Raw genomic sequence first — 144,179 nt, forward strand, 5'->3', positions numbered from 1 at the left:
AAGTAAAGGCTGACATCCACTCGGGCTGATATCAGTACTGTCATGTATTCTCTCCCAATCTTAATTACCAACTGTTTGCAGCATCCAGCTCGCCTGGCCCGATCCCACTGGGGTTCAAGTGTGTCCCCCGGTAAGTGGGAGAAGCGTCTTGTTGTCCCCGAGCGGCGCTGTCAGGGCGGGACAAGGAGCCGGTGATTGATGTGTTTCCCAGAGTGTTCCGCCGACTTGCCCCTCGCGTCAATAATGACACATGATGGAAACGCCTGTCAGCGAGCCATGAGCGGGAATGAAGACGGATGGCGTCTGGGATGGGAAGTGAGTTCTGTCGGGCGCTAAAGTTGCGAGCGCTTTAGGGAGATAATCGGCTCGCGTCATTATCAGGTCGTCGTGGATTCTGGATGGCATTTTCCAAAAAGATCACATAGCTTTCATCTCTTGTTTCTTTCAAACATGTCAGAGTTTGACCTTAAACTAAAAACTCGCAGAAATGACATGAATGCTGAGAGCTGCTGTCGTCGAAACAAAAAACTTCAATTCAGGACTCAAATGTGGATTAGTAGCAATTTCCCCAATACTTAAGCTGAAACAGTACACGTATTCGAATTATTCAGTATAGTAACAAGGCGCACTAAATTCCCACACGGAATATATTGGATAAGGAACAGGAATTTTAACTATTCTCATTAGGTTTAAAATACAGACAACTAAAATGCATTGTTTTTGACCCAGCCAAGCTCAATCGCACTTCATGTTGCCTTTAGATCTCTTTCACTAGTTTCTTTCGGTTCCTAACATGAAATACACAATTTGGGTTGCAGTGGAAAGGATTAATATTCATGTATTGCTTTTATTTATTTCTTCACATGGCGTGCTGTTAAAAATACACACGGTGTCAGATGAAAGGCTAAATAGCAGATAGTGGTCTGAGGATATATATATATTTTTTATATACCCCTGCTGTGGATGATTTGACGTGGCTCTCACTCACACGTTTTTCAACGTTGAAAGGATTAATGATGTTTCTCATCATTAATGGATTACTTTCTCCATCTGTGTTACACGCTTGTCACCGTCTCTCGTCTCACACACACGAAAATACATGACAAAAAGTACAACGAATAACACACACACACTCAAACACTCTCACGCACTCACGCACGCAAACACAAAGACACACTGACTTATTCAGTCACACATTCACTCACACACTCATGGACACATACATGCACTCCACATGCACATACACTTGCTCATGCACACATACAGTATGTACAAACAAACACATACACGAACTTATTCAGTCACACAAAGACCAACACACTGTATTTACACTCAGACACTCACAGTCATGCACACACGTGAGGAAAAGCAACAAACCACACACGCCACACCCGACCACACACGCCAAAACATTTACAGACGTTCAAAGATGCACACACACACACACACACACACATCCAATCAGCTAATCATCACCCGGGGATTCCCTGCAGGAGGCGACGGGATTCATTGAGACTTTTTCCACATTTTTCCACGCCAGTCAGCGCGTTATCTCCACACCCTCGCCGACGACACGTTTGAGCGGGCGATTGTCTGCGGCTTAGCCTCCGCCGGAATGATTCATTGTGCGTCACGTCAGCCGGGGCCTCGACGCCTTGGAAGATTGCACCGGCTTGCCACCCGCTTTCTCTCTCTCTCTCTCTCTCTCTCTCTCTCTCTCTCTATGTGCCTTCATTGCGATTTTACGGTTGAGCCTGGATGAGTTTAATTTGTCAAAACTGTTTACCAATACGCCACCGAAGCTATTACTGGTGTGTCACCAGGGAGCAGATAGGTAATGAAAAGCATACAAATGGTAGATGGGGGGGGGGGAAGACGAGCCGAGATGGGTAATGTAAAAAAAAAAAAAAAAAAAAAAACTGGCAATGATATATTATTCCATCTTTTCTTTGGAATCAATTATGCAGGAAAGCTAATAGCGGACATTAAGTGTTTCTGCTGTTGCGATGAATGATTCAAATATTTATTGTCTGCGAAGCGGGGGAAAGTCAAACACGACGTTGTCCTCGACACTATGCTGACATAAGCGGGCGAGCGTTAATGAGCGCATGTCACAGGCACACAAGTTAGCGACTATTAACATTGTAGGCCTTCACTGTCAGTGACACTGCAGCTAATTGACTATATGTCACAAACTTGTACGCACTCGTCAAGCTCGATTTTGTCCACTCCGTCTATCTCAAAGCAAAAATGACAAGATCAATTCAAGACATACTGAACATTTGGCTGAGTCAGAGCATTAAAGCAAATTTATCCACGTCAGCTGCCAGGTAGGATACAGGGTCCAAGCTGTACATGTCAAATTACAGTGCTGACCCGGCTTACGAGTTTTCCGAGATATGAGCTGTCGTTCGGCTGAATGTTTATTTTTTTTTAACAAGATAAAAGTGCTGTATAGTGCCAATGAATCCCACTCACTCCACAACAGGCAGCAGTTTGGCAGATAGTTGGTATTAGTTTATGCGGAGTCTGTTTATTCTTGTGATTTAGATGATCAGACCACATTTTATAACCAATTTCTATAGACATTTAAGAAATTCCAAAGGGCTCACATACTTTTTCTTCACAGTTTATTTTCTTTATCCTCTGCAAAGAATGACTAATATTACTGCACCTTACTGAGGAGTTGTGACCGTCTCCATGTATATCTGGATGTCTGTTATACTGCCCCCACGTGGTTAAGGCGCACACACCAGAAGGATATTTTCTGTGAATGAAAAAAGTGATCGCGTTACCTAGACAACCATTCACACCACACATGCCTTTACAGTGAAGGCCTACTATATCACGGTTCATCTTTCGTAACCCCACTATATCGCAGATATTTAGCCAATAATTTAGTTTTTTTGTTTTTACAGTATGCAGGCAAATCCAAATTTATAGTGGCGTACGTTCAGTGTAGTACCACAATGTGCCGCAACATGCCACGAAGTACTCAGGTCTACTAGAAGAGATGCAATGTAATTAAGAGAAAGAGAAGAGGCAGAGGGTTCCCAACTTCTGTAACCTAGTTATAGTTATTGTTCCCAGAGAGTGGAGAGAATTCCGTCATCCAAATATGGTAACTTTAACATTTTTTAACAAATCGATACTATTGGTCTGTCCCCACGTTGTCTGTTTTTTTTTTCCACATTAATAAAGAATTTAAAGTGATGAAGATAGCTTTAGAACGAATCTATTAACTCTCCTGAAAGCTTGAACTCTATGAGATGTGTTGTAAAATCCGCCTCTATCCTCACTCTGCGGGAGCTGGGCTGAATGTCATATTTATTTATTTTTTTAAAGACAATAGCAAGTGAAAAAAGGATTTCAACATTTTAGTAAGCCTGTTTTGTTAAAAATGGATAGCTGTAATGCTTCGATGTAGAAGAAAATGGTCAGCCATGAAGGTAAATTGCATGCAGATTCATTAAATAATGCAATTGTCTATAATCTATTAGCAGAATGACCGGCCCATAAACTATACCAGCCGACCGCACAATTAGTCTCCTTGAACAGATACATCGTCAGACGAGTGGTCAATGGAAGGGTCGTTGCAGCCTGCGGTGACTCAATGATTTGGCGCTCAATCAATATGTTGACTGACAGCTTCAGACTGTTAAGCACAGAATTCTCATTTTCAACTGCAAAGAATTTTTTTTTAAAAGGCATTTTCACTTTCTTTTTTAAAAAAATATTTGGAACAAATAGAGTTGTCACAGAAGAAGCACCATTTTCAGGACTTACAAGTCATTTACAAGCTTATTTCCCTTACACCTTTAGAAAATGTCAAAATGATTATGCATACTCAAAACCATTACCCATATAATTACATGAGCATGAACGTGAGTTTTTTTTTTTTTTTTTGTACAGACTTTTGTTATTTTAAGCTTCCATTCCAAAAATTCCTTTTTAGTCTAAAATATAATTTTGCAACAAAATAGTAAATATTTCTGGTGAGCACTTTCCAAAACTTCAGAAACACAAAATATTTTCAAACATTTTAAATCACCTGTTTCATGTTTAATTAGATGGATGTTATGGATGTCTGTCAACATAGCGAGCAGATCCCATGAGAAAGAACTGCGACTAATCTTCAAATCAGGGCCCATGTCTTGTTATTTAAAAAAAAAATGTTTTCTATTTTTATTATTTTTATATAAAGCCCTCCGGGAGACATACCAGATTTATGAAACAATTACCAATTGCTTGTTTTTGGCCTATTTGCAACTTTTGGGTTTTTGTGTTGGTTACATCTCCAATTAATAAAAACCAAATCTCGTTCCTTCTGACTGCATTCCTAATAAATATCCACCGGAATAAAAAATAACATGGACTATATCAAAGTGTTCCGACATGATAACCAACACACTGTCTGACTAAGTAGCCAAACAGGACAGGTTTTGAAGAAAAAAAAAAATGCTTCTTTTAAATCTCCACATTGTACCTGTAAATCTAAAAGCTGAAATGTTGATCTCCTGCCTCATTCTCAACTTTTGATGAGAAAGAGTTACCTTTGTTACATCAAACCATAATACAGTTTCCCAAATGGGCGCCATAGCTTCCGGACCCTGATTACAACCGCATCAATTCCAACACCAGGTATCTCAATCGGTCACGTGACTCATCACGTGACGCCCGACTCCGCGGTGACAGGTGCTTGTTGTTAATTAGACGAGGCCAGGATGCGTCGCTATGACAGCCGAGCGCGGCCCCCGCTAATCGCATTGATATGATGGTCCCTTGGGCGCGACTTGAAGGCGGAGGCAATCCCGCGTATCCCTCAGAAGTCAGAACGAGGGTGGGGGAAAAAAAGTCATCTATTCCACACAGATGTAATCTCGGCAACTGTAGAATTCCTCCCAGATGCTGAGAAGTGTGTTGAATGGTCACCAATAGATGACAGAGGATTGTAAAGAATTACAGCGTCCTATCTGCTGCCAGGGCTTAGTAGGGAGGAAAATAACAAGCTTTCAGAAATGGTCAACATGGAAGCATCCTGCATCAAACTAGCCTGGAACAAAAAGAAAAGCTGTTACTTTTTACATCCCCAACGCTACTGTATTGGACCTTTTGTTAAGCGGCTTACACTTGGGCTGCACAATATATCGGGTTAGTATGGGTGCGAAATAGTCACATCGCAGGGTCCTGCGCAATGTTGGTGCATTGACATGTAGTCAATCAACTGTAATATTAATAAGTGACAGAGGGACCTGGTTGGAAATGCTAATAAGATTAGCCCCCATGTTACGGTAAATTATGACCCATCAAACAACACACACGGAGCAGCCCAGGGTGTTATATACTTTTGTATGATAACTATTAATAAGGACACGGGAAACAATTACACGCCTACATTTACTGTGTCTCGCTTTAGAATGTGGCGAACGAATGCATGTTGCAACAGATTACACATTACATTACAGATTAGAGAGGGGGAAGAGCCACGGCATTATTGTAGGGACAAACTTCAGGTGTACACGTGTTTTGCTTGAACAATTGCACTCTAATATAGAAATACTATTGCATAAGATAAAACACAGGTGTAAAATAACAGATTGGTTAAAAACAAATGAATAGTGTTAGGAATGAGCTAATGACTCTACGGTATACAGTAACTGGGCATGAAAGGAAATGATTTGAACTTCGTGTCTGGCTGGACTATTGCTCAATACTGCAGTGCATTTAAATACAGATAAACGTCATATAAATGACTTAGTATACTTTTGTGCTCTACTGAGCATAGTTTTTCTCGAGATGGAATGTCTTTTTTAACATCACAATATAAAATCACAATGTCATTTTTCACCAATAATGTGCAGCCCTCGGTACCAAGACTTGGACCTTCTTCTTCTTCTTTTCCTTTGGGCTTGTCCCTTTAGGGGTCGCCACAGGGGTCCTTTTCCATGTAAACCTCCTCTTCCTCCTCCTGCATCCTCCTCTCGAACACCAACTGCCCTCATGTCTTCCCTCAAGACATCCATCAACTTCCTCTTTGGTCTTCCTCTAGCTCTCTTGCCTGGCAGCTCCATCCTCATCATCCTTCGAGCAATATACTCACTATTTCTCCTCTGGACGTGTCCAAACCATCGAAGTCTGCTCTCTCTAACTTTGTCTCCAAAACATCGAACCTCGGCCGTCCCTCCGATGAGCTCATTTCTAATTTTATCCAACCTGGTCACTCCGAGAGCGAACCTCAACATCTTCATTTCCGCCACCTCCAGCTCTGCTTCCTGTTGTCTCTTCAGTGCCACTGTCTCTAATCCGTCCATCATGGCTGGCCTCAGCACTGTTTTATAAACGTTGCCCTTCATCCTAGCAGAGACTCTTCTGTCACATAACACGCCTGACACCTTCCTCCACCCGTTCCAACCTGCTTGGACCCGTTTCTTCGCTTCCTGACCACACTCACCATCGCTCTGGACGGTCGACCCCAAGTATTTAAAGTCCTCTACCCTTGCTATCTCTTCTCCCTGTAGCCTCAGTCTTCCCCCACCATCCCTCTCATTCATGCACATATATTCTGTATATATATATACCAAGACTTCGGACCAAATGTGGACTCGGACTTTTACCTCCCTTGTGATCAATCAGAAAACGCCCAATTTGCCCAGATGTCTCTAAAAGATTATCCTGAGCGATTATCCCGTGGGGTTTCTCAAACTTAAAAATCAAAGATGTTAAAAATCATTATGCGTGTGCAGCCCACTTAAATTATTATATCAAATGTATCAATGAGGGTTGATGGCAACAAATGTTTTGGGTAAAATCAGCTGGATGGTTTTCCGACATTTTTGTATTTCCATCAACATGTTAACATTTCAACGCCGGCAGAATAGCTGTGTTATGTTGTTATAATGCATCTCACTCAGGGCGCCCCGAATGTCACCCCTGCAAAGTCAAGGCCTTATTGCTAACAGCGCACGCTTGCAAATGTCAGCAAAAGTGCGTTGCTGTTGAGTGAGTGTTGCCCGGCCGCCGCCGTGACGCCTGTGCGCAAGGTCTTTTGATAAGAGACGACGACGCCTTTCTACGCTTGTCGCCGTCACGCGTGCAGCAGACGTGTTGATGCGTTATCGAGCGCGCGGAGAAGGTGTTCCGCACGTTGTCGTCGTCTCCCCGCGGGACGAGATGAGGCGGGGTTGACGGATGAAAACGAGCGTGCTAGCTGTCTTCCGTGACCCCATTTGCGAGATTGACTCTGATGTTCATGCACGCCGCATCATCGGCGTTGTTGTCCACGACGAAGAAAAGGTCCTGCTAAACGCAACGCGCTGATTGTGTGCACGTTTTATGCATTCAGCAGTCACTTTCTGGCCCGGAAGACAGTGTTAAAGTATGATGCTTTTCAGTGCGCCATTTTAGAAGTTGACATATGACTTTTTTTTTTTTTTTTTACCTTAACTACACAGTCAACAAATATGTAGAGCACATTAGGAAAGCAAATGATCAGTTTAAAGAATTATTTATGCCTTCACCATAGATGCCAGCACAACTATTTAGTAGACCATGTTTTGAAAGGGGCGGCACGGTGGCCGACTGGTTAGAGCGTCAGCCTCACAGTTCTGAGGACCTGGGTTCAATCCCCAGCCCCGCCTGTGTGGAGTTTGCATGTTCTCCCCGTGCCTGCGTGGGTTTTCTCCGGGCACTCGGGTTTCCTCCCACATCCCAAAAACATGCATGAATTGGAGACTCTAAATTGCCCATAGGCATGACTGTGAGTGCGAATGGTTGTTTGTTTGTATGTGCCCTGTGATTGGCTGACAACCAGTTCAGGGTGTACCCCGCCTCCTGCCCGATGACAGCTGGGATAGGCTCCAGCACGCCCGTGACCCGAGTGAGGAGAAGCGGCTCAGAAAATGGATGGATGGATATTTAAATTAAACACAAAAATGATCCCCTGATTTGGAGTCAACAGCTGTAGGGATAAATGTGAACATATTTCCTGAATAGTGTGGCTAAAAATGGAAATCTTTGTTCAGACGGTCTAATCTGTGCCTATCAGACGGTGTAAATTGTGTTCCCTTGATATAATTCCCAATAGAAATGATTACACGCCGCATGGGCAAAATACACAAGCCGCACAGGGTACGCAATATTCACCAAAACGGCAGGGAATGAATGAGTGAGGAGCGAGGGATGGGCTCACACATGGGGAAAAAAAAAAAAAGAGCCGCTATCAGATGCATTTCCGACAGCATGTAACCCAGTCGGACGGCTTTCTTGTTGAGAGGCCGCCTTGCCCTTTTCAGTATGCATCAGCAGATTGCATCTCGCTTCCCTAAACCAATCAGCAGCGTGGAATTTCCAGGTCAGCGTAGCCACCTCAAAGTAAAAGGTCACACGGGGAGCGTCCGGGGTCTGCCGAGATTTGCCCGACGGTGGGCTCCAACTGCCTAAATGACACTTTGCTTCCTCACCTGGCTTGGCTCCACTTTAACAGCTAATAAAAAAAATAAAAAATGCTCTTCAACTCAAATAAAAATTTTAAAAAAGCAGCTCTAGTAATATGGACTCCAATTGTGCTGGAAAAAAACCCCTGCAAAAACATCTTAGTGAGGATTACTTGCTCGGTAGTAAAGCAATATACAGGTATGGTCCAATCATATGTTTGCCTACACCTGGGAAGGGAAATGTTTGACTAAAAATATAATTTTTGCCATTAGATACAGCTTGATAAGATATGACTTTTAATATTTACCTATTCACATGATGTAGTAGTATTTGGTGGGATATAACTGTAGGTGAAAGGAAGCCCCTCTTTGCAAAATAGTATATATTTTCTAACCAATATGTATTTCACATACTCAACAAAGTTTGGTGGGAAAATTCCAGACATTTCACCTTTAATCTTTTCGTTGTGGAGTCCCTCTATTTATGCCTTGATGGACGTGTTCCCTGGGGTGGTCAACAATGGATGCAGGATTGTCATTTCACTAACCACAACAACAACACCCTATTGTTGACCACCTACTGAGGCATAAATACAAGGACTCCACACCGGAAATGTAGAACTGAAGAGGCCTTTTGGATTAAAGGTGAAGTCTCTTCAACAAACAAGAACAGTCCACTCACCTTGATTCAACCTCTGTGAATTACCCCAAATTATGGGGAGTTTGTTAATCCCTGGGAACTGATTTTTAAAAATATTTCTCATTGGGGGAGGTAACTATCAAGTGACAGACAGACAGCCTTTGTGTTGCTTTTTCAAGCATCTTGGTGTTGATGCCGTGATATCACAGACATTGCCAGTTTCTTCATGCCTCACCTCTGCCGGGCAATAACGGTCAGGAGTGCTCACTAATACTCGCGCTGCTGGATATTTAATCGCCCTATCAATCTTACTTGCGACGAGGGCTCCTTAGCCACGCTTTGGCAAGTGCATCTCTGCCCGCAATCTGCGCCGCGTCTCTCCCCCTGCCAACGGGATGGCGAAGTAAGACGAGCGACGGGGGAGGCGAGATGGAAACTGAGGAATGTTTAATCTACTGATTCGATTGCTGCCAATGGCCGTCATTCTCCTTCTCCGTCAGTGAGGCCAAATGGAGCGTGAGGCCCAAAACGCATTTTCTTCTCCATATACTGTACGTCACTCTCTCGCTCGCTAGCTCTATCTCACACACCATCTCTCTTGCTTTGTCACCCTCTCGCTTACTGGATCGCTACACTCTCCAACCTTGTGTGGGGGAAAAAAAAGAAAGTCAGTGTTTTAGAAAACGTGTTTTCTCGGTGACATACACAACTCCAGAACATGTGACATGAGATTCACAGAGCCTCATAAAAAGATATCCATGACATGTTTTTGAACTGCAGATCTCGCACACAATGAAATGACATTGTGGTGTCAAACATAATAAAGTTACAACCCCCTCCCCAAAAAAACAAACCAAAAAAAAGCAAAAAAACAGTGCGAACTTTGGTTTTAACATCACGGTTTGGTTTACGTTGAGTAAGTTATATTTTGTGCAAACAGAAATTCTCCAATAAATGAACATTTCTTAAATAAAAAGTTTTTTTGTTCTGTTTGTTTTTTTGTCCTGTTCGGCTGTTAGGTCAAGCAGAATGGAAAATCCGTATCCCTTTCATGCTGCAACAGTTTTACTGTGTCACAGTGGCGTTTTTAAGCTTCCGCTGTGGCATTACAAATGAGGTTTATTGAGAATCAGACTTGATCGGTCGAACAGAACAAAATTTCTCGAAGGGAGAGAGAAGCAAAGACAAAAGACAAAGCACTAATTGTAAACAAGATGAGAGAAGTAAAGTATTTAACAATAATCAAAATAATCTTTTGGAAAGTGGAACATCAATAATGGGTCTTCTTTTTAGAAATAAATGATTAAGAAAATGTAAACTACATATTTAATAATACACAGCAGCTTATACCCTCTCTCTTCTTTTCAGGTAAGTGTAGTTTGCCTTCTTTTTAGGAAATAACAAATACAGACAAGTGCATTACTGACTGTTTGATCAATCTGAATTAAAATCCTCTAGCAACTCTAATAACATAATTTGTTATTGCTTTGGCTCCTTGTAAAGAGCCCAGGACAGAATACCCCTTGAAGTTGTGTTGGCACTGTACTTTTTTTTCCCGTGCTTCCGTGATATTCACATAAATTTTTCAATAAGTTTGACTTAGTGCCAGAAGCACATCGCTAGCCTTGACGCCCGCCGGCCAAAGGCTGACCTGCATTTTTTCAATATGGAGAAGATGTGATGCTGGATCGCGATGCAGTTACACTTTCTATCCCTTACCTTACATGTTGCGTACCCAAAAACATGAATAAATGTAACGTTAAATCGCTACGAGTAGTCAACACACATTAATGCCTACATTGGGGCATTATAAATGTTTTACCTACAATGTACAGCGTAATCCCTACGATCAAACAAATTCCCTTTTCTCAAACGCCACTTTGTCGGGATTGCGAAAAACTATTTTCCCCGTTAGAAACATTGTAGATTTGTGGTCCAATACCAACATTCAAAATGGGTAATGAATTAGCTTAGCTGGCATTCACGCTACGCCACACAGCAGACAGGGGCATCGGCTTAATTAACTTTGAATGATCACAAACACAAGCGCTGCTAAAGTTTTCATGACATAGCAGAACGCTCAATAACACTTCAGTCTGTGACAACAGAAACACTTTAATCACTTAACTTCTTCATGAACACATTATTTACCGAGCAGTCCGCTATATGTGAGTTACGTGACCAAACCCGGAAAACAGGTAAATGGACTTCCTGTGTACGCTACGCTAATGTTGACTACATTTTGATGACATATTTATTGATACAATATGATATATGTAAACGTGACCAAAGCCTTAACATTGAATATTGTTATCTTTGGTAGCTCTGTGATGACTTGTTGAGTTAAGAAAAAAAAAAAGACATTGTAGTGGTTGAACACCCCTACTGGGTTTTGTCACATCTCCTTCGCCATTCGCCCGAGCCGCGAGGAAGTGCTTCGACCTGTTTTGCCAAATGCGGAACTAGGTTGCACACATACTGAGCACCACCACTTTCCAAACTCAGTGGAGGGACTCATGGTCGTCTACAAAAGTGCCCAATTAAAACACCAACACTGGTGAATTTACATTAAATATAGTAGTAAAACAAGAAGACTCTTAATGGTGTGTCGCATCTCATTTTTATACAATATATGGCATGCAATCGTTTAAAATGTTTCCCGAAGATTAAGTTTGCAGCCCATGATTGATTAATGATGTAATTACCCAAGACTTCCCAAGTCCCAAGACTTGTATGCACAAATACTGCACTTGCACTCTATAAAAAAAAATTAAAAAAAGCACATCACCATCGATGTTTGTGGACGATGAGAATACATTCACATACATTTCACGACACATCGCTAGTTTAGACGGGGAAGGCTTCAAGGATTCGCTTTTATTGCGCTTTGTGTATAATCTTCCGCTTGCTAATTGTTCACTGAAGCGTCATTTCTGCCTGTTGTGGATTTACAGAGATGTGTAAGATTCACATTATGGCTCGATGGCTCCTTAAAGACGCATACAGTCGCAATGAATTGCTTTTGGTGATTTTATGACTTATAAACACATTATTTCTGTGCCCCCATTACATTACATTACAATTAGTTTCACCAGTCAGACTGTATGTATCATGCAGGGGGTTGTCAGAGTAATCTAAACTATGTAGTTATCATCACTAAACGTGCATTTGGCGCACTATATCAGTTTTGTGACTTAAACAACCTCCACAGATGACTGCGGTGGCGTACACACAGACCGATTAACGCTAATGATGTTTCAACTGATTGTTTTAAATGGGAGAGAGGCGCACACATGAGGAAAAAAATTAATAAATCAGCAGGTGTGCTTCCTAATTGGCTATCGTTCGGTTTCATGTCTGTGGCCAAACACGCTGTTGACCGCACACAGTAAGTATTTACCATGAATATTAAATTCTGATCATGTTTGACATTTTTGATTGTCGGCACTGGCCGTTTTGTGAGCCATCGCTTGTTCAGTTTTTTGCTTTGCCTTACCAGCGAAGATTTGAGGTTTGAGCAAGTTTCAGATATGCCACGGCTGGAGTCAAGTGAGAGGGGGAAAAAAAGGAGCATTTACATTTAACGTCCTCGCATGCATGTGGGCACGGAGATCTATTTTGCATGGATGTCTGCTTATCACAAAACAAAAATGTTTATATTTATGCTTAATTTACCCCCAATTCACAGTTAATTCCCATGGAAAGTTCGCAATTTAGAAATACTTGCTAAAATACCCCTGCCAAACTTGCCATGAAAATTCGCCGGAAGACTTTCTAGAAATTTACCGGAAATGTTTCACCACTTTGGAAGCCTACTACAGGATAATCGATAAAGCATAATTCGATGATCTGAACTGATTTTTTGTTTGTTTGTTTGTTGGCAGGGCCAATTGCGAGCTTTTCGCACGCACACCAAAAAAAAACCCAAAAATGCCTCGCACGTAAATTCAACCCGTGTAGGATTTGACACTAAATGAGAGGGAGCCTCAGGCACACCTGTGCAGTAATCATGCGCTTTAATCCTTGTTTTAATATGCCACACCTGTGTGGGGGTTGGATTATCTCAGCAAAGGAGAAGTACTTACTCACTTACACAGATTTAGATACATTTGGGAACAATATCTGAAGGAAATAGGCCTTTTGTGTACATAGAAAAAGTCTTAGATCTTTAATTCAGCTCACGATAAAAAATGGGAGCAAAAACAAAAGTGGTGTGTTTGTATTTTTGTTCAATGTGACTTGCTTAACGCAAGTAATGGCTTGCTTGAAATGTAGCGTGGACTCCTCTTGAGTGGCTTGAGACTTATTTGTGACTTAGTCACACCTCCGGGAGACTGGTTGCAAATCTTTGTCCGTTGTTTCCTGTCATTTGACACAACTCGCGAGTGTAACTGGATTAACAGAGACAACAAAGGTACTCAGGCACAAACCGAACTAATGACATAACGAGTAGCAGGCGGGGAGACGAGCCAGCGAGCCAATTGGCCGAGGAAACCCAAAAGAAGAGGGCGGGGCCGCGCCGAGACACAACAGACGAGGCGCAGATGGACCAAACAGATCGGGAGAACGCACGCTGGGAGCAACACACAACAGGGAAGTGATGACAAAATAAAACAGGAAGTAGCAATGACAATTAAAAGCCCAGAGCTGCCGAGAACACACATTTTTAAGGGGATCATATTATGAAAAATGTAGTTTTTAATTGCTTGTAGAAAAATAGTTGTCTCGGTGGTGCCTGTCTACCCATCAAGTGTGAAATTAAACAGGAAAAGATACATCTTTTGCTAGCTGCCCATTTTAGAAAATGTGTCTGTGAGCAAACCTTGCTGCAAATAGCAAAAATAAATAAATCAATAAAATTATGAGCCTGAACATCACAATAATTCTTCAGTAGCAGAAGTGGGCGCTCACGGGTAGAATGTCAACAAGTTGTAATTCATTCAGCCCACGTTGCTCGGAGACATTTCAGCATTTATACTCGTTCTTTTATCATTTTACAGATAATACGAATGCTCTTTTTTTCAAGCAGCGTGGCTGGTAAACAGGACCTTGAGACGATCACAACAGCAAAAGGTGAGCTTTTGGGTGAAAATGACAGTTTTGAGAGGGTAATGAACATGTTGATCACAGAGTCCTTCCTCGCTACAGAAATCTCGGAGGTGACACTAATTTCCCATGGGAGCGCTTAAATTCTATGCTCCTGCAAGCCTTGAATTCCCTCTGAATATGTGACGGCTACTGAGACAGCGACCCTCGAGGGGCGGGTGTCAAGAGAGGAATAGGGGCGGGACCGTGCACTCTATAGGAGGCGATACGTCTTCAGCAGGTGGCCAGCACCTTTGACGTCTTTCAAGGTCGACCGAATGGCCCATCGCATGTGACGTCCGTCGCGGGGGTGGGCGGGTGTGCGTGATCGCGCACAGCGAGGGGGGCGTTTCAGGCTTCCGTTACAAGAGCGAGATCACACTGAACCGTGGGGGGATAATCATGTTCAAGGCACAGCATTGTACCGTATGGACGATTCCCTGTGAGCACGGATGAGGATAATGAGTCACTGCACTCCTACACACACACACACACACACACACACACACTCTCGTGTGTCCCGGTGGGGGCGGTGGGGGGTGGCGATAGAGGACACATCTGCTTTTCAAATTTCACTCCTGTCACTTTATCTCATCCTCCAGAACTGTGTATTACACATGGTGTGGAATTAAGGCATTAATGTGGCAACCTTCAAGACTCACGATTGGCATCATCAACAGTTCGCCGAATGCGAAAATGATGACAGAAACGACATTTTTGTTGAGTCTTCACGTTTTACGACAACTGCAATCGATGCTCGGCCAATGATACAACAGCGCAGAACCACACCAAAGTCAGCTTGGAGACCAGCCAATCCCAGAGCACAAAAACAAACCGTTCACAATCGCAATCGCACCTACAGACACTTTAGAATCTTGAATGAACCGAACATAAATAATTTGGGAATGTGGGGGGAAAACACAGTGACTGGAGAATGCGCATGCAAGCACAAGGAGAACATGCAAGCACCACACAGAAAGCCCACAGCCAAGATTCAAACCCTGATCTTTTAGAGCTGTGCAGGGAACAGGCTAACTCCTAGCCCACCGTGATGCTGCACAGAACACACTTCAATCATATACTGTAGCCTGTAGACAGAATCGACACGTGGTTTGCGTTTTCTCAAAAATACTAAATATTTTAACGTTGAACCCGATTCATTTGATCCAAAACCAATGTGCTCGATCCATGCAACTGGGGTCAAAAGGCAATCCGACCTAACATGATTAAAGGAGGTAACATCAAAGGTCAGACTGATAACATTGTCAAGTCATCTGCCACATTCCTTGTTTAAAGTTGACGTCGCCCTTCGCGTTTTACAGCTAGCAGACTACAATGATGGAGACTTTCCAGTGTGTACGAGAGCAGCTGACGTCAAGTAAAATGTGTCTCTGCCTCACTGACCAGCCCGACAGAGGTGATGTTTTTGTGCTTTGTGTGTGCTTGAGTCTGTCGGCCATCAGCCAAATTTCCTGGCAATTGCCCCCCCCAAGAGAACTGGGCACAGAGTCACAGTGCTTTTCCCAGTAAATGTCTTTCAGTGATTGTTTTTTTCTTCGTCCCCCATTTTTGTTTTGTTTTCAGCCAGACAGCCAAAGAGAGAAGCAGCGGCGGGTCATCATTCTTTACCGGTGGACCTTTGTGCTTGTTGGTCCTGCATTAGCTGCTTTATTATGAGAGCCAGAGGGTGGGTGGGTGTCAGAGGCCAGATTCATGGCTTGCTGCTGGGGCCTCTGCCACCTGCATTACACGGCAGCACAGGGATAGATTGGGTACACAGGGATAGTTAAGGATTTTACAGGGTGCACCAGGATTGAATATCAGTAGGGTTCCTGTCACAGATGCTATGCAAAATTAGTAGGGCTCTTAATCTCCTATAGAATAAGCTTGTGGGGGGAAAAAATTGGTTGAAACTTGGTTGAAACCGCTTGGAGCCTTGACAAGGAAAACGTACCAGTGTTAGTGCCATTTAAAAACAATACTTTTCTGGAACCTTGAAGAAGAATAACTAATAAGGGTGGATGATTAGTGCATGCAAAGCGACGCGAGCGTCGCGCGCAGCGTGGAGGACGTCCCGGGCTTTTGGGATGGTGACATTTACAAGGTGCCAGGTTCAACCTTTAGAGAGCATCTGTGGTCGCTTTGAATTCACATCAGATACAATTTACTGCTACATTTCCTGTCATGACTGCAGGGAAACAAGGCAACATTGCGAGCTTGCGCTTTATTTCTCTTTTGTGCATTAGTATTGTATCACAATAGAATGTTGGACTAGACATCGTTTGACGACAGCCTCTTTGCATACATGTGTAAAAGGACAGCTGGTTAAGCAATAACACCTGCATCGCTAACAAAGCTCGCCACTGCATGGATACGCGGCTACATCACCACAGATTGAAGGCCCTTGTAATGAATAATTGCGACGCTGTGGAAAGGACACGCACGCCACAATAGGAAACAAAGAGGGGGTGCGCGTGTGGCGAAGCATGTTAAAACAGGTGTGGCTCGTGAATTATGCATGCGGAGAAATTCCACCGTGCCTCCGATGAGTCCAGGAAAAAGAGACGAGAACGGACGTTTTCGAGAAATGTTTGAGGAATGTAACGTGTTTTGTTAGTTATGCTCAGCGGAGATTAATTACCTGGACACACACACACACACACACACACACTTGCTTGTCCACGCACAAAAACAAAGGACAGAATGCATTCTGCTATCATGTGTCCTTCCCTGTCTATTCATTCTGTCCAATACACCAACTGAACAAAAATATCTTTTTGATCGACAGTCTGAATGTAGTTTAACTTTGAAAATCAGGTGCATCCGTCTCTGCTTCTCTACAACTGTCGATCTATTTGTGATACAGTAGTAAAACGGTAAGCCCACAAGCTAGCATAAATGAGTAAAAAACACAGGCTAATGTACAAAATGTAAGATTTGCTGTACAGGTACCACATGCGGATCTGCACACTCATTGACCAGTGTAATTCTTTCGCAATATGCCTCATTTAAACTGTATTTGTTTTGGGGATTTGGAATATTTACGCATCTCGTTAATCATTAAAACTAAACCATCAATTTGATCGACTAATTGGAATGAGTCCTATCGGCAATTAGAGCCGCTGAAACGCACTCGGCCAACTGTTTATGCACGCTCACATTAAAAGACGACCAGCGAGTCATCGCGCACCTTCAGGTGCCTCGGAATAATTGTGCTCTCGTCAAATGTCTCCAAAGTGAGTTTCTTTTTTTATTTTTTATAATTCACCGCCTCCTTCTAGCAAGTGAATGTGAGAGGTAATGAGTGAAGAGGCCAGGGTTCAGGACATGCAGGAGGATGATCTGTATTCTCTGCAGGCGGCCCAGGCCCCGGACCCCCGCTACAACCTCACCCCCTATCTCTTGAAGGGGTCACACAGATCGGATAGCATCACTATTAGGGCGGAAAGTGGCGAGGTAGAGGAGTACTAATGTTGTGGAGGCTTTCTATAAAAGCTCCATTAACAGGCAAATTCGTCATCGGGGGTGGGTTGCTTGCGAGTCAATGGCCGAGCAAGCTGAAATCATGGCCAAGCATAATGTTCGAGGGAATGGGGCAAAGGAGACAGAAGCTAAATCGACGCGGCTGCTGTGTGCCTCCGAACTCATCCTTGTGTCCCAGCTCCCAGCCACAAGTGTAAATACCTTACCTAACGTGAACCGTGGGACTCTCGGCAGCCTGCTTGTCAACATACACACCAGATACTTCTGCAGCGCACTACCTTGCTGCCCTGCAGAAATATGAAAAAGAACACTGTATTTTTTTTCAGTCTACTTTCAAACACCAAACAGAATATTCACAATGTCGCCCTGTCGTGCCTCGATACCATCGTGGTCTTGTTGCGGTACAAAACAATGAGATGTGGAGCTTAAAATGTAATTTTGGGTCGGCTGTGCGTAGGCACATCACTTAGCCGTGCGGCTACAGCGCTCTGCTTTCTTATTACAGTATATACCCACCCGACCTTGTGAGCACATCACAAGAAATACACTGATGACTGGCTCATTAGACCACATGCCCGAAATCCTGCGTTTGGATGCGGAAGTCGTGCAGACAAAACGCACCATGGACAAAATAGATACATCTAATGTGAGTTTCAGGACGCATTGATCAAAGACACCTCGATTGCACCCCGGAGCTCCCTTCGCGCTGGTCTCCGTCCCCCCCAAGCGCAGACCCATGGCCTCGACGGGATCGGCTGCCAGTGGACGTCCGCAGGCACGGGGAGAACATGCAAACTCCACACAAGCGGGGCCGGGATTTGAACCCCGGTCCTCAGAGCTGTGAGCCAGAAGTGCTAACCAGTCGTTCGCTGTGCTGCCTTTCAAGAATCAATGCAATCAAATTGTTTTGAATTGTGTTGTAGATGTACATTACAAAGTACATTAAAAAAGTCTTTGGAAGTGGTTCGGAATGGAATAAAAAAAAGGTATTGCTGTTCCTGAGAAACAAACAGAAAAATGAAACAAAAGAAGAGGAAAAATAAACAAATCCTGACTGATTGATTCAAAATAGTAACTGGCAAAAACTGGTAAGAACTGGAAGTCTGTCGTTCAAAATCAATAGGCTTTTCTGACACCTACAGACAAACTGATAGGGCTCGTTCTTTTTCTTCGTCGACTTCTTATGACTGTGGCCTGGCGCACTCATGGTAAGAAAACATCAGCTTCTCCGGGGCGGGAGACTATTAAAGCCGTGCGAGCGTGTTCTCGGGGTCCCCCCTTTCATCTGATTTCGTTGACGCTTCACACGTACGTGCCCCTTGATTGGAGAAAATTAATCGAATATATCAGCATGCAAACAGCGGTGAGATAAAGGAGAATTGATTAAAAAGGGATGGCTAGAATTACTCAGAAAGGCGGTTGGGTAGGGTGTGGGGACCTTTGGGGTGCATGCTTAGCATATAAATAGTAAAGGGAGTGAGGACTAGGAGCTTAAGCTATCGGTGCAATTATTCAAGTGTTATGGGTTTAGTGGTCTCGAGCTTGGTACCAACTAGTCTGTCCCTTCCTTCCACCCATTCCACAGCAAGCTGGTTCCACGTGCTAAAATTGTTTGCGACGACCCAAGTTAGCACCAGTTCTGGGCTTTCCGATCGGCAAACATGAAGAAAGTACAGTGGTGCCTTGAGATATGAGTTTACTTCATTCTGTGACCACGCTTGTAAATCAAAACCCTCGTGTCTCAAATCATCCGTACCCATTGAAATGAATGGAAATGCCTGTAATCTGTTCCATTCCCCCCCAAAACAACAAAAGTAATGCGTTTTTTAATAAGGAAATAGCACTCGATAATAATGTACTAATGTACTGCAAAACTAATTTATTTATATGGCACATTTCCTGCACAAGGTAACTCAGTTTGCTTCACATGATTAAAAGCATGAACAAAATAAAGACAAAGAAAATCAAAGACCGCTTAAAACTTTTAAAAACAAACAAATATATATACAGTATATATAAAAATAAAGATAAGAAAGGTGCAGTGCAAGAAATATCATTTAAAAAGTGGAAATTCTCTAAAATGCTCATGAGAAAAAAAGAAGAGTTTTTAACCCGGACTTAAAAACATGAACACTTGGTGCTGATGTCACTTCTGGTGGCAACTTATTCCATTTGTGAGCAGCAAAGCAGCTAAAAGCTGCTTCACCATGTTTGCTTTGGACTCTGACCTCCATTATTATTTGCACCAGTAAGTTTATCATCTCTTTTGGGGTGGGGAGATAATCCGAAAGTGACTAAAACGGTAAAAAGAAAAAAATAATTTCCTGGGAACATTTCTTTATGCCGGGCTTCCAAAGTGTAATGGAAATTAATTGGGTCGTTTTTGCGTAATCATGCTAACAAACGTAAAAAAAGTAAAACCAACTGTCTACTTGTACTTTGGTGAATGGCTAAAGTACATAAAAGGAAAATTAATAGCAAAGCAGATTATTTAAATATTTGAAGGAAAAGCTAGTAGAAAGGACATTCCAAAAAGTTAAAAAAAGAGAAGCGCTTTAGTTTTGAAAGTTTTAAATGAATCAAAGATCCAAAAACACGCGCAAGAAAAGAAGCTGCTTCCTACCCAGTCTGCATCCCCACAGCACATATTGGCCACCATGACACTTTTAAAGGTCCACTGACAACTTATGTTAAGCATGATTTAGCCTCTGGTGTTGGATGTACCACAGAACTCACGCTGCCTTCATCTCGGCTGCTTTCTTGTCCGTGCTGGTCCTCAAGATAAATAGATGAGAGTTGCTGATGTAAATTTAAAGCCGTCTCTGTTTTATTCAGGGATTTTTTTGCTTTTTCTTTTATTAGTGGCGAAACGCTTTTATCTTGACATCTCCGCCCGCATCGTGTGTCTCAAAGCAGCTCAGGCAGCTCGCTTGATATAATGCATCATAGCACTTCCTTGTTTTTCTCACCTCTCCCCGAGCCTGCATGCCACACCGGGGTGCCATGATGGTCTTCCCCCCTCCTTCGTAACCTCCTCACCACCCACCTCCCTGGTCATTCAACGGCAGCAGCACTCAGCGATCTCGAGCTCAAAGCTGAGATGAAACGTCAGAAATTCTTTGCAACGAGAATCCTTTGGAGTGCAGACTTTTTCCAAGGTCAGACCAACCAATACCAAGTTTGTCTGACTGATAAACTCAAAATCGTGACACGCTGTTCCACTCCAGTCCTGTAGTAGGTGGTAATTCAAATTACAAAGTGGGTGCCAGCTGCTAACCCCTCTGGTGGGTCACTGCCCCACTCGGGCTCAGTGATGGTGGACTGGAGCAGCAAATTCCTCACCAAAATGTAATACAGTGGTACCTTGATTTACGAGCGCACCAACTTACAAGTTGCTAGGTTGATATTTTTATTTTTTTTTCTCTTTGTGTTGCAAGCCAATCTGTGGCTTACCTCAAGCTTCATATAATGAGTGCAGAATTCAACTAAGATCACACATTTTAATGATAATTGATGAATTGATTCAGGCGTGCTGGCGCCTATCCAAGCAATTTTCTGGCGATAGGCGGGGTACACCCTGAACTGGTCGCCAGCCAATCGCAGGGCACATAGAAACAAACAACCATAACCAAGTAATGGTTAAAATGTTATTCCCTTGGGGCTGCAAAAATATTCTTGTCGCGAAGTATTCTATCCTTAACTTGTACGATGAAAACCACATTTTGCACTTCATGAAAATGTTGACTTTTTCAATGTAATGGAGATCTCTATATGATCTATTACTGACAAGGTTCCGCCCCTTCTAATAGAACTATTTTTGCACACTCCCTGTAAGGTGATACAACTATTGTTGCCATGTTGCCATTTTTTTTGCATCTATTATTCTCTTCCAATTGAATAATCATTGCACAGCACCTCTATCATTATATCTGGGATATCATGGGTGTTTTTAATGATTGTTCTATTTTGAATTAAGAAGACTGTTTATGTGGGATTTCTCTTCTATGGTTACATGAGGGCATATGGTATGTTTTATTCCAATGTATTGATTATCGCTGTATTGTTATACTAGCGATATCACAGGGACAATATCGCAATAGTCCGAGTGTGAGTTTCTCTGGACTTCCTATATATTACAGGACTTAATGTGTGACTTATTCCCACAGTTACAAGGAGAGTTTTGCCTACAGATTGTTGATGGTTCTCTTCTCTCGCTTTGGCACCGGTTCAGCCTTGGGTGTTTTTTTCTTGCTTTTGTTGTTCACCCTTTCAAAAACGCACACAGCAATTTATTACTTTTACTGGAGGATGTTTTTTATATGCTGTTATAGATTTTTTTTTTTTTTTTTTAACAAACCTTCCGTTCACCTTGATGTCACTCTGGAGGTGAGCTTCACTTTAAAGCCGCGGCATGTCTTTGAGGACACACGAAGGACGAAACACAAACAACACGTCAAAAAGTTTTCGTCAACGACCGCACAGAACGCAGGTACTGTATCACCGTATGACACAAAAGGGCAAATTCAGCAGACGTCCAGGTTACTGCAAACACATGCTCTAAATCTTGACCTTTGAGGTGAAGGTTTCTCCTTGAACGGTCAAACATTCGCTGACACCAAGCAGAGCTCCACACCCATGAAGATGAAGAGCGAGTCAATAGAGTGAGTCGCGTCACCTCAAACAAATAAGGGCTTCTTCCACAGAACGAGCACCGCCTCCAAGCAAACGAAGCCGGCAAAATGTCACGTAAATGAAGCCGACACGTGGTGACAACGCACACGCAGCCAAGCAACCGTCACTTAGGAGCCTCAACACGGCGAGGGCGCATGCGACAACACATTTTCATTGAATTTTACAGCGTTTAAGACTCTTTTTATTTCGGAATACATCACACATGTTTGAAGAGAATTGGTGAAAACTTGCAAAGACTGAGAACTATTTAGGACTGAATTGAATTGTGGAGACATAGTGTTAAACAGTTGTTCACTATTTCAGTCTATACCCCAAAATTGCATCTTCTAATCATCCGCTGGCGTGGCCATTTTTGAGTGCCTCAGTGACAGCCGAGAAAAAGGCGGAAGAGCCAGGAGGACGGATATATAAATATTTTTTAAAGTCCAACTTGACACCGCCAGCGTTTTGACCGGGGCTTTGTGCTGGCGTGGCTGCCTTAGAGCACCTCGTTGTCGCAGTGACAACCTGCTGGAATATATCCTAGCCACTGGAGGCTCTTAAGTGGATATATATTCATAGCTCAACCATGTAGTTGCAGTTTTTGTTTTGTTGATAAGCTCATGGAGGGAGTCAATGATGAGGCCAAGAAATAAAACAAATAGCTGTCATAGAGCAAGTGGTACAGTGCGCAGGATGTCATTGAACGAGTGTCTCGCCAGAATGACCTGATCGCTTCCTTTATATGTGTCACTATCCCCACACCAAACCTAACCCTAACCCCGAACACTTACCCCACGAACAAATCTGCACCACAAATCCTCCTAAACCTACCATCGAACCCTACTAATAATATCTCCTTACTCACACTAACACTAACCCCTACCTCTAACCTTACCTCTCCTACTAACCTTAACCCTGCTAACCCCAACCTCTCACCAGAGGTAGGTAGTAACGCGCTACATTTACTTCGTCACCTGTACTTAACTTTTTGGTGGTGATTTACTTGTGAGAATAGTTTTATTGCAACCTACTTTTTACTTTTCCTTCAGTATTTCTTGCTGAAAAAAAAAACACTACTTTTCCTCTGTTACATTGAGCTATGTTCCGCTCACTCCTTTTATCTGTTATTGCTTGCGTGATTGATTTGAATTTGGTTCATCAGAGCGACTTCTGCCTTGGGCGCTGTCACCTGACTCTGCTTCACCAATCCAACATAACCACTAGCTACATTTAACTCCATTTCACCAATAAAAAGGAGCCAGGCACTCACATAGTAATAATAATATTAATAATAATAATAATTGACTACTCTACCCACCTCTGCCCCTCAACCAACTTCAAATCCTAACCCCTATCGATAACTCCTAGCCTAACCACTCATCAACTAACTTCCCTTCTATCAGTGTTTGGACATGTATCAGCATCAGATCCAAAACAACATGACCAACATCAACAACCACTAATGAATGAATGACTGCAAGGACAGCGAAAGGGATCGAAGGGATCAATCCACGCCCCACTATCTCATCCTCGTTTTTAGCCTCTGTCAAACAGGTGCCAAGGGGAGACAGATTCGGTCTGCCGGTGGAGTGGATTAATGGCGTCGGAGGGGAGTCTGGATATAGTCGAACCGATTGCAGGGGCACTCTGCTCGGGGCGGCACGGGGGTGTCGGAGGTGTTATTGACAAGACTCCGGGAGGGGAGGAGAAGTGAGGAGCTGCCGGCGCCTCAGGTGGGAGAGGAGGAACACTTACTGGAGCTCACTTGGTCGCATGCCAGCACCTGCACACACACAAATCCAGTGAGCAGCACATTGTGTTGTGGTAGTTGCAGTGGGGGGAAGTCATGTTCTTAAGTAGATTTTTCTGATATCTTTTGTTCACTTGAGTATTTATTTACTTTTACTCCCTACATTTGAAAACAGATATCTGTACTTTCTACTCCTTACTTTGTACAAATGGCCTTGTTACTTTTTTCAAACTCCACGGATGATGACGCGATGTTAAAAAAAAAAAAAAAAAAGACGCAAATATCAAGAGGTAAAGTTAACCGTTGTCGAGATTTTGATTAAGATCTTGGAAGAACGGGACCCAGGGAACAATAACATAGACAACAACAGATTAGACGACGCAAGATGGCCCCCGTCCATGGCCTTGTTTGAGAAAATTGTTTGATGTTGTCGGCTACGAGAATGATTCTTGGTGAATGTGTTGTGTTTTGTGCCAGCCTTAAACCCACAAATTTCAAATCTGAAAAAACATACAAGTGGAGCTGTTATTATTAGCAAACTTAGCATATTTTGTTGGTCAGTTCACGATGTTGGCAAAACGAGGGGAACACTGGTCAAGCCGATGCTTGCTACCTTTTAACAACAAGTGACGTGACGTTATTTTTTTGTTGTGTGGGTTAATATTTGACACACCACAGAGAGGAGTGTTGTTAACAACGCTGCCCAATTTGAATGATTAAAAAAAAATTGCCTTGAATATACCAAATGAGGCTTCCAAATTGTGGACAATCAAGCATTTGTCTCAGCTCACGAACGCTGTGGGCATGTCCACTGAATCTGTGTCCACCAGGCCTAGCTAAAAAAAAAAAACGGATTCTACTAGCATCTTTCTTATGTCTATACATCCCAGTATGGAAAAAAACCCTGCTCAAAGCATCTCTTGCAGGCACAAGGATGGATGGTGAGAGGGCTCAGGCCTCTCGTTCACCTTTGTTGGCACTTCCCGTTCTGTGAATTGAGCGGCCGCGCTCATGAATATGCATGCGTGCAAATGATGTTCAAAAAGCTCGACGCCAAGCATATAAATTGCCAATTGCTCCGAGTTAATGACAAAACACAACCCCTTTGTTCAATTCCCGTTGACTTAGCGTGCTCGAATTCATCGTCTGCCGTCCGATTAGAGCGGACATCGTCGCCGCATTGAGATGTTTTCTCTAAATACATAATGCATTGCTCTAATTGAGCGATGAGAAATAAAGTCCAGGTGACTGCTGATTGTGCGACGCTTAAACAAATGCAGCACACTCGCTCATCTCCTCGCAATAGCTCAATTAGCCATAAGTCATAGATGGCCAAAGTACTCACACCCTTTACTTAAGTATATCAAGATCTTAACTGCAGTTGAGTCACTTGTCTCTATTTGGCTTCTTTCCATCGTGTTGTCATCCACGGAGGAGTTTGAAAATAAGCGAGTCTAGTTTGACAAAGTAAGAAGTAGAAAGTACACATACACTATAAGTTTTCAAAAGATGGCAGTAAACATAAAAAGTCTGCAGTAAAATAAATGTAAAAAAATAAAGTAAAGTACAGATGAAAATGATGAATTAAGTGCAGTAACAAAGTATTTGTACTCCATTACTTCCCTCCACGGTAAATAGACAGAAAATATGTCCAAATGATTGCTGATCGTGTGAAACTTAAACAAATGCAGTGTACTCGCTCTTCTTCATCCCACACTATAGCTCAATTAGCCGTAATACGCTACATTAAACGCCTAAGCGCTCGTACTTGATTGGTATTCATGGTAAACTTTGAAGGTCACAGGTTCGGGCGCAGCTTGTGGCTCGTGCGCAGCCAGCAACTCTTCGAAATTCACTCGGCGGAGGCCCGCGGGCTTGAGAGGAGCTCAGTATGCTGCAGACGTCCATCTTTTCATCTCTTCATCTCTGGCTTTGGGGCACTTTCGTCCTGTGAAACATCGCTGATCATTTTGCAGGATGGCAAAAAGTGCAGATGCTCTCTTTTCTCTCTCTCTCTCTCTCTCTCTCTCTCTCTCTCTCTCTCTCTCTCTCTCTCTCTCTCTCTCGTTTCGTTTTGTGTGTTTCACAATAGATGCTCGGTAAGACACCTCAGATTAATGAGCAGCCAAATGTAAACAGGCAGCGTTGGTATTAACAAAGTCGCCTTTTTGTTCTCTAAAGACCGATAACTCGTTAAAGAAAACAATTCAAATTTACGTGCCTTTGTCTCTGCTAAATTGTAGCAATTAAACTCACCTTACAATAAATTCCTGCAGGTGTTTACAAAGCTATTTTCAGAAAGAAGTCATGTTATTAAGCGAAGTAATTAATACTGTTTTTATTTATCATACTTTGCTTTCAATCCAGTTACTCTGAGGATACTTTACCTTAGAGTTCCCTGGCAAATGGTGTCTGAAGTGGGATGATGAGTTATGAGCCTATCTTTGGCATAACCTCTTAGAAGGACTCTTGGGACAGACACCCCTTGTGCGAATGAACCTGGAGGTGGGTCAATCACTCGGAGGATTCAGTCCTTCTGACTGGCTAGATCCCACTTCTGAAACCATTAAAGGAATAGCAGGTTCCCCACATGAGCAACCACTTTGGCATAAAGAACATGGGCCTACCACCGTCAGTGTGCAGGGTTTTTAACCCAGCAGAACTGGGTTGGGTACTTCCCCTCAGGGGTCACTTGTCTCTAGTCCTTCCAACTGGGCATGCCACTTCTTACGCCATTTGAAAACAAAAAAAACGGAAAACAGTTTTTGCAGAATTCAGCGTGAGCAAGCAATTTGGCCTGGCTCTTTGTCGTACGCCTACACAAGTCTCACCTGTTCCAAGAGTCCTTCTTTCTAGATTCCACTTCTGACACGAATTGAAAACTTCAACCAACAGCAGGTGTAACTATAGAGCCCCCTGTTACTCGGATCCTTCATTGTGGATCCAACGTCTAACGCATTTTTGATTGAAAATTTAGAAACAATAGCAGATTGAACTAAACCCCTCATGAGAACGATGAGAACGATAATGCACATAGCATAATGGCATGCAAAAGTGACTACTGCTAACATTACCAGTACCTCGAATAATAAATATGATTACTGCGCTAAGATTATTTAAGGACAGGAAAAAACAACAACAATAGAAGCAATGTAGGTGCTTGATGCTCTATTGTTATGGCCAATAAATGAATAAATGATAAACAATGCCAGCTATCCCTGCTGGGGCTATCCTCAGCTCCATTATTTATGGCACCCGAACCGTCCATGTGGTAACTGAGGATGCAGGAACAAAAAAACGCAGGAAAAACACTTTGTGTTGTTGTTGTAATATCAAACCAATTAAAAGTCTTGTGTGTAGAAAAAAAGCTGAGTCTTTAAATGGAACATATGCCCGCTACACCTAGTCACAGGCTGAAAGTTGCCAAGGGATGCGACAGGAGTTATAAATATTGATCATTAGCACGCAAAGTAATGTGAGATCAATTTGCCGAGCTAAAGAAGCACCAGCTGCCTGGTGGACATCATGTCAACTGGTTGAACTCTATTTTTAAATGACAGACAGAGCTTTTCCCAATGTGGTGGTTGCAGGTAGGCTGAATGAAGTCAGGAGAGATGTGTGGGCGGAACTGGGATTTGACCACAAGGCGGAGGCGGCGGGGTCAACGGGCGCGACTGATGGATCGCCGTATCCAAACCGGCGAGAGGACTAGGAGTACTTTTTCTGCCATCCCAGATTGTCCCATTTGTCAGTGTCGTGGCCAAATACAGATGCGTGCCAGTGTAAGACAGCAGTTCACTGCCGACTTCACAAGGGTTCACAAGTTCCTTAACTTTGATTAGAAGACACTAGACACCGGTACCAATCACTGGTGTCTTTTAAATCTGGGCCTTTCTGGGTGGGTATTTCCTTCCACAGTCCAAGAATATCTGCGTGAGGTTAATTGAAAACTGAATTCCCCACACTTTTTAAATATATATATATATATATATGGGGGCTAGATTTGCTTGTCGGCCCTGTCCAAACATCTTGGATGAAATATCTTTTAGCCCGCCCCACACCGCAGAATAATTGCTCGGGATAATCTTTTCAATCCAATCAATAATCCGATGTTTCTACATTGGATGAGCTGGCCTTTGGTGACTTTGATCAGAATAGAGAAAAACAGGCTGCAATTAAAGATCTGCTTGTGTGTACCCCCATTTAACCAGCTCTTTAACTCTGGATAACGCTATATGGTTGTCCAACTATTGAACATGTTTACCATTTACAGTTGTTGACCCTAATTTAGCATGAATAAAACAAAAATCAAACACTTGGGACTTTCTGTAAATTGTGGCATCCGGGGAAGATGCATTTTCCGGATTGCAGGCATAGCTTGCTAGCTACTGTAACTCCATGCTGTAGTGGTAGAAGTAATGGTGCTGGAGAGCCACTGATGGAATGAAGGCACTCGGTACTTGAATGGTGGAGGTGGGCCAACTCATGCCAGAACTTTTTAACGACAACCCAAAAATGCCCACAAATGAAATGTTGAAAAAGAGTTTATCACTCTATCTAAACAAGTCAGTACTAAGGACTTTTCAGTTTTTGCACATTTTCCACAAGTATCTTCAAACATATATAATATGTATAGAAACAAATCTCTGAATTCATTTTACAGACTCCACAAGCTAATGAGCTGTGGTCACGGTCTTGCAAGGTTTGTACAGGCCTGTTGCTTTTTTACCTTAAAATGATTGGAATAGGTAACATGTTGACCGACTGGTTAGCACATCCACCTCACAGTTCGGAAGTCATGAGTTCAAATCTGGGCTACGGCCTTCTTGTATGGAGTTTGTATGTTCTCCACATGCATGCATGGGTTTTCTTCGGGTACTCTGGTTTCCTCCTACAAGACATGCGTGGTAGGTTAATTGAAGACTGTAAATTGTTCGTAGGTGTGAATGGTTGTTTGTTCGTATGTGCCCTGTGATTGGCTGGCAACTAGTTTAGGGTGTACCCTGCCTCTCACCCGCTGTCAATTGACTGTCTGTTGTCATACTAGAGCGGCTCCAACTACCGCAGACAAATTCTTTGTGTGTTTTTTGACATACTTAGCAAGATAAAGATGATTCTGATTCTGATTCTGATTCTGGATGATTGGAATAGTTCGCTGTCCCGAACCTCGCTTTTGTTCTGCGAAATGTATGCATTCGCTTGCGTCTTTGTTTTGCATTGTTTCATTGTGTCACTTTGATATGATGGCACTGAGCTTCGAAGGCATACTGCACACCCTTAATAATAATAATAATAATAATAATAATAATAGCATTTCTCCAGGGAACATAGACTACATGGCTTCTGAAAGCTTGAATTGTGCCACTCGGGAGTGAAGAACTCTGAATTGTGTCACCCTGTGTCCTGTAAATCCTGCCCATGATAGCCCATGTGTTCAGTCAAAGGATTGACACACGGGCCGTCACCCAAAGTCAACCTCATCGCACAGGATGAAGCAGTATGGCCGCATAAAAGAGCCCTCTGTTGACACTTAACTGCATTCATTGGGAGACTCAAGGAATCAATCCACAAATGTGCTTTTGACACTTGACAGCAGAATTACGCTGCTCGGGAAATTACTTCAATCAAAAGACACTGTGTTAATTCAAGGCGTAATTTTGATGATATTACTAAAGCTTCTAATTATACGAGATGGCTCGTGAGTCATTCACACTTTTGCATTTGCAGCCAGATGCGTCAATGTCACACTTCAAATATCACCAGAGCGAAATGTGTCGTCAGTTTATCAAACTATCATATAGTTGTCCTAACAAGGTACTACAGTGTATTTTTCTTTTTTGTAAAAAAATATATAATTTAAAAAATAAAATTCAATTCAGTTAAAAAGAATATACACCCGTGTCCTCACCTACTGTATCTGTCCCAGTGCGTACCTTTTTTCTTCCTTAGTCGCATTACCGTCAACTGGATAGCCTGATTTTAAAATGTATTTTGGAATAAGAAGGCTGTGTAAATATTTGCCCAGACCGAAGTCTGTTGGTGTGATGACTCTCCTTAACCTTCGGTTCTCCTACTGGGCTAACGATATCAGGCGTGTTAAATATTGGCTTCACCAGCCATGAATTTCTCTGCCAGCGTGATTTGTCCCGTGGCCCTGAAAACTTCAGTGCACTCCCATATCCATTCCTCCACTTATACCTCCACCAAGAATATGATAGTCAAGACCTCACTCAGGATTTGGCTTCAGAAATTCTGTCCATGCATCACCATGTTTTTCCTCCTTCCCTTATAGGCAGTGTTTTCTTAAGGTGGACACATCTTGGTATTAACAATTTCAAAGACTTGCATTTCGATAGTTTCCTCCTATTTCCAGTAACTTTCAGATAAACGTTCCCTCCCGAGACATTATTTATCACGACACTTAAAGTACAAGTCCACAATTTTGTTTGTGACACTTTTGCCTATGTGTCCTAATTTACCCTCTGACACTGCTTTGGATGGGTTTTTGACACTAATCCCCACTCTTAAAGACTGGACAGAAGTTTTAAGATGGGTACACCAATCTTCCATTTGTGCGAGACACAGTTTTAGGGTAAAGTTGCATACCGAACCTACTGAGGCTTGCCTAGCTATGATTTATGATAATGTACCCCCAACCTGTGATCGGTATTAACAGTTTCCTGCAAACCTAATACACACACTCTGTCCATTCCTATATAATTATCAGATATCAGAGGTGGTTGGGAAAAAATATAGTCAAATGCTTTGAGTGCAGCGTCTGGGGTTGACCCCCCACCCCCCCCCCCCCAATCCCCCGCCTTTCCTCATTAAATCTAACTGGATGCACTAGCTTTTTCTACTCTGCTAGCCAAAAGATTAAGAGCAATTAATTGGAAATCAACGATATTGCCCTGTCACACCCGCTGGATTAAAGATGCGTTATTTTGTTCAACTGGAGAAAATCAGACGTCCCTAGCTGGTTGCTCCGTTCAATTTGGGAAATTATGGGGCCCATTCCTTGAATTTGTTAAAAGGACACTCACCTACGAGCTATTTGGAAAGTTAGAAATTATATTTTTTTGCAGTAATGAGGTTCATTCATCAATACTCTGACTGATGCGCCCAATGTTTGTGTCCCAGTCCTACATTTATATTTTTTTACAGTACTGTATTCCTTCGTTATGATTGTTCTTTTTTTATGAAAATTACTTGGATATGGAGCATTAGTTCAATGACCACATTCCTTTTTTTCCCTAACAATAAAATATGAACTTTTCACACTTTGTAAATGTTTTATTCATCTGTATTCACCTGCAAAAAAACAATAAACAACCTAATAAAAAATAAAACCTTTATTAATGACCTAGATTTCGTCCTCCTGATCTCTGACACGAATCATCTAGGGCGAGTTGTCCTTGTCAGGCTCTTGCCACACACGAAACATATTACCCTTAGTGCCACTGGGTCAAAACAATACAGATCATGTCATTTTTTTGATCAGTCCTTGGGAAACACCAGTTGATAAAGGAAAGTGACCCCTCAGAGGTTCTTCCATCAGGGATCTTCCATCCATCATCACCATGTGTATTTTTTCCCCCATGTTTTATTCTCCAGAGTATGTATATTTTATGGCATTGTTGTAACTACACATGCACATGGATGCATGCATGTGCGCGCACTGTGTGTGTGTGTGTGTGTGTGTAGTGTGTGTTGCAGTTGTTTCTCACTACAATTAAATATGTATTTTTAAATGTTCCAACAATCATTAAAATGGAAAAATTACCTTAAGTAATTTTAATATTCTCAAAACATGTACCATTTATACAAAATGATAACTATTGGTTCTGTTTGCAGCTGTAGTAGCTTACACACTCCAGTGAAGATTTTATCCAGATAGATAGATAGATAGATAGACAGACAGACAGACAGACAGACTATGTAAACATGTGGGGTTGCCCTGGGATCAATCCTGGGACCCCTATTGTTCAATGATCTGTACATTTAATGATTGTTTTTGTTTTATGGCATGGTTTTATTTGCCTTCTTGTAATTTTATGTCGCTTTAAAGGACTTTGAATTGCCATGTGTATGAATTGGGCTCTAGAAATAATGTTGCCTTCCCTATAGTTTTTGGAGTGTCTCTTTGGAGCTGTTTGATGGGGTTGAGATCAGGGTTCTGTGCAAGTTCCTCCATCGCAAACTGATACAAGCAAAAAAAAACAAAAAAAAAACTGTTAAATCTCATTGGTGGCAATACTGACATTTAACAGATTTTTTTTGCTTGTATTGTCTTGTATTGCAACTTTGTTCAGATCAATGTAAATTTAAAGATATTGACTCAAAAAACAATGCTGAAAAAAAAATACAATAATATGCCTTGTGATTGCCTCTCGACTACTCCAGAGTGTATACTTACCCAGTCAGCTTGGATAGGCTCCAGCTCACATACAACCCTAATGAGGAAAAGCACGATCAGAAATGGATGGGTATCTATCCATCCATCCATTTTCTGTACCGCTGAGCCTCACTAGGGTCGTGGGCGTGCTAGAGCCTATCCCAGCTATCTACGGGTGACGCCCTGAACTGGTTGCCAGCCAATCGCAGGGCACATATAAACAAACAACCATTCGCACTCACATTCACAATTACGGGCAATTTAGAGTCTTCAATCAACCTACCATACATGTTTTGGGGATGTGGGAGGAAACCGGAGTACCCGGAGAAAACCCACCCAGGCACAGGGAGAACGTGCAAACTCCACACCAGCGGGGCCGGGATTTGAACCCCGGTCCTCAGAACTGTGAGGCAGATATGCTAACCAGTCGTGCCGCCTTGATGGATGGGTATAATTCATATAAAATATAACAACAAAAAACACTTCCAAAACTAAAATAGCTGTAGAGAATACATGTTTGGTACAGTTTTAATTTACATAAGGTATTGTATGCTGTTATTGTCCCCAATTAAATCCCCCTCCCCAAAAATTTTATTATTCCTTGTTGTCGTTTTTTAAACATGGCTAATAAAAATGATTCTGATTCTGATGGAGCAATATATAGTTAACGTACAATAAACTACAGACACTCCTATTTTACACTTAGACGCTTCTGGTTGAAAAATAATTCTGCTGTGCTGGAGGCAAGTTGAGACTGACATGCTAACCGCATGGCAACATGCAATCTAAGCATCTAATCACACCTCAGCTAAGCAATAAAACACATACGTGCGTGTCATGTATTCGCATGCAAACACGCAGCAGTATGTGTCAGTATCATAGTTCCCTAATGTAACCATCTGTTCCGCGATTCTCACTGTTATTTCTCGCATGCATGAAATGCCCAAGCAAAACTTGGCAAGGGGAACCTCACTTCTCGCCACCGTACGTACATCAGGGCAGATTAATGAGTTACCTGAGAGTGGACAGCTTTTGTGTGCCTAATGGGAAATTAAAATGGCTAACAATCCTGAATCTGCCAAACTAATGGGGAGTGCGGCAGAGGCCTTTTCCGGATGATTCCTGGGCCGCCTCACACGAAACGTATAGAAGCACCGCGTTATTGCTCTGGACAGAAGTTCTTAATGAGCAAAAAGACAGGAAATAAAACAACTAAAACATGCCCTTGTTTTTTGAAATAATTGTTATCTCAGACGGTATAATCAATCAGCAGGTTGAAACTTCCATGGTTGTTACATGTATTTACCATTTCTCGATGTTAATATGCTCTCGAGTATAATTCTTACTGTCACCTGCCACCTGGTGGCTGCTTCATACCTCTCTGCTTCCCTCCACAGATGGCAAGACGTACCCCAAGTGAAGGTCCAAGACAAGGATGGGAAAAAGCGATGACCGGCATCTCACCGGAAGATGGCGGAGGAACTGAGGGATCCGGGGATGTGTGCGCTACAACGGATCATTAGTAAGGAACATCTGCTGGAGGAGGTTGCCTTGTACCTGGTGAGCCTTACACATCTTTAATCACTCGTTGGCTTGCACTGGAGAGTGAACAGCTCAAGCGATCCACTTTGATAAATCATGAGTATTAATCACAGAGGGCCACGCGAAGACATCCCTGAGGCTCTGACGGTGCACCACTGGAACTTCAATGTCGTAAATAGGGCTGTGCAAAAAAAATGAATAACTCAGCTAAATCGACTTCAAAAATAGGTCTGCGCCAAATTTCTGCCTCGAAGCGCTCCCTGTAGAAAAAAAAAAAAAAAAAAGAAGGAACCTATGTTTCACAATGTTTCAGCCGGACATTTCTATCAGTCGGACGCTTTGTTGGGCGACTGGGAGTCATATAGCACTCTGTCCTTTGATCTTTTGCATGTCAGAAATCAATCACCACAATCCGGTCCATTCCGATCCAAATCTGACACTTGATCTTTTGACATCACGCGGTCATAAAATCCAGATGTGGTATGGGGTCTGGGTCAGGTTAGGTTTCTAGCCCCAAACTGTCGATATCAACAATGTTGAATTGTTCAGCATTTACGATTAAAACTATATATATATATATATATATTGAGCATTGAGTGGTAGTCGACACAACAAAAGTCAACGATGTGGACCATTACACTACCATAATAATTGTATGTAAAGTAATTGCCAAAGCACTGTATCCTTGCTTCTTATGTCATGTGTTTTGTTATTCACCAAGGAAATAAACTACAATCATATCCATCGAACCATCCATTTTCTATACCGCTTATCCTCATTAGTGCCACGTCTTACTAATAAAAATGGTCAATACAGGAAATGGACAATCTTACAATAGTAAATACCAATCTAAAGTGTGTAAAATGTGAAAATGCCTCCTATTTAACAATGCATTCAATTTGTTATACTATAATGAAGTCGCCATGTAAAACACCTCAAGGGTCAAACAGCTGCCTTCTCAAGCAGCAGGATTGAGGGCGAATAAATCCATCACAATGTCATTTTCATTGTATGTACAGTAGGCCGTGCCTTTTCGTGTGTGCACACCCGGACACACATCAAGTCATCTCAACCGTTGCTTCTATTAACCAATTTAGGAGGTAGCAAATTTCACCTTCCTTAGTCTATGGACCCCCACTTCACAGATTTGCCCTCTCAGATCTTACGGGTGCAAGACCTGCTTCTTTTAAAATGACATTGCCCGAGCCAGGGCGTTGGGATAATAGCGTGACCAAGGTTGAGGGATCATGTCTTGTCGACATCAACCCTTGCATCGGTGCACCTATGGAATACTCCAGCACTGCAGCAGCCCTCAGACCTTTCGACATACCCTGTCGTTGGTGAACTTGTGAAACTTGATGGATTTGGATTTTGTGGCTTACAGGTTGGCTTAAACTGGTTAAACATTCCAATAATCTAGAACTGATTTTATGTTAATATAAGAGTTATCTATTGAAAATGTTCTGCCATTATATCTTTTTCTATCAGGGGTTCATACAATACAGATTTACTGTACATTTCTTTATGGTTTTATGAGGATCATAAATAATTCCACCCTTGGATGTTTTGTTGTCGTCCGTCATAAATCAATCACCGTATTCCTTTGGACATAAGCGGTGTTGCTATGAGGAGTTATTTAACACTCTGCCATTTGACCCCTTGACATTAGGGGGGTCATAAAACCCAGTAAAATATGTTCATTATGGTTTTATGGAGGTCAGTCGGCTGCCTTTCTCCTTTGAGCTTTCGCATCGTGGGTCATAAATCAATCACCACAATTCTTTTGGACAAGCAGTCCTGTTTCTGTGCGGAGTTATCAAACATTCTGCGATTTGACCTTTTGACATCAGGGTGTCATAGACTAAAGATGTACAGTTTGTAGCAATATGATTTTACAGAAGTGTCACAAATCACACTCCTTTTGCATTGCGGGTCATTCATCAACACATTCACATTCCATTTGGGTATACTCTGTCTTTGCCCACGAGAAAAGACATTTGTCAGCTCTCAAGCACATTCTGGCCAATCAGAAGTCTAAAATGTTTTTTTGTTTGTTTGTTTTTGTACCGCGGAACGGTGGACGACTGGTTAGAGCGTCTGCCCCACAGTTCTGAGGACCGGGGTTCAATCCCCGGCCCCGCCTGTGTGCCGTTTGCATGTTCTCCCCGTGCTTGCGTGGGTTTTCTCCGGGCACTCCGGTTTCCTCCCACATCCGAAGAACTTGCGTGGTAGGTTAATTGACAACTCTAAATTGCCCGTAGGTGTGAATGTGAGTGCGAATAGTTGTCTGTTTGAATGTGCCCTGCGATTGGCTGGCAACAAGTTCAAGGTGTACCCCACCTCCTGCCCGATCACAGCTGAGATAGGCTCCAGCACGCCCGCGACCCTAGTGAGGAGAAGCGGCTCAGAAAATGGATGGATGGATGTTTTTTTTGTACCCCTTTAGCATGACTATCAGCCGCCCACTTTGCAGAAGATGCGTTGCAAATGCTGGTGAAAGTACAGCATGTGCTGTTAAGTAGTCTGCGGCGTCTGAAGAAATGTGACTAGTGTGAGTGACTTGGCCGAAGCAGCTGGCATCCCGGCGTCATCATTCACGCGCTAATCGCCTCTAGGGCCCAGCCTAGCGTGGAAAAACACGGCGAATTGAGGGCGTCACGTACACCAGGAATACGTTGAGAGGAGAATTTCCGAGCACCCATGCTTTCGCCTTGAGCGGGATAATCCCATTACGCCTCAGGATACTGAGCGAGCGGCACAACTCACTTGAAAATACACTGTTTGGTGAGGCGTAAAACTTGAAGCTGTTAGAAATAACATCCTGACTCTGACAACAAATGAATTCGAACATCCAATTTTTGGGACTAATAACACACACAAAAAGAGAGAGTAAAGCACCTAAAGTGCAACAATTTTCTTGCCATGCTTTTGCAGCTCATCTTGGGTGTTTTGGAGATTAAGCGGTTTTTCATTAGTCTGTCAGCTTTCATTATGACAGGAAAAAAAAAATGAAATTAGGTTGGTGTATCTGACAGTTTTTCCAAACTAATTGATTCTGTCAAGATAAATGCAGCAGATGGTGTTAGTGTAAGTGAGTTGCTCTTCCATCAGAGCACTTAGGTAGAGTGCGAGATCCTTCATTTCCGATTTAGACGCTCTTTATGTTGTTGTGGTTTTTGTTATGTGACAGAGGAAAATTAAACTTCTAGTATATTGTTTTACAAATATGATATCTTGTTTTAAGTGGTTCATAAAATGATCAATATTATTCCATTAATTTGATCTTTTGATCCATTCTTTCAGTCATTTCTGCAACAGAAGAGATCAAATATGTTCTGCATCTCTGACATGAGGCTGTATTGCAGGCAGACAATTCGATATTATTCACAGTTAGGGAAGGGGAAAAAACTAAATTAGAATTAGAATATTTGTGGTTTGAGACCACTAGTTTGTGGGACGCCACAACTCAAGAAAATTGCAAAATTGCTGAGATTTTTATTTTAAGATTTTTAGTACACCAAATTGTGTCCTTCCAGTATTTAGGAATATGTTTTTTTTATTTGTTGTCTTCTTTGAATTCTTGTAAAAATATGCACAAAAACATTCAGTGTCACAAACACAATGGGAATGAGAGTTGATTGTAAATAATTAATTGAGATCAAACAACAACATTAGTGTGAAAACTTCACAGCTGACACAAAGTCAAAAAACGTCCTCCACATCCAGTAAAACCTACATAAAGTATTTGATTCATTTTATTTCCCATTCCGCTTTATTTGGTCTGCCGGGGAATTCATTTCAGGCAGCAGGAGTGGGAGGATTTTAATCAACAGCTTGAGAGGCGTCCGTGTGTAAAAGCCGCAGTGACACCAGCTATAAACTAATGACCTGCACACAGTATTAGAAACCACCGCAAAGACTTTCACCATCAGGAGCAACACGACACCAATTGACTGTGTGCTGGTTATTGAAATGCAGTCACTGAAGGAGTTTTATTTTATTTTATTTATTTATTTTTTGGGGGGCGGGACAGAAGTAGTTGAATAATGACAGAACAGTACAGTACAGTGCAGGCATGTACAAAGCCTCTGAGTCAACTCGTCTCTTTGCTTGGCATGCAGGGAAAACGTCTCTCTCGCGCATCAACATGAAACAACGCGTCTTTCCGCAATATGGCTGCCGATGTGGCTGTATGTTTTATTTACTTTATTTATTTTTCATGAATATGTTTTAAAAACCCGCGAAGCACTGAAGCCGCAGAACGTGAAGCGCGAAGTGGCGAGGGAACACTGTAGCTTTTTCTTTGATAAAGTACAGTCATTCCTGAAATATGGAACATTAGTTAAACATTTTGACGAGGCTCCTGAAAATACATTCAATATGAGTAAGACATTACACCCCTTGAAGGTGGAACATTGTCTGAAAACAATTATTAGTAGAGCAGTCAACCAATACTGTGTTATAGTATTTAAAGGTGACATTATAGGCGTTGATTTTGCACACTAAAAAACAATTTCCCGGTTGTCTTAACATGGCTTTCATTCAAATACCCCAAAGTAAAGCACAAGAATTAAGTTACATGTCATTGTTTTGTGGGGGCCGTCCTGTCTCATTCAAATATCCACAGCTCGCCCCGCCCCTTCTGCTGCTGGGCCAACGGCAAGTACGGCTTAAGCTAGCGTGAAAATGCCCGATGGAGCTGGGGTGTTGTGATGAGGCAAGCGGCTACTACTTGCTGAAGCCGCAGCTCACGGCGTGAAGAAAAGTTGAGCGCCCATAAAGACAAAGTCACTCAAAGTTAGATGATTGGTGGATCACCAGTCGTAGTGAAAGCAAAGCAATTCCAGACTTATCTGGACTGCGCAGAACCTCCAGCCCCAAGTGCGCTGCCTCATTTGCCTACAGAGAAGCAAATTGCCGGAGTCAACAGCATGGCGTGGCATGACAATCAGCCGATCCTCTCCACTGCCGTCTCCAAACGCGGCGGATGAGTTTCCATTCAAGGTCTTTTATGACACGGCAACAAAACCCAGAGGAAGTTTGCTATGAAGAGGTCTTTCATCATGAATAGAATATTAGCCCACATAAAGGTAAATGACGGGAGGATTGTGTTTTCTCCGCCTGTCAAGTGAGCAGAGGTTAATTGTCAGATCCAAGGGTAGATTTGCATCGATGTTTGCAGAGAGAAAAGGTTTCATCCATTGGTATATTCTCTCCATTTCCCCCCACTCTGATTAATCGTAATGAATTATGCAAATAACCTCGATCTCAAATGATTTAGTGATGTTTCTGTATTGTTTTATTAATGCACTATTGAATTACTCTGTATCATCACGAAGCCTTTTCCCGCTGCCTGTTTGTAATTCATCGCCGGCTCTTTATTAAATCCGCGGCGGTCTCGGGTGGCTCGCGTGCAGGAATGAGAAATTAGTCATTACTTTCATTTAATGATTTCTAACCAAACAAGCTGGATCGCTAAACATCCTCCCGACCCCCCAACGCCCACGCTCACTCCCCCACTTCTCCCCTTAAACGCAGTCCGGTGGGTTAGATTTGTGGGCGCGAGCGTTCAAACTTTTTTTTATTTTTGCCAAATTAATTATGTTTGATATAAGGATCTTTCTGCAGTGAATGTTCATGTTTCAATTACCGACAGAAAGTGAAAGTGGTGCTTCGATGGGATCGAGACTTCCCAACACTTGACTCCGATTTTCCTGCATAGATTTGCGGTTCAAATTTGATATTTGGGCCAAATGCTTTGCGCTTTTGGGGGCTTCGGATGGAGTTTGGCTGTCATGAAAGATATACGCTGGATGGGCGGATGGATGATTGAGGCAGTCACCATGGCAACCTGACTTGTGATGGTGTTGGAAGTGCAGCCTTCAGCAATGACTCAAGTTCTGTGCTGGCTGATAAAAGAGTGACTTTGTGTTTTAATTGGATTCTTTCGCTATCAGTGACACTGAAATGACATTAGGATGATGTGGATGGAATACTTTGACTGCTTTTGATATCAGCTACCCATCCGCTAATCAATAAAATCAATCCATCCACGCATCTTTGCCTCCGATCAATTGTCCATCCATCTCCAATCACCAGAGCATCCATCCATCATCCTTATTTTCCACAAGACAACGTCCCTCCAGTTATCTACCCAACAACCAACCCGTCGATCATTTTTCCAACCAACTCTTCCATCCATCCATTCATCCATCCATCCACCCATACGCTGATTAATAGAATCCAGTCATCTTTTTCCTCCAGTCCGTTCATCGTCCACCTATCCACAGCTACAGTACATGCATCCATCCTTATTTCCAAACAAAACATCCATCCACCTATCCATCTTCCACCCGGCCACCAACCCACCCATCCATCAATTTTCCACCAATGTATCCCTCCATCTACCCAACGACCCGCCCATTAATTTTCCACCCATAAATCTATTCATCCGTCCACCGTCTGATTAATAGAATCTACCCATCTTTTTCCGCTCGTCCATCATCATCCATCTGTCACACAAATTGATTTATCCACTTCTCAATCATCCATCTTTTCCTCCAGTCTGTTTTATGACAGTATCTGCCCGTCCATCCATCCATCCATCCATCCACCCCTCTTTTCATAACATCATCCATCCATTTCTTCAGTCCACTCATTCACTGAGCCATTTATGCATTCTTTCACTAATCAATAAAACCATCCAACCCTCTTTCCCCCCTCCAGTCCATTCATCCATTCCTCCATTCTATCCAGCCATCTTCCCCACTTTTACCCAAATTCATCCACCCATCCATCTATTCATCTTTGTTATACAGTACTAATCCAGCCACTCAAGCAACCAAGCAACATGTCCATTAATCGACCATCTTTACACATTTTCCATCAGTCCATCCATCCACAAGTTGATAAACGTATTCACAAATAAATCCTCAGCCAATTCATCCCTACTTCATGTCCATCCAGCCTTCTTTCCACCAACCAATCCAACCATCCTTTTTTTTCCACCTGCCATCCATTCACTCCTATACACCATCCATCCTTCTCGTCCACCGATCACTCCCATCGATCGAGCCAGTCATTCATCAATCAGCTGACCGTCCTGTTCTCCACCTCCAAGCTGACACTTTTATTGTCTTCGGACAGACCACTTTTGGTGATTGTGAGCTGCAACACCCGAGTGGAAATCATCCGGATCCAAAACAACAAAGAAGAAAAACCGCGTGATGTATTATTTCAACTACTGCTCAAAACAAGCCAAAGGCTTATGAGATGAAGACTAATTGTTGGAAACTACTCGAATAGGATACGAGATGTTTCAGGGTGTGAGATAATTTGATCAATCTCTCTCTGGACCGGATTTCAAATGGATTTCTTGATTTTTGTGATGTTCTTTTGTGCCGACCTATTTCCACTTCAGTCAAATCCTTAGCACAACCTTCAAAAACAGCTTGAAATGTGGATACCAAATCCAAACAGACTGCAATTTCATTAAGGTTAAATTTATTGAGATAATACTGACATTTGTTAATCAGTGGTGGTTGTCAGGCTTCGAAAACAACAAATACCCTTTCAACGTTTTGGCAAAGTCTCCTAAGTGTTTTTATCATCGCGCCGCCACCTTTTCTACACATCAAGTCTTTGCAAAGACGACTTGATATCCTAATAACTCGATGAAACATAATGTAGCTTCTTCGTAAGGCTAAAAGGAATGAAAATGCTTCTCTCGCTTGATCTTCAACACAAATATGCATTCGAGAGTCTTGGGATCTCTAAGCAGTGAGAAAAAACACAAAGGTACCACATCACATTTTTCTTCTTACTTTTTTTTTTTTTTTTTTAGTTTGCTGTTATCGTAATCCACAGTCTTTCAGCTAATAAATATCTTCATGTTGGAGTCCTCTGGTCCGTAGGAGTCAAACTATAATACAAAGAGATGTTTGCTGAGGAGTCGAGTTACCGATGATGCTAACGTTGGGAATCTTTTTGGGAAACGCAGTCTTATTTGAAGCCCATTCCATTGTCCTTTTTTGAGGGACTGTCTGTGACCAAAGTCCTTGTTGGTCTCCAGCAATCCTAGGGGGGGAAAAAAATTATATCCGAGTGTCCAACTGTGAAATAAACGACGCCTGGTCCCAAACAGACGACTATCGTGTGACCTAGAAAGAGAGTGAAAGGAGAGAAGAGTTAGGAGTGCTCATAAACAACAGCCCATAAAATGTACAATAAAGCGCATCTCTGCACCATCAATAATATGTGAAAGTGAACGTCGCCGTCTTCAAATGGGGGCGACGAGTATCGATTGTGTTAGGCTTTTTCTTCTTTTATGTTTTGCTCTACCAACAGTACTTAACCTGAAGGCAATCGTTTTGAAATCACATTAAAATGAATATACACTTGCATGTGTGACTATTTTGCTATTTAAGTGGTCCATAATAAAGCCTGTGTGTAATATTATTTACTACCGCTGCTTGTGGATATATTCCCCCCCAGCCATGTTGCCCACAGGATAAATATTTTGCCACTTTTCCACTGAATGAGTCAGCAAAGGTCTAATAATCGGCTTGCTAAAAGAATATACTGAACGATTCTCCTGTGGTGTGCAGTGTGTTCACAGTGATTTTTTCCTCATTGAATTAATCAGAAAATGGTCAGGGCCGAAAATTCTAAATATGAAACATTTTCCACACTTTCAATGGCAAATCCTTATGTGCGTGGTCAACACAGAGTTGGACCAAACTCCACGGTTGTGACGTAATACGGAGCGATAGTCAATTAGGGCCCAATCTCGTTTTTAGTCCTCGGTACAGTGGAAAATTGGCACTTGATGATCCGACATTAAGTGTAAGCACCTGGTTAAGTCACAATTAATTGATTAATTGATATCAGGTTTCAGTCAAATGTCACCATTCCTAATTTCCAGAATATATTCTGAGAGCCTGCTTTCACTCAGAATTAAGTTCAAACATTGAGAAACCGCTAACTAACAAATTTAAGGGTACTTGAAAAACCTTCCATGTTTTATTCATATTTTTTCCTCATGAAAATAATATGACCTAGCCCTAAAATAACCCAAAGGCCCAAAGGCAATCAGTTTGCAATCATCGGAAGGAAAAAAAATATGCACTTGACATTTGACTAGACTGGAATAGATAGATAGCCTGGAACATTTGATGGTGTCATGTTTTCTGGAGGAGGAATTTTTGATTGACTGCCTTTTGAGTGATTGAGTTTACTAGTTCACGACAGGTAATTATCTTAAAATTATCATTTACCAATGTTAATCATTAAAGGTGTAATTTGTGGGGAACGGGCCCTTGCTTCCCCTTTAACGTGGCACCTTCTGAAAATGATCAAACTTTGACACCATGCTCTGCACACATTAGATGGCATAGGCAAATCAACTTTACAGTTTAGCATTGCTCTTCTAAATACATTAAATTGTATTTCAACACACGTACCCAAAAAATGCAAATCTTTCACAGGAAACTATACAATATAGTGTGACTGCGATATGTGAACTCCTCACTCCCTTCTGTAAATGTAATCATTTTGCTGCATTGACGGTGCGCACAAGAAACACCTGCAGAATGTTTCTCTGCCATCTGGCACCTCCTGATGTCTTTTGCGTTGTAAGGATCTAGTTGGAAGACAGTCAACGCAGTCATAATGCCACGGTGTTTACCATCCATACATAAGCAAACGGGGATTATCGGGATTCACGACGGTTTGCGAGGATGTTGTTTATGCCGCTTTGAAACCTTACATCCTGTTCCGGTCAAATTTGACCCATTTTGACATTTAATAGCAATACAAATATCTTATCTTTTCACACTGCAATTTGGCTCACTAACACCAAACCGACAAGATTTATAAATGTCATCCTGCTACAAAGTTTACAAAGTACACCGATGTCTGGTTCGGGTCAAATCTGACCCGTGTCTACTAAAACAGATTTTTGATTTACCAGTGCGTGATAAATCAGGGGAAATTGTGGCACACCATAATTTTTTTGTTTTTTTGTTTTTTGTTTTAATGGGACAGCGGTAACAGAGTTCAAAAGGGAGCTTTCTGTCCTGCAATGTAGCAAATAAAAATACATGTTCCCTTTTTGTCTGAAACATTCTTTATCCATTCATGAATGTCAGTACTATTACTACTACACTATAAATAGATTTTGAAAAAAAAAAGCAAAATGATTATAAGGATATTGTTGGCCTGGGTAAAAAAAATTACCCGCTGCCTTGCATGTAGGAGGCGATGCATTACATTAGCTACGCAGCTCCTGCTGTGTAAATATTTATCGTCATTACAGTAACAGATGCTGCCCTTCCAATGGCAATGCACCTTTTGCCAAAGTGTGATAATCCAAAGCAGAAGACGAGGATTGCTGTGTCGGGATGTGTCATCTCATTTTCACTTTGGCGCGGTGCGAAAAAAAAAAAAAAAAAAAAAAAGCTTTTTCTTCTCTGGCTACACTTGCGGGAGAAGGCGGAAGAGGCACGACCCAGCACCGAGGGGGTGTCGTGGGTGTCGCTGCGAGGGTTATCGGTGAGTAATCGCCCAACGGTGGAGAGCTGAGAAGACGAAAGCTCCTCAGGGTTCGACGTTTATAAGCTGCTTTGGGATCAGACAAAACACCCTCGACTGGTGAAGGTTCAAAATCTTCTTGACAAACACACAACTCAGCATAGGTGGCAAAAGTACTGACACTCTGTACTTCAGTGCAGATACTTGTATAAACAAATACACTAGTAAAAGTAGTACTGATTCAACTTCTTTACTGAAGTAAAAAAAAAAAAAAAAAAAGCACCAAATCTGAAATGCACTGAAGTGCAAATGTTAAAAGTAATAGTATTTTCCCTGTCAATTATTTACAATACCCATTTTGGTAACGTGACACAATGAAAATAGAAATTCTTTGCACACAAAACAGTTTCCCTCTATTACTAACTTGGGCTTTTGTGCTATTAGCGGGTTTGCATACATTTGCTAGTGTTGTGAGCTGACTAACAAAATCAATGCTTAATTAGATAACAATTACTGACTCGGTATTGCTTAAAATAATGGCTATTTGAGAGCAAATGTCAAGGCAACACATGTAGACAAATATAATACTCGCAGGTTTATAGTCTTTATCCTCTGCAAAGAATGACTAATTATTGAGGAGCTGAGACCCCCGCCACGTACTGTATATTCATGTCTGTATTGTACTGCCAAGGCGTGCACACCGGAAGGAGCGGCACAATGTCCACAAAATATAGGCAAAATATGTGGCAAAAATACGTTCTGTTTAAAGATCTTTTTTACGTTGTGTCGTTATCTGCGGAGCTAGAAAAAAGTAGCAAGTGGATTATGACAAAGCGAGTACAGATATGTGTTTTCAAAAGTAGGGAGTAAAAGTAAAAAGTTGTTTGGAAAAAAATAATAGTCATTACCGATACCTGAAATATCTACTTAAGTACTTTCCATCACAACACACAGTACACAAGACACAAAGTCCTGTGGACAAACACCTGAATGACACCGTCTTTTATTACTGTTAAATATTGTCTAACAATCTCAATTTATACTGCCAGTATGAGCCTCCAGCCGAGACTTAATCGGCTATAAAAAGAATCAATGGTCCAAAAAAAAGTATTTTTACTTGCAATCCATCATGTGAATGTTGCCTCCCAGCACGCAGACATGAGATCCATTTGTGTTTAAACAGAGCCAGACAGTAGAAGAAGAGGGGCGGCGCAACGCACCCACTGGAAGGATTACAGTGCGCGCCTGGGAGGTGAGTCTCTTCACTTGAAGATGAAACGCAACTGACATTGCAGGGGAAAATATTCTTCTTTTATAGTGTCACTTTAGAAAGAAAAATGTTTATTGTTACCATCACACTTTTCCTAACCCTTAACTCTTCTGTGAAGTTACACAATCGTGAAGTGCACAGAAAAAGAGAGAATCATCGAAAATTTGTAAATACACCACAGCTGAGGTTGCATCCATCCATCCATCCATCCATTTTCTGAACCGCTTATCCTCACGCGGGTCGCGGGAGTGCTGGAGCCTATCCCAGCTATCTTCGGGCAGGAGGCGGGGTACACCCTGAACTGGTTGCCAGGCAATGGCAGGGCACATACAAACAAACAACCATTTGCACTCACGTTCACACTTACGGGCAATTTAGAGTTGTCAATTAACCGACCACGCATGTTTTGGGGATGTGGGAGGACACAGGAGTGCCCGGAGAAAACCCACGCAGGCACGGGAAGAACATGCAAACTCCACACAGGCGGGGCCGGGGATTGAACCCCACTCCTCAGAACTGTGAGGCAGACGCTCTAACCAGTCTTCCACCGTGCAGCCTTTTTTTTTTTTTTAATCCAATACAGTAAATTTGTTTGGTGCAGTTCAGTTGTATTTAACTTAAGTACAATATATTTGTGATTATTCTGTTTTATTTCAAACATGGATTTAGGTAACTTTTACGTGCAATACATTTTAAATTAATCATTATTTACATAGTTCCCCCCCCCCCATGTTTATGCACAATGTTAATGCTAAAGCTGCACATAGTGGCTGACAATAATATTGGTGGCCTACAATAATATGAAATATAAATACATAAAACCTCTGCCTTGTTTTTGATGAACACTTAGCCCTTCTATAAATTTCAATGTTGGTTATGATGTTGGTACTGGGCGTAAAAAGTTTGAGAACCACTGAGCTATTGTGTTATGCTTGTGCGCTAGTGTTATGATCCTGAATTTGTTTTTAGGGGCATTTCTGCTCGGCAACAGCATCGTCAGAAGCATTTTGCAAGTTGCTTGTTTGTGAACTAATGCCTGCAACTTTCAACACGAAAAGTCACCTAAGCTTAGCACAAGCTTGCTTGCAAGGTGTGAAGAGTGTGCGGCAAAAAGGCCGCTGGTCGCCTTCACTTCTTGTTAATATAGCGACCTAACCCAGGCAGGTACGAGTGTGTTGGGAGACGCGTTTTTTGAGAAGGAATGTCGGTGAGAAGGAATGTGGTCACAATTGCGAGGCGCACGCAATCTGACAATCGGCCCACATTTGAGCATTTTCACGTCCTTTTGTTCCCTATCAGCAAAGACCAAATTATCCGATGTATTTACAAGATTACCATACTTTTTGCGATGTCAGTTATCTTTTATAATTATTAATTATTGTTATTATTGTTTTATGTTTGGTCTATGTTATGTCCATCACTTTGTTACAGCTACATTTCTTTTTAATGCGCTTTAGGAATAAAGTATTCAAAAACCAACATAAAACGAATCCCTGAAAGTGTCAAAGATGAGAACTCAAACATGACAGCCCAGTAGGCTCCACCTCTTAAAGGCACCTGCATGTACACCCGCACTACAACACGCACAGTGTTCTCTTCGTAGTTTCTGAACATTTGAAGAGCAGCTGATTTTGATCATATTACGTTTTTTTTGCCACTAGAAAATCTGTCGCTCGTGAGGAGCTGAAAAGGAACACCAGCTACAAGTTTAGCTTAGCTACCCAAAATCAATGGTGCTCTTGCTTTCCATTTTCCGAGCGTAAAGTGTCCGGCACGCTAAGTGAGTCATTGTGCCTGCGATGAGTTCTTCTTGGGCCACCTTGCTTGCCTCCGCCCGTGTTTCTGCTTACCGCTACGGCAGTGTGGGAGAGCCTGAATTATTAACCCGGCTAAAATAAAAGACTCGGCTTCGTCCGGGTCTCCTGTAGACATGAATAATGGACGAGGTGACTCAGCGACACGGCGTTTGGCGAGTCAAACACGGAGCGGGGCAGGAGGACGAGGTATTTGGGGGGGGGGGGGGGGGTGACGAATGGCTAATGACGGCCCGACCCTCGATCTCAGTCCTAATTCCACTTCTAGTCTCCCTCTCACCCTCGAGCTCATCCTAATACGCGATAATTGCTTTTCTTTTTAGAACGTTCTCGAGTGTCTCGTGCTTCCACATATCATTTAACACTCAAAACACTTCATGAAAGTTGTCATGCGTTAGGTAGCATACAGCTCAATTTACACCTCTTTTTTTTAACAATTTTTAAAAGATTATACACGATACTTCTCCATCCTGAATGTCATGTTCGACTTAATGGATACCGATCAGTGGCGGGCCATGCATTTAGTATGTGGGCCTTCAGTTGGAAACCATCACTATGATGTAAAAAGGAAATATATACAGCACGGAACTGTGCCATGTGCATCCTCTTGAGTGGGCCAGAATTAATATTATCTAATAACAGAACAAATGCAAATAAAATACTTGTTAATCATCGGAGAAGCAGATTATTCAATGTATTAATGTGTGCAGATCACTGCGGAGACGTTTTGGTCGTCGAGCCGGGCTTGCTCTGACCAACCAATCAGAGGACGGCAAAATGCAGACGTTATTGTGGGCCGGCTAGCTGGCCCTGTGAGGCAAATTTGAAATCTGATTGGTTAAAGAAACAGTCCTATTCCTAATATAGTTTGCTCCGTCAGTCAGCGCTATGGATTCTGAAGGCTTTAGGCAGATGAAATTGAAATGTGATTGGATGTGTCATGGTCTGTGTTTTGCTTTGGGTTGTTGAGTTTTGTTTGATGTTTTCCTGTGTTCCGTGTTGTTCATGTCGTGCGCTCGTTTAGTCATTGTAGCCACCTGTTGTCGTCACCCTTCCGCCTTGTGCCGACCAATCGGCTCTCTCCAGCCACTCGTGTCTTGTCCAGGTGTTCCTCGTTTTCTCGTCAATCTGTTTGTATTTAGTTCCCTGGTTTCTTTCAGTTCATTGTCATTGCAGTTTGTCATTGTCACGTGTCTTTGTCCCTGTCTGTTCCACGTCTTACTCGGCAGTCACGGTTTGTTTCCATTTCTTTCTTACTTTGGTTATCTATTGTGGGACTTTGTTTAATTTGCTTTATCCATGTGTTTGCCCTTTTTTGGAGGTTAAACAACATTTTTTGAGACTCCTGCCTTGCCTCCCTGCTTCCCTGCACTTGGGTCCTCCACATTTTGTCCCTTGCTTTGCCTTCGAAAACTCTAATCGTGACAGGATGGTAGCAATGCTGCCAAGAGAAATTAAAATAATACATTGTTGGGGATAAATTAATACAATTTCATGGAGCAAATATTCAAATGTAAGTTGTAAATTTGACGGCCTACGACTGCTACTGATTCACTGCCCTGTTTAATGGCCGCTCACGATTCAAAATGTATATAAATAGAACCCACCTTGGTGGTCTTCACTTTGTTGCCTGTACTGCAGCTCCATCCTTTAAAGTCCGGCAGCACTTTGCACTCTTCGCCGTCCATGCAGGGATGCATCTGGCACCACCACTTCTGTGCAACGATGGATGCTGTAGAGATTAAGAGTGAAGCAAATGTGTAAAAAAAAAAAAAAAAATGTAACTCAAGAATAAATCATATGAAGCTGCACACATCCACATTTTAGAACAGTTAACATTTTCGCCTGACTGGTAAAGCATTGTACATAAGAGGGAGACTTTCACCAGGCGTGGGTATCTTCAAGGGAGGGGCAGGAAATGAAAGGAGTTGTTGGCTTCAAAAGGAGCGGTTGGCTGTTTGATGAAAAAGTTTATATGCGGGGAGTAAAGTGACATGACTGGTTCTCGTCTCCTCATCCTGTTATTTACCGCTTCTCCACAAAGTAATAATTTCTGGACTAATTAAATGAAACTGGGTGACCTCTCGTTTCGCACTATGGTGCTACAGCACCCTGGAATCACTGATCTATAGAATTATGCTCCATAATTCATTGATATTACTGCATGATTACGTCACCTCCGCGGCAGGATGAAGTGCTCCTCGGGTATATTTTAGCAAGTGTTTGAGCCCAGCAGACCTCTGGTAAGTTGGAAGAAGTAACAGGAAAAAAATTGGCCTCTTTATCCAAAACTACTTAAAAAGTAAAGCTTTTTTCCACAATATCTTTCTTTGTAAACAAAGCATTTTGCCAGGCATAGTAAAACTTCTAAAAATATCATCGTTTTGTATTATGTCCTACTATTTTAAATGTGCAGCAAGAGTTGCAAAGCGAGCCATGTTGGCTGGGAGCCTGTGAAGCTGTCAAAGGGCTTCCCAGAGTGACGAGACAAGTGTCAACATGGAGGAAGCGCCTGTCAGGGGTAAGCTGAGTTATGGATTGATTCAGTTGTAAGAGAGGCCAGAATTGACGTGATATTAAATGACCCAGTCTGGATGCTGTCTCCTCGGGTGGACTGCTCCGGCGTCAACAGGCGAGTGCTGAGTGAAGCAACTGATTTGATCTCTATTTATTGCCCAGGGCCCAAATAATCAAATCAAACTTTTTTTTTTTTTTTTTTCTTCTTCTTCTTTTTCATTTTCAAATCTTATTTTTCAGCAAGAAAGAGGCTCGCTTTTACCGTCCACACAAGACGGAGCCGCCCTCGTCGTTCCCGCCACTTGTCCCGGGAAGCAGGAGCATTTGACGGTCTGCGATCGCTCTTCGATCTTGTTCTTGTTGCAGCATCGGTGCGCGGCGATCACCTCGCAGGTTCCTGCCTTCACGTGAACTGCAACAACAACAACATATTTTAGTATTCATACTACAAATCCGACCAATGGCGCCAACATTTGACTCAATATTCCTACATTTTCTTTCCAAACAAGTCAACTGTTGTGCTAATACACATAGCAAATGTGCTTATTAGCAGTGGAAGTGAAAATATATTCATAATAAATCCATATGAATAATTGACTTGACATATGTATTACTGGTCTTTTGGCAAGAGTTCAATGTGGGGAAAAAAGATTCATATTTAATGACAATATTATTCGTCCCTTCTGTACTGTATGCATGGACTTGACAACAAACTAATGGAGTTACTGAATCTCAAAGAGGAAAAGGAAATTACTAGATCAAGTTGATAAACTCCCATAAAAACATAGTAGTAATGTAAAAATAGTAGTAGTACCAAGAATAGTATAATTTGTGGTAATCATAATGTCATATTACTGACAATACTAACATTAATGGTAGTGGTAGAAGTTTTAACAGTAGTAGTAATCACAGCAGCAGTAAGAAATATTGTAGTCGTAATGCGAATTATAATAGTAGTTGGAACTGTAGTAGTAGTTATAATAGTAGTATTTGTAGTAATAGTTTTACTTGTAAGTAGGAGGAGGCGGGGAGGACTGGTGGTTGTTGTTGTAATAGCAGTAGTGTTAGAAGTAGTGATAGTTGTAGTAATACTTTTTAGAATTTGTTGTCATTGTATTAATAGTAATTGTAGTGGTAGTGATAGTAGTAATACTAATTGTAATGTTAGAAGTAGTTGGAACAGAAGTCGTAAAAGCAGTAATAATAGAAGTAGTAGTAGTGTAGTAATACTACTAATACTAACAGTAATGATAGTAGTACTAGTTTTAACAGTAGTAGTAATAGTACTAATACAAGTAGAATTAGTAGTAATATGAATTGTAATTCTAGTAGTAGTTGTAACAGAAGCAACAATAGTAGTAGTAGTAGTAGTAATTGCAATAGTAGTAATGGATGTACCAGTCGTAGTAGTAATAGGAGTACATAGTAATGGTAGTGGGAGTGAAAATAATAGCAGTAAAAAAATTAATAAAAAAATTAATAATAGCAAAAGCAGTTGTTGTAGCAGTAGTGGTAATAATACCAATAATACCAACAGTAACAATGTAATTAGCAGTAGTGGTAGTAGTATAGCATGTATATTTTTGTTCTTTGTAGTAGCAGTGGGAGTGGTGAAAAAAAGAGTTTAAATATGTTTTTTGTTTTTGTTTTTTTCCGTGGGATAAACCCATAACATCTTGTTAGCGAGGGGATCCCAATGCATTGTCTTTCTCTTTTTGTATACATTATTACTGGCAATAGCTTTTACATGAATCATAATTACCATGTTTCATGTTTCAAATTTGTTCTTTGTTTGCGGATGACACCACTGTCATCGGCCTCATCAAGGACTGTGACGAGTCTGCATATCGACAGGAAGCGGAGCGGCTGGAGCTGCGGTGCGGCCGACACGACCTGGAGCTGAACACGCTCAAGACTGCAGAAATGATCGTGGACTTCAGGAGGCATCCTTCGCCACAGCTGCCCCTCACGCTGTCCAGTGGCCTAGTGTCAACTGTCGAGACCTTCAAGTTCCTGGGAATTACAGTCTCTCAGTGCCCGAAGTGGGCGATCAACATCAACTCCGTCCTCAAAAAGGGCCAGCAGATGATGTACTTCCTGCGGCTTCTGAGGAAGGACGGCCTGCCACGGGAGCCGCTGAGGCAGTTCTACACAGCGGTCATCGAATCGGTCCTGTGTTCTTCCATCGCAGTCTGGTTTGGTGCTGCTACAAAAAAGGACAAACTCCGACTGCAACGGATAATCAAAACTGCTGAAAGGATTGTCGGTACCCCCCTGCCCACCCTCGAGGCCTTGCACGCTGCCAGAACGAAGACAAGAGCGTGCAAAATCCTCTCGGACCCTCCGCATCCCGGTCACCGGCTCATCCGGCTCCTTCCCTCAGGTAGGCGCTACCGATCAATGCAAACTAGAACTAGCAGACATTCCAACAGCTTCTTCCCTCTTGCAATCAACTTCTTAAACACCTAACCTGCAATTCCATTGCAACATGCTGGCAGTTTTTTTGGGGGTCTTGAGTTTGTTGTCACATTGCTGTCGGGCCAATCATACTTTACTCGTGCACCCACTGTGGTAGTCTTGCCACGCTGCACTATTTGCATATCTGTTGTTGACCAATACTGGCCATTCATGCCAGAGTAGCATCTGCAACATTTGCACAATCAACATTGTCCCAGATTATCGTACTACTCGCTTGAAGTCTTGGCGCCCTTTGCACAATGGTCATTGCACCGGACTATTGCTATATTAGTCATTCGAACTGCTCTAAGTGCAAGAGGACTCTGCATCTTTTTGCACAATTGTCCCAAAAAAAAATATTTTTATTTAAATGTACTTGCATTACCAGATAAATAGCAATCCTTTATTGCTCAGTGACTTTTTTTTTTTTTTTTTTTTTTGTCAATGTCTTTATGTCTCAAAAGTGTTCTCTGTCAATTGACTGTTGTCGTACTAGAGCGGCTCCAACTACCGGAGACAAATTCCTTGTGTGTTTTTTGGACATAATTTGCAAATAAAGATGATTCTGATTCTGATTTGTCATATTGCAACATCCGGAACAAAGATTAGCGTGGGCCTTTGTTGTCGTATACCGATTGTATGATACGTAACACCTCTGTTATCGTTGCTCACTGAGACGCTGACCAAGTAGCGGCGTTTGGAAGGAAAAAAAACAAAACAAAACAAAATCTCTGACTGTAGTGCTCATCTCCCACATGACTGCAACACTTTCACTGTTGAATACATAAAAGCGAGCCCTCATGTATTATGCATGCGCTCCTGAGCAGTTCACACGGTGCACCACAAACACACGTCGAGCAAATGTTCAATACAATTCCACAATTGACGAGCCATTTGTCTGTCACGAGCAGCTGGTGCTACTTTAATCCGGTGTTGTGGAGCGATAGAAGGTCGAGCTGATGAACCTTCATGAATAACTCCCCCCCGCCCCGGCCCCTCTTTCGGTATTGAGAGAGTCCTGTGAGTGCCTAAGAGTCATTTCTCCATACAATCTTTCCTCAGACATCCAAATTTCTCAGCTCGTTGGAATCCAGGTCATCCCTCGTGCGGAGAAACCCGGTGCGGCCCTTGAGCACCAGCTCCCCCACTGACCCTGCAGCCCTTCTAGAGGACGAGTGTACATTCCTTCCCGGGAGAAATCACAATACGTTAGATGCAGTCCACCTGCTCAATCTAACCAGATCCATTACAAGTGCTGTATTTGCCAGAAAGGCATGTCCGAGACGACCGCGGTTATCGGGAATCCTCCACATATTGTCATGCTGCCTAGAAATACGAGTTTAATTTGTTTTCTGACCAATGATCGAAACTCAAAAAATTCGTATCGCAAATCCTCTTGATTTTAGTCAATTAATCGGTTCCAGCCTCCCCAAAAAACATCAACAATGTTTGTAATGTCTTTTCTTAATAAGAAAAATAGCACTCTATAATATTGTATATTTGTTTTTAAAAATACAGTAACACATAATTAGATGTACAGAAGTGAAACTATTTTTTGCCGATCTTTTGCTTCACTTCCTTCTGTTGTGTGCACATGTTCCTCGGTAAGCCGCAGTAATATGAGTTGCCCTTTGCAGAGGATAAAGAATGCATGCCTTTGAGTATTGTTATATTATCTGTAAAATGTGTTACTTCGCTGTTTGTTTTCAAATATCCGTGGGTTATAACACTGTGACACAAATCCTATTCGTTACCATGACGACTGGGGCGAAGCCAGAGCGTTGTGACTAGGCAAGCGGTTCTCAAGCAGCCCAGTCTGCAGAGAAAAGCAAGCGTCCAAAGGGACAAAGTGAAAGGTTCATTTTCTGTGTGGAGGGAGCACCTAATTACCAAGCTGCAGTCAATTACATGTCTATTACTTTAGCAGATCAGTGTATGCGGTCCATGCAGCAGACACGTCACCCCCACCCCTTTGGCTGTTGCTTGAAAATAGCGCAGCTTCACCCGGCGTAACCTCCAGGTCGTGAGCGGAGAAACTTGATGTGTAACGGCTAGCTCACAAAAGATTGACTTGGTTGTTTAATTTCACACATGAAGGGTGGTCGGGCACGCTAGAGACCTAACTATTTACACACAGGCAATCAAAAAGGCAATTTTCCAGTTTTGTAAGTTTGCAGGAGTGTACAACTTCACTCTATCATGCTGAGAGCATTTTTCTAATAGTTTGTCGACTTTATTAAGCTACATAAGAATGTTTTCAATATGATGCAGTGCAGTTTCACACCAATGCAAAGAAAAAGAATAATTATACTGATAAATCCATGGGAAGGGTGTTCTTTGGGTGATATTCTGAATTTTTTTATTTGTTTTTTTCATCCTCCAAACACGGCAGTTTGAGTTGGTGCCAAATAGCCAAACTTCGGCTTCATCTGACCACAGCATTTTCTCCAAAGCGAGCCTTCTCTGAGTAATTTAGATGCGGGCCTGTCCACGATTGCAAGATTTCGGTTTTCCTGGTGATGAGGTGCTAATAGCCTTCAAATCATTAACCATCTCCTGCCCTGTACTTTAAGGCTGCTCCCTTAACTTTCTCGTGGAAATCCGCACTCCACGAGGCAGATATATCAATACCTCCAAAGCTGGGCATTTAAAAATATACAGTAAAGCTCAAGTTTATGGCCAAATCAGCAAAAAAAAAAAAAAAAAAGTCACTTAAAGATCTCTTTAGCTTACCTATGTGAAATAGCATTAGGTTGTCAGGAAGACAAACCTTATTTTCACTGACGTGTGTGGAATTAAATATCGATGCGGCTGTTTTATATTCATTGCATTCCAAAAGTGTTTCTGTACGCTGGCACAGAAGGTGTAAAAACAAATCTAAAAATGTATCTGTTAGCCGTTAGTCAAACAATTTTGAGGTTCTTTTTAGAGGAGACTTAATTACACCTGTAAAGATTTCCAATCGGAACCCTGATTTGGAACCAAGATTGCCGCAAATCTCCCGTCTCCCCATTAGCCGCCAGTGGCGAGATCTCATTTGGAACATTAAAAAACGTTTCTCCTCCGATCGATACGCCGCCGTTCACATTCACACAAGAGCCAGCAGCAGCACAGTAACGACTGAGTGCCTTTTAACCCTTTTGGCCAATTTGTTGATGCAAAAATAAGGAAGTAAATAAATAAAGAAAGAAGAGGTCAGACTGTTTGTCCTTGCTGTGATTATCTTTGAGCCACCGGCACGCTCCCTGGTCAAAGTTAATTTGCCAAAAGACGCAGCAGCGTGGAGGGAATATTCAGACGTGGTTCGGGGGAATGAGGGCGCACGGACAATAGGCCATCACGATAGGTGCGTGGGGGGCAGAGGTCAGCCTGGTAAATCACCCGCTCGTGACAGGAAAACAAATGCTGTCAGAATGGAGAAAGTTTGGACATAACAAACAAACAAAAGGACTAAAGTGATTAAATCCATAGACGCAGATATTTCTGATGATGGAACTCTGCAACTGCCTCCACCACTGCAAGGTTGATTGAAATGACAAATATTGAAGCCATAATTTGATTAACGGTTATGATTATGACTGTCGCACGGAAATGTTCTTTTCGAAATTTTACGATACTACATAAGGTGGCCTCTGCACTCTGCATCATAGCATACTGGTGAGTTACCAGGACTGTGCGCACTATACGAAAAATAACTTTTCTTTAAAAAAAAAATAATAAACCAAATGGTACACTATCTTGAAAATGCACATTTTCAACGGCAAACAGGAAATCCTGTTTCTCGTGTCTAGGTCAAGTCCAGTCTCAGGAATACCAAGTCAAAGTAAAGTTGAGTGTTTCATAAGTTTTACCCAAGCCAAGTCCTAAAATTGGTGACTTAACTCTGAATTGAGTCAGGTCATGTAACTCGAGTCCCCGACCGCTGATGTAAATCATCTCAACATGATAATTGACTGTAAGAAAACAACAGTTCCATCATTTCTGGGACCACAAGCAGATGTTCGGGGTCGTGTATGGGGGGGTTGTAATTAAAAATGTGTTCAAAATGAGTCTGCAACCCGAGGTTAGGGACTCTGTGACTGGACCTGACCCCGAGCAAGATGGGAGTTCAGAGAGCTGGTGAGTCGGAGCCAGCTGCTCACCGTTCGACTGAAGAGTTGTGACGACGCACTGAGAATATAGCGCAACAGATGATGGATAAGAGACTCATTAAGAAGCACGAAGACAAATGAATGAGAATAAAATTTGAAAGTGACTTTGCACACCATCTTAAAATCAACTTCAGTGAAGATAGCTGGATAAATGGAGAAGTGGGTAGGTTGCGCAGTCATGAATTGATGGGTACGTAGGTAGGATTACTAGGTCAGTTACTAAGTAATGAATGGGAAGAGTAGGTAGCGAGGGTAGGTGATTTGTGGATGGAAGGATGACGGAAATGTTGGTCAGCAGATTCGCTAGACGGAAGATGTGTGGTTTGGTACGTAGATATTCAGTGTTACAAAACACCAATGACAATGTTCAACTACAACAGGCATCAATTATTGAGATGACTCCCTTGTTTCACAAGCACACACGTGTTTCTCGTTCTTTTTCGCCACATGAGTTGCCAGCAAACATGCATGCGCGAGAACATGCACTGGTAGCGAAGCTCTGCAGGGAAACTGAATGGTCAATGTGTCGTTCAAGGACATTTTTGACAGCGCGTGTGTCTGCCTTTGATTATGTGGTCGCAAATCGGCCCGGCCGACCACCTGTCATCCTGATAAAGAACAAAGCAGCTCTTCATTAGCTATCAAGTGTAGATGGGTGAAAGGCCCAGTCCCGTGTGTGGGTGTGTGAGATCAATACATTTTTATTAAAGCACTTAGGCCTGCCATGAGCTAAAATCACATCAGTAGGAAGGCGATGGGACACACACACACACACACACACAAAAAGGCCAAAGGACAGAGGCCGCTAACGAGGACTGGCGTGAAGCCCAGCGCCCCCTTCAGACGATCAATAGCACTCTCCTGCTGCAGACATCGTATCCATGAATGCTGATTGACAAGTGCAAGCGCAGTCGTTCATTTTGTGGCTCATTATAACGCGGACAAAACCGGTGCGTCGGTATGACAGCAAAACAACACGGTGAACCTCACAGCACTGTTTGAATAGCAAACAGCACGGCTTGTTAAAAAAATACTTGTTGGTCGTTATTATTCATTCAAGGGCGTTGATTAGTGGCACGCGACACCTCAAGATCCGGTATCGATCCGATACCAAGTAAATTTGAGGCCATTGTGCCGATATTGGCAATACTGATCATCATCAAATTGCTGAATCTGGATGAATTTGAAAAAAGATCAAATCTGCTGTCCACAGGTGCACATACACTTGACATCACGCACAATCAGTGGTTTAGTGAGTTTTAAATTTCATATGGAGTCATTCCAAAATTAATGAAAAAAAAAAAAAAAGATATTTTGCGTCATGATGGAGCGCAGTGAATTTTGCTGATCATCATGATATTGATGATCAGCAAATATTAAAGAGCATTTATTAGTGTATACTGTTGAAGTTGCTATCGATGGGATACCAATACTGATACTTTTTCATATATAAGATGGCTGCATCATGAAATTGCTCAATTTGAATGATTCATAAGATTAAGCCATCTATCCACTTTCTATAGCATTTGTGCCAGTTAGGTGATGCTATGAATTAAAACTATAGCAGAAATACAGTATGGGCGATATCATAGCAGGGGCTTTTTTTCCCCCCCTCCATACATGTTCATGTCTTGAGGTCCACCCCCACCCCCCTTCCCCCTCCCCAAGTATGTGTGTTTCCAGAGAAATTATACAAAACTAAAACACTACTTCTCCCTTCAGCACACTTTGAGCCTTGAGTCTAAAGAAATATTTGCCTGTGTTTAATGGAACCGCAGCATAACTGGTATCAGTGAATATTCAATTCCAACATTAATAATGAAAAACACAATGGAATTCTCTAACATTGAAGAGAGCAAGTGAAGAAATACATTACTTTCATTTTTCCACTTATTTGTACTGCACCTGTCACACTTTTTTTGACTGCATTTATTTTCCATAAAACTAACACAAGGAAGACAAGGGGATCAAAAACACATTTATATAACCTGGTGGGTGAATAATCCTTGTGCTAGGGAATTTATTCCTATGATAGACCTTGCATTGTTCATATTTTTTTGCTCTCATGAAATAAGACAAGACACATATTTGAATTCAGCAGAGATAAGAACGCCAGAGTAGTTCACGAAGCACCAAAGAAGCTTGATGCATTTCTAGGTTTTATCCATCCCTCCGCGGTTTAACCGGGATGTTTCTCAGTGTCTTTCACACACTGTACATGCATTCTAATTACAATGCAATTTGTCCTGACCTGCAAACATTTTTTTTTTTTTTAATCTGTCCAGCTCTACTGGGGCTCACTATTGAGGGGGACAGTATATCCTTGATATCATTATATTGTACCTTGTCGTCCCCGCCTCCCATTGTCTGCGTTAATCACCAGAGTTACAACCAAACAATTGATTTAGCAAGCAGGTGGGGAGGCGTCGCTAATTAGCGTGTCCACCTGTCAGCCGCACGAGCGAATCCATCAAGGTTCACTTGGCCGCTCGAGGAAAAGATCCAGCCGCGGAATGGCAGTCAAAACAACGGCGCCCAGCAGAGACCTCATTTAGCAGAGTACGACGCACAGGGGAGCTGATCCCGTAAAACATCTCAACAGCGGACCCCCATTAAGACCCTCCTGTTGCGGGCCAATTTGACCACTGTTAAAGTTTGACAGTAACACAAGGGGCAAAAATGTCTACTTTAACCACTTTTTTTTTTTTTTTTAATATTGTACTCTCATTTTTCAATATGCACAATATAATCCAATTTTATAAACATTTTGAAGGTTAAGCATGCAGCGGGTCATATTGACCCTTGTTAAGGTGTCGTTGGGAGACTTGTTAAATCTGAACTCTTTTTGAATATTAGGCACTAATTTTCCAATATTCACGAAATCAATAAACTTTGAGTAAATTGTTGACGTAAAACATGCGGTGGGTCAGATTGACCCGTGTTCAAGTTTGAATGTGAGACACGGGGCTAAACAAGTGGCAGGACTGTATGATTTATTTTTTAAAATGGCATACACTCATTTTCTGTTTCTTGCAAAACAAATCAAATTTTATTCATATTTTTGATGGTTTGGTTGATGGCTTGCAGCGGGTCTGATTGACCCATGAACATTTTTGCTGTGTCAAAGGAACAGAAATAACAGGAGAGTTAATGAGCAAATCTTAATGCCAGTTGCTCTTTTCCCCTCAATTTTACTTCTGGTATTTTTCAATAATCATACACACAATAAAAATCTAGTTTGATGAAAGTTTGTATGGTTAAACTTGCAGCAGGTCAAATCAAACCATGAACCTTTTTCGTGTACCAAAGAAACAAACCTGAACCTAAGCAAACTAATCTTTTGTGCAAATGATGACGGTTAAACACGCAGCAGGTCATAACGACCCGCGAGCAATTTTTGGTGGACCGAAGAAACAAACTTAACCCTAATTGCTCATTTCCTTTCAAATTTATTTTGGAGTATTTTCCAATAGTCACAAAAAAATGTACACTGTGCAATGACAATAAAGATTAAGTCTACAATTTGGATTCTAAATATATATTCTTAGAATTCTAATTCTAAACATATACAGTAAATCTTACGAAAATCAAACAAGTCACATTAATCCATTAACGTTTTTGGTGTACCAAAGACAAATTCTATTTACTCATGTCCTGTCAAGGTATGAAACCAGAAAAGTGAGGCACCCGCTAGCAGTATTTTCATCACACCATCCTACTTTTTAGAATGAGACGTTTGAAATGTCAATGTGGGGGGGGGGGGGGGGGGGGGGAACAGAGCAACTACTTAGCATTCAAGACAAGAGACACCCTGTCAAAGGCAGCAGTGAAAACCACCCGTAATGACGTTCAAGTGACAGATGACAACCAAGGCAGTGCGGTAAATATGAGCACAAGGGAAATCAGATAACATCAATACGGCGGGAGCGTCAGCGTTACGGGAAGGGGAAGATGATGAAAAGAAACGGCGAAACGAAGCCCTTTGAATGTTAACGTCGCGGTAATTGGTATTCTTTTGACGACACTACATTCAAATCTACGGCGTAAAATTAGAAGCTGAAGACGACGCGAAAGTCATGCTTGAAATATCAATAGGCCCGTTACACAACATGACACGGGAAGACCGCGCTCACATGAGTCTGTTTTACGGCTACATAACGACACTACTGGGATGCTGAGTCATGCGCATACAAGCAACAAAAGGGCAAAATAGGCTCTCTTCTTTTACCTCGTGTTTTAATGAAATGACGGAATTTCGACACAACACACACACAGGAACTCATTATCATCCATGGACTCTTTGTAAAAGCACGACAAATTTTAGGAATGTACACCTGCGACGACAACAAAAAAGACGTTCTGTTTGGGTGGAGCTGTAAATAGGTTTGCAACAGTAACAGCGAAAAGAACAATAACAATACAGTGGTGCCTTGAGATACAAGTTTAATTTGTTCCATGACCACATTTGTAACTCAAAACACACAAGGAAATGCCAACCGTTCCAGTCCCCCACCACCCCCAAAAAAATAATTCTAATTTGTTTCTTAGTAAGACAAATTGCACTCTATAATATTGTACCTTAAAAATATATACAGTTATGATATAATAAAATATAATATTAAAAAACTAGTACACTGTTTGCCCCGTTTTTTTCTTGAATTTAATGGACATTGTGCTTCTGTTTGTGGTGTGCACGCCTTGGCCACATGGGGGCAGTATAATACAGACATACAAATGTACTTGAAGAAGACAATCACAACTGCTCAGTAAGCTCCAGAAATATTAGTAATTATTTACAGACAATAAAGAATATATGCCTGTGATTATTGTTATGTGATCTGTCTACATGTGTTGCTCCACTGTTTGTATTCACATACCTGTTTAAAGGGTTATAAGACCGCGACACCGATGCTATTCGTTAGCCTGTCAATGTTGTATCCCATTATGTGTTAGCATTATGCTAGCGGACTTTAAGGAAAAGTTATGTCATTGTTTTAAATACATAATACAACATTTGGGAATCAAAGTAAATTCCATATTGAACACTGAGTCTTGTTTTAATTGCCATCATGATCGAGCCTTGTGAATTCTACCTAGCAACAAGTGGCCGAGAAAATGTGTTGATTAACAATAATTGTGTTGAGTTTTTCAGGCATCAGTGGTTCCCAGTGAATCAGTGAATTTAAATTTTTTTAATTTTGTACGTATTTTTATTTATTAGTATTTTTATGTTTTTTGTCCTTTTAGTCTATAAGAACGCGTCTGATGACCAGTCAGTGATTCAGAGTTAAACACTATTGGTTGTGGTTTTTTTTTTAAACATTTTCATAATTATTACAGAAAAAATGTATTGGCTGATGAAAGTTTAACATGAATTTGTGCATGTTGGGAACAACAATGACTTATTGGGACTCGAGTGATGACAACACTTAACGACTGACATGTACAGTAGACTGGCCATTGGCCTCACGAACAGTGAGCGAAAAGCCTCCGTGTGAACTTGGACCGGCACAGGAAGCAAACTTGTTCATCTTCTGAGGCGTGAAGTAATTGCTCTGGCACTTCAAAAACCCAGATATAGCATGAATTCTCAATTCAGTAACACGCCGCACACCAAAAATCGTCCTTTCTCTCATCCGGCACACGCAGAAGTACATCAAAACATAAAATTAAAAAAATGCAGCAGACATAAATCCAGTAGGTCCAGGCCCCTATGAAATTCCAATGATTCATACAGTTTGCTCCACATTTCGGTAATCCACTTAGGTTCAAAGGCGCTACGGCTGTGGGGCCTGCTTTGGGGTTCTTTTTCCTGCCTGGTTTGGGGGGGGGGTCCACCTCCCACGCTCAGGGGCGGGTAGTGGGTGCTGGCGGGTGTGTGTGTGTGTGTGTGGGGAGGGGGGGGTTGGTGCTGCGGGTCTGGGAGGGACGGTCGGTGGTTGTTCGGCGTAATGGGTCCGACCTGCGGGAGCCATGCCTCTTAATCACTCACTTAGCACACACTCACACCATTCACTGTATATATTTTTCTCACTAAACACATCTGGGCACATCAAAGGGTTCCTGGGGGACTGGTATGGGATCGGGAGGGTGTGGGTGTCGGATCGGCTTTCAGCACGTCTGTGTGCCCTGCTTTTAATGCACCACATACACCTATCTATGGGGGGCGGTGGGTCGTGGGTGGGTTTGGTTGTTAGGCAGTATTGCCTGGCAGCCCTGCCCCCACGCCCTCGGCTCACTGACCTCTCCAGATTTTAATGCACCACAGCACTCGGGGGGGCACTGATACACGGGGTAGGGCCAATGACTGCCAGTCGGGGACCTGGCAGTCACAGTAACAGAGAGGGAGGTGGGTCTCCTGGGCCCCCCAGGCTGGTTGACTGCTTGCTGTTGGGGCTGACCTCTCATGGCACGCGGCTGCTCCTTGGTCCCCCCCTTATCGTTCCCTTGTTGAGTGCCCCTATCCGGCCTCCTTTCCAACAAACAAGGGACACTCTCCCGCCCTCGGGCTGGACGGGGACTGGCTACATTGCGGGCCCTGCGGGTTGGAGTGGGGGGTGTCTTGCTCTCCTTGAATGGTGGGGGGGTGCGGTGGCGGGGCGTGTGGGGTGGGGATGGGGGGGTGGCATTGGGTCCCTGCGGACCCCCCACCGGGTGGCCAGTTGTCAGGGCGCCTCGGTGGGGCAGGCAGCCCGCCCCGGGTCCCTCGGTGCGGGACGTGTCCCCTCCGCCGGGCTGCTCTCGGGTGGACCCCTGGGCCTGTTCCCGGCCCTCGATTGATTGGATGGGGTCCTCAGCCGCCGCAGTGCGGGCACAGCAATTACAGGGCACTTCTGTCAGTCTTTGTGCATGTAAAACGGTATCAATTTACTTTGCAGACACTCACCCCCAGGACTCTTTCACTGGGTGTGGGGTCACGCACTTACTGCGACAAATAACTCATGAATTTGCAAATCACGTGTATCCCCTCACTTATACTCTCGTCCTGTAGACTTTTATAATTCACATAATTAATGCCACCGCACTTCATTTGTACAGTCGGGTTCACGACCCTTGTCCTGCATGTATTTCTCCTGTCCTTGTCCTGTTCCATCTTGTCCTGTGCTTCCCTCACAGAGTGTAGCACGACATCCCCGTGCAACACTCATATTTAATGTTTCATTGTTGTAGATAATGTAATGATTAACTTTTCTCATCCTGTTTACAATTAGTGCTTTGTCTTTGTTTTTCTCACCCTTCTAGAAATTTTGTTCTGTTCGACTGATCCAGTCTGATTCTCAATAAACCTCAATTATAATACCGCAGCGGAAGCTTAAAAACTCCACTGTGACATAGTGAAAACTGTTCCGACATAAAAGGGATACAGATTTTCCATTCTGCATGACCTAACAGCCAAACAGGACAGAAAGAAAAAAAAAAAAAGGCACTATGCTGATCGTAGCTCATAAAAAGTATATTCCTCAGCTAAAAGCCTCCGAGTGATACTGAAAGAACTGCCAACTGCGGGAGTTAAAAACGTGGGGGTGAATGTCAGTAGGCATTAAATATTACAGACAGCTAAAACAATTCAAGAAACATTTAAAAGACAGACACAACGAAGGCGTTCGCCGATGTTGCCTGCTGAGAAACTTAGCACCAAACCAGGCTTTAATTGAATTAAAGTATTCAGAAAAGAAAGATTTCCGAGGCTGTAAACCTACTGAGCCGACAATCAAGCGTGGAATGTAAGAAAGAGGCAGGGGTGCGTCTACTTTTGCTTGATGAATGTCGGAGAAGGAGGGGGAAAAAAGCCTCCCCGACAGCTTTGCATTTGACTTGAAAAGCCTTCATTTCATGCACTTTATCATGCAATTTATTTCAAGTCAAAACTAGACAGATATCTTATGCTTTTCGTTAGTCAGATGTGCCAATGTTCCAAATACTGGCATCAATATGCAGGATAGAATATTGATACTTGAACTAAATATGTTAGCGCACTACAGTGACGATGAGAACTTAAAGTAGACAGGCTACAAGATCTAATGTAAACAATACAGTGATGTTCTAACACAGTCTGTTGTCTATGGAGCCATTTAAAATGATCAGAAAATCAAAATGAGAAAGACCATCATTAATAATAAACAAAATTTTAAATGGGATGTCTGTCAATGGTTAGGTGTTTCAATGACATCATCCTCTAATTTAGTTCGTATTACGCATCACAAATCCGAAATATTATTTCCATATACAGTACATTTCTGACATGCATATACTGTATGTGGCTTAGATAGCCACTACGGAACTGGATTTATATTTCATACAGAGTTCAGATTCAATAGCAAACTGAACATCTGAATGTTACGATTGAATCCTGTGAATTCTGCCTGGCAACAAGTGCCAACTAAAAAGAAAATGTAGTTTGTCCACTTCTGCAGATTGGGTAGCGTTGCAAGTTGAAACAATATTAAATTTTTTTTTTTTACAAATTCCAAACAAAAAAGGATCTATAGCAAAACATGTCATAACTATTACCAGTGGCAAATTATGGCATGTGCATTCTGTGCGGCTGCACGTGGCGGCATTGGTGAATTAACACAAAAATGGAATAAAATGGATGATATTAAAGAAGGTATTACTATTGTTGTCCTGTACTGTTATCCAAACCATCAGGGAAAACACACAAAAACTGTCAATTGGGAAAAAACAAAACATTTTTGAGTAGAAACACGGGACTGTTATTTATTGTGTCTTAGTTTCCCTGTGAGAAAAAACAAAGAATGACTCCTCACCTTGTGAGAGACTCAAATAAAAGTTCGGGAGTGTTGCTGGCTCATCAAACTGGTTGTCCGTACAGGTCAGATTGCTGGTTGACTTTTCTTGTTTCACGCGCTAAGGATGATCTTTAGCGAGGTGGAATACAAAAACGGATGAGTCGGCGCTCCCGTCCCGCCGAGCCTACCGGTTCATCTGGCCGGCGTGATGCCGGAGCCCCGGCGCTTGCTGATTAATCCCCCCCACCTTACAAGTGAGCAGCCGCTACGGTTATCCAACACAAGGACGAGTGTGTTGTCTAAGCTCTTAAAACGTAGTAATGGATGTTCACAATCGCAGAACCACCCCGGTGGGTTTCTCTTTTTTATTCACATGCGATTTTCTCCTCCTAATAGCGTGAGACACCGCCAGCGCATTTGTCACCATCTAATTTCCAACATTGCGAGGTTGAGTACACTCGCAGGCATGTTAGTCGTTTTGCCGCTGATTTACTGTAGGCACTCGAATGTCTCCTGACTGTTTCCGTCCTCGCGATGGTCTAACAATGCCGACGCTGATGAAAAGTAGTTTTGCGTCATTTAGTGCTCATCCAACAACGATGATGTCAAGCGAAAATAAAACTTGCCGCTTAGAAACAACAACAAATCATTAAAGCAGTGCCGAACAGGCCTTTGTACCGGCTTTTTCATTGCAAATCTTCGAAATGATCATGAAACTTTGACAGCATACTGCGCCAACATTAGATGGTGTGGACAAGAAATGTTCGTAGTTTAGCATCTCCCATCTGTCTGATACCCTCTTCCGAAATTCCCGAAAGCTGTTTATTTGTCGAAGTACGAGCCCCGGAATTTGCCCTAAATGGCAGTTTGAACCCATGATGGGTGACTTCCTCGTTTCCAGGCATAGGTCTATGAGATATTTTTGCGCGTCGTGGTATGATAGACAAGTCTATCAAATATTGTGTTGATCTTTGAGACTGGTGTCAGGGGCTGACTTTTTGTAACTTCTCAGGGGGGACTAATGAGTGAGTTCTTGAGAGTCGTGTTCAAGACCCCTAAAATACAGTCTATTTCACCAAGTTATACCTGCTAGCAAAAACTCACGAGTTTGTGTGTAACCAACATGATGATCAGAGAATGGATGAAAAAACAAGCTATTTTCTCAACTTACCAGCGGGTGCTACAGAGACCTTAAATGCAGAGGAATATTCATTCATTCGCCGCCGTGGACGGTTATATTCGTCAATTAGAATCCAAACGTTTACTACCGCTGCCAAATATATTCGTCAAGTATGTTTTTCAGCTGCTGGGCTTGGAAGAGCGTCTCGCCCAGCTTGTCTGTTAAATTCACATTTGTAAATCACTGTAATGTCTAATCGAGCCACGGAGATGGCAATGTTGCATCACTGTGGAGTTCAGATGAAAAAAAAAAAGATAAAGATTAGGGGGGAATCTCGACTTGTCACGTCAATTATGAGGGAGGGAAATGCCAACACAGACGTCGGACACGTTTAGCCACCTCACATTAGAACAGAGTTTGTATATGTATGCTAAAAACAAAGTATGTGGCGCGGTAAGTGGAAAGATGTGTGTGTCGCATTCGTGAGAAAAGCTGACACAGTTCCTTAATTGAATGAGGAATGGCATGTAAAAAAAAAAAAAAAAAAAGCCACAGACATTCAACTTGAGCCATGCGGTGACTCACGTTTTTAGATGTATATCTGTAAATAGATTATTATTTTGTTGTTGTTGTTTTATAGTTTAAGGCATCACCAAAGGAAAAGAAACCAGTGTTATTGGCAAAATCAACCCATGTTCTGCTGCTGCTTACTTAAGGGCCTGTCACACTGGCGGAGAAGTCAAGCGACTCAGGACACCAAAATATTGCTGGCGCTCTCACCGGGGCGATGTTTCGCAGAGACCAATTTGCCAAGAAGTCACTGCAACGCCGCAGAGTCACCGGAGTCTCTCGAGTCGAGACTTGAAAAAGTGTCTTCATGTTTTTAAATAGAGAAACACTACCAATCATTTAAAAATAGAAATGAGTAGAATATTGGTGCATCATAGTGAAAGTAGCCTTTTTTGGGGGTTTGTTTTCTTTTCATCGGCCATGGCAGTTGGAGTGATTCCAGTGATTTGCGCATGTTTGGTGAGCGCAGCTGAGCTCTGGCTCCCAGCCAGCGGGACACCGCTAACGAGTGCGCTCTTGAAAGGCTTTTCAAGTCACGATCGATAGGCCACCGTGCCAGGCCTTGCCACGCGCGCCTCGGCCTCAAACCGCAGAGCGCCGGCGCCTCTGTCCGCCGCTCTTTTCATCTTGACACGCCGGCGTAGCGCTTATCTGTCGGGTCTGCTGGTAAATGGCCGCCGTCGCTGCACGCTAACCGCTTTCAGCTCGTGCGGGTTTGAATGACTGACAGAGAGACGGCCTGGAAGGAGGACACCTGTTACTGTAGTCGAGAATAACGAATGTATCCTGATTTTGCTTTCAATTAGGTAATAATTTACCAAATATTCTTTGTGGTCTGCAGTAACGTGTTTCTGCATGGTAGTTAAATAACCACAATGTCGTGATATAGCAGCCAATGACATTGATTTGCTCAACTGCAAAGAGCAACATGCATCTCTAAGGTGTCAGGCATTTATTTTTATTTTACTAAAAACTTCATGTATAAAATATAAAACAATTTTCAAAATAGACTATGTCATCGTTATTAAGCTCAAATATTAATTTACTCATCTGCAGCGAGCCCCAGGCATCTCTTATTTTTGTTCAAATTTATTATAGTTTAAAAAAAAATAGTATTATCACATAATGATGAATTCCAAACAATATTATATATTGAACTGCACAGAGCACCGGGCAGTTCTAAATTCCAAGTACGGCTTTTGTTTTCGATCTTATTTTACAAATTTGCACACCCAAATATGTTATCCTCAGAACTGTAAGGCAGAAGTGCTTACCACCGCCGGCTGTGCAGAGCATAACTTAAACTCCTCTTAAGTTTTTATTTATTTTTCTTACAGCTCTCCATCTGAGGCTCTGTGTGTATTTATATGATTATTCCACAACATCTGAGAACATTTGGGGAATAGTCTTTTGTAAACAACACTTCTCTCTTTAAACGTTTTTTTTACTCTGTTGGAAATCAATTTATCACAATCGCCTTTACAGTTATTCCTTCCGGTTTGATCACGTAAATCCTAACAGACGTTTTCGAGCGCTCGTCCGTAGGCAGGGCACCCTGCTCGGAAGCAACTCCGCATCAGGTAGTTTCCTAACTAATCCCGCTCTATCGATACAGGCTGATAGTTCCTCTCCGGAGGAAGAATGTTGAGCGAAATAAGTGAAATAAAAGCACAGCCTGTGAAACGCTGGCCTCCATCTTCTCCCGCTGCGCTCCGTGACTTCCTCGGGAATGGAGTGCAGTCGCGACTTGTCCACGCTCGGACCATAAAGGCAACGACCAAGGCGGTGCATCGACTTTATGAGAATGGAGCGCGGGATAAAATGTAATAGGTGGAACTGCCGGAGTTCTCTTCAAATTACCTTTTTCAGGTTTTTATCTAAGGTTTGACGATGTTCTTTTTTTTTTTTTTTTAATGACGTCCTGGGGCGGCTTGCGATTCAACATGGAGTGCAGACCAAAATGACTGCAAAACAATCTCATCAACTAAAGGTGGGCTTACACTATGCCAGCGTTTGCCAACCTTTATTGAATACAAAGTACCTATTTTACATTAAAAACATCTCACAGCACAACATGAAACACAGATATATCGTGAAAAATATATATTCGGAAATTATGATCATGTGTGGTGGTAGTGGTAGTAGTTCTGCCTGTCACTATACATTGCTGACATAGATAGATGAAGCAGACTGAACGATCAATCAAGTGTGAAATTAAGCAACCAAGTATATCTTTTGTGAGCTGCCTATTTTGGGAAATGCCTATGTAAACGAGCCGTTCAGAATGTTGTCAGATTGTGATGTAACAGTGTGGCAAATTTACATAATTCCTCCCCCACACCAAGTGGGTGGGTGTAGATTTGCCATTTTTAGATCTGTCATGTCAAAACGGAAAGGTACGCAGAACTGCAGTGCTCAGATTAGCGATGTGGGTTAGGGTGGATTCATGTTTGGCACATCTGCCACAATAATCGGCAAGTGTAATTCAGTGCTGCCTCCACAAGTGAAAATACGATCCGTGTTTTTACTGTCTTTACGGGCGCTCATTTTTCTCTTCACACTCCACGCTACAAGTGCTAGCTGTTCGCCTTGTTGCACCCACCTAGCTCCGCCCCCTTCTGCATTGGGAATGGGGTGAGCATTGGCTCGTTTTCCACGATACAGGACCACCCCTTCAAAACAGGCTGAGTTCAGACAAAATCTGGTATGCGGTGAGCAGTGGCACATTTGCATGACATCAAATGGCTCCCTCTGTTTTGATTAAAAAATGAGCTAGGGACTGTTTTAAATTGTGAGAAAAATGCACATTCGGTGTCCTTTAAACGTAAACACGCACAGATAAATGCACAGATGAATCAAAACAAAAAGTGTGGAAAAAAACAAAGATGATAGATCTAGCATTTGTGGCAGCCTTTCATATATATATCACCACCACCGGCAAATTAATTCAAGAGCACTGTGCAGAGGAATGAAGCTCCCGTGACCATTTTGAAAAGGGAGCGGCCTTGAATGTCCTCCTGGTGCTCGGCTCCAACCAAGCAAGGCCCGTTAACAGCGCCACTATTGACTAACTTTAAAGGAGGCTTCTCTAATTGGAAGATAAAGGAAGGCTTTTAGTGTGTAAGACAAAATTACTGCCATGCAGTTAGCACCTCTCCGCTGATTGCATTCATTAGCTTGAATCGCTATCATCCCCCTCTCCTTTGGTGTATATCAAAATCCTCGCCCCCTCACCCCCCAAAAAAACACCTTATCCCGTTCCAGAATAGCTGGAAGTAACTCATAAAGTGTCGAGGGCTAATGGATTTACATTTGAGTTGCGATTAGAGACTCAGCGCTGGGATAACGGCTGCCGGCGGATTTGCTCGCTAACGCCGTTTGCATCCAACCTGACACAATGAAACGCAGACGAATAATAAGTACTGTGGCGCTTGCCTGAAGCCACAACAAAGGCACGCAGAGTAAACATACTTTATCAAATAAAGTAGTGCTTCCCCTCATTTCGGTAACGACCGTGACATTGGGTTGCAAACAATGTAAGCAGCTGTTGTGGCGAGAACTGGCTAACCAGGGAACATGGTAAATGGCGTGCAAGCCAGTCAATTAAAAGTCGTACAGTTGAACGATGTCAGTTTGTGAACCAGGCAACAATTCGACCCGTTCATTGTGCTCCGAGATGTAGTTGATGCACTTTCATGACCTAGCTTGCTAAACAGTTAGCAGTCGATATCGGTTGTCAGTTCTTGCATCGATATACTATCACAAAAAATGAAGTTACAAAAAGTCATTTTGTACCATGTCATTTTGTAAACATGAGAACAATTTAGCATTTTTCATGTTCTAAGATGTACGTCCTTAATGAACACAAGGTACTGAAAGAGCTTAATAGCTTTATAGCTAATCACGTTTATCAGTTCTTTGTTGGATGTTGGACAATAATCAATAAAGGTTGGAGGGAGTATGACTGCGAAGTCAATTTGTAAACAAGACAAGAATTAAGCCAATTTATCACGTTCAAGGATGCAGTTAACGCACGCTAGCTTGCTACACTGTCAACAAGTTTATCAGTTGTTGCTTTGATAATAATGAATAAAAGTTGCCTGTGCTCTTTCGGAAACATGGCGCCAAAGTTTTGCCTAAATAGGAAGTAGTACAGTAATTGGTCCAAGTACGTATGTTAAATTACTTCTCGACTGAGAGACAAGCTTTATATATTGGGGAGGAGCTAAGTTTAGCCTGGGTTGTTGGGGGAGGTTTCTTCGGGTGTATTTTTTTTTTTGGTCAAATCAAATCATCTGTAAGCCATTTATTTTTTAAGGGTAATGTTGTAAGATTAGTTCGAAATGATATTAACGTGTTTTCGGATCAGAGTTTATGGGATATTTACGGTTTAAACTATTACCACAGGTCATTATAAACATATTTTTACTCAGAGTTTTACTGTAGTTCAAGAGTCAAGTGCATTTCAACTAAGCGTGTGAAAAGAACCATTCGGATTCTCCGTCCCCTCTCGCTTGGTTTCACAAGCACACAAAAAGCATCCAAGGCCGCACACGGCCACTCCGTGCGCATCTCTACAGCTGCCATTCACACGGGCATCGCCCTGGACATTTGACGGTTTTCTAATCTCGGGAGCTGCCACAGCGAGACGGGGGGCCGACTCACCTCTGTCAACCCCCACAGTGCGCCTCAAGCAGCATCCATGTCTCCGTCTCAATCTCCGTCCGTCGTCGCCGTTTGTCGCCGTGGCGCCCGTGTCAGCACCGACTGACCGCGGTGTGTGTGTGTGTGTGTGTGTGTGTGTGTGTGTGTGTGTGTGTGTGGTGGGGGGGGGGGGGGGGGGGGGGGGCACCGCGTCAAACCGGGTGTATGAGACCATCATAGTCGCTTCACTTTGTCTTGAAGATGGGACAAAAATGGCCACAAAATACAAGTCTTAAAAATACAAAACAAGAAACAAAAGTCATGTCATTAGGAGTATATCAGTTAATATAAGCAACACTAGTGTATTTATACTACTTACACCTTTAGAATTAGATTTCACATTTTAAGATAAACTTAAAACAAAGTAAGAAAATCTCAATTACAAATTGTAATACCTTGTTAAGATTTTTGAGTTACAAAAAATGAAATGCTCTGACACAAAAACTAAATATCTGGGCAGACTAAGAACAAGCATATGTTTTAATCTAATCTTGGTTAGATTTAAATTTTTCCAGTCGCGAGTGGATCGTTACTTTGTTATAATGTAATGTACGGAGTGCCGAGAAACTTGAATAATACATGTGCATGTCTTAAGCAGATGATTGAAAAATGTATTTCAACGAAACTGCATTCGTGTTAAAATCAGGAGGCGAAATTAGCCACTGAACTCTGAATTATGCCAATTGCAGTTACTTTGTTTAAACCAAGTTCTGACAACTTTTGGTCATGAACATGATGTTTGAGCAGATGATTGATAATGTATATTTTTGTGTCTGATGTACTGTAGGCGTTTGCATGCAAAAATCAGGTGACTGATTGATGTGTAGACTCCTGTTACTTTGTTGTAATGAAACAAGTTTGTGGAACTTTGGGTAAACGACTTGATGGTTTGAGTGGATGAGTGGCGATAAAGGTGAATTTCTTTTGCCTGATTTATGCATTAAGGTCAACACCAGGCAGCAGAATTACATCCTGATTGTAGACACTTTGTTTTAATAAACCAAGTTGAACAAGCTTGAATCATGAACTTGATGGTTTGCGCAGATGATTGGCAATTCAAGTACTGTAGCTAAATTAGCTATTCAAATGTGAATTATGCACCAGTTGCAGTTACTTTGTTTTGATAAAGCAAGTTTTGACAATATAATTGGGTCATGAATGTGATGGTCAGGATTCCACTTTGTTATATTTGTATCTTGTCAAGCTGATTTCTGGGCAAAACTTAACTCTCGCATATTGCTTCATTTAAAATGTCTAAAATAACGGGAAGCCTTTGAGAACGCAATGACTCGTCTGCTCGTGCTTTCTTTTAAACAAGATCAAGCAAATAACGTTGGATCCTGTCATTAATTTGGGCTCCAGAGGATCTTTCATGCATTACCACTTTAAAATGAATAAGAGGGGAAAACAGCCCAATGACATTTGCATATGAAAGCAGGGGGGGGAAGGAGACAAAAGCCCCATGTAGCACAAAGTCTGACTGGAGAGTATGCCATTAGGGTGCATCACACACTTTCACAAAGCTCACACCATAAGCAAATATGGAAATATTGCACTGAATTTCAAATGAGAGCTTGTGCACAGTTGCGTGCTATTAATAAGGGTGCCTGGCCCTTGTGTGGGTGTGGGTGTGTGTGTGTGTGTGTACCTCGATATCAACCTGACGAGTCATTCTGATCACAATTTACAGGAGCATCCAAGAGCTGCGCTGCTAATGACTTGTATTTAAAACTGCAAGACAGTTCATGACCTATAAACGGGCTCTGCAGCATTCGTTGTTTCTTTTTTGTTGTTGTTGTTTTTTCGTGTCTCGATGCACCACGCAGCCACGCCGGGAAAATGTTTTCCTCCCGTCAACATTTCACTGTTTGCCCTCTCAGTCAAAAACAAGCTTGAATGCATTTTTTTTTTTTTTCATATGCACACGCACACACATACACACAGATTTGCTGAAGAAAAGAAAAAAAGAAAAGAAAAAACATCCAAGTAGAGTTGGACAAAGTTGACTACTGAAAAGACTGTACAATTTATTATTTTCTAGCGGCAAAAAAATTGCAACAACAACAAAAATCCCACAAACGCGATACACGTAATGTGATAATAACCAGAGTCCAAAAAATAAATAAAAAATGGACACACGACACAGGAAACCATCTCATTGCAACTCTGTCCAGGCTGCTCAGCACATCATGGCGAACTCAATGTTATGAACATTTTCCAGAGCAGGCTGCATGCAATTAGACATACAAATATCTAGGTGAAGCAGCATGTGGTTGTTTTTGCATGTGCTGTTCCGAATAACTGTAAACAACTGTACGTTTGTGCTGTCGAGGTGGCTTATATTTGCATACACGTTGCTAGTGATGACCAAAATAAACACACTCCCGAACGTTAGATTAGCCATCAACCATATAAAAAAAAAGAAAAACATGTTTTAAAGGACCTCGAAGCAGATATCTGTTTTGTTGCTAAATACATTAAATATGTTTGAAGCGCTGAAAACATATGCAAGGACTTAGAACAATATAGTGCTGACTTGTTGAGCTATAGCTTAAGCATCTTTTTCACCGTTTGAATTTTGAACATCAACACTACCAGCCACTACCAGCCAAACTCTGCAGTGCTTTTTACGACGGCTAGTTTTGTAAACTTTGACCAGAGACAACATGGCTATCACCCCCTCGGTATGTCTGATTCCTTTTGGCGCAGCCATTTGACTTGTCCACAGCGTCTGAGAGCTGAGAGGTGGCCTTTATTATTCAAGTTTTGACACCTGATTTTATATACTTGGAGATTTATTTTCATTTCTTCAAATTTGGCAGGCTTGTTCATAATGTAGTGTCAGGGTGTGTATTAGGAGATATGTCCCTTTAAGAGGCGGGGCCAGGTAGATTGGTGCGCAGATTCAAACCCCCGTCCACCGTACCACCTCGTCTTCTAACATAGCACTCATGGTCAACTTTGGAAGGTCCACTGTACATACAGTGTCGTGAAAACGTATTGGCCAAAATATCTTCGCAGAGATGTGAAAGACTTGATTTCAGTTGTTGCTGCTGAAGATGGCCCATGGGCTATATTTGTCTGATAGTTACAAATGTTTGACAATCTTACAAGTTAAAAGTGGGCAAACGATGGAAAAATATAAGAACTTGACCAATAGCAATGCGCCAATACTTTTTCACAGCACTGTAAATAACCCGATTTGACCCTGTGCGTCACATCATCAACCCAAATCATGACCAAAGCAGATCGTGCGGCCAAAAGGTCCTTGTTAGCACGCTCGCTTCCGCTCCAGACCACTTTGGCCCATTCCCCGCTTCTTCCCTCGCCACTCTTTTATGGCTAGCTAACGGATGTAGATGGTGCTCTGGGGGTAAGGAGGTCGGAAGCGGCGGTCTTTTTAAGGCAGCGATGTGAGAGCGCGGCACGCGCCGGGCGTGGTCGTGGTGAAAGCTCACCTTGACTTGACCTCTGCAGAGGGCGGGCGTGATTAGTAAAACGTGTCACTGGGGTTAGGGGGTGTGGGAGCGCACTCGCTACTAATAACCCACGCAGCGGCAGAAAATTCACAGGCGAACAGGCGGCGACATAAGACAGCGGATTAACTGATTTAGCCAATATGTTTGCAGTCGAACAAATGGGATTTACAGGAGCACTGTCACTGTCAAAAAACACGCTTGGATGGCCCATTTAAGGCTGGATTTATACTGCATGCTTCAAGTGGCATAATTCACAATTTTTTGCTCTCAAGTGGCACAATTGAGATGTGTATCTTCGTTAATAGAAAAAAAAACAACAACAACAAAAACATGCTGAACTGTATATCTTCAGATGGGGAACAGGCCTCTTTTGAATGTGGGGGGGAGGGGAAAAAAACGGATGAGTATCGGGCGCAGCATAAACGCAAAAATCGGATATAAGTTGGGCGCCCGATCCTGGTGGGAGTTACGTTTCAGATCCACCCGCCCATGTAAAGTGAATTCAGAGATATGCTTCTAAATACATTATACATGTTTGAAGATAATTGCTGAAAACATGCTAAGAGTGAGAACTGCACAAGACTGAATTGTGGAGATACAGCTTTAAACTGTTTTCCTGATATTTTTTTTGGAGTAGAACACGTGCCAGTATTTGAAAACGGTCACAAATTTGTCCTAAAAGGTTGTGCAATCATGTATAATGCATTTTTTAAAAAATGCTGTAGGAAGCCGGAATACCTGGAGAAAACCCACGGATTCGAACCCCCAACGCAGATTTGAACAGATATGATTCGAAATGCTCTGGTGTTTTTACTTTAGCATCGCAAAACCCACTAAACGGTTTGCGCCCTTCGGCGTATATAAACTTAATGCTATGGATCAAAACCAAACCTTCTGCGATCTCATTATTTAGAAGGAACAAGAGTAATATCAGTTTATTCTGCTTGCTTTTATCATTTGCTTCATCTGAGACACACACACACACACACACACACACACCTACACACACACCTGTGTTCCCTCCAGGTGCAGCCTTTCCGGTCATTGATCAGGCCCTTTTTGATCGCCCGACCCATCAAAGTGTTTGGTTGGCCGGTGGCGGTTTGGGTTTCCGCGACCGACTGCGGCGCCGATTGTCGTGCGGCGGAAATGAGGCTCATTATTTCAATGTGTAGTCACACTTTCTGCCCTCCCGCCCCAGGACCAGGCCATCTATCCATTAAAAGAAATCACTTTGAAAGGGCTTGTCCATTCTTAGACACACACACACAAAATGATGCATGGTCACCATTACTGTACTGATGCATGAAAACTTTTTGACTGCTGAAGTGTTTAATGTGCACAAATACAGAGCGCACAACACACCCCACACTCCCCCTCCCCCCAAACAATTGTAAATAAAAAAATACCCTGGGCTTGCTAAATGTAAATGTAACATTGCTATCACTTCATATCAATATACAGTTGTCATTATTTGACCTTAGTGGAGGAGTTCCTGATTTTGGGGGGCATTAGGAACCCCTTACAGGGGGAGTCATTTTATCAAGGACCCCCTCATAATTGTAACAAAATTAAACATAACTCGCACATCTAGCCCTAAATGTCATAAGAATGAAAACATTGCCGATTTGAGACTTTTTTTACAATTATAAATGAGATTTTGTAATATATATTATGGGAATAAAGTTTTTTTGTTTTTTTCAAGAAAAAAAATCATCATCTTAACTCGAACAGGCGTGTTTTGTCAAGTTAAAAAATGGTCATCTTTCGAGAATAAAGGTGTTTTTTTTCCCTCAAGATTTAAGTTTAACGAGAGTAGAGTCATATTTTAACAAATTAACTGAAAAAAATACTAATTTATTTTGGTGATGTGGGCGGCACGGTGGGTGACTGGTTACCACATTTGCCTCCCAGTTCTGAGGACCGGGGTTCAAATCCAGGCCTCGCCGGTGTGGAGTTTGCATGTTCTCCCGTGGCTTTGTGCGTTTTCTTCGGGCACTCCGGTTTCCTCCCACATCCCAAAAATATGCATTGTAAGTTAATTGAAAACTCTAAATTGCCCGTAGGTGTGAACGTGAGTGTGAATGGTTGTTTGTTTATATGTGCCCCGCGATTGGCTGTCGAGCAGTTCAGGGTGTACCACACCTCTCGCCCAGAGTCGGCTGGGATATGCGCCAGCGACCCTTGTGACGATAAGCAGTATGGAAAATTGATGAATGGCATTCTCTATACTGCTTATATTATTATTATTATTATTATTATTATTATTATTCATTGTGTTTTAGGTTTAGTATTAATTATGTATAGCTCTAAAAACAAAGTTGAGCAGAGATTTATATGATAACATATCACAATCATATCAAAACTTTTCATTGGGCCAAAGGGAAGACAGGGAGTAGAGTCATTGGTTTCATTTTATTGTTTTAAAGCTGAATTTGTATATGTAAGTCTAAACAGTGTTTCTTTGTCTTGGAGATCAACAAAAAAACAGGCTAAAATAGTGGCTGTTTATGTTGAAAAGTTAAGGCATGCAGGGTCGTACCGATGTGGCTCCGGTGCGACGACGCGATGCTCAGTTGTCCCCAAAGAGACAGCATGCAGACGGTCAGCAGCAGCGCCTTTCTGCACGTTCCCCGCAGGTCTCGCTCCTTCATTCTGGAATGGAACAAAAAAAAACAGGGAGAGATGACTCACTCATGGTCAACTATTCTGCAACACACTGTCCACTTTGAAAACTATCTGGTGTATCGGCGCCATCGACTGGAGTGATAATCGGTACAAAACGAGACTTCAGAATTGTTAAAAATCGAGCCGTTCTGTCCAATTTTGAACGCTGCGGGCGTGTCCGTTGAATGCACAGTCAACTGTCAATCAAATACAACTACGCTCAGCATCTTTTTAATGCCTACGCGTGAGTTGCGAAAATATACTGAAACTCCAGCGGCTCGAAATGTCCCACTGAGTCGTCGCGACGCTTTCCACACCCTGACGGGAGGCGCTAGCCACAAGCTAGTTCGCAAAGCTAACGCGCTTCCGGCCACCCTGGACAGCTTCTCCATTTTAGCCACGCCCAAAAACAGGGAAACTGAAAGAGTGAAAAACAGTTTAACACTATATCTCCATAATTCAGTACGACATAGTTCTCAGTCTTTGCATGTTTTCAGCAATTGTCTTCAAACATGGTTAATTCTTTTGAAAAAAAAATCTCTGAATTCACTTTAAATATCACCAAATCAATATTTCAGTTTGTATCACTATTATACAGTAGCACAATACCATAAAGACTAATCTATTCTTTTAGTGGAGGGTAGTTTAACGTGTCACAGGCATGTTAATAAAACACCTGGGAGCTGTTTTAAATTATATATATTTTTAAATTCACACTAGATCCATACTATTCTATGGCCACCCAACTGTATGTCACCAATAATGGCTACTCATGTGCTTGAGAAGCATCTGCACCATTTGCACAATTGACATTGTCCCAGATGATCGCACCACTCGTCACTTTAAAATGCATCAATTTCTTGAAGTCTCTGCGCTCTTTGCACATTGGCAATTGCACCAGAATCTTCTTCTATGAGTCATTTCAAACTGCTCTACTTGCTAGAGGACAAATTGACCTTTTAGTTCTCAGTGACTGTGTTTTTTTATGTTTTCATGTCTCAAAATTATTCTCTGTCAATTGATTTGTCTGTTGTCGTACTCGAGCGGCTCCACCCCCCGGAGACAAATCCCTTGTATGTTTTTGACATACTTGGCAAATAGAGATGATTCCGACTCTGATTCTGATATTCAGTTTTAAAACAGCTCAGTCCTCAAAGGTGCGCTAGTATGCCGGAGTGACCCGGGAGGTCTTGAAGCGTTGTCAGCCTGTGTCGTCTTTGGCCGGCAGCTCTCTCCACCTCCGAGTGAGAGGCCCGTAGAGAGCGCAACACAAGCGCTCCAGTCAGCGGCTTATCTCGCTGCCCTGCTGGACTCTCTCCTCTCTCTCGTGCGAGACTCAAATCACAGCTCTGACTTTGAACTGCGTTCCAGTGCTGCAACTCAAATTAGTCAATGCATGTTTGTTTTGGTTTTTTTGCGTGAGCTTAACTCCGTGCTTCCCTTGCAAGCACTAGCCAATAAGGGGATGGTATTTTTATTTATTCATTTTTTTTTTTTCCCTCACCGTGCCTGCCTTTGTACTGACTGCCAGAGTCTCTTCATTTGGAGTCAGATGAGAGAGGTGATGCGTTTTCTAGAGGGCGTTACGATCACAGAATCCATTGCATTCCTGGGGGTAGATGTTTTTGGTTTATGGCCAATCGAGTTGTGAAGTTAAAAGTCAAAACAGCTCCTCCTGTCATTCACACAATAGTTTGGAAAACATAATATGTGGACACGACACTAGCACCTTTATGCGTTAAATGCTTCAATTGGATTATTGTTACTGAGAATCTTTAATCTTTAATCAAATATGACCAGTGAGTGTATAAACTGTTTTCAACAGTGGTGCCTTCACAAGATTTTCGAGATACGAGCCGCTTTTTGGGCCGGTTTTTGTTTGCTTTGACTTGCAAGCAACAATTTGAGATACGAGCACTGCATAGTGGCAGTGAACTCAACTCAACTCAGTTCACAACACGCAGCGCTTGCTTTGGCAGATAGTGAAAAATTCTTCAAAAAAGAAGCTTCAAGCTATAGATATAAGCTATAAGCGATAGAGTGCTATTCTTCTTATTAAAATTATGGATTTGTGCGGGGGAATCCCCAACAGATTAATGGCGTTTCCATTCATTGTGTTTCATCGTACCTTTGAACGTTTGCTCCACAGAAAAGTCAACTATACACAAAAGTAATGATAAATAATAAATAATATAATCAATTATAATAATATAATCAATACATCGATTGTTTATTTTGGTGTAATACTTTTCATTTTTTCCATGTTTGTAACAGTTCCCAAGTGACGTTATTATATAATTCTAGCTCACTTTTTACCCTCTTTTTTGCTTTAAGGGGGCGGTCTTGCCTCGTGCAAAAACAACCACTGCTCACCCCGCCCCCTGCTGCTGTACAGCTTTCGTTACCATGACAACTAGGAGCAGCGCTACTTGTTGAGCCCAGAATGTTTTTGTCCCATCGTTCACTGTGACCCACTGATTGTTTAAGCAGTAAAAATAGAAAATTTAACAACAAAATTTAAAAATAGATAAAACTAAAAACGTACAATGTAAAGAATAACTATAGGGACTGTGATGATTTCTTCATATTTTATTTGTATGGGTCAAGCCTACGTCCAATATAAGAGGAGAGCTTTGTTAACCATTACAGAGCTGTACAAAAAAAAAAAAATTTTAAAGACTGATGTTGTTCATTGAAGACAGATGTGGTAGAAACATTACATTGTGTCTAATACATTTGGTGAACACTGTATCGTTGGATCCCTTTTTACTTTCAGTCCATCCGGTTATTATATCTTGACACAAGCCAAACATTGGCAAATTATAATTGCAGTGGATATTTTTAGTTAGAGCACAAACAAGAATGAAATCCACGTTGAGCGCCGGCGCGGACACCAGGTGGCTCATCACAAAAAAAAAAAACGCAACTCATTTATTGACACTTTTCCTCCGGCCTGCGAACAATTTGTCATCTCCTCAATTAATCAAGTCACCGCTTGATCTAATTACACTTCAGCGCGCAATCAATATAAAAGTGACAACAATGTCAGAGCCTTTATGAAAACTCCATAACAATTTGTTCTACATCCAACAAAAGCGGAAGCAGTACATTTTCTTCATAATCAGACGTGCAATAACAAGAGCGCCGTCTGCGTGAAACACATCAGAACAAAGGCCAGGCCTTGACGTATTCACTCCACGGACGCCTGACAAACAAGCGAATTTGCACATTTTGACAAAAGAACAAAATCTAGCAATAAAAATATACAAGATACAGCCAGCCAAAAGAAAACATTTTATTAAGAGTGTTCTTTTAGATACATTTCTCTACATATTGAAATGTTATAATGGGTCAATTTGACCTGCTCCATAAACGGTGGGGTATTTCCATATATAAAAAATGTTTGTAGATATAAAAAAAAATCTAATCACCCTAATAACCCCAATGAGGATAATCATCATGGAACATATGGGCCAGCAACCTTTTTGAAAGTGAGTTACTTCTTTACTGCATAGTTTGATACACACTTCTGAAATAACAATTTTGCTCAAATTATCTTAATTATATATTATTAATAACTTATTAATGACTGACATTGACCGGGCACCAGGTTGATGACCCCTGCTATGGAAAATGAATTACAAACCCACAAAGCGAACTGCATTGCTTCCTTCCACTCGCTAGTCATGCGATTATGCTACTTTACGAGCTTTAGATCAATGATGTGAAGCTGATGTGATATGAATAATAATAATTAAAACAAAAAGCACAATTAGCTCGGGGTTTATGACCCGTGCCGAGGCTTTATTGTAGCCGCTCTGTAATTGTGCTTCGATTTCACAAGCTCTTTTTATTTTCAATTTATGCTTTGTAAATGTGTGCTTTATGTCGCCTGTTGTGCCTCCGATCGCATTTTATGTGTCGTAAAGAAGCACTTGCCTGCCTTGTTATGAGCAAGGGCTCGATTTTTATTTCTTTATTTTTATACTTAATCCACTTTGTTACTTTGGGATAACGAGCTGGCTTGCTGGAATGTTGTTGTTGGGGGGGGGGCGAGCACAGCCTGGCGTGGTTTGATCCCATCTTCCCAACCTCTTTTTGTTATTAGTGATTCTCGCGGGTACTCATTACAACAAGTCTCATCTTTTATGGCAGAGGTGGCAAAAGCACTCACACTTTGTGCTGAAGTAGAAGTACAAGTACTTGGGTACAAAAAGACTTGAAAGTACAAGTACTGATTGTAGATTATTTATAAAAGTAAAAATGTGCAGACTCTTAAATGTACTTAAGTACAGTAAAAAATACAATATATTTGCACGGTGTATTGTTAATGGCTCAACAAATATGCCGTTGTTTTTGTGCCCTGAAAAGTGTCGGCTTTGGAGGTGCGAGGTTTCCGACCGACACCAGCAATATGTCAAGCTGCTGGTTATGATTAATATAAATAAATGTAACTCACAGTGAATTACAATTATTTTTTTGAATTCATGAAATACCAGTTTATTAACCAATTATTTAACAAAATCAACATGGTGATGTAAATTAATATATTTCAAATTCATATATTAATGAAATAATTCACGATTCCTTTTTATGTAATTTTTAATTTGTATATTATAATTTATTCACCCCTTGCTGAATGCATAGACATTTATTTATTAATTAATTTTTAAAAAATAACTAATAAAGTATTAAATGAGATAAATTAATAAAAATGAATCAATAAATTTCAAACAACCCATTTTAGGGAAAATATGACGCAATTAGTGAAAGTAAGATTACAGGTCTCTTGATCATGAAAATGCTCAGACGGCCGTACCAAACAACAGAGCTGGCCGAATGTTGCCCCCGAGCTGTAGTTTTGCCACCCCTGATCTAAATAGAGTGAAAAGTAAGCAGTGACGTGCTTGCGACCTGAAATCAAGACAAGTGTTTCCAGCTGATGTGGGGCTTGAGGTTGGCTGTGCCCGCGGGGGCAAAAAAAAAAAAACACTTTTGTTTTCTCGTCGCGCGACTTTGCCGCCGAGACGACAGGAAGGCGACGACAGGAAGGCGACACCCGGCGACGCCTCGGCCCGAGCCGTTCCTCCTTGGCGCTGATACGTAAAATGTGTGACGTCGCAGCCAAGCCATTGACTGAGTGAAGGAGGAGGCTTTAAGCTGCAATGCGTCTCACGGCCAGCAGGAGGCATAGCTGCGGGACAAATTCGTGATGTGCGATACCGCAGGGACAGTATTGCAGATACGTTTTGGTAAAGTAATGCCAGATTAGGTATACCGATAATCTTTGAATGATGCAAGACTTGGTTTCAATCCGATACCAAGTAATACAGGGCCAGTATCACCGATACAGATATGTTTTACAATTATGTAAGATTTGGTCCAAAGCTGCCACCAAGTAAATAAAGGGCTAATATCACTGATAAAGATCGAGATACTTTTCGTTAAAAACGCAAGATTTGGTATCAATCGAATACCAAGTTAATACAGGGCAAGTATCGGTGATATCAAGGCTTTTTTGTAATAATGGAAGATTTGGAATTAATCGGATACCAAGCAAATAATAAATAATATCGCTGGTACAAATGCCAATACTTGTTTTAAAATGTAATATTGATATGAATAAATACAAATACAGGGCGAGTATTGCTGATACCCAAAATGCAACATTTGGTATGGATACAATACCAAGTAAACACACGACCAGTATCGGTGATACCGATCGTAAGAGATTTGGTATCGATATGATACCGAGTAAACACAGGGCCAGTATCGCTGGCATTAATTAAAAATGCAATATCCGATACCCAGTAAATACAAGTCCACTGATACAAACACGGCTAACTTCACCATGTGTGTTTAGTTATGTTTATTTGAGTTACCCATATGGTATTGACGTAGTCACTTGTTGACTGGGAGAAACGTGAATGGAAACTACTGCATGACTGTTCCGTGGAAAAGGATCAATAAAGTTGAAGAGATCCCACCTCGCACATTCACGTCAATAAAGTCTAAAGTTGAAGCGGGTTAATAAGAGCTGAAAAGTCGACTTTATTTTGTGCGCTTAAATGCGACACTCAGGTATTCAACTGAGTTCATTGACCTTGAGGTTAACTCGAGACGGCTTATAAAATCAATTTGCCGTCCGCGTTGAAAGCCTTTTTAACATTATAAGGAGTGTTTGCAATGAGATCGCCTCGCCTGAGGGAATATACTGCAGTTGTGTGTGCGTAAATGTGTGTGTGTGTGTGTGTGTGTGTCAGTAGCTTAACAAACCTCCAATCCATTTAATATTGAATGTCTCACTACAAAACGGTGTAAAAAAAAAAAAGCAACAACAACAACAACCCACTGGGCACTCTTTTTTCTGTTCCTATGTACTTGCAGCTAGACACATTGAAGTCTTCCGCAGTCCTACAAAATCCATAAAAATAAAGTCAACAAAACTGTAGTGTTTAAAAGTTAAATACTGTACATGTGCATAATTTATTGATGCAAATATGATTTATGTAAACATGAACGCAGCCTAAACACCGTCTATTGTCATCTTTGGTGGCTCTGTGGTGACATCTTGTGTTTAAGAAAAATACATTGTAGACGTTTAAAGTTCCTACGGTCGCCTTCCCTTCACCCGCGCGAGGCCGACGCGCTTTTACCCGTTTTGCCGAATGTGGAAGTAGGTTGCGTGTACGCCAGATCGGTAATCGAAAATCGACAGATTGAAAAAAGTAAAAATAATCAGTCACTTTTCCAGTTTTTTGATTGCCAATTGAAAATGGGGAGGGGGGGGAGAAAAGAAAAACTATCTGAATGATATACAATTTCAAAGGCAACCGTACAGTGAGTGTGTTCCAATGCTGACTTCAAATGCAGCTTCTGTTAGAAAATGAGATCTTGTCATGCTGCCCCCCCACCCCCTCCCCCATGCCCACTTTCCCTTTGCCCCTCTTGTAATGATGCATTGGGACAGCTTTTTCTGATCCATGCTGTGTCGTACAGCGTGTCCGGTGGTGTGGACCACGCTGAGAGGTCAGCGCGTGACTCAAGCGGACCTTACTGCACCGCCGTGGTGGAGGGGAGGAAAAAAAAAACATTGGGGGGGGATTCAGACAGAGGAGCTATCCAAGTGTGTCGGAGCACTCCAGCAGCACCCAAAAAAAAAATAAAAAATCAACCTCTGCCGCCACATTCCCCTCAGGGGTTTGTCCTTCCAACAGGTCTGAGCCTAATATTGGCTCGTGGAGCTAAATTCTCAGGCTTTTCCTGCTCAGCCACCTCCAAAGTCGCAGCGCATCAAGCCAGTCCACCGGGGGAGTGCCAGCGTGAAGACCCTAACACCTCCATAGCCCTGCAATCCTGCCTACTTCCATTCAGAGCAGCCACAAACGCAATGGCGGGTGGCAAGTCACGTGGTTTCCGATTTTGGCCGCTTTTTGAACCAGAAATGTTTCGGGTCCAGTCGTGCCTGAAAATTGTAGCTGGAACGTCTCGATGCATCGATGCAATCAATGCGGTGAGAGCTGTATCACAAATAATTACACTGAAATTATACTTTGTGAGCACAAAAACTGCATAAAATGTACATATTGTAGTGTCTGTTTCAGACACGTGCATGTGCCTTTGAGAGGCGGGGCCTGCTGGAGTGGCACGTGACCTTGGCGAGTCCACGTTAGTTTCATCCGGAAGTTTCACCCGAAAGCCGATTATCCCAAACCTTTTGTGAGAAGCGTACGTCTATTTTTGTGGTTTCAATCAAGAGTGTTACAAGTATACCTTTTGTTTTCCAATTTCTCATTTTGTATACGGCAGCTTTGTAATTGCATACAAAGCCGCTTGCCAAGCGAGCCTTATGCCACGCTGTTAATTAGGCAGCAAATTACACACGCTCTTCTCTCACGACTTGGGATTTATTTAATTTATTTTTTATTTTTTTATTTTTTTATTTTTTTATTTTTTTATTTTTTTTACGAATTCTGCGCTTCGTTCCTGCGGGGCCGTCTGGTGCTCATCTGTTCCTCGCCGCTCTCGATTTTCCCACGACGCTCCGTCGCATGAAGTGAATTTCGTTCCCCCGCCCTCTCTCCTCTTTCTCTGTTCTCTTGTCTGCAGCTGTCTTGCAGGATTGCACGGGATTTGGAGGTACAAAAACACGCTCGGGGGGGAAATTCCATCACTTTATGGAAATGGTCGGTCCCTCGGAGCATTCATCCGGGGATTTAGGCGACACGCTTTGCTGATCACGCTGTCATTGCAATCCGGCTGGAAATCGCTCGTCGCCGAAGCCTTTTTAGGACGGGCTGCCTTTTGAGGCGCGCGCGCGTGCGCGTGTGTGTGTTTTGCACTTGTTATTGTTGAAATTGTCGTATATCGTCGCTATTGTTCCCGTCGAAGGAGAGACCACACGGGAAAGGCACCTGAGCTACATGATACGGACAAGAGGATTAGGACAGCTAAAGCGTGACATGAAGATTTTCGGGAGGCACGATTTCAACAAACGGTGTTCTAGTGGTTAGCACGTCTGCCTCACAATGCTAATGTTTTGGGTTTGAATCTCAGGTTTGCGTGTTGCCTTGTGCCGCCTCACATATTGTGCATACCAGAAACCGCCACTGGTTCCAACTCATCAGCGACCCTAATGAGCGTAAGAAAATGGATGGCAATTGGCCCACCAGTTCTTCAAATTCATCCGAGCAAAAAAACAAAAAAACAAAAAAAAAGAAAAACAACCATAAATGTAGGACGTTTTGCTTTTTCTTTGGCGTTCTGTGGCTGTTTTTTTGCCACACCTATTTTCCAAAAGAAGTTTTAAAAGAAGGAAATAATGCCAGGGGGATTTTTATACTTCCTTTTTATTCTTATATGAGTGCCTTGGCCACCTGGGGGCAGTATAATACCGACATATGGGCATTCATAGAGACAATTACAGCTGAGCTGAGCTCAGTAAGCGGCAGTAATATTAATCGGTTTTCACTGTGGATAAAAAAAAAAATAATCTCATGTACATGTCTGTCTACATGTGTTGCTGCACCATTTGAGTTCAAATATCTGTTGGTTAAAGGGTTATAAAACCGCTATTTGTTAGCCCGTCTGTGGAAATTTCTATTGTCGGAGGGTTAAAGAGGCTTTTTTCGAGTGTGTTACCACATTCTTCACTTGTCATTTACAACCCCAATTCCAACGAAGTTGGGACGTTGTGTTAAACATAAATAAAAACAGAATACAATGATTTGCAAAATTTATGTTGAACCTATATTTAATTAAATACACGACGAAGACAAGATATTCAATGTTCAAACTGATAAACTTGATTGTTTTTAGCAAATAATCATTAACTTCGAATTTTATGGCTGCAACGCGTTCCAAAAAAGCTGGGACATCAGTTTGAACATGAAATATCTTCTATTTGTAGTGTATTCGATTAAATATAGGTCAAACATGATTTATGATTTGCAAAGCATTGTATTCTGTTTTTCTTTGTTTAACACAACGTCCCAACTTCCTTGGAACTGGGGTTGTATGATGATGTGGTTGCTTTTGATTCATTTGCATGTTAAATATAAAGCAGATCCACCAATTTTGCAGTCAGATTTTACAAAAAAAAAAAAAAAAAAAAAAAAGCTCTTTTGGCCCATACGTGTTGCGTGCCAACGCACACTTTAATGCATATTCAAACGCGTGAAAATCGACCGAGGCCTGAGCCAGCCATAAGCCATAATAAGATAAAAGTAATGCTAAGTGGATCTTCAAGCTTTATTACCACGTTTTTATCCGACAATGTGTCTGCCGGAGCAGAAAATTATTGGGCCGCTTTAAAGCAATGCAAGTCGGCGGAGAATAAACAGTGTTTCATTCGGGTCCTGGCGCTCGTGCAATTAAGCTGCCGTCGACTGACGGAGCAGATAAGACGCGTGAAGCTCGTCTGCGCTGACTGACGGCGGCGCCAACACGGGCAAAGCAACTCCAGTTAACGCCGGCCCTCATTAATTTCATACAGTTAATGATTTTAATTAAAACCGAACGTCACCGGCACAGCGTTGCTCCTGGCTTGCTGCCGAGATTACGACACAGCATTAACGTGAACGGTTCTCTTTAAACTGTTGCTGCGTTTGCATCTGTGACAGGATTCTCAAAAGTGTGGTGCGCGTGCCACTAGTGGTAAGTGGGCTCCCTCTAGTGGTACACGAAATAAATACTGAATTAAATGTTCAAACTGTGCATTATTACAGTGGCTTAAACAATGTTTTAATCCAGTACTGTACATGCGTTAAGTACAAATCTGTTGTATTTAACTGAAGTAAAATACATTTGTCTTTTAGAACCATTTGTTTTTCAAAAAACCTTTATGCGTACATTTAAATTGAAGCATTTTTTTCCTATATTTTAGTGCAGCAAACTGTGTATAATGTTACAGTGGCTTACAAGAATGCTGCTTTGTAAAAGTGAAAACGACGAGAAACAAAAAAGTGTCTATCTGTGGTACTTGGAGAACCAAGTATTGTATTATTGTTATAAAAAGTTGGAACCACTGAGCTAAAGAATATAATAGAATTGAAGGGAGTAGAGTAGGCCACTATTAACATGTTACAGCCATTATTAACATGTTACAGCAGTAACATGAGAGAGAATCACTCACTAGACCACGCCCCTTAAAGGCACACATCCATCACCCAATCCATCCATCGACTCGAACGTGTGCTTCACTGAGGCGTTCGACTTCTAATCGTCTGTGCAGTCCATTCAACCTAATATCATTTCAGTATTATCAATTACGGCCTTTTTATCATTAGATAATCAACAGTGCGGGCTAGCGAATCAGCTAAAAGTCTTCAATACTGCGACCAAAAGCAATTTTGCCGAGTGAATAATTCAAGTGTTACTAATTACAGAGGCATATAACTACTGGTGGTGAGTGTATGTGTCTGTGTGTGTGTGTGTATTGGGGAGTGTGATTTATATTGCAGCCCCAACAAATAATTACAGCTAACAACTCGGTTAAAGGCCTTCAAATATGCGCAGAGAAAAGAGCGTGTGGCGGATTTGGAGCGCGCGACCCCGCCGGCAGACGTGATTAATGGCAGTGTCACCTGCATGCACACCTTCATCCTGACGGGAAGAGAAAGGGAGCTTCTGTTTGCACGTCGCCGCGGTGACGCAAGATGGGCCGACACATCCGGTGTGTTTTCATCAGGTTCAATGCAGAGCGTGTGTGGAAATGTAATGGTGAATGTCATTGCTGGGGTCTGAAAACAAAGAGGTCAACACAATCTGTCCAAACACAAACAGTCTATTGTTATAGTTCTGGTCATCTCTATTGCGCATGACCGGGTTCTGTACCTTTTGGACTGTAGATTCTTTCGAAACATGCTGTCAGTTTGCTTCAATTGAGCAAGGTGACAGTTATCATTCATAACTTGCACGTAATCATCAAATTACTGTAATTGTACGACGTGTGTGTGCACTTTGCCTTCTCACGTGCTCGTGCGTGCTATGGACTTTTGTTATACTGTGGATTATTTCTCGTGGTTCTGTTCATGTTCTTAGTTACATGAGACGAACACTGCGCGTGCATTTGTGACCCTGTGCTCAATGAGGAAGCGTTCTTCTTTCAATCTGTCGTTCATTTCTATGAGTTCTCTTGATTTCTACAGCGCGAGATACCAATTAAAAACGCCAGAAAAAAGCCAAAGAGAAAGCTAAATGCAAATAGTTAAATGCAGTTCATATGTGACCGCCTACATGACAGCCATGGCAAATATTTGTACAAATGTAGAGCCTAAATTTCCCTCAAAAGTTGGTTTCATCCAGAACAGTACAACGTGACTTGCGATATCATCTTTCATTATTTGGGTAAAGGCTGCTTTCAGCTTCTCTAATTTGGTGTTTTTCTTTTTATAAATCTCCTGCTTTGCCTACTCATTGCAGCCTCCGCCGCTGCCATTTTTAGCAGCTCTGATGGCAGTTTACGGCGCGCAGGTGCTCAAAGCACGCGCTTATAATCACTCCGTCTCCGCAGCGCGCTCAGCAACCACACAAAAAAACCGCACACGCGCGCGCACACGCACGCACAATTTGCTTCAGATGTGGCGGAACAAAGTCTTTGCCTGACCCAAATCCAGCGCAGACACAAATGCAATAATAACTCCATTTGCATAAAGCGTGCGACTTGCATTGTCGACGCTGTTGTCTCAAGTCTTAAATAGGTCAGTTTTAAACTTGTGAACGCCACTCAAAATAAGATTGGGAATAAAGTAGATGACGGAAAGCAAGAACGTTGAAAAGCTCCATTTTTTTTTTTTTTTTTTTTTTTTTTTTTGGTTCTCCCAAGGTGGGAATTATTATCTGTTTTGCGAGCTTTTCAACAAGCCCGGCATACATAAGAAGTGCCCCCGCTCTATTCTGCATCATAATGACAGTTTAAAAATACGAAATGAGTCTTTATATCTCATTGAAAGGACTGTTGAGCTCAACCCAACCTCGTCGAGCCAAGTGGGCCACTTGCCGTCCTCTTTCTGATGAAAATTTCAAAGGTAAGCCTACTTTTTGTCGTCCTATCACGCTAACTTAAATCACTTCTAATCTTCCTCTTATGTTTCTCAGGAACAGCAACAAAATAGAGTGGAACGGAACGGGATTGAATGGGATTGAGCTAAATTGAAACGGATTGAATGCAAATGGATTGAAATGAAATCAAATACAACGTACCTGGGTCAATTTGAACTGAGGGGTGTTTAAGTATTCCCCAACAAAAGAAATCTCAACAAACGTTATTCACGTCTCTTTATTAGAAGATTCCAGTTACTAAGACGCTTCATGACGAAGAAAAATAATTAATTAAAGAAAAATCACTTTGTCAAATTTGTTAAAAGAATCATTATGACTTGACAGTAGTATGCAATAAAAATGCCTCCAATTTGATATACAAGAAACCACCGCAACCGAGGGGGGGGGGGAATGGCGTAGGCTTGTAAAAAAAATACATATTAGTGATTGTTAATATAAGTGTCCAAAGTGAAGAAAAACTGTAAACAATCGTCTGAGGGCGGAGGGGTGGGGGGTGTTGGAGGTTTTAAGTGCAAACATAGACTGCGAGGGTGCGGGAACGGCAGTAGGGGGCGTTTTCTGGGGATGCTAGTTCCGCCATCTCCAAGCCCAGCTGCATACCTCTTGAAAAAGTGCAAGTTTGTACCCCGTGCATTATTTACAGCGAAGCTAGGTAGGGTTGTCCCGTTGAGCAGAAGCGGCTTTGCCTGCATTCATAAATAATAAACGTGTGAGGAGCACGCATAAAGACACTCAGCGCGCGGGAGAACGAGCGATGGGGGTAGGAAGAAAACACACACTGTCCGTTCATGTGAGTCATCCAGGAAGATAAAAAAACGTCACATGACAAAACGCAGACATAAAAAACAAGGACAACAACAACAAGGGTAAACGGCCCACAAAAGAGACACACAATTTGTATGTGTGGCACGCAAGAGGCCGTTCTTTCATGACACCCAACAAACGACGACATGTGCGACACACGTTTTGTTGCGTGTTGGCATGCGGCTGCCACATGTAGCAGCGGGACACACGCATGCCAATTTTTAATATATTTACTTAATTTTTAAGATGTCAGTTACCCCACACAGAAAAATCTAAAATCGTATAAAATATAGTGTGTGGTGTACGAGAGATGACCAACCCAGCGCACTTAACGATAGCGCCAGTGACAATAATAGTCTCTGCCCCGAAACCAGGTGACTGTCGTAGTACCAAGACTGACCTGTGAGAGGCAGCATGGTGCCACAGGGCAACCAGAGTTGCAGTAAAAGAAAAAAATACAAGAAGCTAGGCTAACTGTTACCATATCTGGTGATTACTTTGCACTCGCCTTGTAATTTTTATTGTGATGAATGGCCCTTTTAACACACCCCACACCATAGGATAATCTTTTAGATTTTTAGAGATCCAACAATCACGGAGTCCGTGGCTCGGTCGAGCTCAGCGTTGGCTACACACTCTGATTTGCTATCGCAAATATTGAATATGTTTAATTAATGTCATTAATGACCATTGTCAGCCCCGGCCGTTGTCCAGGCAGATCGGAGAGGGAGAAGAAGAAAAAAAATCACACTTAACACACCCCTACACCACAGGAAAATCTGATAATTGGGCCTTTGCTGATTGGGACATCGTAAATATTGAACAGGTTTAACATATACGATTGTCAGGTGTGGGCCTTTTCCAAGCAGATCCGGGAGGAAAATAATCACTCTTAACACACCCCACACCACAGGGATAATCACTCAGGATAATCGTTTAAGGCCATCCAATAATCGGGCATTTGCTGACTCTGATTGTAAAGGTGTAAAAATGCTCAAATTAGCCCCAATTGTTGTCGGTGTGTAATGCAAACACGTAACACAACCAATGAGACGTCCGGTAGCAGCACAGACTTCAGGTCACTTCCTGATTGGCTATCGTTTTGTTTCATGTTACAATCACAGAGTGTGTGGCAGGATCCAAATTGGTGTTGACCACACACCTAAGGTTTTATCGTAAATATTGAACAGGTTTAACATCTACCACTGTCGGCCCTGAAAAATGTCCAAGCAGATTGGGGAGGAAAAATATTTCTTATCCCGGCCCATACGACAGGATAATTGCTCAGGATAATCTCTTCGAAACATCTGATAATATTGCCTTTGATGGGTTAAAAAAAAAAAAAAATGCTCAAATTAAGCTCTATTGGTGGAAGTGTACGTGTGTACCCTGCTTAAAATGGTGACAGGAATTCCACACAGGCCCCCGGGGTTAAAAAACATGAAATAACCTATGGAGGGGGATTACACGTCAACCCGGTGACCCCTTGTCCAATCAAACGGGGATTTTCAAAATGTTTGCATTCATTGCTGCAAAGAGAGGAGTTAATGAAGGCCCCGGGAGGGCAGCACGCTCGTAATTGGACGTCCGAGTGAGTCCATGTTTGGACAAGCTAATTGTCAGACAGACTGAAAAGTTTAGCTTGGTGAACTTTGAAGCTCGCCGTGACAAATCCATCTGCCCAAGCTCGAAGTGATAGCGATTAACCCAAAACGTCCATGCATGCTTTGGAGGAGATGAGCAAACATCTTTGCGTAGCCTAGATTAGAGAGTATCAACCCAAATCTCACTCCCTAACAGCCAGTACACTTCCTTTCTGTTCGCCATTGAACTGCAGTTTGAAGCTAAATGTAAAGTATACCCTGCTGGCGGCACGGTGAAGCTGGTGCTTAGCATGCATGCCTCACAGTCCGATTCCGGTTTAAACTCTTTCGGCCCTCCTGTGTGGAATTTGCATTTTGCTCAGGTAATTCTTCCCACATTGCAAAAATGTGCATGAGAATTCTAAATTGTCTATTCGTGTGAATGTGAATGGTTGTTTGCCTAATGTGCCCTGCAATCGACTGGTGACCAGTTCAGGGTGTATCACGCCTCTAACCTTGGAACAAAGAAAACAAAAAAGGGTCATAACTTTAAATCGAGGCTAAAATGACTTTTATGCAGGCATGTTGTGCCTGTCAGAAGGAAAGTGTTGTTAACACGCTGCGTGAGGTTTTCCTCTCTGGTTGCCAGAAGCCTCCGCAGTGTGGACCGCAGCGTCTTGGCAGGCCCACGTGCATTGTGGGAGCCAAAAAGAATCTCGTTCTCCTCAAACAGAAGTTGGTTTAAATTTTTGACAGCCCAGCTTAATTTCCCTTTCAGAGGCTCGGTCAAAAGATTTTGTTATGCGCCGCTCATCTGTGTATTTTCAGCAGGGCGTCTTGCATTTGTGCTTTTTTTCTTGTCTGGGCTGGTTTCTGCCTGTTTATGCGAGCTCATTTAACGTCTAAATGAGAGGCAACAGTGAGGTGGAATGAATTCCACTATTTATTTGCTTCACTGGCACGAAACTGTAGTGTACGTTTGAAACTCGCCTATTTTTATCCCGGTCAAAATGAGTGTCTAAAAATGCCATCAGAACTCAGTCAGTAGCATATTCTTGAAAGTTGGAAAAAAATTGCCCCTGACACCAGCTTCACCGGTCGACGCAAAATTGGGTGGACATATCTATTAGATCAGGATGTTCAAAAAAGTCTCAAGAACCCATGGCCGGAAAATGAACAGGAAAGTCACCATTTTGGTTTGAAGCTCCCATTCTGGGCTAAATTCCAGGTGGTCATCACGTAGCAGCCCTGGAAAAAGTTGCCCTTTCGACACTAGTTTCATCCATGTACAAGAAAATGGTTGGGCATAGCTATTATAACAGGGTGAACAAAAAGTCTCAAAAATCTATGCCCGAAATTGAAACATTCGAAATTGAAATTAAAATACATTGACGAGACAACAAGGCACACCTGGACAAGACATGAGTGCCTGGAGGGAGCTGATTGGTAGACACGAGCAACAGGGCTGACGAGAACAGATGGAGACAACAAGAAATGGACAAGAAATAAACATGGGAAACAGAAAAAAACACGACATAACATGGAACAAAACAAAATCTAATCTAAACAAGGCCAAGAAAAACAAAGATGACATTTTTAGTTGATGGCAAACAGTCAATCAAAAGACTCGATACGCCCCTGACAACAGCACCCACTTTGCTTCATCTTCCGATCAGTTTTGGCTTCACTTTGCCTCGCCCTTCGCCACTCGTCTGTCCGCCGCTGAACCTTCTGCTCTTCCTTATCGCACACTCGTGAATAGAAGGAGGTGGAGGAGACTTTCGGGGGGGATTGATTAATTCATCACTATGAGTTCTTTTTAATTACACTGTGTCAGACCATCTGTTAATGGACGAAGTGAAATCCATGACATCATATTATATATATATATATATATATATATATATATATATTAAGGTGAGACAGGATTACAGATATATGAAACTACTTGGGGGGGGGGTCGTGACACCTAATTAATCTGCCGCTCGCTCACATATCACATGACAACTCATCTAATCGGAAGTCACTTGACACTGCTTTACGAACGGACTTGAACACATCATTGATGAAATGCACTATTTTAAAGGAGACCCCATTGAATGCGCTTCAAGGTTATCTCCGCCAAGCACGAAACGCACAAGCTGAGAGGTTAGTATGCGTTCGCAAATAGGGGCCGTGACTGGGGGGCGTTTTAATAACAGTAAACATGCTCGGTTTTCGACTTTATATTCAGTGAATGAGTGCTTATCTTGTTTTGTGAACAGGAATTTGTAATTATTCTTTAAAGTGAAACATAGAAAATGTATATTGTATGCAATATGAAACAGCTTAAGGTATTCAGACCCGAAAAGATTGTGGTTAAAAAAAAATCAACATGGGGTGAGACAGCCCCTACAGAGCTCAGAGTTCTAACGGAGTTTTGGGATAGCCAGGAGTGTAGAAGGGGAACCAAACCGTATCATCCTGGTCATGATTGGTTCTTTGTGTGGACTGCCTGGATCTTTTTTTTTTACCACTGTTCCACGACTAAACGACTAAACGTCTGACGTACCGCCAAAAAGCATATCGCTAGCCTTGATGTCTGCTAACCAGAGTTTGAGCAGCACTGTGTTTGTTTACAGATGACCGAATTATTTCCAGATTGGCGATTTGGCATCAGTCCCAAGCCGTATGCGTAGAGTCAACAAGGAACCTCTTTGGGTCTCCATTCTCAGCCATCAGGTTTTTGGTTATTACCTCGCCGAGATCTGTACTCCTGGCTATCCCAAAACTCCTTAAGAAGCTCTTCAGGCACTTTCTTTGACCACGTCTTGTTTTTGTTTTACTATGATATGCCTTGGCGTCTGAATCTTATCATCCAGAAAGGCCCTGAGGAGGTGGGCTGAGGGGGGGGGCATGCAACCTTGTCAACATGGGGAAATAATTGGTGGCGAGCTGAAGGCTCAAATGGAGAAAAATGCTTTCATCGCGTTTGGTCCGAACTGAAAGCACAGCAAAATAGTGTAATGACGTTCCACCTGACGTCAGATGAACGCGGATATGTGCTGTGTTATCGTTTTTACTGAGACCCTCAACCCACCCTTTTGAAGGCCTCATAGCTTCATACTCACTGGATATAGAATCAAACTCTGGACCTCATTTTATCTCCAATGTCATTCTGCAACATCCGTCATTTTTCTTGAGCAATAATATATATCTTTTGTTTTTTGTTTTGTTTGCTAGATGTTCATTGTCAGGGGGGCCGACGGGGTGGGGCCGCGGTGACATTTTCAATAAGAAAGATTTATGGGTGCCATCTGACACGGAAATGTGAGGGAACTGCGCTAGGTGCTGAGAAGGACCACCAAGTTCTGCTTTAAATTTTAAGATCACTTCTGTAGCTGCAAACCTACATACAGTCACAAAAAGGGATCGATTGGCTAGTCAATGGATAATAATAAGGATAATAATTAGATAAGAGCTTTACAAAGACAATAAGGAAAAACTAAATATAAAATAAAATATATCTGCAAATAAAATCAATACTTAGAAGCTGGATGGAAATATAATAATAATAATTATTATTATTATTATAATAATATATGTATTATTTTATATACCGTATATAAAATATGAGAAATAGATATCATTAATATCAACCTAAAAATGAAGTAGCAGTCGACGTAGTAGTAGCAGTATTGTTTTATATATTATTTGCATGTACAATATTGTTTAGTTTTTTTAATTTGAAAAAATATGAACGTTAGTGCTAATACTTATATACTAATACTTTGATTCTATTCAAAGATAGTTCTAATTCATTGAAACTGAACACCAACGCGAAAGTGTCACTCACAATGTATATCATGTTTCATACTTGTACAGTATATATTTTGACAATACAGTATGGTGGTTCACTGGCAGTGTAGTGGTTCACGTAGCTGACAAGCTTAGACTTGATTCCCACTCAATTCCCACTCCCGTTATAGATGGATGGATATTTTATACCTTTATTATAATTATCTTTACATGCATAATGTATAATAATAATAATACAGCATATTAAACCTCTCATGTAGGTAAATAAGCTAAATATTCATCCAGTTCTTGCATTGCCTTGTACAGTATGTCGAATCCTGCAGGAGCTTGTTCCGAAGCCTCAAGGGAAGTGTCCCTTTTAGCGTCGTCAGGGCGACAACATGTATCCAAATGGATCAGCATTTCGGGAAGAGCGCAAGAGGGCACATGTCAAAAAAATAAAAAAATGAGCTACTATGACAACATTTTGCCTGTGATGACCTCCTCTTGACCTGAGTCACAAAATGGCCGAGCAGAGGCGGAGGGAAGCCATGTTGTGCTCATTAAATTTGACCTCACATCACACCACGGCCGACGCTGTCCAAGCACGCCTCAAGCCGATTTCCACTCATTTCCCGATCCCCTCCTCGATCCCTTTTAACCACACTTAACACTCTTTTCCACTTAGCGTTGGGCAGCCCCGTGAGAGTCAGTCGTGCGCATATGTGAGTGGGACCGGACGGAGAGCGTATGCGGGCTATTAAACGCAAAATCACGAGTCCACTCTGCCTCAGAGCTGCGCGCACTAATTCCTCCGACCTTTACTCCGCAAAGGCTTTGGCTAAAAGTGCCATCCAGCCACCACTTTACGTGTTATTTTTAATGTAAGCCGCGGGACTAAACACGCCACCGGGTCACACAAACAGTACATCGGGCCGGGCTTGTTCGCCCCAAAAGATGAGTATTAGCGAAGAAAAAGAGGATTCATCCGTGCAGTTTGCGCAGGTTTTACAAGGAGGTGGGTTGACGGCAAACGCAGGAACACCACATCGTGCAGTACCCCTTGCAAGTTTTCTCATTATTTTCTTACATCTTTTCATTTGACGACACTGAAAAAAAGGACACTTTGCTACATTCCCTGGTAGTCACTCTACAGTCCCTTGAAAATAATCTCAACACACAGCCAATAATGCGTAAAACCAAACACTGGCAACAAAAGCGAGGATGCCCCCAAGTGAAAATGTTCAAATTGCGCCCAATCGGCCATTTTTCCACTCCCGGTGTCATGTGACTCATTAGCGTTACTATATTAGGCCCTTTTTGTGAGATACTGCATCTGATAGGCTGGTATAACCTCCACCGAGGTGGTCATGTTGGGTCGATGTTTGTTTTCTGTATTTGTGATTCACAAATTCACCAATTTTCTTTCTGGGGAACCTATCCCCGGAAAGAAAAATTGCACTTTTCGGGCTCTTCCTGAAATTCCCTTTCGATTCCACAAGATGCAGCCTGATTAGATAGGAAAGTAGTACCGCATCAGAGCCGTGTCAGAGGATCTGGCATGAATTAACCTGCCTGTGCCTGCTACGCATAACCCCTGCGTGTAGTATTTGTAGCTATATAAAATAAATAAACCACTACTTAGCACTACATAAAGCAGGACAGCGAAGATGACAGCTGATGGCAAAGCGATGAATGTCGTTTGCGTCTCATGTTTGTTTGTTTGTTGGTTTTTTCTAATCATATGAATGACTGACATTTTTCTGGTAACTTGATTTCAGGCTGCGAGATGATGCGGTAGTAGCCTTGACTTTTTTGAGGCCTTTTGATGGATAAAAATAGATTCTTCTATTTATAACTCAAAACACACATTGTGTAAAAACCTTTCAGTCCTTCAGATGTGCTTTGCCGTAGCGTCCTTCAAGAAGATACCTTAGTTCTACTTAACATCTGGTCCTAAATGTTTTTAGGTTTCTTAATAGATGAATACACTTAACTGCCTTTTGATCGGACAATTTCCTGTGGTGCTGTAGTGACTTGAGACGTGAAACCGGTCAATGACTACCTTAGCAAAATAACCAAAATATTACAAAAACTCAGAATGGCCGACAATATAACAATTAACAATTAGTACTATAACTTGAATAATTCCATTCAGCCATCCATTTTCGGTAGTGCTTGTCCACACGATTCCGAAAAAAGATCAGCGTACAATATCTGCCCCAAATCTTCGGCAGGAACGTTACTGCTGTTGCAGCCACCGCTCTGTATAGAAATAACGTGACGTAAAAAAAAAAAAAAGACAATGTAGGTAACGTATCGATGTTAATTAAGTTAATATGTAGAATACCACCAACAGTTAGAACATTATTGGAATGCCGCCACAAGTGGTGAAGGATAGCGACAGCTGCTGGTGCTCTTACGCTAACGGTTAGCCAGTTAACAGCCGGGCGCCAACCTGAGTTTAAAACAGCCGACTCTATTTTCATTCGCTGACGCCCAAGTCACTCACCAGGCCAGGTCCCGCCTTTTAAAGCCACACAGACTAAAATGTCAAAGATAAAACAGTGTGGAACGTGACCCCCAAATGGAAAATAAGACCTGCACCTCGCATGCACATTTTGTTGTTTAATAATGCAAAATATTTTTTTAAATTGTTTTTTATTTACTCCATTCGTCGATGGAATAATTGGTAGGATAATGTATTGTAGAAATATTTAAAACCTCTCTGTGGTACTGTTACAATGTTAGCAACATGGAGTGACCAAAATGTTAGAAACACCTCTAAAACCAATCTGCAGTGTTGCTATTATAACTTCTGCTTTACCACTGTTTTTGTTTTGTTTTTGTTTTTATTCCACTGCAAGACTTATGAAGCTTGTGACTGTGCAAGCTGATGGTTTATTAGCGGCCCGAGTGCTAAACGCATTGTGTAAGCTTGTTTAGCATAATCTCGCAGGCGCAAGCATATGTGCCGCTAACGACCGCTCGAAGACGCACACGCACGCTCGCGTACACACAGATTCACTGCTATAACAGATGCGAAACCTCCAGTTCATTCAGGAATTTATTCCCCAATTAGGTTTTTTTTTTCTGTCCGTTGTTTACTTGGACACAGCTTGACATCTACTCTTTCTCAATGTGTTACTTTATCAGTTTGGCATGTCGTTGTCTCCGAGTATCTTGTTGCTTCCCGTCTGTTCGCTAACCTCTTGCGTTGCAGCTGCGACTGCAGCTAAGCAAAATAAGAACAAGTCTCTTTTCCCGTTCTGGGGTGCTGATAAGAAAGAGACGTCCTCACTCCTCTCATCTGACCTTGAAGCATCAGCCAGATGGAGTGCATAATCTGAATATGAACGTAAATGATTGACAGTAAGATAGTAGACCTGGGCTACTCAAATACAATCTTAAAGGCCCGCAGAATTTTACTTTTTTTAAATTTCTTTTTTTTTGGTGAGTCTAAGTCAGGCCAAATACGATAATATTGTAACATTAAAAAACAAAATGTCCTTTTCATTCAAAACAACAAAAATGCACACTAAAAGAAAAGGATATTTCCATTTTTGACATGAATTAAAACAAATAGTTGGGGGGGGGAAACATGACCCCTATCGTGAATCCAAAACAAATATAGAGTTTTCTTGATCTTATCATTTCCCTCATTCAGTAGCTCCTAGTGTGATGCAATACGGTTTCGCAAACTTAATAAACATATTTTGAAACGAATAACTCTCTGACAGACTTGGTCACAGTGTCAATCAAAACTGAGAACTGTCATCGAATATCGGTCTCATCAGATTGTACTACAGGTGTACCTAATAAAGTGTCCTGTTACCGTTTGAGCCCATCAAATGTTCATCGGACCATCCCACTAACTTCATTGTAACTATTTTGCATTTCTCTTTATCCTAATACACAGACTACAATAAGTGGATTTTTGTTGACAATAGGACAAATGTAAAAGTTATGATTGCATAACGACAACATTAACTTGCTCTGATGCAAGTGGAGCGCAATTAAATTGTGTGCTAATTGAATTTCATACAATCAAAGAAGGCTGAAAGCCCAAGGCTGAGTTGCAGTAATTCAAACAAACAAAAAAACATTTAAAGAAATATTTTGTCATTTAAATGAAATGTGTAACCTAAATTCATACAAACACAGTGAAGTTGTACTTTGGATAGAAAGTGTGTACGCACACACACACGCATGTGGACTGAAAGTCTGACACTTTTAACACGCTTGCATCTGGTGTGTGATGATGAGGAGGATGATGACGAGGAGGCGGAGGAAGACATCTTTCTGACACATGTTCCTCGTGGCGTCTTTATCGCGGCGACGCATGCACGACACAGGCGGCACGTAATCGGGTGTTGAGAACGGCCACGTTGGAGTCAGGCCGAGGGGGACGGCTGCACCGATGAAGTCGGCCAGCTTAACTTTCAAAATGGCGATTAATTTTCGATTGATTATTCTATACGAGTACTGGTTGCTAGGCGGAGTTTAAAAAACAGACATGCCAGTCACGCCCCCTCTCATGTCCGAATCACAAATGAGGACCTGACAGCAGATTGATACATTCATTTAGCAACGCATGACAATGTATTAAGTATGCACTACTAACAAAAAGTTAGGGATATTCGGCTTTTTGATGACATTTCGGGATGAACCTAAAATGCACTATGACCTTTACAGGTGAACCTCATTCGACCTTCTCTAAACTTTTGAATGCACGTCAGTGTTTCAGTACTTTTGCACAACTCACTCTTCTCTAATCAAGAGCTGAATAGCAACATTTCTCACTTCTGTGCCTTTCTGTGACTCTTCCAGTCTCTCTGTCGCAACCTTCTGATGACCCTGTGTGACACTCTAAGCTCAGTGGCCACTTTTCCTTCACGAACAACCCGTTTGAGGCCCCGCAATGGCCGACTACGGTCGGACAATCGTTCGCCGTCGTCTTGGTTGCATGAGGTCAAAATGGGAACAGCACAATGAAGATGTTTAAATAACCTTTCTAACTGAACCGGCAAATGTTATTGGTCCATTCATGGATCAAATCATCCCACTTTGTACGCCAGTCAATCGCAGGACACACAGACGCATAACTATTTAAATTCACACCTATGGACTAGGATCGCTCGGTTGCTCAATACTACAAAAGTGTTGCGATACCTCGCCGTCAAAAAAGAAATGATATTCCGTACTTTTGGTACAGGTACTTCTTGATTTGGATGGATCGGTTGATTGATTTGTATTGAACATATAAACAAACAACAGAGTCATTCATAACAAAAATAAAATTAAAAGAAAGGAAAATAACATGAAAAGATGTCCTCATTCAGCACAGTTTACATGTTCAAAGGGAGTCGGAAGATGTAAAAAAGCGTCCTCCCTTCAAGCTGTATATCAGTCACTCCTGAAAATGGGTTTTGTATTTGTACGTGGAAAGAATGAATTCTGGTCGACGATAACATACTTTATCCTGCCTCCAGGCCCCAACACAACAATACGGCGAGCGTGAAGGGACCTCACCTCCAGCAGCTAAGGAAAACAAAAGTCTAATCCACAATATGCTACAACTCCCAGTTGAAGTTTACTGCATGGATCTGACACCTAAAGCATTGTTTAATATAATTAAGCATCAAAATGTTCTCGCGAACCACAACATTTTGTCAAACAAAATTCCACTAGCTTAATGCTAACATCTCATTCGAAACAACGTGGACAGGCTCAAGGAAATTAGCATCGATAGCATGGCAATTATAAATCTTCAAATAACTGCTACTGTAACACAAATGAAATCCTCGGCTGTGGAGCTACGTTGACATTTTACAGATGTTTTAGGTTTTTCTCGTGGTATCGTTTCATTATGGATATCGAACTATTTTATGCAGATATAGAGTGAAGTCAGAATTTTGATATCATGACAACAATGCTATGGACGATGTAGTCCTCAATAAACCGAACAGGCCCGATTCTTGGAACATGGGAGGAAGTCACAGTACCCGGCGAAAGCCCACATAAACATGCAAAGTTCACACTGTGAGGCAAACATGCTAAGCACCACTTTACAGTGCTGGCCCTCAACAATCCAATGAGCCGACTTACAAAAGACCTGCTACCAGGACTGCACCTTGCTGCCTGTAGTCCCACTGTTTTAACCTAAAACCAAATGTTATGCTGGGATTTCAGAACGTTCATCAGATGAAGAGTGTCTTTCAGGGGCTTGGAGACTTTTGATCAGGAAAGACCCAGCAGGAGGAACTCAGTGACGTTTAATCAAGCTGCTAAAGAGGACCAAGGTTTCTGTTTTTATGGTCCTCGTGGCAATCAGGCAAAAAAAAAGCGGTTTGCCTTGCTTCAAACCAGCATCGAAGCGAGCATCCAATCAGCAACCAGCGGCGCGCTATTTACCCCTTGCCCGGCACAGCGAAATATGACGACTGGCCTGAAACAGTCTGTCATTTTGCCATCGTTTTAGTTTTCCAAACCTATTCTTCCAAAAGGAACAGCATACATGCAAATAGCTCCTCATTATGGTGATGAAGGAAACAACTCGATGCAAATTAGTCGGCGCGCAAATGCAATTTGTGAGCACAAGTTTGTCGCGTTTTATGCAAACATCAAAGCGGCGTGGAGGAGCACAACTCACAGCCGAGAATGTGGAGGGAGCGACGGGCTCGAGCACGTCGCCGAAGAGTAAACGCACTCGGGGGCAGAGGCCAGGAGTGTGGAGGGCGGGCGGGGGTCTCGTGCGCTCGTTCCCCCTGGATGAAGCTGGAGTAGCGACGATGAGGAGGGAGGCTGGGAGGTGAAGCGGAAAATGAGGAATTAAACAGAGCCCAGAAGAAAGGGACAGGAAAAGAAAAATATGTCATTCTGGCATGCCAGGGATTAAAAGGGACTCCATGGGAGAAGAAGTCTAAATAAACATGAAAGTTTGTTGTATTTTCAAACAAATATTGACAAATAGATGGGAAAAGACAACCGTGATGGTAAAGTAGCGGGAAAGCTATCTGCAAATGTCTAATTGTCGGCACTTGAAGAGTTCAAACCATCACCATGAAAAGGGGAATGCATTGGCTTTAGCATCACTATTAAAGAATTGTTTGAGTATTGTCCCAGTCGGGTCGAGTCAATGCGACGGTAAAATCGGTGACCACATTAACGTTTCCAATGAGAGTCAAAGATTATGTCAAAAAAGTCCAGAGAGGCAGACACCGGGAAGTGAGAAAATACTGCGGCGTCCAGATTTGTAGCGACAAAAAAGAACCACAGTAGCTCAATTACCCACAGTTCCCCTTGTTCCCACCTCCACCTGCAATTTGGCGGCGCCGACATGTCGCCGACTGACTAACGAGTGTTTGTTTGGGCTGCGCCTTTCTTGTATTCCAAACCAACTGTTTATTTATTTATTTATTTATGTATTTATTTATTTCACATCATTATCGCTCGTGTAGATGCCAAGCTGTGTGCGGACTGTAAACATTTGAATGCAATAATTGAGCAGTCGGGAAGCGCACAAACCCCCCCCCCGCCCCCCCCAGAGAGATGATGTCACTGCACTGCTAATAATAACATTTTAACACACTTTCTCTGGGCTGCAGTGGAAGCAAGCAAACAGGACGAGGAAATCACCTGGATCCGAAGTTCAGATGACTAAAACCGTTTTTTTTTAATATATATATATATATATTAAGAAAATGAGTGAGGGGGCTGCATGCCCAAAGCTCATGTGTGCGGTTGGAGAGTTATGCCTGAGGGGGCAAGAGGCAGGGAGCAGCAAACAGAGCCACACTCTCATTAGTTTTAGTCCTGTTTGCTCTGGGCTCAGCTCTGAAATGCCCTCTACTTTTCTTTTCTTTTCCTTGGGAAGAAAGAGCATCAGTGGCAGAGAAATAAATGGAAGGGGCACCGAGGAGAGAACGTACACATTAAAAAAAAAAATACAAAATCAATCAAAAATAAATTTCACCGGCAATCACTCTGTTTGAGTGAGTCTCAATGCTCACAAGGTGCAGGAAATGGCACACGCCCGCTAAAAGACTTTCCACATTTAAAACTACATTCAAGTCTGAGGCCTCCGTTGGATGTGTTGTTTTGGCAATGCTTTAATGGTGAGTGAAAACAATTGCAATCATTAAAAATAGATCTGAAATTAGAAATAAAACCGCCAAAAACAAAACAAAAAAATGCAACACTGCCCTGCACTTTAAAGCAGTAGAAACCAAATAGCTAAATAGTGAAGAAAGAAATTGGAAAGATTAAGATCCATCACAAAAAAATGCTTAAAAAAAAGAGTCTACAAAATAGACCCTAATTATTTTATTTATTTAGAAATCTGAAAAATAAAACTTTCATAAAAGAAAACAACAACAAAAATGAATAATAGCGATTTAATATTACAAATATTTATTAATGCACAATCAGTGTCCACAAAATGGCCCCCAAATGAACAAGAGAAAAAAAACCATATATATTACAGAAATTTAAAAAATATAATAAATCATAAAAATATATTAAATAATTAGCTACAACTCTGATACAATATTAATGTGATCCCCCCCCCATGAAAAGTATTTGATGACACAAATGAGTCTACAAAATGGACCCTGTACTATGAAAACAAAAAATAAAACCTATAAATGAATAAAAGTGATTTAAAAAATTAAGTACACATATAAATATATACAATGAAGCAATATTGTTTTTTTCTTTATGAAAAGTGTTTGCTAATTCACAATAAAGTGGTTCTATAAAATGGACCCTGCACTATGAGGCTTTTGAAATTGCATAATGCACTCTCAGCCAATTGGTGAAGAAGAAAAAAAAGACAATAATTACAAAAATATTAAGGTAATAAAAAAAATGCCACAAAGAAACCAAATTATATTAATATATATATATATATTCTATATATATATTCGAAAATAAAGTCAAGGATTGAATTATTGTACAATATACAGATTTTGAGTACATGATACAACTTAAATCATGCACTGGTCATGTAGGTAACAGTTAAGTGCAACAATAAGTTTGTTTCTGGCGGAGTTTTGAGAAAGGTGTGACGGTGGCGCCACGGGACTCGTGCAGCTCCAGAACGAGAAGGCGAGCCGGCGAGCCGGCGACGACGCGTATGATCTATCACGCTGGGCCACCTGCTTTCCCCAAAAGAAGAACGTTCAAAATACACACAGCTGCTGCGCTCAGCCATGCGTGAAAAACTACAGCACAAAACACGACTTCCGTTGCCTGCAGAAATACAGATACATTACTGTACGTTTTTACACAATAGGTTTTTCTCATCATTGCTTCTTAAATGCAACAAGAAATAAAAATATTCGATGAGGTCATGGAGAAAGAATAACCACTCTTAACACACCTCATCCAACAAGATAGTCACTAATGATAATCCTTTAGAGACGTCCGACAAATGGGCCTTTTCGGACTCGGACAGAAGGGGGGAATCGGGCTGAAATTTGGCCCGATTATCGGTATGTGTGTACCCAGCTCGAGACGATTAAATGAAGTCAGTGAAGTTCTGGCTTCAATGTATGATCATTCACTAAATGCTTGCACATGATGTTGTGACAGTGAGAACAAAGCTGAAAAATCCACCGATGAGTGAAGTTCGAGATGCTAAATCACAATCCATTGATTTTTGCTTGAAAATGGGACACTTGGCTGTAAGATGGCTGAGCATTCACAACTGTGGGGAACTGACTAGAGGCATCCTGAAATTTGCCTCCGCCACCATCTTACGGTTTCAAAATGAGTCGCGTTCTTGCTTCGAAACTGCACGCACGGTCTGCAAGAATGCTTGGAGAAGATAATTGAGGATTCTGAAGAGCAGGGAAACATTTGTGGCTCCACAAGAGCACGGTGATGTTTTTGTGTGTTCACCAACAAATCAACAAATCACGTCGGTCGCCAAGTGGACGCCGCCGCAGGTCAAAGTCACACCCTTGCACTCTTAATCATTTTTGAACGCACAGCCTAGGTGCACGTGTACATGCACTCTGTCACTTCCACTAACGACCCAGGCTCAATTTAGCTCCTCCCAGACAGACAAAGCTAGTCTTTCAGTGAAGATGTATCACTTCAACATACTTCCATGACACCAATTAATGTACTACTTTCCTGTTTAGACAGGACTTTGGCGGCATCGTGTGACATCTCAGTCTCTGCAAATAGAGCACAAAAAACCGCATGTAGGTGAATTCATTAATCGAGAACGGTGGATATGTGGGTGATTGCTGCACCCATAGAAAACCCAGGAAGGCCAGCGTCAAGGTTTGTGACTTGCTGACCACCATCCCCAAACTTTGTCCTTCTTCCTCGAATGATGAATACCTCCTGTTCTCTCAGAGTTGACAGCTCCCATCGCACATCGCAGTTCATTAGCAGTGAGCTAGAACCCTTTCATTTCAGCCCGACGTGTTCTCCTCCTCCTCGCCTCAACCCTGACCGCTGATGTCCTGTCACGAGCGCAGAAAACGCTCCTCCGGGGAGAGGACGGCCTCCGCAAAATGCGCCGCTTCACATAACCGAGCCTTCACTCCCACTAAGGCCCAGGGGCTCTCCGGGCTGGGCAACATATGCCATATTTTAATCCAGAAGTGCCCTCTGTCATATCATTAAAGCTGCAAAGGAGCCACTTCTGTCAAGTTCTTTCCCATTCCCGTCACTCCCTCGCTGAATGCGGACTTCTTGTGCTTCTAATGGAACCTCGCTGGAGGTGGAAAAAGGCTACATCAAAAGCTCACCTGCCGCGAGGCGTTTATTGACAGATTGCCGACGGCACAGTAATGACGGAAAGAGACTGATGGAGTTCTGAGACTCGGTAATGGCAGGCATGGGAGATCGATGAGGATATAAATATCAAAAGAGCTCAAATATATATATTTTAAATACATTAGTACAGCATTATATAAACAAGCTTAAAACCTGGAAAATTGTGTCTTTAAGTGTAGAAAATGCTAACATGCTATCGGTTGCTATGCTATGCTTATCAAGAGTGCGACTTTGAAACCAAATGTCCTCGGCGGATTAGTGTTTCAAATCTTGCCTTGTTGTCACGTAACATTTGTAATGAGAATTGATTAAAGGCTAACATAACGTCGGTACGCTAACATTGTGGAATGTGCTGGGGAGCCATTCCATGTTGTTTTACAATTATCTAGATTGTACCTTTAAGACTGAACACAAGTGTTTTACATACTCAACATCTTGGCACTTTTTCTAACGAGAATTGACAAAATGCTGACATGCCAACAGTTGGAATGCTAACAGTTAGCAGGATAGCTAACGGAGTACGAAAGGCGGCATGATAGAGATTTTACATCATGTCATGTACTAGTCATGTTCAAAAGGCTAAGGAGAGGATGTAAAGCTAACATGCCTTGTTATTGTTTTGTTTTTACTTCTCAATATTAACAGTGGCAACTTTTATGATAGAAATGGATGAAATACTAACACGCTATCAGTTGCTATGCTGACATTTACCCAGAAGACAACTCTAATGCGGAACACAGCCAGACTGATGAGTGTTTTGTAATTTTATTCCATTTCTTTTGAGAACTGCTCAAATGCTAGCATTCTAACAATTGGTATAAGATATAGTGAGGTAGCATCATGCTTAGGCAACTTATTATGGTTTTTACATCATGCCAGGTAGTAATGTTCAAAAGGATATTAAGACTGGATAAAATACTAACGTGTTCATCATTTAAGATCAGAAAAAGGCTTTATTTTTTTGATGTCTCAGTATTAACAGATGACTTATTCTAACAATGGGGATGTATAAAATGCTAACATGCTGCCAATTAGGCTACTATACTTGACTAACAGTTATCCAGAGTGCAACTTTTTTACAGAATGCAATTGGTCAGATTGATAAGTGTGCATCTTGCCCTGTAGTCAGGTACACTGCTAACATGCTGTCATTTGTTATACGAGCATACAGCAAGATAGCAATGCAATTTGAGAAGGATTTTACATGTAGTGCAGTTCAAAAGGGTAATGAGACTGGATGAAAAGCCAAAGTTCATATTTTGTTGCTTTGACATCTGAGCGGTCAATTTATTCTTACATAATGAGACCTGTTTAAATGCTAGGATGCTAACAGTCCATATGCTAACACACAGCAAGATGGCAACCTGAGTGCAGAAGGCAGCTCGATAAGGATTTTAACGCATCACACACATATATTTTGCTTCTTTGGACTCGACACTGCGGTATGACCTTTCTCGGGTACGCTTTCCCTCACAAGGCGCACAAAAATCATCAGCTCCAGTCGCGTAATAATAAAACGGGGAAGGGAGAAAAAAAAAAAAAAAAAGTGATTGATCGCATGCATCCTAACAGGATCTCATATGACCCACCAGATCCATACCCGCGCTCTTGGCTTGATTCTGCGTTTTCTCCTTGGCTCGCTTTGCTGCCACTTTGTCAGCGGGTGTTGGACACATAATAATTGCTTCTATATTTCCTCCATTGATTTCTGGCACAAGGCAGGCTGAGCTAACCCCCCCCCCCCCCACACACACACACACACACACACATATCCACACTCCGCCGCTATAGCAGCACAGTTAACACATTTACAACTTGGCTTTTTTGTTTATTCCGCAGCTCGTTATTAAGATAATGTCATCGCATCTCTGAAATTAAGTGCGGTGTTGCAAAGTTCAACACGCCAATGGATGAAGTGCCCTCAAAAACGAGGGCCGAGTGATTAAAAGACTCAATCAAATACGCGCTCTCGTGTTGCAAGATGCCGGACGCCAGTATGCGTTCAAATTCTCCGTCGCTTTCATTGTTTTAATAGGAGTCGTAAGTCAAAACCATTGACAGACTGCCAATGAGAGTTTCCTACAGGTCAATTTTGATGAATAAAATTACACACTGGCCCCTCGTCATCTTTTGTCAGTAATGAAACTCCCTCGCTGTGATTTTCAGCTCTTAATTACTGCACTCTTTATCCTACTTTACCCTCGCCCTGTGGCATGTCGTAGCTATAATAAAGAAGCCCATTCCCCATCCCTCAGGCAACACACTGCTCTATCATTTTGCTTCCTGCTCTTAAAGTGTGCGGCGTACTCGTACCTCCAACGGAAATCGCGAGTCTCTTCCCAATAACAAGATGTCAGGTTTTACATTCACAATTGTCAGCGCCAAACCCATTTTGAGAGCAGATTGGGAAGAAGAAATCACTCCTAACATCTCACTCACGATAATGTTTCAGAGACATCCAACATGATCACAGGAGAGTCAGACCTATGGGGGATGTGGCTGGTTCTGCAGCACAGTTCCTCTGCAATCTAATGCTACAAACAATATTGTCTGGCCATTGCTTGAAAGTAACTCTGGATCTGTGCCGTTCCAGATTTCTGGTTCATTCCCATGTAAAGTTTCCAACTTTTGTAACCTTAAATCTGCTTTAAAAAAAAAAAAAAAACACCATCGCCTCGGTGTGAGATAGTACGTAATTAGTGAGCACAAAAGGTGCCCACGCTGACACACCCGCCAGCGGCAGGATGCCCGGGGCAGCGCCGGTGACATGAATTATTGAATATTTGTAAATGAATTAGCGCCTGGGGGAGGAGATGTCATCCGTGAACAGGAGGATTACGTCTATCACAGTGCAGGAAGTGTAGGAGGGAGGAAGAAAAGAAGCAAAGGAAGGAAGGGGGGAAAAAAAGTTGTTGTTTGACTTCTGGAGACTGAGACTCGCTCCAGAGCAGGAGATGTTAACCCCTCTGAGTCCACACTGCAAATGAATGTCGCTTGCATGAACCCACCGCTGGCTAATTTAAGCATACCCATAAGATTTGATTACATTTTCACTAGGGATGGGCGAGTACCATTAAAATAAATAATAACAAAAAATATCTGACATGGCGCCGACTACTGGCAAGGAGGACTCATTCCTTCTCTTCATCTTGTGTGTTAGAAAGAAAGGTCTTTGTTCACAATTATATCTCATTGAGTTTATTGACATTTTATGTATCAAAAGTACTGGTGGTATCGGTACTTGGTATTGGTGAGTACTCAAGAGTGAAGACTCACACCTGGCCTGAAAAAAAAAAAAAGTGGTATCAAACCTCCCTAATTTTCACTCATGGAGACAGCACTTCGTCACCAAGCTGCTAAATTACACTTGTCAATTAGTGTAGCAGATCTGTGCATGTGGCACATGCAGGAGACCCGTCAGCAAACACAAATAACCCAAATCCCCTCGTTGACAACTTCGCACAAACATTTGAGTATGGACTGGTTATCAGAAGCCAACACTGACAACTCCGACTCTAATCTGTGCTAACACTGCAGCTCCGCTTACCCTGTGGCTTTGACAATTTGCTAAATTCATGGCTCGCTCACAGACACATTTTTGGAAACAGGAAGCTAGCAAAGAAAATATTGTACTCGGTTGTTTAATTTCCCACTTGTTGGATGGGCCGGCACACCAGAGACCCGACTATTTGTGTACAAGCAATTAAAAAGTTACATTTCCATCATGTCTTGTTTCAAACATGAATAGACGGGGGGGAAAAAAACTCTCCACAGAGACACTCCAAAATCTAATAAAAAGAAAGTCTTCAGTTGTCCTAGAGTGTCTGAACGACATGAAGCGCATCAAGCTGCTCATTCAATAACAGTCGTCTCACTCGTAAGCAGATTACAGTCATAAAGGTTGGAATAAAAACATTACGGTCTGGCCATGCATCCAAAATGACAATCAGGTCCCTAAATGAGAAAACATCATCATACACTAAAAAAAATAAATACATAAAATAACATACAAAATATAACTAACACAAGTGGAGCTTTATTCGAAGAAGTAAGCGCTGGAGCTAATATTTGCTACATAGCCGATTGGAACAACTCAATTCCTCCACGCAGATTTGCCTGGAGAGTAAACAATTGAGCATATATTAAGTGTGGCGACCTCCAAGTGCGGATGAAAAGCAGAGCTGGAAGGCGGGAATCAGCCGAGGTGCATGTGGACCGCGTCCCCTGAGTTGCCTTCCCTTTTATTTTCTTGCACCGGCGTCCAAAGCCCAGGAGAAATTAATCCCGCCGCACGCTTCTGCCACTGCTGCTGGTGATATTGTTGCGCAGGGACCTTGTGCGTTTGCGTGTGTGTGTGTGTGTGTGTGTGTGTGTATGTGTGTGAAGGAAAGACGGAGTGTGAAGACGACCAACGAGAACAGCAAGGTCAGGAGAAGTAAATTGTTTTTCCCGGGCGAGATGTTTAATTCCGCTTTATGTGTGAAAATTCGGAAACTGGCACGCTTAGTAAAGTGCTCGCAAATTGTTTCGATAACTAGGCCTGTCACGATTGAATATTTTTAGAATTGATTCCCCTATTGATTATTAATTGAATTATCGCATAACTTATAACTTATCGAATTACTGTTACTGTGTTTTTACGACGAACATGCATTTTATTCTTATTTATGAGAGATGGACTGCATATGTCGCTACTAAGTGTGTGGTATAAATTTGGTGTACACAATTTGACACAGCAAAATGCTACATGCTAAACGGTAAGCAATCGCGATTAGCATTAGCGTGCTATCAATTACCATTTTTGGTCAAAACCATTCTGTAGCGAATGAAAAAGCAGAAGATGAGAAGGCAGAAAAAGAAAATGGCAAAGCAGAAGACTGACTGACTGACATAAGATGACACCAAAGCGGAAGAAGACGAAGACGACCGGAAAAAAGACAACCAAACCTTGGATGAGGATGAGGTTGAAGATGCAGACGAACCAGAAGGACCAGCCCCAGCAATACACAATAATGTTTCCGCGTTGTAGCCATTGTTGACTCCCTTTTAAAAGTACAACATTCATCAGGCGGAAATGAAAAATAAGATGAAAGAGTGAAATGTTGCGTTTGCACTCAAAGAGCGTGTCCATTGTGTACCAGCTCGAGACGAAGAGGAGGAGGAGGAAGACGAGGAGGAGGAGGCTGGTTCCAAAAGATGAAAGTGAAGCGTGAACTGCCGCTGCCCTTGAGCGGCTTCTTTCACAGTGTCGACATGATACGAGACATCAAGACCCAAACGTTGGCTTCATACACGTCTTTTTCGCTTGCAAAGAGAATTTGTTGAGATGCAGCACAGCGTGATAGTGGTTAACATGTCTGCCTCACAGTTCTGTAGTTCTGGGTTTAAGTCTCAGCTCAGGAATTCTTGTGTTTGCGATGCCTGGGTTTTCGCCAGGTACTCTGGCTTCCTTCCACATTCCAAAAACATGAATGTTCGGTTCATTGAAGACTCAAAATTGTCCATAGGTGTGAATATGAACGTGAAATCAACCAGGAAGTTGGCCAAAAAAACAACAACAACACAACAAAAGCTAACCCGTAACTTCCACTAACAACCCAGGCTAAACCTAGCTCCTCCCCGAAATGCAAAGCTCGTCTCGCAGTCAAACTGTATCACTCAAAAAAAACTTCCTTGACACGATTGCTACATTCCTATTAGCCAGGGCTTTGGCGCCATCGTGTGGCATCTTAGGGTGTTACACAAATAGTTTACTGAATTGCAGTGACATTATCGGTGTGAAAATATCACAGTAAATAAAAGTAATCGGTGCCGTTTTAACATGCAAGTACGTGACTATAGACGCCTTAGACACGCAACCTTTTTGGAGACGCTGCTGCAGTCCAGCTCTCGCCCTCTCTCACACGCACATGCAGTCTCATACACACCCTCAAACCAGCAGACACTGCAAATTAGGATGAATAAATAAGAGATGGAGTTGTGCCTTCCTCTCTGAGTCTAATCTCCGAAGTAGGGGGTCGAAACAGATTGCCGCGTCAGGCTGCATGAGTGAGCGAGCGGGACACTGCTGGCTTCCAGGAAACCAATTTGTTTGTTTATTGTGTTCATGTTTTGTTTTGTTGTGTTTTTTTTTTGTTGTCAGCGGTTAGACTTCATCGCAGCCGGGCCCATCGCGGACATGCTTCCCTTAAATGGCGTCTATAAAACGCGCCATGTGCTCTTCCTCCCCCTCCTCTTCGTCGTGAGGAAGTGCCACAACGCTGCTCTTGTTCGCTACGGCAGGCCTTCCAATTTCCCCTTAAAACGGCCGCCGGATTCGCCCTGGCAGCTGGAGACGGGGCGTCGAGAGGTGGAACAAAGTGCTTTCGAAACACATTAGGCTACCAACACACTTCCACGTAGACAGTCTCGGAGTGCTCTAAAATCGGGCAGAATCGTGTGGCTAGATAGGCCGACTTTTTATTGCTCTCAACTGCTGTGAGAGTGACGAACAGTCTCGGGAAGGATGATCATAATTGGCTCACAAATGCGGCTGATGTGCTTGGTTCAAGCAAATAAACGCCCAAAATAATTTAGAGACTTCGCCAATAAATCAATCAACCAACTGTTGAGCGCATGCTCAATAAAGCAATAAGCTAAGGGAACACTGTGCTGAAATAAAAAAATTGTGTTTTTTTTTTTTTTACCATATTCAAATGTAGGGAGATGCATCTGGTGTGTACTCACCTTAGGTGATGGAGTTGATGCACGCATTGTTTTAGTCTCATGCTCGCCAACATACACGCACACACACACACACACACACACACACACACGTGACACACTATTGATCTGACATCGCGTGCGGCAAGCCGGCGCAGAACACAAATACAGCCTGCGGTGGCTCCTGAAAAACTCCAGACGAGCCTCTTCATCCTCGCCGTTCTCCTCGTCATCATCGTCTTGTGGAAATCACCAGGTGGCTCGTGCATTTCAAGCAGCCTCAGACAGGCTCGGGCACGCCTGTTGGTAGCGTCAAGGTTGCTTATTAAAAAGTCAAACTTGCAAATGGCCGAGCTGTCTTTCCTGTCTGAATGCTGATTTTTTTGAAATTGTTTTTATTTTTTTATTTTTTTTTAGGTGTTTGCCAATGACTGAAAATGTTAACCTTGTGAGACAGCTGTATTAGTCAGCGTACATACAGGTGCTTCCAACCATCTTGTCAAATTAAAAATCTGCCTTCTGAACAAGATCTCCCACTAATATTATTTATATCTGGAATAGTTACATTTTTACACTGCCTAAACTGTCACCATCATATAACCTGTATTACAGGCGGTCCAGACGATGTTGTAAGTTATCTTTTTATGTACACCGGTACCTTGACTTACGAGTGCCCCAACTCACTCGCTTTTTCGATGTTTTTGCTTTGTGTTGCGAGCCTGAATTTGGAGTTCACGTAAATTTCAGACCGCCACCGCTCGATTGAAGTGTGGAAAAAAATGTAGCAATAACTTCATTCACTACTGTGGACGTTTATATTCTTCAACTGGAATCGAACCGTTTCCGGCCACCAACGTACGTTTTTGCCAAGTACGTTTCTGAACAGGTGGGCGTGGACGAGAGTCTCGCCCAGCTTGTCTGTGAAATTCACCTTTGTAAACCACTGTAGTGATTAAAAGTTCCCTGTAGATGGCAGCATTGCATCGCTTTGGATTTGTGATCAGCAGAGCTTTTGAATAGAAGACAAAGATAACGGGGTGAATCGATTATGACGGTAAGAAATGCCAACATGATGGAACTCGGACGCTGCTTTGAAAACAGCTGGCAGGGAATGGTTTAAGGTACCGTAATCCCCTGGCATGTGGGCAAGGAGAGCCACAGTCAACCTTTCACTTTCAGCTGTTTACTGACCGGGACAAACGGTCAAACGCATAAATGCAAAATGCGAACACTCGCAAGGAGCTGCTGTCGGCCACAACTGACACCCCGACGCTCACACTGCACCATAACCGGCCAACCCGACTCCAGTTCCTGATGTCGCTCACTAGCTGTCACTGAGCTCCCATCTCCGCTAATCCCAGGGTGGCCTTTGCGCCGCCTGTCAGCAACGCCTGCCAATAACGGGGCACAATAAACGCCCGCAGGACAACAGTGGGCCGCAGGCAGCTTCAAGGGCTACTGATGGCGAACTATAAAACAATATAATGGCGCTCCTGTCAGGCAAGGGGCGGGCGGGCGAGGGGCCGGGGGAGAAAGGGAAAGATCTACGCTTCCTCGGACTCTCCGAGGAGACTTCAATTAATCACCGCTGAATTGCATCAGCCCGCAATAGGCGTGTAAGGTTATTACCATGCGCTCTCCGCAGGATGAAATGCGATGATAGCGCTAATTGAGGGGAGCGGTAGAGCGGACAAGCAGGGGGAATAAAAACAGCTGACCGCACAACAGTTGTCAAAAAGGATGAAGGGCAGTTACAGGAACAAGTTGAACACGAGGATGGGAGACAGGATCATGCAAATCCCGTTCGTGGCTTCTGTAGACAATACAACTGTCACTGACAAGGCTTCAAATCATCTGGTGGAGTCGCCCCACCCCCTGAAATAGAACTCTGTACGCTGGGGCTGGTCTCAAAGGTCCTCTGTGTTCCAAATTGTGTCTGGCGAAAAGATGGATGGCGTTAAAAAGCAGTCATTCACCTGACTGGAGACAAGTGAGCCGGATATTAAGCAGATACCGATAATCGGGACAAATTTGACCTCGACTCCCCGCTACTGATCAAAGTCAGCAAATGGCTGATGATTGGATATGTCTGAAGGTTTATCCTGGATTATTATCCTATACTGTGAGATGTATTAAGAGTGATTCCGCCTCCCGCTGATCTGCTCGCCAAACATTCAGTGCCGGTCATAGAAATTTTCCCGACCCCTTTAAACCTGTTCAATATTTATGATCACGAATCCAACACGGGATTCCACAATCCGTGGACATGGGAGCGACGTTCAACACCTGACACTCATTTCTCCAGCCTTGTCGTGTTAAAAGCAATCGTTGCTTTCTTACATGCAATATGTGTCAAACGCTGATATCATTTTCTTACCCGATTGTGGGATGCTGCTTGGGCCGGATTTACACTGCAAGTCCAATTCTAATTTTATGCCAATATCTGTTTTCTTATTTCATGTACATTTCAAGTAATACATGTCCAATATGGTTGTGTTAATATTTAGAGAACTCTAGCGTGTGGCGTCTTGCTGCCAAGGACCTATGCTGAAGTGAGTTGAGGATCTTCGTTTAGACAACAGTAGTGCTTTGCTGCCATCTTGTGGCATCTACATGTAATTATGAACTAATAAGAGGGCGTCCATTAGTCTCAGATTTCCTCTATTCGTGGTAGGGCTCGTTCACTGCATTTCTCACTGCGATGCCCTCGCGTGTGGGAAAGGGGAGCCACAATTACGATGCCGCTTTTCGGCGGTTTATTGAATGCAGGGAGATCGTCCGCGAACAACATGAGCACACTCACACCGGAGCTTCTGTCAGCCACAGCTTACATCCAGACACTCACAAGCGGACTGGCCAACATCACAAGCCACACCCACCAAGGCCTTCCTCTTAAAGGCACACTAATTCACTCACACGAGAAGATGTACAGTATTTTCACTTCATTGTTACCATTTGTTTTTGTGTGTGTTTAAATATGTTCATAATGTGTTAAAGTGTTTTAATCATTGTAAATGTTTGAAGCATCCTCATAACAAGTCGTTACTAATTGTAAAGTACACCGTAATGTATCATATTGTAACGGAACATTACTTATAATCATGACCTATCTCGCTGTACAGTGATGTAATGTATCTTAGCTCACTATAATAAATTGTGACATATTGTTGCATATTGGAATGTAACAAAACGTTGCGTATGGTACCTCATCATTAAAAATCGGAAAAATGTAACAACCTTAATCCTACCATTTTTTTTATTGTTATCATTATTGTAATGTAACGTATGCTAGCGTAATATACGCTAACATATGGTAACATACCGTAACGTAGCATACCGTAACGTAGCGTGCCGTAACGTGACACACCGTAACATAGCATGCCGTAACGTGGCGTAGCGTAATGTAACATACCGTAACGCTGTTGTAACGTAACATTTCACAATGTAAGCTACCATAACATAGCATAACATACCTCAACGTAAGATGTCGTAATGTCACGTACCGTAACATGCCATGACTTACCTCACCGTAACATGCCGTAACCTAACGTACCGTAACATAACGTATCTTAACATAGCATACTGTAACATAACATAACATATCATATCGTAACATAACGTTATCTGTTGTATTATAATGTAACTTATTGTATCGTAACGTAGTTGTAAAATAAATGCACAATGTGTTTCAAAAGTGTGTTTTAATCAGTTTAAATCTGTTCACAGCATGTGGGTGTTGTTGAGTTTTTATCTGGTCTCTCTATATTGCAGCTTTTCGCCCATAGCAGGTGGGTGCATCTCTCGCAGCGAACGGGGGTCCACTGTATGCGTGAAAGAAGCAACTGTGTGATGTCACGTTAAACCTTTTCGGGAATTCCAATTCAATCGCTGGCATGCCGTACGGAATAGTACCAACCGGTGGAAATGTGAAAACTGAAGTTGTTGGGGTCTTTTCCCCCCGGGGTCGCTTGGGAGTAAACCCATAAAGCATCCCTGAGCAACAACTGTGCTTTGTGATGAAAGATGCACATATGGGATGTCATCTTGTGCATCATGTCGCGGTTGACAAAAACATGTGCAGCTTTTGCTATAAGGACGATGAGAAACATAGCTGTAAATAGGGAGGGGAAAGGGTGGGTGGGGGATTGGGAGGGGGGCTTTTCACACTCCTGCCGTTTGATCTGAAGATCACGTCGCAACTTGTGCCCTGCGTCCGCTCAACATGGATGTGGTGCAGGCGAGACAGAAGAGCCTTTACCGTGCATCCGAAATGATGTAAAGATGCTGATGCTGCAAATCCACCTTGCAAGACCACATGCAGCATATCCTCGTCATTGGATTCATGACTATGAGTGGGCAACATATGTTATTAGTAATACGATTCATTTTCGTGACAGACCCCCCCCCCCCCCCCCCCAAAAAATAAATAAATAAATAAATAAATAAAATGTAAAAATAGCACCTGGATGATCTTCATAGGTTGCAATTAAGAGTGAGACGGATCCTACCTGTCGTCGTGCTGTCAGTTAATCCCGAGATTTCATTTTTTTCTCAGTTTTCAACCACAAAGCCCAGCCGGACATCTTCTTGATCTTCTTCTTGTTGGTCTAGCTGAAGCAATTTCCCCTCGGCTCCACAAAACATAACCTCAGTGTACAAAAAAACCCGCACACACACAGACACACACACACAAATACGCACAGTTTGCGTTGTTGTGCTGTGTCCAGACGCGCGCAAACAGCCCAGCGGTCCGCACAAGTGTGATGGATACGAGAGGGAAGCGAGTGGACCTGAAAGTCGATAAAAGTTGCAGCTCCTCAAGTTCTTATCTTCGGCTGCTTCCGAGCTCCTTGCGCACACGCCGAGCCGTCTCGCATGCTTCCGACCTTCCTTCAGTCATTTTTTTTTCTTTTTTTTTTTCTCAAAACAAAAATCCTCCATCCTGCGCACTAGATGCGGTTGTATTTTCCTTTTGAGCTGCGTTTCCTCCGATCGGAGGGATGCTTTGGACTGGAGGTGTCCGAGGATTGGGGAGAGACGCCGGTGTCATCGCTCTGTGGCGCCGAGCAGCAGGGAGCGTCTGCGCCGGGGCTTCAGTGCCCCCCAGTGGCGATGGACGGTACCGGCGTCAGGGTGGAAGCTGAGTTGACCTCACCCGGCTTGACGTGATGATGATGATGATGATGATGATGATGATGATGAAGAGGAGGAGGAGGATGTGACAACACCCTCACTTTGTTTGGGTGAGTGAAACAGCAGTTTGGTTCGATGAGACACAGCGCAAACATTTAGATCACTCTTATCTCATATTGCAACGTATTCTATCTTACCTTTCCTTACCTTTGCTATTACACTATTGTATCCTACCGGTGCATATTGCATTGTGACGTATTGTTAACATACCGTTAACACATCATAACGTATCATAACGCATCGAAATGTATCGAGATGTTCCGTACAGTAAACGAACAGGGATCTTTATGAACACATTCAACTTGGCCCGATTGTCAGTATGCGGAATCCCCGTTTTAGACTATTGCTACCATAGCAAATGATGGGTTAACATCGATGCGGTTATCATTTCTATAATTGAATCTTGGAGTGGAGTCTTGAAATTGTTGTTTCATGCACTGACTGCTGATTGAGGCACGACCACGCAGTCTCCACAGCGGAAGCTGCGTTGTCATCTCTCTCCTCCAGCATTAGCGTCAGGAACTCTTCCCTCCACTAATTTTGTTATCGTCGCAATTTTCTTTTCCATTTCTCGCACAGTCGCGTCTATCTACATGCTCGATGCACCGACCCCTCTGGGAACAATAAATCTTATTGAATCGGATCCTATCTTTGCTTAACGCCCATCATATTGTATCGTGTCCCATCTAATCGTACCTTACCTTATTTTGAAACTATCGTTGTATCCAACCGTTGCTTATTGCATCGTAACAATGTATCTTACTTGGTAATGAATCAAAGTGTCGTTCTTTAACTTAACGTAACGCATGGTACCTCGTGACATCTCGTAACATCTAGATGTATTACTGTAATGTCGTCAAACTAACATATCGTACCTCATAACGAATCGTAACGTAGCCCACTGTTATATAAAAATATGCATTGTAATATAACAATTTATGGGGATTGTACCCTAACATAACTTAGCAAACAACATCACGCCCTACCATAACGTAACGTAATGTAAAGTAACGTTTTGCAATGTAACGTACTGTAAGATGGTAGCAATTAGTAGCATGATATATCGTAACACCCCCCCCCCCAAAAAATATCAAAAAAAGAAACTGCAGATGTTGGTAAGGATCTGTTCAGAGGATTTTATTTTTATTTCATCCTTTAACGATGGGAAAACTCTGTTCCCAGGACATTATCGCCACCGACAGGCGCGCAGTCGTTCAGGCCGCTCTCTACTGGGTGTCACTTCAGTAGTAGAATGGATTATTAATCAATACCGTACTTATGAAGTATGGATTTGCTTTTTGATTGGTCGCGCACACCCTGTGGGAAAGTAATCATCCTGAATGGAAACACACGGGGACGAACACACAAATCCCGAGAAGGCGAATAACAAAGAATGTCAGCTCTTTAGCGTTGACCTAGCTGAGTCGTGATTTTCCAAGCTGATTTACGCCGGCCAGTGCCGGTTCCAAGTCTACACCTTAATAATTACTTATGAATAGGGAAGCTGCTCTTTCGATTCTTTTTTTTTTTTTTTGATGCGTGTCGTTATAAGATCCGCAAAGACATCATATTACCCTCCTTCCTCTCTGTCACGCGCCGACAGAGCGGCGAGATGACCTCATTAATCTTTGGCGCATTGTGCGGACCCAGCTCGTCATCCCCCCCACCCCCGACACCGAAGTTTGTGACACAGGCGCCGCTCATTAAATCATACGACAGGATGAGGTCGGCCTTGAGGTGAGGAGCCTCAAGCTGTGCGGGCGCAGATAGCACCAGGCCGCGTTTCTGTTTGCAGAGCTCCGACGACAGATGTGGCAGCTGAGGTGAGTCACGAGGTAACTGTGGTCACTTTGCCGTCGCAACGGAAAAGGAAAAGCTTTGGTCTGTGAAACCTTCTCGTTTGGAACATTTGCTGTGTTCGTAACAACTCTTGAAATCTCCTTCACTTTTGAATAATACACAATCATTCCTCATTTACTATTCACAAATTTGTGTTTTGGGGGTTTTTTTTCTTGTGGAACTTATCCCCAGCTAAAATGCTGCCAAAGTCCTGAAAGCAGTAATCGGTGTCAAGGAAGTACAGTGTTGTCCTCGCCTAGTTGTAATACACTTTTTGCGGATTCACCGATTTCCTAGTAATATAATAGCATTGTACCATGGGACTATGTTGACGTGAGTTAATGAATTACGATTAAACTAACTCTGTACTTTGCCGCCATCTTGTGGTATCTATAGGCAATTATGAACCATATTTTTGCGATTCGCAACAGGGCTCGACCCGCACACTGGGCGCAACGCAGCTTTAATTTGCCAAATTTAGTCGTGATAAAAGCTAATAGTTGAATTAAACGTCACCATTTTCCCCTTAGAATCTATTCATTGAAATGTATTTTTTTGTCATTTATATTCATTCGTCTTAAATGTATTGTTAACGATAAAAGAAAAGTCATATATTTAACATTTGTATTTTATTCAATTCTTGGTAAATTAATTCTAAACAATTGTACATCAATTATTATTCGTTAGAATGGTTTATTTTTAATATGTCAAATTTTAAAAATATATCTAAAATACATGTGCAAAAAAAATATTTCTTTATTGACCTGCTCTACGAATGACCTGGCCCATGTGTGCCTTTTAAAAAATCTTAACGTGGCGCTTGAGCACAAAAGTTTACGCAACCCTGTTACACTGTTTTTCACTCTGCTTTTTACGGCTTTGGGACGTATTAGTACCTTTTTGACCCTGTAAAAGCTACAAACGGTTGTCCTGGATCTGCCACTAAGTGGAGACTGTGTGTAAAAACGTGCAAGGCGTGGCGGCTTTCATTCATTTTGCTGTGATATTGTACGACTTTGGCCTCATCCCGGGGTCATTGCGGGGCGGACGTCGATCGCGGCGGTTCTGCTTAATATAACAGCGCACCGCAGGGAGCTGTTCAAACCTTCCCCCCCTGAACCCTCGCATGCCTTCATTGTTGCCAAAGTGTGTCTGAAGACGTGTGGGACGGCAGGCACGCTACGGTGAGAGGGAAAATTGGAGGCATAATGGCCTCAGGAATGGAGCGGGCCATCAATAATGCAGAGGAAGCGGCGCTTAATGCCCCCCGTTAGTCCAACAGGTCCGCAGCCGCGGGGACAGTTATTCTTCCTCCGCCGCAGACACTCGGCTCGAGGCCGCTACATCAAGGCTTTATTGCGCACCCGCTTTTGCCGACCTTCGTCCCGCAAGAGCCGTTAATGCCTTTTCAGCAAGGGCCCGCCCGAATAGTTGGAGCAGCCGTCTTGGCCGGCTCTCTGATGAGGGCGGAGGGCTGTAATCAAAGGCGAGTTGAAACAAAGGGAATCACGTCGTTTCACGTTGAGGTCGAGTCAGGAGACGTACAACAGCGCACAAGTGCGACAAACTGCAAAAGCCAACTGGGGACGAAGCAGCAGAAGATCACAACGGAGAAGCTGACGACGATAAAGATGGAGTAGAAGAAGATCACGACAGTGAAGGAGACAACTTCGAAGAAGACAGTTAGGCCAACGCTGACAAAGGCGCCAACGGCGATGAAGAATTGAAAGAAGCTGTTGGCGACAAAATACAAGAAGAGAACGCCGCCGAAGAAGACGACCGAGACGTAGACGACAAAGAAGACCAAGCAGAAAGTGACTGTTGAGAAGATGACGCAAATGGTGAAGACTGAAATACGCGGAAGACAACGAAGCTCAAGAATATAAAAATGAACAGAAGAAGGCAAGGAACCGACAAAGAAAAAGAGAAGAAAAAGATGACTGAGACTACATCTACGTCAACAATTAAGATGACTACGAAGAAGTTGAAGTTGACAAAGCCAACGCTGACGTAGGTGACAATGGCAACCGCAACGACAATGAAGGCGATGACAAAGAAGCTGATCACGGCAAAGAAGAGAGAAAGTGGTCTGCAGGCTCGAGAGCATTTTCTACTCCGGATCCAGTACCCTGGAATGCCTCCCTCGCGGATATTAGAGATGCTACCTTAGTAGATACGTTTCAATCTCAATTGAAGTCTCATTTTTACACTTTGGCATTTAGTTCAACTACATGTAGGCCTGTTTTACTGCCGCTTCACCTCTCTGCTCGCCCCCCTCCTCTCCTACTTGGAGAGGGCACTAGTTGGCGGTGACCGAATCTGAAGCTGTTGCTGTAATGATTCTGCACCGACCAAGTGGGACAAGATCTGAAGCAGAACCACTTTCCTGAAGGCGTCTACTTGCGGCACTTCCTCTCTTTAAATGGACTCTTACGTGGTCTTAATTAACATTGTACAGCACCATAATATGCGACAAGTGTTGCCCGCTCGGCATCCACTGCAGCCTGGTGATCCTGCAAGTGGGGATGCCCCCAAATCTGTAGCCCCTTCTCAAGGTCTTCCTCTTTTCTCCCTAGATGGGGTTTTGAGTTTTTCCTTGCCCAACCGTGTCTCCGACGATTCTCTCGACCGTCTGGCACACATGCTAACCACAACTCCGCTGCGCTGTTGTTTGATATCATATTAGTGTTTATTACAATTAGTAAAGACTCTAAATGTATGTAACCATCAATGAAAGTAACACACATTATATCAAGTCAGTGTGAGCTTCACGTTGGAGTATATATATATATATATATATATATATATATATATATATATATATATATATATATATATATATATATATATATATATATATATATATATATATATATATATATATATATATATATATATATCAACTGCAGCGTCAACGCACTAAGCTCCATCTAGTAGTCCTAGGACTCCATCTAGCGGACAACCCTCAAAAGTGCAAGCTCAGTCTTTCGGCTCCCTTTACTGACCCCCAGAAGAATGACGTTGCATTGCAAAAATAGAATATACAAATACGTAAGACTATAATCACCTAAAATAAGTATATAAACGGATACGTGTAAATATATCAAATAAAAAAACAAATCAAATGGATTGAAATCAAATATAGGTACACCTGCACACTAGATTCTTTAGAGCGACAATAAGAGCTTTACAAAGATAATCACGAACAACTATATATAGTAAGAAATAGAAAATAAAATGTGCTATATTTAAATCAAATCAATATTTTCAAAGACTAATGAAAATGTATAATAACAACATTCATAATTGTACTCTGATATCGTGCTTGCAGATCACAGCTGCTGCATCAGCTTGTGCGAGTGTGCCTGATGTTGCGGCTGATGTTGACATAATTGCGTGAAAATAACCACGGTCACATGCAACGTCGTCAAAATAGTTACGTAATTAAAAGGCGCCTCGGCTGATATGAGTGTAATAGATCAGATGAGAGGTGGACTGCGGCCCCACATAAAGCCCACGTAGGTTACTTTGGCGTTGCGTCAGCTGCTAAGAAGACGCCATTGAGCAATTGACTTGCTTGGCACTTTGGCTCTATAATATAGTGATAAACATATGTCAGTAGATGCAGCAATCTAAAAGCACAATATTCAAACCGCATTGTCGATGAACAGCGATCGTTAAAACGGATCATTGTTGTATTTTGTATGCATGTTATTAGATTGGCAAGTGGCAATACAATACAAACAGTATTTCAAAACATTGATGCATTGCAGTATTTCTAAACGTTTGAGGGTGCTGCATTCAAACGCATCAGGAAGCTTGTGGTGCAGGATTACATTTTTTTTTTTTTTTTTTTTGGCTTTGAATGAGACAAACACCGCCTCGTCGTCACATGGGTGCTCGGAGGAAGCACCAAAAAAAAAAAAAAAAAGCGAGCTGGCTTCCTGAAATGCTTCTCGTCACTGACTGCGTCTTCCGTCGGCCTCTGTCGCGCGAATCCTTGAAAGGATTTTTCATGTATGATTATTAGTATAATTATTCTTTTTGATTCGGTTATTTTTCTGTTTGGCGCAGCGCGAGTCCATGCCGACGATGATCAGCAAAGTGAAGAGCGCCATGTCCACGCTGGTGGGAGGGATGATGCCCCACGGCCACCATCACCACCATCATCATCACGACCATCACGGCGGCGGCGGCGGCGGCGGCGGCGACGGCCTGCCGCCGCGCTTCCCCTACGGCCGCCCGGACTTCCTGGAGCTCAGCCCGGAGCTGCTGCAGTACTCCACCGAACACGCCTCGCGGCCGGTGCTGACGCTCAAGCGAGGCGGCGGGCTCCCCTGGAACACCGGATACGCCGAGTGAGTATTTTTGTTTTTGTTTTTGTTTTGTTGTTTTTCTTTTTCTTGCTATTGCGCTGGTGGCGCTTGAATCACAACGTATCGAACCGGCGTCTTGGACGTTTTCCAGTGACGAGTCCCAGTGCGGGATGCTCGCCGGCTCACGACACTGCCGCATCTGCAGCAGGCACTCAAATCTCCAATCTGCTGCACCGGCTCCCTCTGGTTCTGCTGTGTAGGTTCTACCATCAAGTTCTTCCCTCAACTGCTGCGGCGTTGGATCAATTCTGTGGTTCTGACGCATTGGTTCCACCCTCGAGGTTCTACTTGATTGGTTCTCCTGCTCAGCTTTTGCTACATACAGTGGGTTCTACCACTTTTTTCATCCAGAATGTGCTGTTTGAAACATTCCCTGCTGTGCAATAACATCTCCACACATTCCACTCCCTGTGTGTCAGTTTTAGTGGGTATAAGGCAGTACAGTATGAGGAGTCGCGGGGGAAACAAAAACCACGGCGAGCCATCCCGAGCGTCTCAAGGAGTCTCAAGGGGTGCGACTGCGGGCAAGAGAAGTTTCAATAATGAACTTCGTTAGTTCAATTACTGTGACAGTTCAGTTGCTCCCCCGCGCGACTTGGAGTTTTGGCGTCGAGCTGGTTTTAATGGATGCTAACTGGTGCGCCGACGCGTTTGATGTCAATACAACCATGTGAGTGCACTTAAGACTAAAATGCTTTCTTGTAAATGCCGCGTGGTCATATACAAGATTCATGTTTACAGGCTTTGGGATTCTGCAAACGTTCAAGAAACACCGATGGAAAGGCCCAAAAATAGACTCAATGGCCTGTCTTTTTAAAAAAAAAAAACATCATTTTTAATTAATTTGGATGTAATAATTACAGGCAGTACACTCATCGGCCACAAACTAATCCCCCTGGTAATTACTTTGCATTAGAGCAAAAGCGATAATATGCATGGTGTTCAAATTGGCTTTGGATCATTTTCATCCACTGGATACAGCATTTGGTACGTTAGGAAACATTAGGAAAAGCTAATACAAGAGCAAAAGAGCTTTCAACAATATATGCCATAATATGAAGCATTTCCAAAAGAGGGATATTAACCATTAGAGTAGAAATAGCTTTCAAAAAATGAAGGGACGCGAGCGTGAACATGTGGCGATGGCTCTCCAGAACTTCCACTAACAACCCAGGCTAAACCTAGCTCCTCCCTGACGCGCAAAGTTAATGTAATCATTTCAACAATCCTGAATTAAAACAAATGACTACTTTCCCTTTAGCCACGCCGTTGTACCATATCGCGGCACGGGAGGGCATTACCCAAAGAGCACAAACACACGTGAATAGGGACGTCTTGCCACGACTAGTTGAGGATAGTTTCCACAGCAAACAAATCAGTGAAGTTGTGACTAGCGAACTATGAATAGTACTGTACCACATGACGAAAGCTATGGAAAGTTTAGTTGCAACTTTTATTCTGCGCTGGCACGGAAACCATTTCCACTGAATGGCAGAAAAACAAAAAACAAAACAGGAAGTTGACACAATCCGTATTGCAACATCTACACTTCGTATGTGACCTCAGGCAAGCATGTGTTTTTTTTTTTTTTTCACTGAACACCTCAGCTTCCTCCTTGTTACTATTTGCTGGTTCCACCATGCAGAATTAGACTCTTAAGCATCACACAGGCGTGGGTTTTGATCACAAGTTGCGGTCGTCGCTTTGTTGTTTCAACTCACATTCCTCCCACGCTGCTAATGTGAAGTTCAATTAAAAGCTCACCGGGCTCATGTGACAAGCATGACTCATACGTGACTGCGGCGTGCGGAAGCCTCCAATCTCATTGCACGACTGAACGCTGATTAGCGCTTGAGGGAACTTATTTTCAAAGCAGAAGCATCATAATCGGTTTTATCGATGTTTTAACTGTTGGTTAAATGTTCCGTCCATTGGTGATTCATTCTTGAAGCTGTTGAGACAAAGCATCAGTCCATTGTCATTGTATGTTGGTTATACTTATTAAGCCAAGCAGAAAATGTTATATACAAAAAAAAAAAAAAAAGACTATGGGTAGTTTTTTATAATGGATCAAACTGGGGGAACGTTTTATTTTTTAATGTTTTATTTTCAATCTATTTTTGAATTCGACTTAGCCGAGGTATTTGATTTTTTGGGGGATTTTTTTTAATTTTTTCCCCCAGCCCCACCCCAGGACATTATTCGCACAATTACAATATAGTAAAAGCAAACACTAGGCCAGGCCAGAATAAAGCACAAACAATTGGGGGCGGAAGTGAAGGTTGTAATTCTGAAGAGCGTCCCTCTGTGCTGGTTGTGTGCCAAAGAGCACAGGCTGCTTTGGCCTTGACAGCAAAGTTCAAATGATTGTCATGAAACCTTTAAGTCTCCCTCGCTATTAGTCCTTATGTGCACCATCCCCGCAGTGCCAGTCCTCGGCTTTCAACTGATTAGAAAAAAATAATAATAAATTGTGTTTTTTTTGGAGGGGTGGTAATCCAGATTTGTTGGATTTGTCCATTTGGGCCTCTCCCATATCAGGCCTTTCTGTGACGATTGTAATCAGCTAAACTATTTGGAAAGCGAGCAGTCAGAGGTTGTTTTTGAGTTTCCTTTCATTTGCACGTTTTTAGGGTCCCTCTCCTCCTTGTCTCGTTGTGTTAGATTCACATGAGCGAATATTCCTAATCCTCTCTCTGCGTGAAGCCAATACATGAATGAGCACAATTAGGCAACAGGCTTGAAGTGCAAATGTGATGTAAAATGTCATTGACAATGACGAGATTTCAAGACAACAGGTGAAATTCAAGACAAGAATGTCTCAAAAATGTTCCTTTTCAAAGAAAAGATGACCTTGCCAGTAAGGGCGGCAGCCATCAAATATTTGTAGAATTGGAAAAAAATCTATATTTTGCATTGTTAAACAAGAAAATGTGCATGTGACGTGCAGCGGTTCGCCATGCTCAGGTTACACACTGTAATATCTGTGACTGAGTGTATGTGGTTTTAAAAGGTGGGAGTCAGCAAATTACAGTGGAGGGTTGGCTGTTGTGCGCTCTGGTTAGCAGGCAGCTGTTAACTGGCTAACCGTTAGCCAGTCTGCGTGTTGAGTGAGTTCCAGGTCATCGTTTGTGGCCATTGCAGGTTGTTTAGGAAAGTGCTCATTCGGTGTTTATTCTGTTACCGTTTGTTCAATAAATTGATTGAAAGTGCACAGGCAGCTGTCTATCCTTGACCACTTGTGGGGACATTACAATACGTTATAACTAGCGGTGGTCGGCTATATTCAATTTGATGCAGAACGTGATTACTTAAACACGTTCCCCAAAAGGGAGGACAGGGGCATGTTTTCCACTGTTACATCACCTTTCCTTTGAGCAAAATTTAATAAGTGTTTGGGAACTGAGGACACCGATTGTTGAAGCTCTGTAGAAGGAATTCTTTCACATTCTTGCTTGAAGTACAACTTCAGTTGCTCAACAGTTCGGGGTCTCTGTCGTCATACTTGGCGCTTCGTAATGCGCCTGCTCACATTTTCAATGGGAGACAGGTCTGGACTGCTGGCAAGCCTGTCCAGCACTCCCACATTTTTACGACGAAGCCACACTGTTGTAACATCTGCGGAACGTGTCTTTGCGTTTTCTGAAGTGTTCCCGAGCCCACGTGGCAATATCGTTTCCAATATCGTTTCCACAATATTGTCGGCTTTGAAAGAGGGATCGAAGCTCACGGCCAGTCGATGTTGGTTTTCGGCCTTGATTTCTGCAGATTCTCTGAATCGTTTGATGATATTATGGACCTTAGATGATGAAATTCCCAAATTCTTTGCAATTGTGTGTTGAGAAAAGTTTTTCTTAAACTGTTGGACTATTTGCTCACGCAGTTGTTCACAAAGTGATGAGCCTCGCCCCATCCTCGCTTGTGAACAAGTGAGCCTTTCGGGGATGCCCCGTTTCTACCCAATCATGCCAATTAACCTGTTCACCTGTGGAATGTTCCAAGGAGGTGTTTTTGATTAACTTTCCCAGTCTTTTGTTGCTCCCATCCCAGCTTTTTTTTTTTGGAACGTGTTCATCATTTTAAACAATAAATACCTTGTCGTTGTAGTGTATTCAATTGAATATGGGTTGAAAAGGATTTGAGAATCATTGTGTTCTTTTTTTTTTAATTCGTTTTACACAGCGTCCCAACTTTATTGGAATTAATTGTACCAAAATGATAGCATCAAAGCTGCAAGCAGCAGTAAACGGGGCCTTGTATCCCCGTTTTCATGGCGAATCCTTGAAATGGTCATTAAACTTTAACGCCATATTCCACCCACATTAGATGGACTAGGCAAAAAAGCTTCTTAGTTTATCATCGCCCATCTGTCTATAGGATGCCTGCTTCTGACTGGGGCTCGTTTGGGCAAAATCCCTTGTAGGATTAACCCAAAGAGGCTGTTTCAAACGTAAATAGCTGACTTCCTGTTCAATATCTCCACTCAGTATTGTGGTGCTTGATGAAATATTTTTTTTTTTTCCCCCATCGTTTCCAGGGGGTGCTTCTTAGTAAGCTTTTCCGGCGTCATGTCTGGGAACCCTAAAATATACATATACATTCAGACCGCGATACACGTACTGCCGAAGAGCGACAGGTTTTTGGGCATGGTGTAACCATCATGAAAACCAGACAGCTGTCCAAGAGTGGAAAACTAGCAATTTTCTCAACTTTCTAGGGGTTGCAACTGAGTGTGTTTTTTGCAAGCGCATGTATCCTGGTGAATATGTTTGTACTTTACGGGGTTTGCGCTACTTGTGTTGGTTTATCACCTACAATTTCAACAAAATATATTCAAGTTTGCGATCGTAAGGTCACAAAATGTGAAATTCAAGGGGCTGGATACTTTTTCAAGGTGCTGTATAGTATATAGAATGCAACACAGTATATCTTCTGTTATATGCAACAAAATGAAAAGCTAAATGGATGTATGCCCTCTGTGAATGAGGGGACATTTCCTTGCTGTCATTGACTGCTTTCTGTGCCATAAAATCGCTCTTCACAGTAATCACGTTCTGCATTGTTGCACAAATGCACGTGGGTTACAAACAGCGCTGCAAGAGCACCAAGCAGCGCTCCACTTTAACTGCATTATCCTCTGCAGGCAGGGGCTCATAATTAATCCCTTTCGCAAGTTCCCTGTGGGACGTATCGGCATCCTGTCCCACTTTTCCCCCCTCGCTGGGCAAAAAAAAAAAAAAAAAAAAAATGTTATTCTGTTTTATGCAGCTAACTTGTGGCTTTTCCGCACCAGGGTGATCAACGCCGGCAAGAGCATGCTGAACGAGGACCAGGCCTCCTGCGAGAAGCTGTTTGTGCGGAAGCCCTGCGGAAAACAGCACAACTCCACTCTGCTGGAGGACAACGGGGTGAGCCAAGTACAAAACTGCAGCGATGGCATCCAATCGGAAGCCCGAGAGACGGGACATGAGCTAAAAATTATGGCAAGCGGCGCTCGCTCATCATTTATAGTGTACATTGTGTTGTCCTGATGGCAAAGTGACTGAGGGACGACAGTGGAGCCAAAAATCCACAGTCGTCCCGTCCCTCGAGAATGCATGTATAAATGCCACTATCTTGGCTCCTCAGCACAATATGTCTTAGTCAACAATCTTAATCCTCCTGTTTTTGTAGGAACAGCGATAATGTTCCTGGGTCAGTTTGACTTGTTGCCCAAAAGTGTTCGAAACCAAAAAACAACAAAAATCCCAACAGAGTAAACTTTAAATATACCACCAATTATGATCCCAAACACCTGTACAACATTTCATAGTCATCTGAAAATTGCACCTAAAGTGCACTCCCAAATGCACATGTGGCGAAGACGCAACAACAGCCCAGGCTAAACTTAGCTTCTGGCCACCATACAAAACGTTTCTCTCTGTCGAGATGTATCACCTCACCATACTTCCTTGACACCAATTACCACTTTCCAATCAGACAGGGCTTTGGTGGTATGTTTGTGGTATCTCAGGGCATTTTAGAAAGAGCACAAAACAGCAAATAGGTGAGTTTTTACTCAACTAGGTGGGGACAGCTTCCACAGAAAAAAAACAAAACGTGAATACTGTCGGTGAATTTTTTAAATGTGAACCGCGAACAAGCGGGATTTCTGTCACCATTGGTTATATGTCATTGTCAACTCAGTTGCTCACTATATCAATATTTATAGTTGATTTCACTTATCAAGCCACTACACTTAATATTCAAAAGGCTTTACGGTGGTTCACTTTGGCCCACAACATAACAGGAGGGTTAAAGAAAAGTGACGGAATATATCAGAGACGTGATGTAGGGACTGTATTTGCGTTGTTTCTTGATGATATGTCGTGCAAACTCAAGAGGGATCTTGTTCTGACATACAGATCACTCGTGCCTAAACATTTTGTGGACAACTGTTACTTTTGGAAAGTTGACAATACCCCAAATCATATAAATGTGACCATAAAAGCTCAGCTACCTCGCATCTCGTGGATTGGATGTCCTATAAAATCAATAAAGTTCTTCAGGGCTCTCGCTCTGACACGAATGAATCGTCTCGGAAAGCTTGAAGATTGTTAAAATTACGCCAACCAGCCTGCCAATTGGACCAATTACCTCGCCTTGCCAAAGATCTTATGTCGGATATTCCATAAAAATCGGTAGTGTGTTCTTGCTCTGACATTGAGAAATGGTGCCTAAAACAAAATCAGTCTACTATCGTTGCTCGTAGAAAGCTGATAATGATGGTGTACCGAATGAGCTGACATATGTTGTCAACTATCTCAAGCAGCTCGGGTTAGATAACCTTTTCAAATCAATAGGGAATTTGCCCCATTTTTTTCAGGATGGCACAGGGATACCCCTCTACTTCTGGGGCGTCTTTGATGGCCACGCCGGCTCCGGTGCTGCCATCATGGCCTCCAAGCTGCTCCACCGCCTCATCCGGGACCGGCTGGGCGAGATCTTCCACTTGCTGAAGAACCACGGTGGGGCGCCGCCGCCCATCTGCTTGGCCAAGAACGGCAGCCCGTACCAGGCCGAGATCAAGAAGGGGGCGGCGCAGGAGTCGGAGGAGCCCGACCCCGTCAGCGATTCGGCGGTGCGCTATCACATGGAGAAGGTCGTCAGTCTGGAGAACCTCGTGATGGGCGTCATTGAGACCGCATTCAAGCAGATGGTGAGCAGACGTGAGGAAAGTTGAGAAAATTGCTTCTATTTCACCCATGGACAGCTCTCTGGTTCTTGTGTTGGTGTCACCATGTGGGAAAACTCATCATATTTTGCCAGCGTGTTTATTCCGGTAAAAATGTATTAATATTAAGTGTCTGCAACACGGCCTTTCTGAAATTCTTCAGTTGTGGCCTGTGGAAAGTGAGAAAAATAAGCCCCGGACTTAACCAAACAACACAAAGTAAAAGCCGATATCCTATATGGCGAAGCTTTTTTTGTTTTTTTATTTATTTTGCCAATGCCATTTGTTTACTTTTACTCGTGTGGCTTTATTTCAGGATGACCTGATTGAAAAGGAGAAAGCGTCGTACGCCATCTCTGGTGGCTGTTGTGCCTTGGCTGCCATCCATCTAATGGGCAAACTCTATGTTGCCAATGCTGGAGATAGCAGGTGCGTGTCTTCAAACCTTCCCATGCATTTGTCACAAAAACAGCTTGAAAGAGGATGTAGCTCATTGGTAGAGCGCATGCTTTGCATGTATGAGGTCTTGGGTTCAATCCCCAGCATTTCCATTCTTTTTTTTGATTAAGTTTAAAGCTTTGAGGCTGCAGTCTATTCGGATTTAGAGCAAAAAAAAAAGCAAATTTTCACCTGGCATTTTTTTTACCAATGCTTATCAATCGAGTGCATTTTACTACTTCTATATCACGTATAGTTGAGACTATTTTTTCATATGAACCAGTTACTGTATTAAGCAATATGCGCCACGCCTCAGTTGTGGTTGTTGTTTTTTTGTATTGTTTAGTTTTTTTGCGCCCCCTGGTGTTACATTTGCTCACTGCATTCTCTAATACTATAACCTGAACTGGTCCTCTACTGGACGATACTTTTGTTTCAGGAAAACACAATAAAGTGTTTATTTCTCACCCCTGCACTTTGTGTCATTGCAGGGCTATAATAATCCGGAATACAGAAGTTGTTCCCATGACCAACGAGTTTACACCAGAGTCGGAGAGACAACGACTGCAGTATCTGGTATTCTTTGTCTTGCCATGATGCACGTAGAGGTTTTTTTTAAACCCTCCTTTTATGTTGTCAATTTGACCTACTTAAAAAAGTAGTTTTTCAATATGACAATTCTGCTTGGCGTAACAAGTGTAATTCACATAAAGTATAGAATGTAAACCATCCATTCATCTGTTTTCTATAGCGCTTGTCCTCGTGGGTGAGCTGGAGCCCACTGTATCCCAGCTGACTTTGAGCAAGAGAAGCGGGGTACACCCTGGACTGGTTGCCAGCCCCCTCACAGGGCACATATAGATATTTAACCATTCACACTCAACAGTCACGCCTATGAACAGTACCTGGAGAACATGCCACCTCCACATAAGAACTGATGACCAATCCAGGGGGTATTTTGCCTCTGGCTGAAAATTAGCTGGCATAGACTCCAGCTCGCCCACGACCCTAATGAGGACAAGCACAATGTAAAATGGACAAATGGATGGATGTTGGACTCCGGGACAGTTTGTCGTGAGCTCTCTTGGTCCGTTCGTAGGGCTTCCTGAGGCCAGAGCTCCTGGGCAACGAGTTCACACACATTGAGTTCCCGCGCAGGATCCAGCACAGCGAGCTGGGCAAGAAGATGCTGTACCGAGACCACACCATGAGTGGCTGGTAAACCCCCACGCTGCTCACTGATTTCTGTTCAATGTTCGTTCACGAACAGCTGACAAGTTCGGTTCACTTAGGATGCATTAAGTGTCTCAAACAAAAGCGAGTGTTTGCCTCCTTGTTTGGTTATAGCTCGGCACAAGAAGGCATGCTCAGTTACTGCAGTACTTAATGTTTTTCATTGGCCTTTATGGCCTAGAAGTGTTTTTATACAGATATTTACTGTAACTAGGGAATGCCGCTTCTGTAGAAATTGCATGTGAATGCTGACGAGCTGAAGCTGCATTGAAATACTTTGGAATTGATTGAATTGTTGAAACGTAGAATGTGAGACTTGAAGTTGGAATGGTTTGAATTGGTCGGGAAATGTGGAAGGAGGTTAAATATGTCAAATATCTTGTACTCTGGGAATTTTATTGTGAAAAGTGGGAAATTTGGGGGATGTAAAAACTATTAGAATTTGGAAAACAGAAAATAGGAGAGATGTCCCAAATGAGCTGAACAGTTTGAGTTTGGAATGGAAAAGATGGGGAACTTTCTTGTTGAATGTCTCATTAGCGTTTGCTTTTTTGTGTGTCCGTGGACAATGTGGCATTCTAGATTTTTTTAAAATCTTTTTTTACAGGTGCCACTGTATAGCATAATTGTGATGTTACATTGACATTTCTTTTTTTGGGGTGGGGGCTGTTGTGTTGCAGGGCTTACAAGACAATCGTTGAAGATGATCTGAAATTTCCGCTCATATACGGAGAAGGTAAAAAGGTAAGATGCAGCTTCGACAGAATATTAAAAGTCCTTCCAGATCTTTGGCGCTTTGCAGGCTACACCTGCGATCTATAAATACGAGTCGTAAGAACGTTCCTCAACCATTATATCCTGGTACACGCATACCGATTGTTAACATGTGAACTGTTTTTTTTTTTTTTTTCAAACATGAGAAATGCCACACATAACAAAATCAGCAAGTGTGTGCTTACTGCTTTTATAGCGTGTGAAGCACTCAAGATGATCAACACAGCGCACCCCACATATACGTAACCACATCTACACTAACAATCGAGTCATTCCCACAAACCAGATATCTGTTGTAGTAGTAAGACTGTCCTGTGAGAGGCAGCATCGTGCCACAGGAGACGAAAGAGTAGTGTGAGAATACATTTTAAGTTTTAGCATCAAAGACTGGTGGCCTTGACCACAAGGGGAGAAAAAAAGATCACTCTTAACTCAAAACCACTCCTCACCATGGGATAATTGCTCATGATAATCTTTTAGAGACATTCAATAATCGGGCATTTGCTAACTTCGATCAAAAGTTGGGGGGGAAAAATGCATAATTGATGCCCAATTTTTGATATGTGTGGGCACAGCTTCAGCTGCACTTTATTCAATTGTGCATGTGTGTGTTTATGCAGGCACGGGTCATGGCGACCATCGGAGTGACTCGCGGTTTGGGGGATCACGACCTGAAGGTGTACAGCTCCAACATTTACATCAAGCCGTTCCTCTCGTGCGTTCCCGAGGTGAGCACCTATCTCCAAGCACACTGTAAAAAATTGAACTGATATAAATAACCAGGTTTTTTTTTTTTTTTTTTAATAAGAACATACAGTAAGAAAATTTCAGTCACTGAGATTTTTCTTCCTTTAACCTATTGTTTGTGTGTTTTGGGCCATTATCTTGCTTTGTGATTATACAATATTCATGCAATATTACTGTGTGTTATAAATACAGTATATCAGGCGCGACACAAGAGTTAAAACCCTCCTCTGACAGGTGCAAGTCTACGACTTCGACGACACCAAACACGGCCCGGACGACGTCCTCGTCATGGGCACGGACGGACTGTGGGACGTAACCACGGACAAGGAGGTGGCAGACGCAGTCTCGGCGTATCTGGCGTGTTGCGACCCCTCGGACCCCATGAGGTAATTGCAATCTGGCTGTCGTTAAGGCGACGGTGTGACGTGTGTAGTTAGCGGGTTTCAAACTTGGCTCTGATCTTACAATTGTACAAAAAATATATATATAGAGGAGATTTCCGTGAAAGACGTAGATATGTTTCACAAAAGAATCTGCGATGTCGTGAGGCGTTAACTAATTGTGTAATTATCGCGGGAGTACAGTCACAGTAAAAAATATTAGGCCACTCTTGTATTACGAAATCAGCTATGTTTTATCATGTTCATTGTATTCTTCAGGTGGTACCAGGCATTAAAATGTGGTGTCCTCATTTTTTTCATGTGTGTTTTCTGTAGGTACACACTGGCGGCACAGGACCTGCTGATGCGCTCCCGAGGAGTTCTGAAGGAGCGCGGCTGGCGGCTCCCCAACGACAGGCTGGGCTCGGGCGACGACATCACCGTGTTCGTCGTCCCACTGGCGGGACACGAGGCCGAGACATGAGGCATGACTGCTCGCGGCTCAAAACCAAGCTGACCGACTGGCCGGGCCCCCCTCCGCCGGAAGGAGACTCGGGTCTGAGCAGCACCTTCCTCCCCTTCTAGATTTCCGGACCCTTCATTTCCCAACTCCGAACAGGAGATTTTCCAGCGGTGTCCTCTTCCTCAGCGACGGCTGCTAGTGAGATTTAACCCCCCCCTGCGTGGTACTTCCTGTTTACGTTCAAGGCTGGGCAGCTAGTTTAAAAACTCAGCATGGACTACTGTGCATCTTCACACCTCTCCCAAATGTGATTCCTTTTTATATAAACGCGCCTCTCTGTAGCATAAAAGAATGTGTGGAAACCAAAGAGATGCCTTCGTGGCACCAGGACGGAATGAAAAGATCACGACAAAAAAGAAGCATGGGGTTGAAGTTAATGGACCTTTTCCTGCGCCACATAATCATCAGTCTGTATTCTCCTTTGTTGGTGATGAAGGTAGGACAGCACTTGAAGAATGTTTGCACATATGATGTCATTTTTGTTGATGAAAAAAGAAGATATTGTACATGTAAAGCATGAAGGCTCACAATCATTGCTTTTTGTTGTTTTAGGAGAACAATGTCTCGGTATAGTAAGCTGTGATAATATTCACACATATGCCTTATTGAAAGTCGACTAAAGCGTTTGTATTATCACACCACACGAGGGATTTGACCTTAACTGTACCGTATACCTCTCTGTTTTTGTCATTATGGTTGTTATTTAGATGTTCCATATATTTTTAAAGATTACGGAAAATGTTTTATTTTTATCTTTCTTATTCATACGTGCTTGTTTAGAAAGGCAGTGTGCGGTATATGGGATAAGGCCGACTGAAATGTGAAAGATGTCATGTTCCTCTTTAGAAATAAATCACAATTTTCCCAGTCGTCTCTCTGGACTATTATATTTATTTTATTTCATCTTGTCACGTTTGTTACTCAGGTTGTTATATTGACTAAATGTCAATTCTCACCCGAGATAGTTGCTTACCTGAATACAGAGCAAGAAGTCAAATCCTGATACAAACTGTCTTGGTGCTTTTGTTACTCTGGTTGCTATTTTGCATAGCAACTGTTAGCATTTTATCAATTGTCATTTGAAATAGTACTTGACGAAAGGGCATGCTCGTTATCATTATTATTATGCCTGCGCACGTTCGCTAGTCACTTTGCTAAACTAGCATTGCAACTAGTTAGCGTGCTAGAATTCCTACTATAGTGCTAAATATTACACGAAAACAGGACAAAATGTAACAGCAATCTGTCTTCGCACTTTGGCTCCACAGGTTTGCTATCTTTGTATCTGTTGGCACACCAACTGTTAGCCAAGATGCTAACAGTTGGTGTGCCAACAGATACTAACTAACAGTTGGTAGCCTATGCCAGTTTACACAGCGTAAGACGTAAAATCCTTTTATGAATTTCTTTTGGCGCCTTTGTTTCTCTGGTTGCTATCTTGCTGTGTGCTAGCATACCAAGTGCTAGTATGTTAACATTCCAACAGTTTTTTACAAGATATACTTCCTGAATACAAGGCGAGATGTACATTTCTTATCTAGCTGCCTTAGCATAACATCCATTTTACGTACCGCTTATCTTCACTGGGGTCGCGGGCGTGCTGACTGGGCGAGAGGCGCGGTACACCCTGAACAGGTCGCCAGCCAATCGCAGGGCACATATAGACAAAACAACCATTCGCAGTCACGTTCACACCTACGGGCCATTTAGAGTCTTCAATCAACCTACCATGCATATTTTTGAGATGTGGGAGGAAACCGGAGTGCCCGGAGAAAACCCAGCCAGGCACGGGGAGAACATGCAAACCGCACACAGGCGGGGCCGGGATTTGAACCTCGGTCCCCAGAACTGTGAGGCAGATGTTGGTTCCAAAATGATTTAATGCAAATAATGCATCTTTGTTCATCTACTCTGCCTGTCACCAGAACTATTAAAAGCTCTTCCACCCGATGGCAGAAGGTCATCGGGTGGAAGAGCAACAAAATAATAGCTTCGTGTTCAACCAAAGAGGCCTAGATTTCACAGGAAAGACATTTGTGAGTAAATTGAGACATGGACAGTTATTATTTGTGACATTTTTGTTTTGTGGCGTGCCGGGAAAATTTCTAAATATGTGTTTTGGCTCAAAAAGGTAAGGAATGCGCTAGTGACTAATATATTTTCAAAACGTATTAAAAGATGCATCATCATTGCCCCATACTGACAACTAAAGGAACTCGAATAATATAACAACAATAATGGCATCATCGTAATTGCTGGTCCACAGGGAAGTAGATGGTTCCAATTTTGAGAGCTCCACGCCCAGTGGCACCAGCAGCCAGCCAAGCACCTCCTGTTGCACTAGTAGCCCTTTTCCACTTTGCAGATGATGTCATCCTCGACCAGTGGGGAGGCACAGCGAATGACTCCTGCCGCCTTGCAGCAGCAGCAGCCCTTCCATCAAAGTCACGACATTTACCGGAAACTACAATAGTTTGCCTTCGAAACAAAGGTCAATTTCGGAACCATATAATTGCAGTTCAGATAACTTGTCCCTAAGTGGTTATATAACATTTATAAACAGTTATTTTAAAATATTATATCAGTCATTCAGTCGGCTTTAATATGGGATGGACCACATTTTTGTGTCGGTGGAATATTGTATTTCGGAAACCCAGGCGGAAGCAGTTGGCTAACAATAAGCAGCCCAGTGGGCGGTGCTTGATCGCCTCGCGGTGTAGCGTTCGGCGAGCACTGCGGTGAAGAAGAAGGCGAAGAGCCAGTCACTGGGAAACAAGCACAAACGGGAACTAATATCAAGGAAAAGGACTCGAGTGACTGCGGCGAAGGTAGTTGAGATTTCTTTTCGTGAAAAAAAACCCCAAAGCTTTTACTTTTATTCAAATACTCCTTTCGCGTGACACGGTAGTTGTGACTCATTTAGGGTGGTGGCCCCCGCTCCAAACATTCGCCCTTTTCCCCTCTTGGACAAACTGACCTCCGCAGTGTCGTCTTAACCAATTGTTGACTTTTGTCGTAAAAGGGAAGAAAGTTGATAGTTTTAAAGTGTGAAGAGCGGATATATTACACACCAGCCGTCGCTTTGTGCACTTTATTCGCCGCGACGACCTTTTTAAGGTAAATCTAATGAGTCGTCTATTCCTGAGAGGGAAAAAAAAGCTAAAGTTGCTCATTAATTGAGCCTTCACTCACTTTTTTATTTTTTTATTTTTTATTTTTATTTTTTTTTGGAGGGGGCAGGCCATGTCGCTTCTCCAAACTGAACAAAACTTATACTAGCCTATTGTATGTGTTTAACTGTAACCTTCTTTGGAGGATTTGACCATACGTTGAACAATTTAAAAGGTCATAGAAAATGCGTTTTCTCCCACAAGGAAACGTTTACCCCCCCCACCCCCCTCCCTCCAGGAATGTCCCCATGGTATCGTCCACATTCCCATGGCAATGAGGGGATCACAGGATTATGTCACAGATCCTAAACATTTCCCATTCTAGTTGGTGTTTTCCGACACCTGAGTAAGTTATTTATTGAACTCGTTAAAAGCTTCAGAAAAGCACATCCGTGCAGTAAAACACTTTACTGTACACAGTGACTCCCAGGAGGGGCTTTGTTCGGGTACAACCTGTGGAAGTGGCCAAAATCACCAGAAAGAGGGCAAGTTCACTGGAAAAATGTGCATTTCACAAGCACAGGTTCTCGATGGATTCTCGTGCGGCCTGTCATGATGGGCATGCGATGTTGTGTTAATCGGGTGCACTGGCGGCTTTTTCGTGTTTCACGGTGAATCATCAAACTTTGCTGCCAAGTTTCAAAACTTCCACAGTTGAGCTTTGGTCAACCTGTTTAGTATATTTGTTTGTGGTGGCCTTCCGGAGAATTCCAGAGAAGGAATAATGATAAAGGCCAAATTCTCTGGAAAAATGTCAGCGTCAAACCAAAATGGCCAAACTATTTGTACGTTTCGTGGGAGCTAATACTTTGTACTGTTTCGTTTTTGAATGATCAAACTTTGCCACCAAGTTCTGCTTACACAATTTGGTTTAAACTCGCAACTTTTGCAATTAAGTGTTGCCCGTATGTCTTAGTATATCCTGGTTCAATTGTGGCAATTCGGGGAATTCTCAAGGAGAAGGCGTTCTGGCCTGCAGTTGGCTGGCAACCAGTCCAGGGAGTTTATGTTGGAATGTACAATCAATAAAAATACGAGGTGATAAACTTACCTGATGACCTGGTGAGAACGGTGACATTGGCGGTGTGTTTTTCAAGCGCAGCGATGCAGCCTTCCGTATGGGACACCACCGTCACATATGTTTACCCTTGTCCAATTCATTCTTTTTAACTGGTTTTGCTAACCTGAGCGCAATAATCCGCCTAAGAAAACTGTAAGCGTGAGGCTGCTGTGTGCGTGCACAAGAATATGATTGACACACGCTTTGGTCACGCCGTAACTGATCGGCTGAAAATCCTCAACGAGCGGTCTTAAGAGTGCTTGAGAAGACTTTACCCCCAAAGTTCCACTCTTAACATTTGCTGGTAGCTCTACTACTCTAATCGCGTCGAGGCATCGGTTTGATGCTTGAACACAGCATTTTTCTAATTGGAGAAATGGGAAATATAAGCTCAGTTCTGTACGTTCACATCCATATTGTCTATTGCAGACTCTGTTACGAGATTACTTTTGGAGGGTGTCTGATCCTGCATGTGATCTGAGTTTCCCGTCAGATTTAGAGCGATATGACAGCTTGCGACTAGCGCGAGAAGCTAACGTAGCAGTTTGCATCTTCACTCAGTGCTCCTTCTCGTCAAACATCACAAACGACTCAATGGACGACATTAGTCACAGAAGTTAAAATGTTTGTTTGATATCAAACTTGATTGAATAAAAAAAAATAAAAAAATGTATGTTAGGAATCTCATTCTTTTACAAAAACATTAAATGTAATTTTTTTTAAAACAAACTTCTCATTTAAAATTGCTAATTTTGAATGTTTAGTGTAACAAGTTAGCACACATACAAATGTTTTTGTTTAAAAAAAGTACACCATATCTTATTTTTGAAAATAAGATGCACTAACACACTGCTTTTACACTGATGTAGACTGCTTGCTTTCTTTAAATGTATCTATTTTTGAATATAGATTATCACACGATTATTTCAGAAACAAAAACATGTAAAAACAACATTTGTACTTTGCAGTACTAGTAAAAAAGAAAAAAAATATATTTAAAAAAAAAAAGCAATGTACCAAACTACTTTTATTTAAAAGATGAGCATTAAATAATGGGTAATATAGGGCTGCAACTAAAAATTATTTTAATAATCGATTAATCTGTCAATTATTTTTTTCAATTAATCAATTAATTGAATACAATTTTTTTTGCATTCGTTTATTTAAAAAATGGGACATTATTTCAAATAGGCAGTGTGGAAAAGTGCTCAAAAAGGTTGCTGCATGAACTTCCCAGAGCTCTTAAAGTAATAAGTTCCGATTAAAAATAAAACAACTCAATGTTGAGGTCATCGCTGTAGCATAGCCCATGGGCTAACCACACAAAAACATAAAAATGTATGCTGTACAATATCTGCAAAAAATATAGTTTTTGTCATCCTCTGTCACTGCACTTTGTCTCCCCTCAGTCTCAGCTGCCACATTACGATTTTCAGATGTGTCCATAACCTTACCACTTTCTCTCTGTGACTCTAATAACAAAACAATCCCAGTCGTCAGTCTTTTGCTCTCTTATGCATACTTGATTTCAAAACATGACTCTTGTCTCGTCATGCTACTCATTTTCTGAATCCAAGGAGTCAAGTTCAGACAAACGTTCAAGGAAGATAATGTTCAAAATCTGCATTGTGTTCCAGCGGCTGACAATACTTTAGAGGAAGAAAACCCTATCTGTGCATCCGGATATTCTTTTGGTTTCAACATGTTTCAGAAACACAAGGATAACTCAGTTTTTCTGTGTCCGGCCATCTGTGGAAAAGGTTTGAACGTCCCTGCTGTCGAATAATGGTGCAGACATTAATTGACAGCCTCTGTCAAGCGGCGACATCCAATTGTGACTTCCCATAACACATTTTTGCGTGCTTGTTGGAGCTCATTAAACGTGCGAGATGACCCTACCTCGCGGGTCAGGGTTCTGCTTTGCGCCAACGGCGGTCAACGTGTTGCATAACGGCCGTCGGCCCCTAAGCCTCCTTAGGGAAAGAAAGAAAGGCGGCGCGTCCGCTAACCCGCCACATTGCTGGAATAGTTGCGCAGCTGCCTCAGTGTGTCTCGGTGAATCCGTGCTAAACTGCCATTCTTTTCGTGCCTTTCACAATCCCCGCTTCATGATTGTATCCATTGCCAATTCACGTGTGATACACACCGTTTACCACTTTGTTTACCATCTCAGTAATTCATTCAACACAAGGTATTCATAGCAAGGTCGTCAGACCGGAAAAGTTTGTTTTGTTAGAGCTGTTTGCTGTGTTCTGTTTTCCTTTCAATGAGCTCAATTAACAAGTACACTCACCAGACACTTTGGGCACATGAGCATGATCAACAACTCACTGTATTTGCAGTAAATTGGTGCATCAGAAGTGTAACGAGAGAGCTGAGATGAATTAGCTTTTCCTTTTCAGGCATTAGTACAGTGTCCAAAGTGATCAGAATGTTTTGGGAGTCTTTTACACGCTGAAGAATCAGAATCACGTCAAACCCGATTTGATTTTATAGAACACTGTTCAATCAATATTACTATTAAATGGAAGAAAGTGGCAAATTCATTTGTTTTGTAAACTGATCTTGTCATAGAACTCAACTAAGAACAGTGTGCTATGATCATTTGTTTTGTTCATTTGTTAACACGGACAAACCTGGAAGAAACCACAAACGACTCACTTTTGTTGTTTCCACCACTAGGTGAACTTCCTGTGAAAGCCTCTTAACTTTAAGGGCTACTTGTTTTTTTTTTTTTTTTTTTTTTGCAAAACAGACTGTGCTTACATATGTGTGATTAATCATGCATGCGCGCATGTGCAGGCCAAGTGGAATGGCTTCCACAAAAGCTCTGCTCCCCCCTGGCTTCACAGAACCGGAAGTGGATTGTTTTTCTTTTTGTGTGCGTGGGTCTCTCATGGCACGCGATCCAGCCGTCTCCATCTTAAAGTGTCCCACTCACTTGACACGGCAGAGTCCCGCTTGGTAACAAACCAAACTGAT

The 144,179-nt window shown here is 42.3% G+C and overlaps 3 protein-coding genes across 6 annotated transcripts in view; 2 read left to right on the forward strand and 1 right to left on the reverse strand.

The window, feature by feature from the left end:
• Positions 1-41,806: 41,806 nt before the first annotated feature.
• On the reverse strand, positions 41,807-119,319 carry tafa3a (TAFA chemokine like family member 3a). Of its 2 annotated transcripts, none has more exons than XM_061687846.1 (5): positions 118,953-119,319; positions 77,906-78,018; positions 50,395-50,544; positions 49,223-49,347; positions 41,807-42,160 (listed from the first exon to the last, which is right to left on the reverse strand). In XM_061687846.1, exons 2-5 carry the CDS (start codon positions 78,015-78,017, stop codon positions 42,149-42,151), a joined length of 399 nt encoding a protein of 132 aa, XP_061543830.1. In that variant the 5' UTR covers position 78,018; positions 118,953-119,319; the 3' UTR covers positions 41,807-42,148. The 2 variants fall into 2 exon arrangements, with proteins under 2 accessions (XP_061543830.1, XP_061543829.1); XM_061687845.1 differs by having other exon boundaries at positions 118,760-119,319.
• Positions 119,320-125,218: 5,899 nt separating this feature from the next.
• On the forward strand, positions 125,219-137,836 carry ppm1j (protein phosphatase, Mg2+/Mn2+ dependent, 1J). Of its 3 annotated transcripts, XM_061688143.1 has the most exons (11): positions 125,219-125,641; positions 125,751-125,855; positions 130,953-131,067; positions 132,525-132,857; positions 133,189-133,301; positions 133,802-133,886; positions 134,410-134,528; positions 135,224-135,287; positions 135,938-136,045; positions 136,299-136,450; positions 136,781-137,836. In XM_061688143.1, exons 1-11 carry the CDS (start codon positions 125,367-125,369, stop codon positions 136,926-136,928), a joined length of 1,617 nt encoding a protein of 538 aa, XP_061544127.1. In that variant the 5' UTR covers positions 125,219-125,366; the 3' UTR covers positions 136,929-137,836. The 3 variants fall into 3 exon arrangements, with proteins under 3 accessions (XP_061544127.1, XP_061544128.1, XP_061544129.1); XM_061688144.1 differs by lacking the exon at positions 125,751-125,855; XM_061688145.1 differs by lacking the exons at positions 125,219-125,641; positions 125,751-125,855 and adding an exon at positions 125,878-125,983.
• Positions 137,837-139,677: 1,841 nt separating this feature from the next.
• LOC133408288 (rho-related GTP-binding protein RhoA-D) overlaps positions 139,678-144,179 on the forward strand; it is a 10,910-nt gene continuing 6,408 nt past the window's right edge. The window contains exon 1 of the mRNA XM_061686957.1: positions 139,678-139,795. The gene's annotated coding sequence lies outside the window, so the exon portion shown is untranslated. The remainder of the gene's footprint in view (positions 139,796-144,179) is intronic.

Source organism: Phycodurus eques, chromosome 10, assembly GCF_024500275.1.
Source record: "Phycodurus eques isolate BA_2022a chromosome 10, UOR_Pequ_1.1, whole genome shotgun sequence".
Taxonomy (NCBI): Eukaryota; Metazoa; Chordata; class Actinopteri; order Syngnathiformes; family Syngnathidae; genus Phycodurus; species Phycodurus eques.

Coding starts and splice junctions, on each gene's coding strand:
- tafa3a (XM_061687846.1), bottom strand. CDS start 78,017: ATGAAGGAGCGAGACCTGCGGGGAACGTGCAGAAAGGCGCTGCTGCTG. Junction 50,545..77,905: donor GTCGCACCGGAGCCACATCG/GTACGACCCTGC, acceptor TTGTTGTTGCAG/TTCACGTGAAGGCAGGAACC. Junction 49,348..50,394: donor GGCTCCGTCTTGTGTGGACG/GTAAAAGCGAGC, acceptor TAATCTCTACAG/CATCCATCGTTGCACAGAAG.
- ppm1j (XM_061688143.1), top strand. CDS start 125,367: ATGCCGACGATGATCAGCAAAGTGAAGAGCGCCATGTCCACGCTGGTG. Junction 134,529..135,223: donor GACCACACCATGAGTGGCTG/GTAAACCCCCAC, acceptor GTTGTGTTGCAG/GGCTTACAAGACAATCGTTG. Junction 136,046..136,298: donor TCCTCTCGTGCGTTCCCGAG/GTGAGCACCTAT, acceptor CTCCTCTGACAG/GTGCAAGTCTACGACTTCGA.